This window comes from Alligator mississippiensis, chromosome 2 (genome assembly GCF_030867095.1).
Source record: "Alligator mississippiensis isolate rAllMis1 chromosome 2, rAllMis1, whole genome shotgun sequence".
In the NCBI taxonomy this organism is placed as follows: domain Eukaryota; kingdom Metazoa; phylum Chordata; order Crocodylia; family Alligatoridae; genus Alligator; species Alligator mississippiensis.
Window position 1 is genome coordinate 56600230 of NC_081825.1, and position 102239 is coordinate 56702468.

Genomic DNA, 102239 nt, shown 5'->3' on the forward strand with positions numbered 1-102239 from the left:
TTTTGTTTTATTTTAATAATATTTTCTCATCCTCCAAGTGCTTCCTTTGGAAAGATAGAAGGAAAGGCACTGTGGGTAAACAATGATGACTTTTGGCACCTTTACTGTAAAACAAGCAGAAACTGAAACATACTGCATTTCATTTTGTGCCAACACTTAGTAACAAGTAACAGAGTAGAAACTGCTCTTACAATATGAAATGTGAATGCATCACTGGGTCTATATGACCTCAGTAATACAGGGAATTCTTTTGAAATATTTATCATATGTCAACAGATGGACACAGCCTTCAAACTGAAGGGGCATGCCATAACATGAGATCACAGCCTTCAAGGCAGACAGGTGGTCTAACACAATAAGGACACATAGTTTAGAAAACAGTGTGGGAATTGGGAGAATACACCATACTGTCCCATAGTATGATAAAAAGCGACACCAGCAACAAGACCCCAGGGCAGGGGACTTGAGTCCCAGTTTTGGGGGAACAGACCAAACTAGGAGAAAGCCCGGAAAGACCAAATCAGTATGTGTGCATGTGACAAGCTATGTGGACGTGTGACCACAGAGAGATAACCAACCAGCGGTAGCCACGGATGAAGGGTCATCAGAAGTCATCAGGGGGGAAGGAAAATATAAAAGCAGAGACTTGAGGATACCAATCTCAAGTCCCACCCCAGGTTCATCCCTCCCTTTGTCCTGTCCCATGCAGGTCCCTCCTCCTCCCTGAGAGAGATCCCCATTCCCGTTCTCCAGGAAGTGTCCCTGAGGCCACCAAGGAGAAAGGCTACATGACCAGGCCATCTCATCCACACCGATCCCACCAACCCCCATGTCTAATTTGAACTTTTTGTGACCCTGCGGCCTTTTACTGGAGTGCCAAGTCAAAAAGTAGTGGGCTACGTGGAGGAAAAATAGAGAGCTGTGCACAAAACAGAGTGCCATGCACAGAAAGACCATTACTGCATGTATGCCATGTACAGCTGGGATAGAAAAGGATTTTTGCCTCAGTTTGGGGGGGGGGGGGGGGGGGGGGGGGGGGCTAGAGGTAGAGAGAAAGGAAGCTTGAGAGAGAAAGCTTGCATGTGGCTATTGGGTGCCTGAGAGATAGTTACAGCGCGTAGAAGTATGTGAGGTTGCTGTGGTGTCTGAGGTCGACAAAGCATGCCTGGGAGATAGAAAGAGAGAAAGAGCAAGTAACCTTCAAATTCGTGGCCAATTCCAGTCTACCGACGCTGTGGGGAGCTCAGTTCTCACTTTACACCATATTAGGAGACTGCTCGAACTGGTCCCGGACCTGTTTTGTCCCTCCCCAGTAACACCACTTTGCAGTTCCTAAGGTGAATATCACTCCTTCTTTCCTATATTGCTGCATGTAAGTATGTCTTGTCTGTATCCCTAAAATATTAGTGTATATAGTGGGAATTAAGATATTGTTTAGGAGTCAGATAGTTTAGTAGTTCCACACAGTTTGCCAGTTGGTATTGTTGTTTAGCTTAGCTTTATTTATAATACACTGTTATTATTTGTTTCATTTAAAATTTGATCTTGAGGAGATTTTATTGACTGATTAGATTGGGTTTCCTCACATTTTATTGACTGATTAGATTGCGTTTCCTCACCAAGTAATCCAGACATCTACATGATAGATGCCAGAAGCCTGGGTTACACTCATTAGTCCCTGCTCACCAAATCACTTAAGTGGCTGGCAGGGCAGAATTTGCATAAACTTCCTTTTTCCAGCTCAACACCCCCAAGGATCCGCTAAACCCCAATCCCACCAATCTTGCTCCACAGACCTGCTAGCCCTCTTGATCCTGCCAACCCCCTCCCCGCCAGACTCCACCAATCACCTGATCCTTCCAGCCCTATCCCCATGGACCTATTAGCCTCTCCAATCCCATCAAACCCTGCCCCAACCCCAGAGCTCCCCAACCATCCCCCAATCCCACCAACTCCCCCCATACCCCCGCATTTGATGCCTAAATCCATTTACACGCCCAGGACATGGAATATCATCTGGCCTTTGTGCCAATCTCTCCTACCAGTACAGCACGCCCAACAAAAGATATTACCAAAGCTTGTTCAGCATACTCCCTCAACTATCATGGCTACAAAAACACTACAACCTTACTTTCTCCAAGTAGTTAGAGATTCTCTGATGGACTTTTGGGAGGACAAGTGGAATTTTCCTGGATGATCTAAAAATCCAGGAAAATAAGCAAAGCCTATTCTTCATTCCTAAAGTCCAAAAGGGCACCAACCTACTGTGGCATAAGTAAGGGATGTCCATCTTCACTCTCCAGAAAATGTTTCAAAAAAGTCCTATGCAGCTCAGAAGAGATGGGTTTAAAATCTTCTAATATCTCCTAACTAGGGCTGCGTGAAATTTCACTGGCAGTTTCATTTCAACACTGTTTTGACTTGTTTCAAGGTTGAAACAGCGAAATTGAAACAAAACAGAAAGCTTCGAAACAGCCTCGAAATGAGGCAAGTTGAAACGTTTCGAAAGTTTCGAAACATTTTGAGTTTTGGAGCTCAAGCTGGGCTTGCCTGTAGGGAAACAGAAACTAAAGTAAGGAGAGGGAGGGGGAAGTAGGGGGCGGGGGGGGGGGGGAGAAGTCTCTCATTATTGACTGTGTAGCTGGCTAGTGACAATAGAGGCCCGTCTCTATTGTGGGCGCTCCATGTAGCGTGCCCGCAGCTTCTGCACTTGCACCTCACTGGGGGAAGCCCTGTGTGCTGGAGCCAGCTGCCTTCCCTGCCCCCTGCTGTGCAGGTCCTGGGACTCCATGGGGAAGCAAGGAGCAGGGCCCTCCTCCACTCCTGGAGGAGTCCCAAGACCTGCACAGTAGGGAGCAGGAAAGCCAGCTGGCTCCAGCACGGGGCTTTCCCTGGTGGCAACTGAGTGTAGGAGTTCTAGGAGCCCTGCAATAGAGTTAGGCCGGCCGGGCTGTGTTTCTTGTCTCCATGTGCAGCGCTGGCCAGAGCTGCATGCTGCTGGGTACCAGTGCCTGTGCTGGGCATAAACATCTCCACTAGCTGTTGTTCCCTGCAGTGGGGGCTGCATGCCATGTGAGGAAGTGTGGGGGGGGTCCCCACACTCCCCACCTTCCCTCACACCCACACCCTGCCCACTCAAACTCCATATTTCCACCACTCCCCTGGGCGCGGGCTTCATGCTGCTGCCAGCCCCAGCCCCACACTCCCTGTCCCCACCCAGTGGCAGCTTTCCCACACCCCACCTCCACCCCTGCCCCTGCCTGTTACATCCCTATGACGCTAGAATTGGTCTTATACCAGGCAAAGAGGCTAAGACACAGTTGTCCTAAACTAAAAGCATGTTTTCTGAACCCTAACAGATACAATTCTAATTAAAACTGGAATAGCAGTAGCAGTTAAAAATTTTAGATTTGTAGCTAGTCAAAGCAGAAGCTTACCACCCCAAAATGTTGCGAATGCACTTCACTAGTTGATCAGGCTGTGAAGTCTTGTCCAGGGCTCCTGGCTCCCACGTCTGATGTTGAGACAGGATCTTGGATTGGTGACCAGATCTCTTCAGGCTTCCTACCGGAGCGTCTCAAAGGGTACACTCTCTCACCTCTCTTTATATACCATATAGCTTGCATTTCTTAATACATAAAATTAACTTAAGCATTCCTCCTAATGCATATGAATAATCTTTCTTCTGTTTTCCAAATATGGTTACCTTTAACTGGAATTTTCTATTCTGAGGTAATCTTTTCATTGTTAGGTGGGAGAAGGTTTTGCTCTAACTGTTCCTCTTGTGCCCAGATTACTTCTATTCAATTTAGTTAGCCAATTTCCTAATTCATTTTAAATCAGGGACACAATTCAAGCTAAGCATGCAACTTGAGCTGAGCACAGAGGTCAAACCCAGGCCTGAAGGCCTCTGGATCCCAACATGCTGCTTCCCTACCTGCTGCCCAGAGTGAGCGGGATTCCAGGGAAGCCAAGCTGGTCCCTGGGTGACTGCAGCAATGTCAGCAGTAGCCCCACCTGGAAGCTGTGTGCTGGCTGGGCTGGGTCCTTCCACCCACAAGGGTGGGAGTGAGGTGAAATAGAGTATGTTGGGTGGGAGTGTGTATATGTGGGCATCTCACTCCCACGCTCATGGATGGAAGATCTGGGCAAAGTACAGTTCATTGGAGAGTGCCCACAGGCCAAATGAAAGTGCCTGGTGGGCTGGATGCAGCCTGCGGGCCATATTTAGCCCACGCCTGGGTTAAATCCTATTTTCCTTTATACACCTTCATGGCACACATGCCATTGTGCAGTTATACAACTAACTCGCAGTTATATTGTTGAATAAGTGCCATTTAGGCATATAGGAAAATAGGATTTGGCCCTCTTTCTATAATGCCCTTGCGCCCTGAGCCCTGCTGCAGCTGCCCCAGGAGTGGTGCGATGCCACATGTATCCCACTGCCAGGCGGGGAAGGGGGTGTGGCTCAGCCTAGCGGCAGGAGGCATGTGGTGTTGCACTGCTCCCAGAGCAGCTGCAGCTGGGCTCAGGGCACAAAACCCAGCTCACAGTGGCAAATGCCTCCGCTCCACACACAGATCGCGGGTAGCATGTGCCCCCTGGGCCTTTGCTGGGGTGCCTGCAGCAGTGGGAGCCCTCCCACACACCTGAACAAGCTGCCCGGTCTCCAATCCTCCCACTGCCCAGCTGGGGCCCCATTCACCCGGCAGCAAGAGGCACAGCAGTGCGCGGAGGGGGATTGTCCCACTCTCACAACCTGGCTCCAGTGGCAGGGGGCATGGCTCAGCCCAGTGGCAGGACGCATGTGGCATCACACCATTCCTGAAGCAGCTGCAGCTCTGTATCTCAGTCTTGGGGGGGCTGAGTGTGTGCACACATGTGCACGTACTTAGCTCCCGCCAGACTGAGATGGACTGTCAGAGGCTTCCCAATGAACCAGTAAATCACAATCAACTGGTTGGTGATTACTGGTCTATATGGTTGCAAACCAGTTCAACCTAGGCAGGTTAGACTAACCTGCAAAGACTGAATCAATTCAGGCTCAAGCTTTTTGAATATTTGTCCCTAGCCATATTCAAATCACATGTAGACATATATATTTATATATATATATTTACACACACACACATACAGAGCCACCACCATGCAGAGGCCTAAGGGATGTGAATGACTATGTGGATGACAGGATGGCACTGATACAGACTTTTTGTTATGAATCAAATAGTGATATCTGAGTAATGCCTAAAAGGCCCCCTTTAAGATGAGGACCCCATTTCACTACATGTACAGGTTCTGTACATATGTCCTAAACAAGCTTTTCACTTGTTTTTCCATCCATAGAAGAGTGAGAGCAAGAATCTTTTCTCATTCTATAAGAAATGCCCTAATTCGAGCTGTTATTTGCCTAAAGGTAATTGTATTTTGGAGGGAGTGGCTGAAGAGCACTTGCATAAGGGATAAGATAAGGATTGTGTTTGGGTCCCCACACAGGTTTTGAACCTGTTTGAACTAATAAACCTTGTTTTACCTATATTCCTCATGTCAACTCTGAACAAATAGTTTGTTTAAGATAAATAGTGTTTCTCCATAGCCAGAAGTTTCTCCATAGCCAGAAGCATACCCAAGGGAAATAAAAGGGACATTGACTGTGTTGATTAGTTTAGTGACTGGGAAGATTTGTTGGTGATAAGTCTAATAGATTGTAAGGCTCAAGCTGCCTTAAGTGTCAGACTGTCTTGGCAAATGATCAAGCTTCTCTCTGATTAAAACCTAAGAAATATTAACTTTTATCAAAGCAAAAATTACTGTCATTGTTTCCCCTGCTCAGAAAAAAAACTGTTAAAAGGCACTGTGTGTGTGTGTGCACGCACGTGCAAGAGAAAGATTTCTGTTGCAAATATGGTGGGAAAGGGCAGTTCTGACTTTTTCATATTAGAAATTCAGCTTTTGAGAATGCTAGAAGACTTTAATGATGAGGCTAGCACCAGTTAAATTAGATCTAAAGCTTGAGCAACTGAAGTGAGGAGACAGAATTGTAATTTGATTGTTTTAAAGTCTTTGTCTATGATTTTTAACACTTATGCTGAGTGATCAGTTGGAAGGAAGAATGCATTGTTAAGGATTTATCTTCCCTCCTTCCTTTTAAATGAGAAGTGAGAGATCATGAGGGGTTAACCTGAGGCCTTGTCTATAAAAAGACTTGAGAAACTTTCTTACCATCACTGTAGACATTTTAGCTCTAACAACAGCAAGGACATTAGGCATGATATAGTGCACATGAGCTGTAGGCTAGGACCAGCATCTTATAAACACTGTGTCCATTAGCTCTGCCCTGGCTTAAATGGCAAGATGGTTTAAATGGCTAGCTAGAAATTATATTCACATTGACTATATATATATATCACTAGGGGACATCACGACTACTATAAGAGTTTGGTACCCTGGCAAATATATGTGAACAGCTTGTAGCTGGATCAAACATGATGTGCCTGGGTTTAAGATGTTTGACCCATACCACAGTACTCAGAAGATAGTTTCACCCATACCACAATACCCAGTCAGAGTAATTTTTTCACTCATTGCACTTCAGTTTGCATAAACCAAAAAAAAAAAAAGGGACCCAGCTTTGATTTGTCCCACCCTACGAACAACTCAGGAACTACTACTACCACCATTACTATTGTTATTATTGTTGTTGCAATGACTATTGTTATAATTATTATTATATTATACTAATTAGTATTACTATTACTATGGTTATTGTTGTTATTATTCCTATTGATGTTATTACTGCTAGCCATTAATAGTATCACTAATATCACTATTATTTATGCTATTTGCTATTGTTATTATTGTCGTTACTATTGTTACTATTATTATTGCTGCTATTATTATTACTATTGCCGTTATTATTATTGCTATTGTTATTGCTGCTGCTATTTTCATTACTATTGTTACTATTATTATGATTGCTGTCATTGTTGTTGCTGGTATTTATGCTATTATTACTCCTATTACTGCTGTTGTGGTTGTTATTGTCAGCCTCATCACCGTTGTCACTACCCACATGCTTTCCCTGTGGCATCCATCCATTCAGTGGCAGGGGCTGCTGCTTGTGACCCAGCTCCTCAAGCCGCAGGCGAGACGAGACGAGGCGACGCGAGGCGAGGCAGGTTAGATCTCGCCCCGTCGCGGGCCGGGCCGGGCCGGGCCTCTCGGTGGCTCCTGGCAGGAGGCCCCGCACGCCGGTGGGTGATCGTCCCCGCCGCCCCTCCAGCTGCGCCGGGGATCAGGTATGCACGCACCGGCAGTGGGCCGGCAGCCACAGAGCTCTTGGCTCTTCGTTTTTTTTTTCTTTCAAAGACTACGCGAGGCTAAAGTTTAACCAGCGGAGCTCTCAGCCATGGCTGTGAATCGCGGCAGTTTGCAACCCCGTCCAAACAGCACCTCGCCCCAAGGTGGGTCACCTCCCGCAGGCAAAGCCTGGCGCACCGTCCAGGCCGTGGCTGGGCGAGGGGCCCGCGGCTGCCGGCGGGGCACGAGCGCGCACGGCCCGGGGTCGCCAGCAAACTTTGTGGCCCCCGCGACCCGGGGCCGCAGCCGGCGCGAGGGCGGTGAAGGCCGGGGATGCCCTTGGGGGGCGGTGCCGGCGAGGCGGAGCCGTGCGGGGGGCGGGGGTAGGGCCCGGCCTGCGGGAGCATCGCTGCGGGAGCGGCCGCGGCCGCGCTGAGGTAAGAGACCCCCGGCTGTGGGCGCTGTGCGGGCGGCTGCGGCCCGGGGCGGGGGACACAAAGTTTCCTCGCGACCCCGGCTGCCCCAGGCCAGTGCCCGCAGCCCCGGCCCCTCGCCCGCGGCTCGACTCGGGGAGCGCCCTCCACATGGCCCTCGGGGGGAAGGAGAGCCTGAGCCCACCCCCAGCGCGGTGACGCCCGGAGGGGCGGCAAGGTATGGAGGAGCCTCCTGGGAGGAGAGACTGAGAGGCCAGGCCCGAGCTTGGACTCAAGACCGCGGTTGGCGAGGGAAAAGCTGTACTAAAGGGCGAAGGTTTCCTCTCTCAGGATAGCAGAGCTGGGAGCTAGGCGAGCAACGAAGGAGGGAGCCCCTTTCAAACGAACCCAAAGCAAGGTCTCTCTCACGCTGCGTCTTGTTGGCGTGTGGGGCTCCTTGCCTCCGGCTGGGTTAGCTAGATTTAAAAAAAAAAAAAAAGGCTCAGATATAGCCTGGGGAAAGGGGCATCTCTGTTGCTGAGCATGGGAGTCAGGGCCTCTGAATCAGAACATCCCCTAGACCTTACATGGTGGAGGCTGCAAGTGAGAGAGGAGCAGTAGAAAAGAAAAACCTTTTCAGGCCTGTTCACTCTCACTTTCAGCATCTGCTCCCTGCCACTGCATGGCACAGGAGACTGGGCAAGAGGGGCTTATGCTCTGATCCAGTAAGTGGCCGTTCTTATTCTGCTTCCTGAGGGTATTTCATAATTACAACTGCACATGAAAATTGGAGTCTCTGTTGTTATGGCATAATCATAAAGGAACCTGTTAGCTCTGCTGACCACCTTGCTCAGTACAAGCCTGTCAATGTGAGAAGGCAACAGCAAAATGGGTAGAACAGGATCGGCCTTTCTGGTGATTTTTTAGTGGGTATAAAATTAATCTTCCACAAGATCATGAAACCTTGTAGTCTCATTTGGTATGTCCTACATCACAGTGTCCAGTCTGGCTAGAAGGCCTTTCAAGAACCACTTTAGCTGCTTTTAAGAATTCGGGGGGGTGAAAATCAGAAAAACTGTTTTCCTTGTCAAAAAGTAAAAAATGGATTATGACCAAATGACAACATCTTTCACTAGAAAGGGACATAATCCTGGTGTCCTTCACTGAACAGGAGTACTGCACATGCAATTGTTGTAATTAAATCTGCACTTTTCTAGGTAGAATTTTAACTGAGGGTAGGAGATATGGCCTGAGAATGGAATGGAATGGAAACTGATCTAAAATCCCCACTAAAATCAACACGGAACTTCTCTTATGCTAATCAGTACTGTTTTACTAATCCAGTTGTTCATTTACTGTGAAAACATAAGCTAGTTGGTCTGAGTGCTAATACTGTATTACAGAAGTGAGGGCGAGCAGAGCCCTTGTTGGTACTGCTGCTGAACTCTCATTAATGTTGCCCTTTTTGCTGTTTTGTGCTGCCAGCTGTTTTGTGACCCTGGAGAAATTGTGGTGAAACCTACACTTCTATTTTTAAATGATCACTCTTCATTGACCTTCCTTTTGTTTCTTTGTAAATGTACACTGATGAGCTTTACAGGAAGCAAGCTAGAGGGAGCGTTCATTCTTTAACTCTTATTTAGAATACAGACATGAAGGGAAGAGGTTGAGCTTTTTACACATTTTACAGTAATTACAGATTTAGTCTCAGATCCTGTAACATAGGTAACCTGTAGCCTGCAAGGGGCACTGCTGAAACCCATGAAGCCTCAAGTGAGTGAATGCATATAATACATCTCAGGATGGGGGCCCTCGTCAAAAAATCAAACAAAATGACCTGAAAACAAAACTGAAGTTCCTGAAGGGGAATTGTTGTGGTTCTGCACCTGTAACTGCTGGACAAGAAGGATTTATTGGAATTCTAATACTACTAAGGTACTTGCTGCTCATTATCATTTTTAATGCATTTATCTTCACAATATACTTGTGAGGAAAGAACATGCTGTTATCGCCATTTTTGCAGAAGAGGAACTGAGGCAGAGAGCGATCATATGGCTTCTCATAAAGTAAGTGTGTGACTAAGCAGGGACTTCTAGGCTAGGACTCTAAACATTGAGCTCCCCTTTAAACTACTTTGCCTGTATTGTTTGCCATATCTCCAGTTTCAAAAAAGAGGACATGGTGGGCTGTAATTTGATTGTGGGGGGAGCAGTGACATACCCGTGCCCTGCCACTGCCCCTCACTCCCAAGTCACAGCCCCTCCAGCTCTGCTGCCCCTCACTCCTGACCCACAGTACCCTGGCCCCCAGACCATGTGGTGCCCCTCACCCCAAACTCACAGCCCCTCCCCTTGCTGACACCCCTCACTCCTGACCCACAGCCCCCTGGCCCTGCCTATGCCCCACATTCCCAACCCACAGTCCCCCACATCCTCAGTGTCCCTCACTCGCCAGCCATAGCCCCCCAACCCTGCTGGTGCCCCTTACTCCTGACTCACAGCCCCCTCCCCCCCCAGCCCTTTAGCATCTCCTGGCTGCCCTGCCCCTGCGAACACAGGCACTGGCCCCAGTGCCATTAGCCCCGCCCAGCCCCGCAGATCCCTGCTGCCCCCTTCCTCCACTGGAGGGGCAGGCACCTTCCCCGCCCTGCTGCAGCCTCAGTGCCCAGACAGCTTCCCCTAGACAGTCCCCAAGCCCTGGTCCTCCAACCCCTGCCCTCCATACACTTATCTGCATGGAACTGCTGGGGCTGCTCCCAGCCCCTTGCCTGGCTGTATGCTGGCCACATGCATATGATGCCCCCTCCCTCCAATTGCCTTCTCCCCAGCCCCAAGCAACTCCTTGCTAGTGCAAGCCAGGAAGTGCTGGGAAAAACTTTGATGCTGAACAGAGCAAAATCCTGGACATTTGCTGAAATTAAAAAAAAAAACTGCCTGGACAGAAATGAGAGGACCCAAAAAGAGGACATGTCTGGGAATACCCAGATGTATGGTAACCCTATTATCTGCCAACCTTTTGCCACTGTGCATGGAGCTTACGACTTATCTCCTTGCTGCAGGCTGCAGACATCTAGCTCCTGGAGCACCCAAACAGCCTACACTTACCCTTGTCACTGTTCCCAGTGTCCTCTACAGTGAGGATGAATATAGGCATGAGAGAGCAGGTGGGAAGGCTGTGCAGTGGGATGTAGCAGAGGGGAGGGGTGGCAGAGGACAGGTGCATACTGCTCAGTCCCCCACGCTCGAAAATCAGAGACACAAAGACGGAGGACAAAATATTTAAAAAATAGTTGCTGATCGTGGATGTTATAGTTGTGAGCTGTAGGCACTTAGCAACTATGGAAAGGTTCATATACACTTGGACCATTTTGTCTAGTGGAGACAAGGCCAAAAACAGATCCTACATCTCTAAATAGACACCCAAATCCGTGGTTTTACATTATAACTTAATAAGGTCATGTCATTAAACAATTAAGCATAAGTGGGGGTTCAGACTGTGAATCCTACATTAGTAGAAACCTATAGAAAGTAGTAGCTACCTTAAGGAATAGCATAGATAGGAATGGCCACCTAACTCCAAGAGGGGTGAAATTCCAGACCTACACCCCTCTTTCATATTTCCTATTGAATGGCCTAACCAGGGGGGTGAGGGCATATATCTTGACTGAAGGGTGCATGAGGGTCTTTTTTCTACCTCTAGGTGTACAATGCTGTCACGCAGTAGGTAAGTGGAGAAGCCAGATCTTGAGAAAGTTGTGTTGAAGCCACTGCATCCAGCCTCAATTTTTAGGAACAAAAAATTAAAAAAAAAAACAAAAAACCCCACAAAAAAAACATTTGTTGCTGAGCTGTGAGTTGTTCTAGGTTTTGCACTTGGTGAACTTGTTTGAGAGCTTTGCAGTTGTCCTCTCTCAGGCATGTTTTATAGGGTTGCAGCCTCTTTGTAGTGGTTAAAGTGGATTCACAGGTTATTCCTGTCAAGAATATCCTGAAATGGTGGGAAAGTGCATATTATTCCAGATAAGTACAGTGTTTTGTTCCCCATTTGATAAAAAAAATTCAGCCTCGACACCAATTCCTTGCAATATTCAAAAAATGAAATTGTTTTCTTTTATCTCATTGTATGCTATGTTGCCTGGGGACCATAACCATAATTGATCAGGAGAAGGTGGCATTAGAACAACACAATTTATTGTTCTTTAGATGTTGATACGTTGTTTAAGAAAAAAATCTGCATATTAGCCCTATTTCTGCTCTCACAATACTATCTAATAGAATTCAGAACTGTACTAGACACATCACTGAACCATAAACAGGGATGGTTCCTGCCTTGAAAGAGCTTACAGTCTAAAGAGCTGATCCTGTACATGCTTACCTCTACTTGCTGTGAATACTCTCATTGAAGTCAATGAGTTATGATGCATAAAATTAAGCACGCATGCGAGTCTTTGCAGTCACTATTACACAAATGCAACAAAGAGTGTGTGTCCATGCAGAGGATTCAAGACGACAGTCAAGGGAACAGGGGAGACAAGCCAGTGTAGTAGCAATATTGTTAAAAAAAATAGAATTAGCCAGCATTTTCTAATTTTTAGTGAACATTTTCAACAAAACTTTGCTCAGCTCTTCTTTCAAAGGGTGCATGCACTGCTTGAAGGAACAGATGTCTGGTCGATTGTTTTCTTATTTTGTTTTCAGTATTAAAATAGATAAATATTACAGGCATATTTTTTAAGCATGAGGAAGAACTGGCTTTAGTGTAAGCAAATCAAACTTAAACCACTTTTCACATAATCATTGACTTATGCCCTAAGAAAAATCTCTCTCCTTCACAAGGAAGGTTATTTGGGTGGTGGCTTGCTTCTTTTCCCACTTCGAAGGACAATTACAGGCAGGGCAGGATGGCCCTTGACAGTTGCTTTTTTCCACTGTTTTTGTCCTGTGTAAGTACTAGGATTTGTATGGCGGCGTTTCTTGGAGTTCCTGGTATAAGGATATGCAGTGGAAGGGCAGGCCCAGACATTAGTGCCTGATTTTTGAAGTGTTTAATACTCCTCTTGAAGTCAATAAAAGTGCTTAGCATCTCAGAAAAAAAAAATCAGGCCCTGAGAATCTGAGGGCATTTGTAGACGTGCTCCAGGTGGGGGGCGGGGGTGGGGAAGCTGTGTCAATTTAAAATTAACTAAAAACGCTTGGAGCGTCAAGTATATTAGCATTCCCAAGCTCAAAAATGGTGGCAGGGCACTTTGAACTAAACTCATTCTATGAGCTTTATTTCAAAGCGCCCCGCCGTAATTTTTCAGCTTGGGGATGCTGATACACATGAGACTGGAATCTGCTGGAGCGTGGTACTTTCCCTGGTCCAGCAGACTCAATTAATTGAGCCTGCTCCGATGCACTGCAATTAAAGCATATCAGAGCAGCCTCCTTGGTTGTGCGCAAGTGCCCCGAGAGGTCTCTACTCCAAGACTATATGGCACAAGCACATTTAAAAATGCCAGATAGGAAGTGTATCCTATTTGCAGATACTCCCAACAACAGTGACGAGCCACTTAGGGCTTGTTCAAACTTAGCTTCTGTAACCAATTAATTTGAATTTTGTGTTAAAGTGCTGTACATCCTCACCCAGGATTGCGGTGAAACATCTCTCTTATTAACATATACGAGGGGTCAGCAACCCCCCAGCACATGTACCAAGCATGGCATGCAAGGCCATTTTGCTCAGTGCACAACCACCAGCCCGGGCTCTAAGAAGCTGCTGCCAGCCACAGAGCCCAGGCTGCTCCCAGCAGGCAGCTGGGAGTCTGCAAGCCCTGCTGCAAGCAGACCGGGCTCTGTGAGCCATCTGCAGCTGCGAGGCTGCAAACAGCTGCTCCAGCATGTTGGCACTTTGGCACTTTCCAAGATGGATATTGTGGTTTTTTCAGCACTCTGGCCAAAAAATGTTGTCTACCTCTGACATATACTGTTACACCCATCTTAGAATCAGGTTTATTTAACCATGGGACGAGTTTACTCACAGGAAAGTAAATTCAGATGCATGTCCAACCTGAAGTAATCATAGGGCATCTACCAGATCCTCCCACTGATCTGCCACCCTTGCTGACTTCTAAGTAATCTCTGTACTCCAGTGTCCATCCTTCACAGATATTTAAAAGTTGACATGCAACCAGGTGCTGTCTTGCTGTTCCAGCTTGTAGGATCATTATTAGAGTCTGGCCTTATATTTCACCATGCCCCGTGGACTGCCTCTTGGTGGCCAAACTGAACACCATAGTCCCCTGGCATAAATCTACAAACAAATATCACAGAAGCTGCAGCATAGAGGGCACAGACAGGCCACTGTTCAACAGTACAATAAGGCAAAGACACTTAATCTGGCCTTTAGAAATACTAGCTGCAATAGGAACACTGCAGCTAGCATGGTATGTGTGACAAAGTGGGTTTCACTCAGGCTAGCCATCACTGGCCTCCCACCTGCCTCTGGGGATGCTGCCCGCCTGTCTCACCCACTACGCCTTGTTGGAAAGTTAATGAGTTGTTAAATAAGGCGGGAGGCTGTCTGTTTTTCTTTGCACCCCGATATTGGGGGGGGGTGTCCACAGCTCCGTACCACCCCTTCACCGCGGCCCAAGCCTCACAGATGGCATCCAGATGTTATCAGTCACACCACCTCCCCCCTCGGCTCCAGACTTCTCCTGGCAGGACCCTCCTTTGATCCCTCCGCTCAAGCGGTTTACGCCGCCTTCATTTGGACTGCCGAGCTCCTTGTAGCTGGCTCCCCCTCAGGCGTTGTCCCCACTCAGGACCTTCGGCCGTACACAGGCTCTGGCCTCACCTCCAAGGCCAGGCAGAGTCCCAGGCCCACAACTCTGGGTGCCCCTCATGCTGGACACCTGGCCCTTTTGACCTTCTTGGTCCTGGCCCCAGCATGGACCAGGCGAGGGGACACTCTACCCTCAGCCTCACTAGCCCTACACTCTCTCCGGGTCCCCCTGGATGTGAGGAGATGGGGTGACTCGCACCACGACTGGTGCTCCAGGGTCTAACAGGGGACTCTCACTCCCCCCCCGGAGCAGTCGGTCATGGTACTACTCCGACATCCTCCTCGGGTGGGCTCAGGTGGCCATAGCCATGCCTGGCCTCCTCTACCTCCAATGTCCTAACCCACCTGAAGGTGGGAGCTGGGGTTAAGACACCCTGACCCACCTTTCACCAGGGTGGTAACTGGCCTGGCATTTCCTGGGGGCTCCTGTGCCACTGAGAGCCCCATCAGGCCACCCACTCCTGGCAGGGTGCAGTTTTAGGTCATGCCCAGGACCAGGAGCCTCCTGACCATCCCCTACAGCTCCTGCCCTTACCGCCAGGGTGTTACTAGCAGCCCTGCAGCCAGGCAATGCTGTTGTCTGGCCTTCCAGCAGCAAAATGCCCTGTTTATATGGGCAGCCCTGGATCCAAAATGGCTGCCCTCATCAGGCACCTGATGGCTGCTAGCTTCAGGTCCTTAAAGTGGCAGGCACCTGCAGTGCCCTGCCACAGTGAGCTAATGAAGAGCTGGAATTTGCTTGAAATACCACCACTCACCAACTGCATGCTGTGTGGACTCCTTGACTAATCATCAAGGCCAGCCTCTCCTTAACCTGGTGAACTTCCAAAGCACACATAATCACAGAGAACCAAGAGCACTCTGAACCACAGCCAGACAATCTGCCTGAACTACAGCTGAAGAACTAAAGTTGTAGAGGGAACCAAGTCCAGTAAGTACAGAATGATACATTACAGTGCAACTTTCTCAGAGGTGTTTGTGTACTGTAGAAACACAGCCATATTGATCCACCTACTCTCTGCCTCCACCTATAACAACCTCCCTGCTCAAAACAACAGCTGTATTATGGAGACTTTATAAAATCTCTGTGCTTTGCTTCTACAACTATGCAAGTATGCAAACTGTGAACAGGCTCATGGTGTGCCACCCATACCATCTACCATAATGCTTATAGGTCTTTCTTATCTGCACAGTGACTTCCTTGTCTAGCCCTCAGCACAATAAAAGGTGGTAGCACCCACATTAAACAAGAAGCTCTTTGAAGAAAAACATTTCTATTCTTTTAGTACGTATAGAAAAAGAAAAGACAGAAAGTCAAGTTTCCAGATCCTTCAGAGGATGTGAACAGCCTGCAGTTATACATAAACTATTACTAGCTTGCTTCTGCTTTACTGTCTAGCTAGCCACCAGGCCTTAGAACTTCCCTCTCTAGCCATTCCCTCACTTCACAGGTCCAAATATAAGGAATGTGGCTGAGTCACAAGGATAGAAGGGTGTTTATGCAACTCCTGGGCAAATGCCCTGGGTATGGAATTTCAAAATCAGGAGGAGAGAGAGGAAGTAATATTTAATCACTGTTGCATGGAGACTACAACTTTTATCAGTAACATCTTTTTACTTTCTTTATAGCACCTGCATGAAGAAGAGAATGAAAGGAAGATGGTTAGAACATCACTGATGCAGCTGCTGAAGATGGTAGAGAGGCCTTCATTAAGTACATGGGCTCATAAGTCTGCTGTCAGTAAAAATTATGATTAAATACTTACAGTTTTCAGCATGGTATATTCATAGGTATTGTTTTGAAAAATACTGATCATATCTTCACGTTTGTGATTTTAAGTCTCAGTACACGCAACATCACTGTTATAAAATTCACATGACAGTTGCATGAAAACAAATACTTTGTTACGAAGAACACATAAGAGCAGGAATCAAATCTGATATCAGCTATGACTAAATCTTTCCATCAGTACACATGCAAAACAACAGACACTGCAATCTTGATAAATGCCTTATGCAGAAACATATGCATAGTCCCCAAGTTGTCCTTAAACTAAGTATGAGAAGAATGCATTGCTCACACTGCATACAAGTAAGTATGTTATTATTAAAGGACAAGAATCATCTCCAAAAGTGCCCACTTCCATGCAGAAAGTTCTTTACTTTGCTCTCAGGAAGGTTGTGCAAACCATAGTAAGCTGATGCCATAACAAGAGATGACTCTCAGCCCTCAGCTTCAACATTAGGATTGTCCAGTCTTAGAACCAGTCTTAGAAATACCACTGGGAAGGAAATCTACAATGCACAAGGTTTGCTCTGCACCGTAACAGAGCAAGCACCATTGGATGTCTGACCAGTTCAAACATTGTGTTGTGCAGCTGGGTAACAATGTTGTACGCAGTCCTGGCCTATGCAACACTTTTTGTGGATCACTTAACACAGAAAACCTGCAAATTTCAAGCGCAGGTATAAGCTTAAACTGAACCCTCACTGAAATAATTAGCATCGACAAATTGCCATTACTGTAGAGTTCAGGTTCCTTTGAAATGAATGGGCATATTATTTCTTAGCTATTGGAGAAGCTAAGACAATATTGCATTGATTCATATTTGGGGTATGTCTATTCCCGGAATTGCAATTGCAGCACATGTAGGCAAAAGTGATCTATCTAGCTCAGGTACCAACTGCAGCAAAGCTTCAGTGGTATGAGCAGTGCAAGCCTGCCAAAAGCTTTGGGTGATACGTGGGCACCAAACCTGCACCAGAGCCCTTACCATGGCTATGCTACTAGTGTGCAAGCTTGCTAGATGTGCCTGTAGCAATCACACCTCTAGATTGTGGTGCAGATATAGTCTGAGAAGCGTATTCAGAACCAGAAGGCATATACAATTGGGGTTTTCTCTGAACGTGACTTTCAAAGGCTTTTTCAAGCTAGGGGGCATGACCCTTTACATCGTACATAAAGCCTGAAATGTTTTCTTCATTGTATGCTTTTCTTTATATTAGAATTGCAAATCTTGTCTAATAATAGGCATCTGTATGTCTCATGAGACAATAGTTTTGTGCCGAGTGAGGCATCAGCTCGCTAAGCATCTGCAAGCATGGCTGCAGAGCCTGGTTTTTGAATGACGGTTCTTTTCATACTTGTGAAGTTCATATCTAACAGTCCTGAATGTAGTTCGGGGTTGTTCCTAAGGTTTCGTCTTCTCTGTGTATTCTCTGTTCTCTTCTTTCCTTAAAAGCCTTCATTCCATGCTTAATAGACTGTTTCCAGGTACACTGATCCTCTTCAGTCTTCTCGCAGTCACTTGGCTCAGTGTTCATTGCCTTCATGTATCTTTTGTAAACATCTTTGAAGCAGAGACAAGGACTCCTACATGATATTCTTCCTGTAAAGAGTTATCCATGCAAATGATCCTTGGGTACATGGCATTGTCCATTCTCCACATATGATCAGCCATTGAAGTTGACATAGACTGAGAAGAGAATGGATGCTTGGAATGGTAGCACATTCCAAGATCTGGCCTGTGCAACTTTGTCCTGCCAAGAAATTCCTAGCATGTGGTGACAGCAACCTAAGTGGAAGCTGTTGAGGTGCATTTCTTGAGTGGAGTTGTAGTCAAGGATGCACTGCTGTACAAAAGGATGTTGATGATGCAAGCATGATATACTTTGACTTTTGTTGTAACAGTTTGTTGTTGTTCCACACTTGCTTGCTCAGCATGCTTATGGGGTGCAGACAGAAGTGCAGCTCCTAGCTGTAACTCAGAAGGATATTTGCAAAGCATTTTGAGTTACAGTTACCCCAGACCAAATAGAAGTTCACTGTTGGTTCCAGGGGGAAGCCTGCAGCTAGGTTCCCATAGCAATGGCCAGGGCTCTCTGTGCTGTTTTCAGAATAGGAAGGGGGAATGGCAGCGGAGGGACCTTGTTCTTGGGGCTCCCCATATGGTGCTGGAGCATGGGGTGGGTGAATTGGAGGCCCCCTCCCCACCTGGGAGGGCTCCAATACACCTGCCACACATGGGGGGGGGGGGTTGCTGAAAACCCCCCAGACTGAACCTCTCTTCCCCTTTCCTCCTCCCATTCTGAAAACAGCAACAGTCTGGTAGCTCTGCAGACACAAGTTACAAAAGATGCTACATTTTGAAATGTCTTTATCTGATACCTCACGCAATGAGGGGTCAAATTTTCACCTGATCGGACATTTTTAAAGCTGTTTGCAGCTAGGCACTTACATTTGGTCACAGCTATACACTGCTTTCTGTGGCCAGATCAGGTGAAAATTGTCACTTCCATCTATACCTGTGATGCCTGCTGCTTTGCTAATATGGGTATTCACTTTAGCCTCAAGTGACAGGGAGCCAAGGTACATAAATTTACTTACAATATCCAATACATTTTCACTTACTACTGTCTACTCTACACCTATTGGAAGTCTCCCTCTATAGCTTGAGAACTGGTAGGATTGCTTTCAGAGGGACCCTGTAAAAGAAACCTGATTAACTGGTTTATTCAGAACTCTCTAAATTTTGTGTATGGTAATACTAAAGGTTGAAAAAGCCTGGAGGAAAAGACAAACCAGTGGTTAGGGCAAAACTTTGAAGCTGGGAACCCAGGTTCAGTTACTTGCTGACAGAGACTTACTATGTAAACTTGGGCAGCAGTGGAGGACTTGGCTATGATAATAGATTTTTCTACTTTAACCATACCAATAAGCCTCTCATCAGTGCAAATGCAATTATTCCTATTCTTATTCCTGTACTGTACTAGCGAAGCCTTTTCTGGTATAGGAAACAAAATAAGCTAAAGCAGTGCAAGGCATCCTTATCCTGGTGTAACTGCACTTACTCTAGGGCTTATAACAATATTGATAAAAAGAGATCAGATCCCCCAAGAAAAAAAAAAGAGTTACACCAGTATAACTTTTCTAAAGGAGACTAGGCTTTTGTTTTCCTGTGCCCTGGTTCCTTATCTGGAAAATGGAAACAGCAACCACTTACCTGCTCTACTGAGGTATAGTGAAGGGGTCAGATGGTATTGTAATGTTGCCCATAGAAGTACCTATGATATTTAGGTAGTTACATTTGTGAAAAAATGTAATAGAGGATATTCCGGTTTTCTGCTACTCTGTCCTCTGTTGATACAAAACCCAATGCCTTTATGTCCTCTGTTTTTCTCTTCAAGATACAAATTGTAATATAAAAGCCTAAGTCTGTCTGTCTGTAAGGCTTTATTTGCACTCTGATTGGCTGATGGAAACAGCCAATCAGAGTGCTCCAAGCGTGGGACCACTGCTGTGATTGCGAAGCCATGCCGAGGACCAGACAGTGTGGGGGAGCTGAGGCCAGCAGTGCCGGTTCCTTCAAGAGGCAGAACAGGGGCAGCATAGGGCATTAGGTGGTGGCACTCCATTCCTCTCCCTTCCTGCCGCTGTCATTCTTGAAGGGCAGTTGGCTAGTAGAGGACATAAAGGCGTTGGGTTTCATATAGATAGAGGACAGAGGACAACTGGACTGTCCTCTCTGATGGCCACCCTAATTATAATACAAGCCAGGAGGCCTATTCTTAATTTCTAGTTCCAGTTACCTTGCAATTTAGCTTGTATCACATCCCCATCATTTCCTGGACAGAACAAGAGAGTATGACCTTTCATTACACGCTTTTGTTATGACTCTGACTGACTGATCGTAAGCTATAATAGCACTGCTGATCTTATTGTAATATGACTTTCAGTTTTCATTTTTTCCATGCTAAACCAGTCTTGGAGCCTGTAGGTTGTATTGTAGGGTTGGATACAGGCTCAGCACTTCCCACAGTCATTTTCACCTTTGTGCAGCTCTTAGTTAACACTATTTTACACTGGGTAAAAGACTGCAGGATATTTGAAGACCATGGAGAATCAGGCTCTGAAATTTTCAAACAGCCAAACATTTCTCTTCAAGTCAGTAGAGCCTATGTCAAACAGTTGTTTACTGTGTTAAGTGGGTGTTGCTACATAGAACATTTATTCCTCTTAAAATGGAGTCTGTTTAATATTAAGAATTTTAAATCTGTTTTATTAAGATGCCATTCAAAGCAACTCCATTCAGGATTATACAGGTTTACAAGGACTTGTTATTGCCTTTTACAATTTCATATTGTAGAGAAAATAGCAAACCCCAAGAAGGGATTCTTATGTCTTCTCTGTAACATTAAGTGATCTTTAGACTTACAAATAATCATTTGTTTCCATACTTCTAGATGTCTGATCAATCTTGAATTATCAAGTAAATTAGGAAATTAAAATATGAAGTTGTCAATGTTTGACATAGCAACATAAAAGTTTTTAAATAGTGTTGTAGGTGCTGGTGGGAAAGAAACTCATACAGAAGAGTTTAAAGCTGCTGAGTAAGTCAATTAGAATTCAGAAGTGTCTGGTTCCCAGTCCTAGGCTTAATATGCAAGATTATGTTGTCTGCTGAATTGAGGGAAGAGTGGGCGTCATGCAAGCGAGAATAAAAAGTCTAAATGCGATGCAGTCCTGCGGGCGTCAAAAGCATTTGTAAAATAAAGGAGAATACAGGTGATCATTGAAGAGAAGCAACATGTTGACACTAGTAGTACAAGAGCTGTGTCTAAGTACACTTATACTATATAATACAGAGCCAGATTATATCCTCAGGCTATGTAGTCATTTGAAAAAAATACTTTCTTTAAAAAACACTAAGATGAGCATTAGGTGTCCTGCAGTAAAACCTCTTAGGGGGTCAAGGTTTCCTTACTGGGCATGTCTACACGAGACACAGTACACTATTCTACTGCATGTTAAGGCAAAAACCATCCTAATGCAAGGTAGAATTAGTCTACTGTACATTAGCATCACTAAAACACCGTGCGCCAGCACTACTGTGCAGTAGTGCTGGTTACTGCACATTGAGTTTAGTACCTGTTATTATGGATGCTAAACTTAATGCTTAGTAACTACGGTGCATTAGTGCATGTGTAGACATGCCCACTGCTAGGTAAACTAGACAAGGTTAGCTTCAATAGAGTAAAAGTGTGAACTACCTCATGGTTCAGTGTTTTGTCTTTGGGAGGATTTTACAGCAGCATAGCTATCATGTTAACAATACCTAGTTCTTATATAGTGCTTTCTAAAGGATCTAAATAGCCTTATCGTTGTAGAATCATAGAAATTAAGGGCTGGAAGGGACGTCAAAAGATCCATTGAGTCCAACCCCCCCCTGCTCTGGGCAGTAATACTGCTGAGATCAAATGATCCCAGCAAGGTGTTTGTCCAGTGTCCTCAAGGAAGACTTCCAAGGTTGGGGACTGTACCACTTCCTTGGGAAGTCTATTCCAGATTTTGGTCACCCTTGCTGTAAAGAAGTTATTCCTTGCATCCAACCTGAAGCTATCCTCTAACAGTTTATGGCCATTGCTCTTTGTCCTCCCCTGGGGTGCCGTAGTGAACAGTTCTTCTCCCAGCTCCCAATATTCACCCTTTGCATACTTACAGATGGCCACCAACTACCGGCTCTTGAAATTTCTCTTCACCAGGCTGAATAGTCCCAGATCCCTTAGTCTATCCTCATAAGGTTTGTCTTCCAGGCCCTTAATCATTCTTGTTGCCCTTCTCTGGACCTTTCAGGATTCTCCACATCTTTTTTGAAAGATGGACACAGTACTTCAGCTGGATTCTCACCAGTACTGAGTAGAGAGGAAGTATCACTTCCTTAGCCATTGGCTAATGCATCCTAGTATGCTATTGGCTCTTGACTATAGTGTTGCGCTGGCAGCTCATATTCATCCTGTGATCAACCATAACCCTGAGGTCCCTTTCAACCATTGTGCTGGCCAGGACATCTCCTCCTAACCTACATGCATGTGGCTGGTTACTTTTCCCCAGATGAAGCACTCTACATTTATCTGTATTGAACTCTATCCAGTTCCTCTCCGCCCACCTTTCCAGCTTGTCCAGGTCTGCTTGGATCCACATCCTATCCCCTACCATAACCTTTTTCCCCCATAACTTAGTATCATCCACAAACTTGGCCAATGTGCTTTCCACATTCTCATCTAAATTGTTGATAAAGATGTTGAACAGCACGGGCCCAAGAACCAAACCCTGTGGGACACCACTGGTCACCTCCCGCCAAGACAATACAGACCCATCCACTAACACTCTCTGGGTTCACCTCTTAGCCTCTTAGTTCAACTGAGATGGACTCTGCCAGCCCTCAATCCCCAAATTTTTTTTTTAGAGCATCATGGGAGACCATATCAAAGGCCTTTTTAAAATCCAAATATATAACATCAATCACGTCTCCCACATCTAAGTGGTTCAATACTTGATCAGGTTAATGATTTCATTTTATAGATGACAAATCAAGGTGTAGGGAGGTCAAGTAACTTACCCAAAGCCACTTAGCAGCAGAGCCAGAAATAAAAACTAAGTCCAGAGTAGTAGTTCAGTGCTGTATCGATTTGGTCACGCTACATCATTGAAGACACATCTCTTTTACACTGAGGAGAACATGGCCTCACTGATGCAGTTAATCCAGTTATTTATTGACTTCATTGGAGTTATTCCAGGTGTATCACTGTGTAACTGAGAACAGAATCTGTCCCACGGGACATTCCTTCTGTTGACCAACCCCTAGATCCTTTAGATTCTTTTCTTTTTACATAAAATTATTAGAAGACATTTAGAAAATTAGTGTAAACCACTGTGTCTGAGTTAGATTCCAACTCTTCCCTACTTATTTAAAAGTAACTTGCAAAAGGGCAGGGGAGGTACTTCTTGCATTAAGTTTGTCTTTATCAATGTACAACATGGCGTGAAAGGTAGCTTTCAAAGTCACTTGTTTTTATGTTATGTTTTCAAGTTCAGTGTAGGCTGCAACACTTCTGTCTTGTGATATCATTTGCACACATGAGATTCAAATAGAACTATTTCAAAAGAGGGATTTTAACTAAAATTCCTTTAAAACTTTGGTAATGTTGAAGTTATTGTATAGCCATGATGGTCCAGGAAATATGTAAGAAGCAAGGATTTTTGTGGGTGATATCTTTTATTGGGCCAACTGTATGGTTGGGATAGAACTGAGGACTGTGTTACTCAATAGCTTGTCATGCAGTTTGTCTAATAAAAGATACTACCTCCCTAAATTCTTTCCTGATTTTTCTAAGTTTAAAACCGAGCAGCTTTGTTTTAATGGAAAAACAAAAATCCTTTGTCCCTTTTTAAAAAGAGGAATAAAGCTACCAGAGAAGGTAGCTTACCTACATGGTTCTTCTCTTTTTGCTAGACAAGGTTAATGACTCTTGGTTAAATACGCTAGTTATTCTCATGCTGGCCTTAGGTTATTTTGTGTGTTAATCCTCAGGATTTGTCTTTTTTAAATTATATATTTTTTTGTCTTATAACTTTTCCTAAGAGACGCTACAACAACAGTTCAACACTTCACTGTCCTAGTAGAGAATAAGCTGTGGCATAACAGGAATGCATTTACTGTAATGTAGAATTGTTTGATACATGTGCTTTTAGCAAAGAATGATTGTATATTTGAACTATTATGGACAGAGTAAGCAAGAGAGCATTCTTAAGATTTTAGACATAGCTGAACTGAGGCATGTATGCCTATGTAATGTGTATGTTGAGTATTCATTTTGTGAATGCAGTATGATATAAAAGACCTTGCTCTGCTTTATGAGAATATTATAGAAGCAAAGCAGATTTTGATTATATTTCAGAAAAATATTCCTGTCAGAACAGGAGGATGGTGGAACAAGCTTCTAGGGAATCCCCTTCACTGGAAATTCTGAAGAAGAGTCTGGATAGGTATTTGCTGAGAAGACTATAAGAATAGTGCATCCTGCATTCATACAGGAGGGTGGGACTTGGTGGCCCTCAGTTTCCCTTTTAGTCTTATGCATCTATGATTCAAAAGTCATATTTTGTCTTTGAAAAAACTTGTAAATATTTCTTCCCCTTTGCATCTCTTCCCATTTAAAAACATCCCCATCAGCTGTATTTTATATTTGCGTGAAATAAACTCTGCTGCCCACAACAGTTTCGAAGTTCCCATAATTTTTAAATTAAAAGTTTAAGCAAATATCAGAAGACCATTATTACACCGAGAGGTGGAGAGCATATCAAAGTTATTCTTTTAGCTCTATGCAAAAATCATATATTGCAACAACAGCTCAGTGACATAGATCTGTCAAATTCTGCTGGTGGGAAATGACTCATTAACTGACGCAAAAGTGCAGCAGCAGTCATATCCTGTGTAACTCATGCTGAAGATGGTTGCATGCTGGGTACAGAAGCTACAGTGATAGGTTAATTGCTGAATTACTTGCTATATGTACAGTATGTACACTTTAAGAAAAGATGCATGTATTCATTTCTGAACATTAAGGCAATTATTTTTTTGGAAATGCTGCTTATGTATCGCAGAGATGGTTAAAAGAGCTGTGCCATTTCCTAAGATGTGTAAAACCCTAAGTATTTCAGCTCAGATTCTCAGAGGTCGGAAGGGTCCTCAGGGGTCCATCTTGACCAGCCCTCTGCTTAAGGCAGGATCATCCCTGTCTAAACTATTCTAGTCAAGTGTGACCTCCTCTTAATAATTTCCAAGAATGGAGACTGTCACAGGGTGGGGTCCTTAGAGAGAGTTGCGATGTCTTTAGGGCCCTGTAACCATGCCAGCTTCACTCTGCAGGCGCCTTCTAGTCTTGTCTGCCATGTCTTGTTCAATAATTGGTGTCTTAATTAGGCAGGAGGCTGTCCATTTCCTGCCCCGATGCCAGAGGGCATTATCTGTGGCTCCAAAACCTCCCCTAAACCACAACCCATGCCTTGCAGATGGCATCCACATGATGATCATAACCCACACCACAACTGGTGCTCCAGGGTCTCACAGGGACTCTCCCTCCCTCCCTGGAGCAGCGAGTCATTGTGCTCCCTTGCTGTAATTTTTGACTCACAGTCAGCCTCCTTGCGGTGGAGGACTTACCAGGGTCAGGACTCACCCCTAACTTCCTGACTGAGCCCCACTATGTGGCCTCAGGCTCAACTGTGGCCTCATGAATCCGAAAACATACCTTGGCTTACTCCCCACACATGGGGTTCCTACTATGCCCACGCTAGGGCTTTTACACCATGCCCAGCCCTGGGGTCTTCTCACACTCAGCTACTCACAGGGCTGGCCCTTGTGCTGCCCTTCAGGCTTACTCCCAGTTTGGCCTTACTCAGCCCCCCTCACACACAGACCTTCAAGCCTACTCCCTTTCAACCCTACTCTGTGTGGGGCCACCACAGCCCACCTTTCACTGGGGTGGTAACTGGCCTAGCATTTCCTGGGGTCTCCCGTGCCACCAGGAGCCCCACCAGGCCACCCATCCCCAGCAGGGTGCAGTTTTAGGTCATGCCCAGGACCAAGAGCCTCCTAGCCATCCCCATAAGCTCTTGCCCTTACTTCTATGTCAGGGGCGGGCAGTTATTTTCGGCAGAGGGCCGCTTACCCAGTTTTGGCAGGCTGTCAAAGGCTGCATGGGTAGCCCCACCCCTTAACAGGTGCCCTGCCCCTTGACAGGTGCCCCGCCCCCTGGTCACCATCTTAGAACCAGTGTCCCAATGTCTTGGGATCAATGCCCCAGGGCTGGCACTGGTGGGGCCCAAAGCGGGGCACAGGCTGGCAGGGGTCTGTGGAATTGGGCTGGGCTGCACCAGCAGGGATGGGGGGAGTTGGCCCGGCTCCATAGAGCCCCTACCGGCTGGGACCCTGCACTCCTGCCACCCTGCTCTGGGTCCCACCTCACTGGCCCCAGGACATTGGTGCAGGCCCAGTGCTCCCGCTGGCTCCTGCACCTACTCACTCCCAGTGCCTCCCAGCCCCACAGTACAGGCAGGGGGCAGCACACAGCCCTGACCCTCTGGTCACCAAAAGGGAAGAAGCTGGTGCTGAGCATGGGGAAAAGCGGCCCCCTGCCTGCCTCATGGCTGGCACTCCCTGCTGCAGGCACTCGCAGTCCCTGTGGGGCTGTCTGGAGCAGGCACAGGCAGCCCCACGCAGGCTGCAAGTAGCTACAGTGTGGGGCACGCCATAGGGTGAGTGAGGGACCATTTTTCCCTGCTGCTCAGCACCAGCTTGTAACCTGGCCCTGCTGCCAGCCTGGGATCCAAGCTAGCTCCAGGCTCACCCATCGGCAGCAACAGCTGCAGGCTCCCCCCCCTCCACCACTTGCCGCGCTGGGCAGTATTGGCTGCTGCTGGCTGTATGGAGCTCACGCGCTGGGCAGCGCAGAGGCAGCGGTGGCAAACACTGCCCAGTGTGGCAGGCAGTGGGGCTGCAACTGCTGTCGCCATGCGCAGCCCCAACAGGTGAGCCCGGAGCCGGCGCGGGGCCCAGGTTGGCAGTGGGACCAGGTTACTAGGTGGTCCTGAGCACAGGGAGGGGGGAAGCGGCCCCTCTCCCGCCCTGTGGCTGGCACCCCACGCTGCAGCCGCTCGCAGCCCATGTGGGGCTGTCTGGAGCAGGCACAAGCAGCCCACGTGGGCTGTGAGCGCCTGCAGTGCAGGGTGCCAGCCATGGGGTGGGAGAGAGGCTGCTTCCCCCCCCACCCCATGCTCAGCTTTTCCCTGGACCACTTTTCCCCAGGGCCCTCCCCTGCCCTTCCCCCCCTTCCCCCTTACCTGAGGTTCGGGCCACGGCAGCCATGTGGTCCCAGGCAGGGGCTTCCAGTTGGGGGTCGGGGCTGGGCGGGCCCTGCTGTTGTGGGAGCCTGCCAGGCTTCCCCTGGGTCCTACTGCCCTTAGCTCCTGTCATTTTTGACAGGAACCAAGGGCAGATAAATATTAATTTTCTAAATTTTTTAGGGGCTCTACGAGCCAGATAGAATGGCCTCACAGGCCGGATCCAGCCCACAGGCCATATTTTGCCCACCCCTGCTCTACATGCTCCTGGGATATAGGAAACTGTCTAATGACCTTTGAGGATCTGGGTCATCATCCAGTTACACTGACTTTCTTCTTAAGCTATGCACTAGAGATAATATTAATTTATCTAACATTAATAAATACAGGCAGTCCTCGGACTTATGACCGAATTGGTTCCTGAAAACAGCATCTTAAGTTGAAACATTGTAACTCAGAACCAATTTTCTCATAAGAAACAATGGTATAAATGGATTGGCTCATGAACCAAGGCTCAATACCCTGTTTTCACCAAAAATACCCCAGTATTTTGTACTCAATCAATTATCGATGAGTAACATAGCTACATTAATGTATTTCTATTGTAAATAGCAATCATATTGATTTGGACGGACTTCTTTGAGGTGACTTTGCTGTACTTTTAAAAGGGCTTTTGGTTGAGCTTTGTGAACGGTTCTTGGCTGCAGTCTTCTCTGGAGTCTTGGCTGCAGGTTTTTCTGGAGTCTTGTCCGCTTTCTTAAAGTGTCCAAGGAAGTTTGGACAGATATTATCCAGGGAGATGGGAGACGTAACAGACTTGTTCGCTGGCATGGCATTGCATCAGATCAAGCATTGGTACATCGAAACTGACACCATAAATTTGAAACAGGGTGTCAATTTATAAACGTTGTAAATGCGAAACGTTGTAACTCAAAACATTGTAAGTCGAAGACTGCCCATACCATGTAAAAACAGCCATAGTAACTATAACTTGAAACATTTCAGTAAGGTTGGGGAGTTTATTTCTGTGCAAAGATTGATCCCAAATGAGACCAGGGAGCAACTAGTGAGCCTCACCCCGATTCTTTGGGATAGGGGCTCCAAACAGCATTAAGCTGCAGTGACAAGAAGTAAAGGGAGTAGGGGCTTCAGGGGATGCCCTGTTCTATGAGACCCTCCCATCTGCCAGCCTTCCTTTAGCTGGTGGGGCTCTGATAAAACTGCCCGTTATCCCCATTTCCTTCCTCCCCCCCCACCCACTTCCTCCACCCCATTCTCTCATCCCAGTTTACTCCTTTCTGGCTGGGGACCAATAGGAGCAATATTAAGAGCAGACAATTGGAAAGAGAGAGAGAGGGCATCCTTGTCCTCTCCCAGAGCAGCCCCTGGTGTTGCCTGAGGGAAGCATCCCCTGCTGGACATGACACTAGAACAAGCATGGCAGGATTGTAAGAGGAACTACCACCACTGCAGGGATGTTTGTCTCTCACCCCCTGCGGGGGTGTGGGGTGGCAAGTGGCCAGAGCACGGGGGGAGAGGGGAGTGGCAAGCAGCCCGAGCGTAGAGCTGGCTGTGCACAGCAGCTGTGCTGAGTGGTTGTGCCCTCGGCATGTGCCAAGGGTGCTGTCCGCAGGGCCTGTATGGCACTGTCCGAGGGGCCCCCCAAAGTACGAGGCCCAGGGCAGCCACCCCGATTTGCACCCCCAAAGGATGGCTCTGAGCATATGCATCAAGTTTTCTTAAAGTACTAGATCTGGAATGGCCACAAAAAGCAGAGCAGCAGATCAGGCAGAAGGTGGGGAGCAGAGAGCAGACTGGTGGATCTGGCTGGGGAAAGGGATTGGAGTCGCTCTCAGAGAGTGTCAAAAGACCAGCCCCTACTGCCAGTTCAGTGCTCTGCTGTAGTTCCCTTAAGGAACTAGTCAAAGCACTGTCTTAAACATTAACAATTATTTTCAAGAAGTCACAAGACAGGAGAAATCACAGAGGACTAGAGAGAAGAACAAAGTACTTATGCCAGTTCGTAAACAATTAGAGGATGAGATGACAACAACACAAAGAAAAAACAGCCAACAGATTTTTCAAAGATAAATCATATCAAGCCAGTCTAATTTATTTCTTTGGTAGAAATTAGGCTTAGTGGATAAGACAGAAGGCTAGGTACAATATGCCTTGACGATGCCATAACTGTCTCTTGGAGAAATGAAGAAAAACACAAATGTTTGAAAAACGCACTCAAGAAGTAGTTACCAAGGTTTTCAACTGCATTAAGGCGGCATTTCAGTTTACGCAGGTGTTTGTACTGGACCCTGTCTGCATTCAGTATTTTTATTAAAGACTCGAACATTGGAACACAGAGCACACATTAAATGTGCAGATAACACCAGAGGAGATGAAGGGATTGCAAGCTCTCTGGAGGGCAGAGTCCAAATTTAAAGTAACCTTGATTAACTGGAGACATAGTTTTCCCCAACATGCTTAAATTCATAAAAGTTGCAAGGAGCTACATTTGGGAAGGAGAAATCAAATGCACAAATATAAAGAAAATCAGGAATAACTGCATAGGCAGCTATATAGCAGAAAAGGATGTGGGGTTCATAGTGAATTACAGACTAAATAAGAATCAACAGCATGATGCAGTTATAAAAAAAAGGCAAATCTCATTCTAGGATGTATTAAAAGAATGTTACATGTGCCACACAAATGGTAATTATTCGAATCTGTTCAGCTGTAGTCAGGTCTCAGCCAGAACAGAGTTCTAGCTGTAGAGACAGATAGAAAGGCCATGCCTTAGAGCAGTAGTTCTCAACTTTTTAGACTTGAGGCACGCCTTGTTTGATTTAAAGCACCCCTCCATAACTTTTGTAAATTGAGTATCACCCCATTTCAGAAACTAATTTATTTATTGCCATGCTTACCTTCATACACAGAGCACCTAGGGGGGGAGGGGAGCTCCGGCAGATGAGCATGAGTCATGTTTATCTCCTCATCTTCTGGCATCGTTTAAAAGATCTGGCAGCACCTTACCCTCACCCTGGTTCAGAAACACTGCTTTAAAAATCATAGGCGGCAAGGAAATTAGCAACTTTAGATATATTCTGGGTATGAGCACTTAGGGAGAGGTTTGAGTCAAAATGACACTCAGGTTCAGGTGACAGGCCTTAGTAACAGGCATATAGGGATTGAGAAAGGAGGTGGTAGGAAAGCAGGTAGTGTAGTAGAAGGCACATATTAAGCCAGTGAAACATCAGTAAGGACTTAACTACACTAGTATATTTTACTGCTTTGAGAATACTCATATTAAAAAAAAAGAAACATTAACATGAAGGTGTGACATTAACATGAAGGTGTGAGGGAGCTCCAAGGATTAAGTGGCATTTTCACAAATGTTAAAGAAAAGGTAGTATCTTTTCATGTAGAAGATAAGAGGCTAGTTATCATCATTTTTTACTTGCAAGCCTTTTTGTCAGCACTTTTTTTTTACCTTTAGCAGTAGTTTGGATCTATGCCTAGAATGAAATGAGAGCCCTGGATTCTTGCTGGCGTCATTGAATGTTAAGGGTGTTCACCATCCTGTAAGAGGTGCTTGATACAATGCCTGGCACACTGCCCCCAGATTTTTGTGCTTCCTGGAATATAAGCAGAGGAATGTTAAGTGCTTCTTTACTTCTTCACGCATCAAAAAAGGGTTTTGCTTTGTGTTTGCTTGTTTAGCATTATCTGTATAATGAGTTGGCCATTAGATTACGGAAAAGGAGAGTTTTTCTCTTTATGAATATTTTGAATAGCTTGCCATTCACAGAATGCCTGCCCTGGGCTTCAGATAAGGAATCTGGGTTGATTTCCCACACTCTTTCTGTCTCTGACTTTTTCATCACGAGTTCAAGTATTGTCAGTGCATGTGCTAAGACACAAATACTTCACAGCATGATACAGTTAAGGCTAGATAGTTTTATGCACAAATATCTGCCTGTCATGCCTGGAAATTGGTATATCCAGACTGCCGCCACGTTGTTCTTCATCTGTATTTTGTCTTTGACTTTCCCAGCGTATCTTCAGTTTATCTAGCCAACCACTGAGTTCAGAAAACTTCCCTTCCATCACTTCCATTTTTTGCCTCAGCCATGAGAAGATACTGCCTTTGATGTTTTCTTCTAAAGTTGTTTTAATTTCAGAGTTCTTGTTCTAGAGAGAAGAAGAGGTTAGTGTGGAAAGATTACAAGATAGCACAACCATAAAACAGGCTTCTTCTGTATTTTTGCTCATCTTTGGCTAATAATATTTTTGAGCTGCAATTAAAGTTTTGAGGTAACTGTCCTGTCCACTTCAATTTTTTCTACCATTATTTTTCTCAATGAATCTAAGAGCTGATATTTAACCATTTAAGACAGAAGACATCTCTGCTCTGGCTCATGGTAAACCTTGACCCCTTTGAGGATTTTTTTTTCATACAGATTTTCATGTCTTCCTCTCCACCCTCTTTCCTTAATATAATGTACATTTTGGACCTATCTTACTGAACTTCTTCACATCTAGCTAAAAACTAATTATGTTTACAAACATATATAGAAGTATTTCTGTAGGTGAAGTGTGTAGCCCATTTCTTACTCTCTTGAAGGTTCAGGTAGAATTTGTTCTTTGTTAAAATTCCATATTGAACCATTTTCAAGTGTGAACAAGGTGGAAATGTTACCTGCCAACGAAACATTTCTACTATTTTTCTTAACCATTTGTTCAGCTTGCATTTACAAGAAATAGATATTTGTGAGGGACATATTTTTTAGATAGGCCTTTGGATTTGTCTCGTCTAGGAGCTCCGTTTAATTGGACCTCTGTGGAAAAACTCCACTGGCTTCAGTTATGGCAACATACAAGTATATTGGTTTGTCTTTTGTCAAGCAGAAAGTTTGTGCATTAGTCCCCAGTAAAAATTAATGATAGGACATATATGTAAAGACGTGGTTTAGAAGCAAGATTTATTTTTAGTTTTAGCAATTTGACATGAGTTAGGTAATGCTTCGAGACACTGCAATCTGTACTTGAATGTCTATATTAAATATCTTAAAATATGTATGTCCATGCATGTTTGTATGCCCTTACAGATACAGTTGCAGTAAGGTTTGAATCCTGCAATCACTGCCAGTCAAGAATAATCAGCATAAGTAAACTACACTGCTTAAGTGTTAGCCAACTTGGGATCTAAGACAGTCCCAAGGTGACTGGCAACTAGAACTACAGAAAACATGTATTTAAACTTACATTATTCCTTTGTCATCTGCACAGTAGAAGAACCTAATTGAATACACAAAATAAGTAACTAAAATGTTGGCATTTATAAAAAACCAAAATCCTTCTGAAAAATGACATTAAATATGTTACAGCAATAACACATATGGAAAGGTGCTAAAAACAGGAGTTCTAAACATTTGCTATAAAACTGCAGCCATGTTTGAATTAACTACATTTCCAGAAGAAATTCACACGTAATAAGTTAGACATTAATATAAGTAAGTTACACAAGATGAGGTAAGATATAATAATGAAGAAGATTGAAAGGTAATGTCAGTCTAAAAGCCAAACGTAAAATACTGCTTTACTAATTTATAAACTGCAATTGTAAGTATTTCCCAATAGTAGTTTGAAGTTGTTCCAAATTCTCTTTATATGTGGGAAGAGGAAAATATTTCAATTTATGTATCATTGTTTGACTCAGGTAAAAAAATCCACAAGACTGGCAGTAAAGCCGTTCTAAAAACAGAATGCACGTAGTATGCAGCAGGCAACAACAAACTAGCCCTTAGCTGTCATTTATAGTTTATTAAAATTGTGAAATGCAAGTATGTTGCAATGATTAATGATCACTGCTGCCTACCCTATGAAATTTCACTGCTTATCTGATCCAAAACCCAGTCAGCTTTGGATCAGGTTTCATGTCAGTTATTTGCTTCTACAAAGGCTCGTCCCATCAGTAGGAGAATAATATGAATATCCTCATACCTTCAGCCCCATGATTATTTTTTGATCCACAGGCCAGACTCTCAGGTGTGGCTGCATTACACTTGGGAAGGAGGAAAGAATGGTGGCCTAAAGCCATCTTTGCATCAGCTCTGGCAACAAGTGAGCAGTTGAGCCGGCTACACTAGCCTTAGGCAGGTTGAGGGTTCTTCTGGCTGATAAATCTTTATTATTCCTGTTACACCAGCTTTCTGGTGTCCTTTTTGTTACTAGAAAGGACATAAACTGGCCAGAATGGGAGGCAATAATCTTACTGGTAGGAGGGGTGGGAGACATAGGTGAAGAGGCAAGTGACACACAGGAGCTTCAGGGGATTGAGGAGACAGCAGGAGCTGAGAAGGAGAAAACCAAAGGATTTACATTAATGGCAGCAGGTCACCAACTTGACTTCTTCCACTTTTGTGCCTATGCTTCAGAAGAAGAAGGTTTGGACTTTGCAGTCTCAGCACAACTGTTGGCCTGAAATCTAAATTACTGCAGTAATCTAGCAGTCGTTTCATTGAAGGTTAAATTGTTTTGGCTTAGTTTCCACTTAGAGTGGATAGAGTGGACAGGCAGGGTAACAAGAGTGGATCTGCTGATACACAGTGGCTGTGTCTACACAAGACGCTGACTGCGAAGTAGCATCGCATGGCAGAAACTCTGACACAATGCTACTGCACAGTAGTCTCAAGCTACTGCTCAATCAGTGTCACAAAAAAGCCACTCATTGGCACTACTGCACAGTAACTCCAGTTACTGCACATTTAGTATTTGTACAGGCTGTGCGGGCCGGGAGCAATCCGAGGCCCTTTTTTCGCGCGGCAGGCTGTGGCCAGCAGCCCGGACAAGCCGGGTCGGGGAAGGCAGGCGGCACGCTAGAATTAGGCACGGATGCTTAATGGTTGTTCAAGATTGTTTACTTACACCGTAGATGGTCGCGGTGCAGGCTGGAAAACTTCCAGGAATACTTCGCTTAAGTCCCAGTTTAAGGACTCGGACAGAGCTCTGGATTCACTCACAATTCACTCACATGAAGTTTGCTAGGCTCCGTGGAACTTTTGCGCGCAGGGAAGGGTACGTCGAGGGATCGTTCAGCGACGAGGAGAGGCGAGAGGCTGATCAGACCCCTGTTGCCTTCTTGATATTCACGCTGGGTCCAATAGGCTCCGCAGCGCTTAGAGATCTTCACAAGACGTGAAGTCTCCTCCTCCTGATGTTCATGGAGTCCTCCAACTTGGGCGGAAACCACTCAAGCCTCTTATACGGCTAGCAAGCCAATCGCTAGCCACCACGTAGGAATAATTTAGAACTGGCCAATAGTGGGGCACGAATTTAAATACAAATGGCGGGAACTCCTTGCAACGTGCATTTCCTTTCTGCAGCTCAGAAATGCACCCTGCAAAGAAAGCTACAAATGGCGGGAAAATAATTTAGCAGTGCCGAAGCACACACAAACAAAAATCACACCCTTGGGTTGTGACACAGGCCAACAGCTATATAAACAAGTACTAAATGACTGTGTAGTCAGTGGTTTGTGTAGATGCAGCCAGTTAATATCCCTTCACCACCCCCCTTCTAAACCAATGTGATTGTTTCATTTGTCCATGCCTTAAGACTCAGCTAGGGAAAACATACATGAAACCTGCAAAAGAAGTAACTGTACTATTGATCAAAGCTTTGGGCTGTGGCTTGTGTTTTAAAGAAACACAACACTGGATGGGCAGCCTTATAGAATAGAAGCTTTTAGACTCAGAAGAGCAGCAACTCTGCATGGTAGGAGAGCTGGGGCTGGTGGTGGCATGCCGAGCCAAATGGCCTCGTGTGCCATGCTCGGCATGCATGCCGGGGGTTGCCGACACCTGCTTTAGACTCATCTGAGTATATGCCTTAACTATTATAGTTTTTCACTTTCAGTTTTTTGTTTGTATTTTTAAGGCCTCTCCAGAATTACCACTTAATTTTATGTTAATATTTTGTTAGAGTGAAGACACCACGTGGACCTCAAAACATTTCACATACTATGGCTGACCCTATCCGATGGGCCAGATATCACTGGCAGCATCTGGTATCTGCAGAAGGCCGGGATGGGAGCAACAGCAGCAGCAACTCAAGTGACAAGTGCTATCAGTCAACCAAAATCACTGGCAAACATAGGATAGTTATTCCCTGTTTGGGACACTTTAAAGAAGAGTATGAAAAGGTATCAAAATTGTACATGAACAACAGAATACGGACTACAAAGTACACTTTATTAAACTTCATACCACGGAACTTGTTTGAACAGTTTCACAGGTAAAGGACTCTTATGAAAATTACCTTGAGCTTAGGTTTTTGTTTGTTTGACATTCATTTATCAATATGTGCAAGTAGGATTTCTGAACTAACCACCTTTCCTAATTGCTTTTCTGTCAAGTTTGATAACAGCTTTGTAATATGATACAAATCTTTTGAATATCAGTTTGGGGATAACACGTTTCTCCAGATTTGGTGTCTCACCCTTCCTTTCACTATTTTGGACTGATGAGATCCAATGAGATCTTTTCAGAGGACTGAAACAGAGCAGTCTGCTGTACCATTTCAGGCACATTTCTTCCTAACCTATTTGGTAGCTGTAGAATACAGAAGTGGGGAAGTTGCTTCTCTCTTTCTTGAACTACCCTTTGATCTTGATGGTAAGCAAGAGGCTTGGTGGTTTGAAGAGCCATGCAAAGGGGAGGTGGAAAAACTCACTAGAAAAGGCTTATGGAGACCCAGAAGCAGTTATTTCAGAATGTTTTAATCTGTGAAAAAGTGTGCCTTAAATTATCTTTATATGACTCTACAAAATGTACAGGAAAGGTACTGTTGTAATAATTAAAAACTGAAAGTTCTGAAATGATGATTTATATAAACTGATTCTTCTCCTCTTCTGCATCCTTTGTTATGGCAGTTGCTTGTCTTATCCTTTTCCTGTCAGCTAAGACCAAAAGGCATAAATCTTGAGTTGTTTTCCTTCCCTGATTAAACACAATATAAATGATTTACTTTATCAACTGGTTTCAAGGAAGGCTGTGAATGAAAAGTGTGTTATGGTATTGATTATACTTCTGTTCACAGTTGAAGCACTATGAATTTTTCAATTGATGCAGAAATATTTCTCTTAAAATAATATTTTGATTGTGGAGCATGTGGACAGAGAGCAGAATGCATGATCATAATGCTCCTTTGTTTTCCTTCAACACTGAGCACAATCTATAACTGGTAGCGGGCATATCTTGGGGTGTGAATGCTGTTGTCAATATGGTTGAAACTTCCAGGGAAGTAACTAAGCAAATATGTATTCATGCTTCTGTATGAGGTCATGGATCTTTTTTCAGGAAATTTAATTAAATACTATTGGTGTAACCATGCCACTTTCAGTGTAGAAGTAAAAGCTGTCCAGTGTCTGAGGGTCTCTTGGGTCTGCCTCCTTAGGTGAGGGGCAGGAAGTGGAAAGAAGAAGTGGGAACCCAGAGATCCAGGCCACAGCAAGGGTCATGGGGAGAGTGCCCAGGCAGGAGCCCACATGCTGTGAGTTAATTGTTTGCAGCCTGCCAACTCGATGGCCCTGCTAAACCAATACTGAGACAAGTGGATTTAGCTAAATGTTTACATAATCTGGAACGTAAGAGAGCAATGTCATCTAATAACACAGACAGGTAGTTAGCTGAGTTAGTCTGAAATCAGGTAGAAGGTAGTGTAAGGTGGCACCTTAGGCCACATCCACACAAGTAAAGACGTGCGTTTGCTGCAGCACAAATAGTAGTGACACAAATTTGTGCAGCTACTTTGTGCTGCAGTGCATATCCCTGCTCAAGTGATTTGTGTCCCACTACTCCATGAGACACAGGGTGCCTCAATGTGGGGCTAGCTGGGAGGCAGCCCCTAAGCTGAGGCACCCTGTGCCCCAGCCAGCTGGAGAGCGGCACCCTGCTCTGGGGAGAAGTCCTGGCAGCAAATTTTGCCCCTGTGCACAGTTTAATGTGCAACATGTGGTGCACAGTTTAATGCGGACAAGTGCAGGGTACTGCATCTAGGGAAAAGGAATCAGCAGCATACCTACAGGCTGGGGAACACCCTTCTCGTCAGCACAGAGGCGGAAAGGGATCTTGGAGTCATTGTTGACTCCAAGATGAACATGAGCCGCCAATGCGAGGAAGCTGTCAGTAAGGCTAACCACACCTTGTCATGCATCCACAGATGCATCACAAGCAGGTCCAGGGAGGTGATCCTCCCCCTATATGCAGCATTGGTCAGGCCGCAGTTGGAGTACTGCGTCCAATTTTGGGCGCCGCACTTCAAGAGAGATGTGGCTAGCATTGAGAGGGTCCAGAGAAGGGCCACTTGCATGATCAGAGGGCAGCAGAACAGATCATATGAGGAGAGACTAGAGGGCCTGAATGTATTCAGCCTCCACAAGAGAAGGCTGAGGGGGGATCTGGTGGCCATCTACGAATTCACCAGGGGGGATCAGCAGGGAATAGGAGATGCCCTGTTCCCCTGGACACCACATGGGGTAACTAGGAATAACAGCCACAAGTTGCTAGAGAGCAGGTTCAGGCTAGACATCATGAGCTTTACTTTACAGTTAGGGAGGCTAGGACCTGGAACCAACTTCCAAGGGAAGTGGTGCTCGCTCCTACCTTGGGGAACTTTAAGAGGAGGCTGGATAGACACCTGATTGGGGCCATATGACCCCAGCATCCATTCCTGCCCTAGGCAGGGGGTTGGACTTGATGTTCTGTTTAGGTCCCTTCTAACCCTAGCTACTATGATACTGTGATACATGTGGTACATGGTTTAATGTGCAACATATGTGGTTTGTGGTGCCATAAAGCAGTTTGCAGTACCAGAAACCACATGTGCCTGCATGTCTGGATCTGTCCATAGAGACTAACTTGTTCAGAAAAGAATAAGACATGACAAAGCATCTGACAAAGTAGGCTGTCCCCTGCAAAAAAGTATGACTGCCTGATCAAGTTAGTCTTTAAGATGCCATCCTCTCTTGCCTTCTAATAGCATGTTGACCTTTGCTGATCATAGGCTACTTACCTATAAAAAAACCAGGCTGTGAGTTTTAAGAATTGTATGGTCTGTAAGGGGGGTGTTGTTTTGAGATTCTGGGTGCACAGTAAAATCTCAGTTCAGTTTCTGTCTCCTGAAGCTACATAAATGCCATGTCTCCTTCTAACAAACAGTATAAAACATGTTCTTGTTTTGAAGGTACATAGCAAACTGCTTTAACATCAACTAACACTCACTACCTGAGTTTAATCTTCTTTTTACTTACCTCCTTAACTTCATTCCCCTGCTAATTCTTACATCTCTTCTTTGTTCCAGAGCTGCCAATTTGTATTTCCTATTTTTAGTTGTTCTAAACTGGGTCCCACTGGTGGAAGCCTTCCAGAAAGAAATTACAATGCTACCTCTAGTTGTGGTTCTCACAATTATTGCTGTAAAGGATGGCCTTGAGGATTACTCAAAATACAAGCTAGATAAACAGATAAACAATTTATTAACAAAAGTATACAGCAGGTAAGTAACAAGATTCTGTTCCTATTATATTGTTATTGATCAATAATTAAATATATTGATGCATATAAAAATCTGTAAGATTAAGCAACCTTTAAAATGGCTTTCTGGATTGACCATGTGGACACATTCTGATTTTAGATTCAGGACAACTTATTTCAGTTTAGCCTACACTGAGTTGAAGTCAAATTAAGCTCAGTAGAAATAAGTCACTCTTAAACCAAGATAGCAGAAGAATTCATAGTTACAACACATTTCTAAGAGTAAAATTATTCAACTTGTAATAACTTGAGACTGGAACAAGAATACATTCAACAATTAGAGAGCTGAAAGCAATTTCTGTCCTTTTAATACTTGCATATATTGAGGTGGTACCCTCCACAGTGCTACATATACCCTCTACCCCACTTATGGGATAAAAGTTACCAAAAACTGGTGCCAAGTTAAGAGTGGTTTTGAAAGGATTAATACTGGACTGTACCCTCTCCTGCTCTCTGGAAGAGACAGAGAAACTGGAAGCGTTTTTCCAGCCTAGTTTCTTTGTGAAAAATCCAGCTGTAGGCCACAGCTCTGTAAAACTTTTTTCCTACATAATGTCTTCCAAAACCAAGGTGCATATGTTATGTGGGAGGCATGTGGTATCCAAGAAAATACAATAATCCTTTTTTCTCGTTCTTCTCTGTATGTAGTTGAATAAATGATATCACATATCATGACAAAACAGTTTGCTTCCATGTACTTTAGTTCAGCTTGGAACTTGTTATAATTTTGAGTACATAGTATTGAAAAAAATGTAAACACTTAAACAGGTTTACCTCTTGCTTGAATCAATTTAGCATGCATCAGTTAAGGTGCTAAATTAAATGACATTGATTTAAAATCAATTTAATCAAGCCAGCGTAAGATACCATTAATGTAGATGGACTAGCGTAGAGTTGCTTAAATCAGTCTCAGCCACTACAGTGAGCATGTATACATGTGCGCTTTAATGTGCATTAGCCTATCTTAATGCGCATTGAAGCATCACAAAAACCCCCGTTTTCTTTAGTTAATGCGCCTTTTTCCAGTACCTCACAATGGAGGTACTAAATTTAACGCACATTACCCAAAGCACATTAATGAATGTGTAGATATGTCCAGTGTTCAGTAGATTGGTATTTTTAGGATCATGTTACAACTGGCAGAAACTTTAGCAGTGGCTTTCTGCTAGCTTTCAGGAGAGGACTTTTTGTCATTTGTTCTTAGGCCCTTCAAATTTCGTCTTCCTCAAACTATGGAAAGGGGAGATGCTGTCTGGTTACTGTTCTTATTATATCTCATAAGGATGAAAACCCACAGTGTAGGATTTTAAAGAAAAGGGAATTTTATTCTTTCAAGATAATTTAAATAAAAACTGGGAATGTATTTGTTAAATTTGAAGTCCTCACTTTCAGATGCAATTTTCTCTTCCAGTAGATTCCTCCTAACCTTCTAGCACAGGTGTGGCCAACCTGTGGTACATGTGCCACAAGTGGCACAAGCAAGCTCTCTGTGTGGTACATAGCAGATAGGAGAGGGGCAGGCAGCACAGCAGTGGATTGGGCAGGAAGCACAGGGTAGGGAGCAGAAAGAGCAGCAGGTGAGGCAGAGAAAGGGGATCAAAGGAGGTACTCAAGGAGGTTATGGGGTTAATTTGTGGCATGTCTACCATAAACCCTGGCTTGCTCACTGCTTCAGCCAGTAATTATTACTGCATCACCAAAAAAAAAAAGGAATTATGTTTTCAGCCTGAATTCACTAAATAAGCAATGGCTACACTTTTTCTTCTTTTTTTTTTTTAAACTGTCCATATTCTTACCATCTACTAAGCACAGATATTCAATGCGGTCAGCATAGTCAAGTTGGTTTTGATAATTTTATGATAGGGAACAGTGTAAGCAAAAACCTCAGGGGAGACAATAATGCTTATGCTTTATTCTACCTCTAGTTATTATTTTGTTACCCTTTTATCAGGGAAAAATGCAAAGGTTGTTTCCCTAAAGAGTTCCCATTGAATCCCCTGACCTAAGTTGCTTTCACATCAGATTTGATCATGGGTTCCCTTTTGCTCACTGTGTCAGAGCTAGCTCCTTGTCCTCATTTCCCTAAAGTCACCCCAGACTACATCATTCATTTCATTACCTTTCCTTTCATCTCTCTTTTGTGCTCTGCAGACCGTCTTTCATCCTGGCTTAAGAATTTAGAATAATCGCTAACTTCTTCCTTCACCTGATTCTGCACTGTCTTTTGCACCTTGCAAAGTGGGCATAAATTTTAAATCAGTCAACATTGCTGCAGTGTTTAACAGATTGGAATGATTAGGACCATGTTACAGTTGGCAGAAGCCTTGGCAATCCCTGTCGCCAATCAAGCAGATTAGCGCCAATCCCTGTCGCCAATCAAGCCCTGTCGCTGAGCAAGCAAAGAATTCAGATTTGGTGAATATTATATCTACTTTGCACTCACAGCCCCCAGTAAATGGCTGGGAATCAGACTCGTTATCTGTAAAGTCCCCTTTTATCTTTCTGTATCCATGTCATTCAGATATCTTTCCCAACTAATTTTTTTCAGGAATTGATCCTTCCAACAACCCCTCTATGGCCACATTTAGATGTTTGTGCCCTCTTTATCTTATAGATTCTTAATTTACAGGGTAATTGCGTAAAATGTATGGTGCATTAATATATCAACAATACCAAAAATGTATTAATATTTCTGTTATACAGTTTGATAAAAAATGTATTAATTTTGGACATAAATGCATCTCTGTTCCTGTGAGAAGTAAAGATTTTTTGTTATGATATCACTTATTGCAACCAACATTTGGGAGAGACGTTTGACAAGTTTTCAGGCACAAAATGCCCTTCCTCATGTGACACAGACACATATTAAAGCATATCTATCATTAGTGCTATGAGATGCATGCTTTTAATATATCTTAATATAGTATTTGCTAGCAGAGCAACATAACACATTTTCAAATACATGGGATGTTGTGACTCGTCAGAGAACGTAAACATTATCAGAGCTATTAATATTAATGAGTTCTGTAGGGTACGACTTGAGAATTCTAGGCAGGAGCATGACAGAAAAATAGCTAAACGACTTTAAATGTTGGCTGGCAAGTCAATCTAGATTTGCTAGGTTTCATTTCAAAAATAGCACTGTAAAGAGTCTTGTTGAGAAGATTCAGTGCATCAAGATGTATAGTTACATTTTGACGCTTTTTTTCTTAGGATGCATTATTCCTCCAACAGAAATTAGTGTGGTTTTCACTATGTTCTGCAGCCCTTCTATATTACTGATTTCAGTGGTCAGTAAAATATTTAATTTCATGCTATTTGTGCCCTCTTGCTTCAGGCCTGCATTTTTAAAGAGATACTAGCACCAATTTTTATGTATAAATTCTAATATATGAAACTTTCTTCTTATTGGGATGAGAGTTTTTTATTATTGTTATTAAATTTGTACCTGATACTAACACATAGATTTGACAAGCCAGACAAAACAAGCACATCAGCCGATCTCTTAGGGTTGACCTATCTTCGGCAAAATGTTTTTGCCATTACTAATGGTAATGTAACTTATCACCAAAAATGCCTTCTGGCTATACAGAGAGATATGCCCACAAACATTCATTCAGGGTGCATATACACATTGCCCTATGGTGATGTAGTGATGCGCGACATTGCTGTGCACCACACTATGATGATGTAGTGATCATGTGTGTCTGCATGCGATCGCCAACTACGTCACCGTAGTGGTGTGCTCTCTGGGTATAGCATGCCGCTATGGCAGTGAAGCAGTGAAATTTAACCATGCACTGTGTGCATGGCACAGAAGCCACATGTACTGCGCCATGGCAATGTTTCCATACGGCGACATGTAGATGCTCCCTCAGACAGCAAAATTTGATCCCATCAGACAACAGCAGTACTGCCTCCACCTGTACTGATGCACTTTACATTTGTTCCTGCAGGTCATCCAATGTTGTTTACTCCTCACTTGAAATCCCAGTCTGGTTCATAATCCTAATGATGTTCCCAGTAATCAGCTCTGACCACATACAAGGATAGTGGCTTCACGTGAAAACTAAACAGCAGGCAGAGATGGAAAGTTAATTATTGTTATGGCATGAAAAACAATCATAAGCAATGTCCAATTCTGAAAAGTGCTCAGAGCCATGAACTTTTATAGACTTCACTCCGGGAATTGTAATAGCCTGATCCTGCTTAACGCAGAGGTCAAAGAGATAAAGCCGCAGTGTTTGTGTGTGTGTGCGCGCATGCATGTGCATGTGTGCACATGTCTTTTTCTGACACAATCATAAATTATTTTTCACTCAAGCAACACAAAACAGGGCATTCTTAAACCAAAATACATGACTACACACAGATTTGCACCAAAGTAGTGAATGGTAGTATACTATATTATATTTACATACAGTATGGATGTTTCCAAGTGGAATTTTAATTTTGAACTTCAGTGAATTGGCAGGTGACTGTTTTAACATATTGATAGGTGCCCATCCAACTAAGAAACAAGAACAGCTGTTCTGAAAGGGTAATTAGGAAAGGAGATAAAGATCTGCTACTTCATTTACATAACTTGAAAGTCACATAATAGGTGAATATTACTTTCTCCTAGGAAATAAAAAACAGAGCTAAATTCTTCACTGACTTGCATCCTAGGCAATTAATACAATGGTTTAAATTCTCATACAGAATACATTTACCCTAAGTTAATAATGTCTCATGAGCATTGATGGCTTAGAGGCACTTTTGTATATATGGGTTTGGACTAAGTATTTTTTTTAACTGTATGTACATGTTGTACTATAATCATCTTCTACTAACAGTAAGTTCTTCCAGGCGGTAGAATTTTTTATTTTACTTGTTATGTATGTTTCAGGAAAGAAAAGAAATACATAGATCAGTGCTGGAAAGATGTTAATGTTGGGGACTTCATTCGACTTTCATGTAATGAAATAATCCCTGCTGATATGGTGCTGTTATATTCTACTGATCCAGACGGGATTTGTCACATCGAAACAGCAGGACTTGACGGAGAGACCAATCTAAAGCAGAGGCAGGTGGTGAGAGGATTTGCAGAGCAGGTAACAGTTGTGCATTTTAAATAATTTAAGATACTGTAAGAGTGATGTTGCAGCTGCAATGGTCTAGAAATTGAGACACAAGGATTCCTTAGGGTGATACTGTTTATTGGACCAACTATGTAGTTGGGATAAAGTTGGATAAGCTATTGAATGCAAGATGTCTTGACATTTGAAATCTTGTCTAACTTGTATCTCAACTACATAGTAAAAGATATCACCCTAAGGAATCCTTGCCTCTTGCATAATAATTTAAGAAAACTGATGTTCCATGCCCATGGATTCAGTTGAAAAGCCTTCTCATTTATTTCATTAGTTGCTGAAGTGGAGCTTGTCTAGACCGAGTTCGCATACAAAATAACTTAGTTTTACTTCTTAGTTACTGTGGGGCAACTTTGTGTGTGGACACACATTTCAGATTAAGAATGTCCTGTTTTGAGTTACTTTAAGTGAGTAAAAAATAAATTTTTGATTATGTTTTACTGTGAATCCCACTGTGGGTACACACATGCCTGAGACATGTGAAATCAAAGTCTTTTTAAAGAGCAGTGTGCTCAGTGCCTCCTTATACACTCATATAAGAGCATGGAGGGAAGGTTAGTCATAACCCTCCCTTAGTTCCCTCTAAGTGCCTGTGGCAGTATGATAGAACCTGGACAGTGCTTAACTCACTAAGTTCTTAGCTCTGGCTAAGTTCTTTCATATGTCAGAAACCCAGAAAGGTTAGGAAGTTATGACGCATATGATTGTCGTGAATATTAACCAGTCTGCATGGAATACTGATGTCCCCCCTGTGTACAGCTCCATACATGCACCCTGTACAGAAATTCTGAAACTTTAGGTGTCTAGCCCTGCCTGCTTGTTCTCCAATGACTTCTTGACACTGAAAGATGGATACTTTAAGTGGAAGAGGCATCGCTGTATCTGCCTGATATACAGGTATCTCCTAAGTGCCTTTAGTTTTTGGCAAGAACAAGGCACAAATCACACAGTTGACATTTGCTCTTCTATAGTAATGGCTAAAGAGATATTCTGATCCTAAAGACATAAGCTGTAGAGTATGGGTGTTGAACAAGTCAGTTTTATCTAGTGCCCCATCTAGTAGAAGAATAATAGTAAGGACCAGTGCAGAGAAGACCATGCCAAGAAAATTCCTGGCATTACCCTGGCAACAGAAGTCCCTGGTGATGAAGTCCAACACTGAGAAGGATTGATCTGAAAAGAAACTTAAAATGGGAAGCCAGGACTTCCCAGAAAGACTGACTACCTAAAGACTTAGAATAAAACCAGCTAAACCTGAACTTCTGGTGAAGAGGATCCATTTTCAATATAGAAATGAAGACTAACTCTGATCCCAGCTCCAGGGATCAGCTTAGTACTAATACCACTGAAAGAATCAGAAGCATAATTGTACCAAGACACTTACTGGTATCAGTACAGACACTGGCACCAAGAATGCTGTATACTCCCACTACAGCATGGTAATTTTGCCCCACTGAGCTTACTGGTAGCCACCATCTCATGCAAGTAAGCCTTGCATTTGAGGAAAAGACCACTTTCTCCATCAGCTTCCCTGATTTATGACAGTCTACCAGGAACAGCCTGACTACAGGAACAACAGCATCCTGCTTCACTACAAGTGGACTTTTCATCTTTGTCTGCCAACGAAGTCCCTAACACCAGTACTGATACTTCACTCCTTTGAACGTTGCAGATATTCTAGAGATGGAGGCATCTGTCACACTAGAGAAACCTCAATGACTGAACATTCTGATTACTCCATTGCAGCCAGTCTCTGCATTCTATAAACAAGGGATTGCTCAACCAAGCTAAGGTCCCATGGTGGACAGTGATCATGATAGCATCAATTGGAAAACATCTCAAGAAGTAATAATTGGTCCCCAAGTTAGAGTATGAGTATTGATACATGTACTGCAATGCAGGCATCTTAGCTGTTTCAGTGGTAGAAGACAATTCCAATTCAAAACTAAAGTTATACCAGTGACCAGGACCCAAAAGGTCTCCCTTTTCTGGAATGGACATTTTCTCTTTATAATACTAAGTGGCAAATTACCTGGCCCAAATGACCAAACATGACTCCTTGTCCTTTCTTTTGAAACTCACATATAATAGCAGCAAGGAACTCAAGGAAGTATCAGGGAATGCCAGTTAGCACCATGCTGTTATATTAGGGTAGCAGTGAGCACCTCTGACACCGTGGCCAGGTCTACAGCCATAGCAGTGACAATGTATGGAGCATTGCCAATTATTAACTATCCCTAGGTTGGTTTGGCTGTGTGCAGAATTTATTTGTTAAGGTTAGTGAATTATTTAATGAAAGAATCAACAGCACATTGCTGCCTCTAAAGGAACAGAAGATCACCCTTCACACCCGGTAGGGAGTTAAACCCCAGTCCTATATGGCAACCTGTGCCATCCTCAGCCCCAGCTGAGACCAACAGGCAATGTCTTATCACTCCAGGAAGCCTGAGTAGTACAGCACAAAGAAGCTAAGATAGAAAAGAAAGCCTTCTGTAAGCCAGTTTCTAAAAGCAAACCTGTAAATACCATTTTCTAGCCATCAGTGCAATTTAACATTTTAGCATCTACTCACCTGTTCTCCATGTACCTTTTCAGAGATTCTCTCTCATGATAGGATTTTGGGAGAAGTTGCTTCACTGCTTCTACTCAAAGTTGGAGAGGAGGTGCCAGCAGAATTTAAAAGGAAAGGTCCACATATTCCTTTCTGTGGAAGAAGAAAGGCAGTCTGCAAACTACTAACCTGTTTCAGAAGCCCATTTTCAAATCTGTTAAGACACGGTTTTATTCATTCACATAAAACATAGGCAAAGTGTACAAACAAAGCTGTTCCTATGCCCACTGTGGGTCAGCACTCATTATTTGTTCTTTCTTCCTCTTTTTTTTTCTAGTACCCTTGCTGTGGGACATAATGGAAGAACCTACAGTTTCTTTGTAACTTCTGTATTGCAGCTAAACTCCAAGCCCTTCTTAGGTTCAACTGACCTATTCACAACTAGGTCTGATGATGGAATAGGGCTGGCAGCCTGAGGCTCTTAAAGAGGCAGAACTTCCTGTTTCATGTTTTCTCTTAGGTGAAGGATTAGAATAATTTCCTCCATTATTCTCGTTAAGCATTGGTTCATGGTTCTTGACAGGCAGAATGTATACTTCGAAATTGCTTACTATCCAGTCCCATTGAAAACACATGGGAGTCACAGTAGAATATCAATTCACATTCTTTAGACTCTTCAGAGGACAAAGTATGCTTATAAAACAACTGGAAATGAGGACAGCACACTTAAGGGGAAACATAATAGGCATTCATTCACACCCAGTTGAGAAACTTATCAGGGCATGTCTCAGCTTTCTGCAGCCCAGAAGTATCCTTTTCCCTGTTCTCCCAACCAGGACAAGAGAGACCCATGAAACCCAACTTTTAGGTTCACCTCCCCCAAAAGAGATTTGAATCCTGACCTTCCACTTTGTATAAGAGCAACCTAACCACTTTGTATAAGACCTTCCACTTTGTATAAAGCAACAGAACACACCAGATAGAAGCACGAGTGCCTTCCTGTTGAGACTAGAGCCTAGGAAACCGAGAAAGAAAGCATAATGAAGACAGGATGAAAATGAGCGAGAGGAAGCCTTACTGTTGTTCAGGGAGGATAATGCTGCCCAATCAGGGTAGAAGTCCTTCCTTGTAATGTTGTTCATGCATATTGCATTACAGTCATTGGGAACACTCCATAAACAGTACTGAGAGCAGACACCAGTCTTCTTTACATGGGGCTTCCCCTGCTTTCAGGTCCTTCTCCAAGAGGCTGGAACAGATACCCAATTTGCACTGTTTGGAAACCCTTCAAATCCTTGCCAGCAGCTATACATTAGATAGCTAGTGGGTGAGCTCAGATTTAGCCCCAAGTGCCCAAACTTCTGCTTCAGAAAGGTACTTGGAGCACTAGGCTTCTCATTAGATGCCTTCCTGTCTTCTTCAGGCCTTTTGTTGCTTTTTACCGTATTCCCTTGGTAATATCCAAGGTTAGATGAGATGAGCTTACATAGATCTTGATGGCTTCCTATTGGTTAAGACATTTCCAGGTGTCTGACCACTTGCACATGTCCTTTTGGCTTCCTTTCTGTCTTGTTTTGTTCAGCTGTGATAACTCAGAACCACAGTCAACCAGCCGTCCCAATCTCATGATGACTCATAATGTTGGCTGAGCTTTACTGATAGAAACTATTCTCAACAGATTCATAAAATCTTCTTACAGAGCGGGAAGGACATTGTCTATGAAAACTTGCTCCTCCAAATAGAAACAGTTCTTCATATAGGCAGTTCAACACAATTTGGACCCAGCTGAGGCTCTTGTACCAGAAGTCCTTAACTACAGGCCACTGGAATAGGCTAGATTGCCATATAGTTTTTTCAAAGTTCATCTTGCAGCAATATCAGTAGGCCATGTTCCTATTCAGTTGCATTCAGTATTTGCACATCCTATAGTATCAAGGCTTTTCAAGGGCTTCCTTCATATTACACACGTGCTAGAAATCCAAATCCTGTGTGGAGTCTTACAATATTATCCTCCTGAGTGGATCAAGCCTTACTTGAACTGATTGATACATCACCTTCCCCTTATGATGGTCTTTCTGGTCTGCCATCACCACTGTGCAGGAGGTCAGCTGTTACCTAGATTACAGGTAGATTTGCAGGTTGGCTACTGGTCAAAGAGGCAAGAAGCAGGTCTACAGCCTGACCTTTTATTGCTTGTGCCTCAAAACACAAACACTTATCCCCATCCAGATACCAACCTGTGACAGCACAACATAATTTCTTACCTATACCAGCTGGGGAGACTCAGGCAGGGGAGGAGGGTGATAGGCAGACTGGCAACAGGTCTTGAATTTACTGAGTTCAAATTTCCCTCCAGCCTATACCTTAAATTTATAGAGGTTCATCTTAATATTCTAATAATGTTCTCTGATAGGTTTTATTTAAAATTCTTTGTTTCACTGAAACCTTTGGAATGGGACTGAGACAGTTTTCTTGTGGACATGAAAGATGTCAATTAGTTGCGATTCAGTTGGGATGTGCCTGTGAAGATTACACTTCTGGAAGGAAGAATTCCTTATCTCCTTCCTTCACTATTATGGAATATTACTTGCCATCATCTTTAATGCACGGTCTTCCTTTGTAATGTTCCTTTAAGGCCTTGTGCTCTGTTTCATCACTTGTTTTATCTGGATATGTTGATTGCTTTCTTTACTTTGCTGATCAAGCTGGTTGTCACGTCTACAAATGTTCACTCCAGTGTCACTCAGAAACAGGTTTTGGAGCCTTCTGCCTACCCACACTTCTGCAGTTTGGCCTCAGCTCCTTCAACTTGGCAACAGAACCGTGTGTCTGGTCCTTCCTACACATAATTACATGGAAAAGGAGGTCTGAGACCACATCCTAAATTTATCTATAAGGTGGTCTCAGAATTCAACCAAAGCCACACTCAATACAATAAAAGAGAGACTATATACCAGCAGTTCTTACAACAGTGCCACACAGTGTTAGCATTGTTAGGTTTTCAAGCATGATTCAAGATAAACCCACAGGTTTTAAATAGAAATCTGTAGTTGTGGCCTTTTTAAGTTATTTGCAGTAGAAAAACTGCTCTATTATTTTTATGTTGGCAAAAAAAGAATGAAAACTAAGAGCTGGCATTTTCCAAGGAGTGCCTTGAGTTTATCCAAATGTGCCTCCAGACTAAAAAGGTTGAGAATGACTGCTATATAATGTGGACATTCTCAGAGTTTTCCTCTATTATGTAGGGAAGACCAAATGCTTTAGCCTGTGTCATGTCCTTTTTCAGTTTGGCCCCTGATCACTTCTTAGCCATATCTTGCAGAGAAGACAAGCCAAGTCATCATAGAAACTCTTAAGGGGATAAAGTGATGTATCTCCTCCTGTTATTAACAAACTTTTCCCTCAAAATATGAAGGTACACTAAATTGGTTGCATGCAATGTCTTTCGCCTGCTTCAGAAATGTGTCCATATTTGATACTAGTAAAGCAACTACATGGCATACTGACTTTGTTTACGTTACTCCTTGACGTGGTCACCCAATGTGATGTCAAGCTGAGAACAGCACGTCAGGCTCAGTCTGATTAATGGATCTGACATCTCATACCCACTCAGAGGGGACATAGTGGGATCTACACTGATACCAACTCAAGTAGAAAGAGGAATTAGTTGCCCTACAATAAATATGGTTTTTCTAGGTGCTGCACTCCATGTGCATCCCATGACCCCTGATTTTTGGAGTTCTCAGCCACATGGATTTCAAATTAAAAGGAAACCAAGAGAGATTTTTGGCTTCCCTGACCTTTAGGCCTTATGCTTATGGAGTCACAAGGGGAATGCATAGCTCTGATGGACACTGCCATTCAGAAGACTCTAATCTCACATGAATAATCTCACATGAATGATTCACATGTACACCTACACTGAGATCCTCAGTCTGCTGCATGTCCTCCAACATCGACAGTTGCTATAGAGTAAGTAACTGTTTGTTTTTGTAGTTAAATCAAACTAAGGCAATCTTAAACAGTGTTCAGACTTTCACCAAAATAACCAGAAGTTTGATAATAACTACAGGTTTGAACCAAAATTGATATAGTTATTTTATTTCCAGTTTGTAGATATGCTGCCCAGTTCATTATGTAATCTCTTATACTTGTACAAAGTATGGATAAAACACTTCAGGATCAGCATAATAGCATTTTACAGCAGGGGTGTCAAAACCATCTGGTCTTGTGGGCCAGACGAATGGCATGGGGCTGGTCCATGGGCTGGATTAGGCTCATGGAACCCCATCCAGATGCCTGATCCAGCACATGTGGAACCCACTTGGGCCAGTCCTAGATGCCAGCTCAACCATGTTCCGTGGGCAGTACAGCATGGGACCAAGATGCTATACCCAGTGAGTGTCATGGGTTATGCAGCCCAGAACTGGGACTGGCCCCATCACCATGGGCAGTGCAGCCTGGGGCCCAGTTCCAGCAAGCACCACAGGTGGCTAGGGCCAGTCCGGCACAGGTAGTGGGTCAACAGGGTAGCACTGGGGGCTTTGTGGGCTAGCTACTGGTCATGGACCATATAGTTGATACCTCTGTTTTACAGGATACTTTGTGCTAATTTTGCATAAGGGAGCAAGGGGGAGGGCCATGGAGAAGCAGGCCCTATGCATGTAATTATTTCAGTTTGTAATGTGACAAGAGGCATGTATTAATGAACATGAGCCTGCAATGTGATGCTGCGGCTAGTAAAGCGACCAAAACGCTGGCTTGCATCCATAGATGCTTCTCAAGCAAATCCCGGGACGTCATTCTCCCCTTGTACTCGGCCTTGGTGAGGCCGCAGCTGGAGTTACTGCGTCCAGTTTTGGGCTCCACAATTCAAAAAGGATGTGGAGAAGCTTGAGAGAGTCCAGAGAAGAGCCACGCGCATGATCAGAGGTCAGGGAAGCAGACCCTACGATGACAGGCTGAGAGCCCTGGGGCTCTTTAGCCTGGAAAAGCGCAGGCTCAGGGGTGATCTGATGGCCACCTACAAGTTTATCAGGGGTGACCACCAGTATCTGGGGGAACGTTTGTTCACCAGAGTGCCCCAAGGGATGACGAGGTCAAACGGTCATAAACTACTACAAGACCATTTCAGGCTGGACATAAGGAAGAATTTCTTTACTGTCCGAGCCCCCAAGGTCTGGAACAGCCTGCCACCGGAGGTGGTTCAAGTGCCTACATTGAACACCTTCAAGAGCAAACTGGATGCTTATCTTGCTGGGATCCGATGACCCCAGCTGACTTCCTGCCCTTTGGGCAGGGGGCTGGACTCGATGATCTTCCGAGGTCCCTTCCAGCCCTAATGTCTATGAAATCTATGAAATCTGTCTGAAGGCACCTCTTACAGTAATACAGTGCACTCAGTATGTCAAAAAATCCCCAGCAGGCTGCCAAGGTTTGTGCAAACACAAAAATGCTAAGATTTCTGACTTTGACACGTTATGGATTTATATATTAACTTCAAGCTTGGCATCCTTCTGATGTGGTAAAAAATAATTGTGAGAATTCAGACATGTTTGAAAGCTTTCATTATGAAAGAGGCATTTTTAATGAACACTTTGAGTTGTAAACTTGTACTTCAAGTATAGATATTCGAATCTTTCTTTCAAGGCAGAAGGCAGTTCAGACTAACAAGGCTAATTGCATCTTTCTTTGAAAAGGCTAATTACCTCTCTTTTTTTTAAGAGCAGTGGACTTTTCAGAGAACTCATGGGAAAGGCAATCTGTATAGAAATTGTTCTGTTAGTGGGCCAGATTTTCAGGAGTGCTGAGGGTTCACATATCCATTAATTTCAAGTGGAATTATGGGTGTGTGGTACTTCTGAAAATCAGTTCCAATATGTTTTTCCTTAGTATTTGCCAGCTTTTATTCCTTAGCATTTAGGGTATTTGTTGAACACATCCTTTTATTTTTTTTTTATCCTTAAAAGTTCTACTTTTAATTCATTACTTGTACTTCTGTTTTTCATAATGATCATTACTCTGGCACTAATTAAACCTAATCATAACTAGAAATTTTATCATTAAACTTTCCTTCTGTCAGTTCAGCCTGCATCCTAGGTATAATATCAGAAAGCATTTAGTTTAAAAACAATTCTATTTATATAGCATTTTCCATTTCACTTTCATCCATCGCTAAAGAAATGCATATGAAAATAAGACCTTTGCTTTTTAAGAGTTCACTTATTCCCTCACTGCTTATTCCTCTTCTAATATCCTTCCTTCCCTCCCTCCCTCCCTTCTGAAAGATGTCCATGAAGAATCAGCAATATAACTGAAACTTTCCAAGGCTTTATTTTGTATGGACAGTCTTTTCCTTCACTTTGCATTCTAATTCAGAAAAATGCCTGCTTTTATTCCAGGTTGCAGTGTTTGCTAGTGTGGACAACTGAAAGGTTTGAAGCTAGATTGTGAAACACCAATACCTGGATCTATGAATTCATTGCTTTTAAGTTGCTATACTCCTGACCTGAGTTTTATGTTCTTTTCTGTGATTTCAGGTCTCTGAAATTGACCCAGAAAAGTTTTCAAGTAGAATAGAGTGCGAAAGTCCCAACAATGACCTCAGTAGATTCCGAGGCTACGTGTAAGTAGGGGTGGGTGCTGTTTAAGCTGGACCATTCATTGTGGCAAATCATCATTGTTCATTTTTTGAAGGCTTTTTATGTTTATCTTAAAGATCACTTGTACTTACATCCCTTTGCCCAAATACATTTGCATCATAGCTTTTCTAGAGGTGGCCAAGCAGACATGGAACACTAGGAATGCTTCCTGCACAAACAGCTTCTGAATGGGGAAGCTCCTTGGCTAGTGTTTATTATAATAAGGTTTTCAAGAACTTCATTCATGCCATAATTCATTCTGGCACCTTACGTCTTCAAAATGGTTTTTATCTCTCTTTTTAATGATCTGTGATAGCTGTGCAATAGCTCTTTCCCTAATATTTGTTCAGAATCATTATCTGATTGGGGAAGCTTCATTGTGTAATGCTGAAAAGTCCAGAACTGAGAACGAAGAAATCTGATTTGTTCCTGATTCTGCCACAGGCCTTCTGTGTGACCCTGGGAAAGTTAATCACTTTTGTAAAGGGCACAGGGATCTTTTTGTAAAAAGCACCATATAAGATACAAAAAAAGAATGCAGCCTATTTGCATTTTAATATTAGAACACTGCATTCCTACAGTGGCCCTCCTTATCAGCCTTTTTCACAGCATGGACAGTTAAATTTATAAATAGAAGAAAAGAAGTTCTAAAAGATCAATCTAAAAATGCACATAGATTGCCTCTAGGCCTGTCTCTGTTATAATTAAACTGTCAGAGGAGCATGCTTATGACACACTTAAGATTTTACTATCTAGTATTGACAAGTCTTAATGGTGCATTAGTCATATCCTTTTTGTGTATGCCAGCCTTGGAAAGAGTGGGGCTGTAGAATGTTTTGGGGACATAGATAACGTATTGTTCAGTAATATCTACATACAAGGTGAAATCATGTTTTAAGAGCCTCATAAGGTGACATGATATAAGCAGGTTGCCTAGCCTGTTGACTTCTGCAGGTGGGTTTTGCTCCCAGAGGAGCTCCTCAACCAGTCCTCTCAAATAAAACACAGTCTTTAAAGTACCAAACAAGCAACAAATAAATAAAACAGAACCCTTCTTCCCTGTCCCAGACACTAGGAGAGGAACCCTTTGGCTATGGCCCTAGTACAACAGCCTGGCCCCTGTATGCAACAAGCTGTTCAGCCTGCTTCCTTTCTTCTTGTGGATTGTTCCCTCACAGTTTGCCTCCTCTCAGCTCTCTCCTCTGGGCTTTTAAGCTCTCAGTGGGATTCTCATCATCAGAAGGTCCCACAGCTGAAAGCCCTTACCAGGGTTGGCTGTCCCTTCTTATATACAGTTATAGAGTCTCAGAGCAGTTTTTATTATGGCATAGATTGACCTGAATTCCTTCATTGGTGAGATAAAATGAGCCAGGTTGAAGTATCTGATGTCATTTTGAACATTTACCCTATTTGGTTTCAATATTTCAGTAATATTAAATATATTCTTGAAATAATATATTTCAACATGAAATTTCATCATTTGTGAAGAATGCCTAAAAGTGCAGCTTTCCAGAAGTGATCAGCATGTCAAGTGCTAAGTTGTTCTGAACATTTGGTCAGAATGGGTGCCTGCAGACATGCCCAGAGGCTGCTCCGACGTACTGTAATTACAGCATGCCAGAGCAGACTCGATTAATTGTGCTGCTGCAGTGTGCTAATTAGCACACTCTAGCCATCCTCTGAATTTCGTGTATCAGCGTCCCTGTGCTTCAAAATGGTGGTGTGGGCGCTTTAACAAAAACTCATTGAATAAGCTTTAGCTAAATCACTCCCACCACCATTTTGAAGCATGGGAACACTGATACAGGAGATGCTCTTGGAGCCACTCTAATTAAAGCGTCATTCCCCCACCCTCCAGAACGTGTAAAAACACCCAATCAGATCTGCTGGTTCTGAATACTTTGGAAGATCTGGCCCAGAAATCTTTTAATGTGCTTTGGGGGAGTCCAAGATATATGTGAAGTAAAACTAAATAATTCACTTCTTTTGCAGTGAACATTCAAACAAGGAGAGAATGGGCCTCAGTAAAGAAAACTTGCTAATGCGAGGATGCACAATCAGAAACACAGAAGCTGTTGTGGGCATTGTGGTGTATGCAGGTTAGTGAACCTGGTGGGTTACACAGATTTTCATGGAAACATAATTTCTTCAAGATGTCCTCTTATAGTGTTGCTTACCTACCATAAGAAGTAGTATGGTAACTTAGCAGATAAGTAAAAGACTTGCCTTCAACTGTTAACCAGTCTTGGAATGAACCCCTATGCAGAAGTCACTGCAGATCACATAGAAAACCCCATCTGGCCAGGCTAATTGAAAAAGAAGAGTGGGAAATTGACTCTTAAATGTTTCAATTGTTATTTTGAACCAGTACAAGTCAGTTTTAGCTAGAAGAACTTCTAATGGGTGGCTGTTCAGCAGGTTATCTGAAATAAGAGTTTTTTCTCTCATAGTTTACACCTGCTGTGCCATCTCAGCTGGGAGTGGTAGTCAGTCCAGATGCATATGGAGAGTTCTCCCATGTCTCTTATCTCCTCCACATAGCAGTTAGCATGAACTGTTGGTAGACTCAGAAGAAAGCCTAAGGAGTGGAATGGGCCTGGAGACTGATTGCTCTTAGAAAAGGTCTTCCAAGGTCTTCACTGTTGCTGCCTTTTCTGTGTCTATTCTGTGACAAAGGACAAACATATCCAGAGCTCCCAATCTGGTACCTTTACCGTATACTAATGTTTATGTAGAGAAAAATAATTCAGCTCCAGAGTGCAACTTTCAAGAGCTAGGAGGGAAATTATTGATTTAAGACACACATGGCCACACAAAGACTTATATTTTTGTTTTGTTTTGAGAGCAGAATTAATAAAATGCATTGTACTAGCAGTTAATTACCTTGGCCAAGAATGCAATCTGTGTTCAAATGCTAATTAATTGATAAATACTAAACATTCACCTTTCTCTTTCTTCAAAATATTTGAATTTTGGTTTATCTATCTGCCTGCATATTACAGGTCATGAAACCAAAGCAATGCTAAACAACAGTGGCCCTCGTTACAAACGCAGTAAATTGGAAAGGAGGCTGAATACTGATATCCTTTGGTGTGTTCTTCTTTTAATTTTGATGTGTTTAATTGGTGCTTTGGGTAAGTAAAGTATACTTTACAAACTAGTACTTCTTTTTCCTGCCAGTTTACAGGGCTTTATACTTAATGTTGTCAGTCTGCTGGGGTATTGGTATAAGTTATACCCTCAGTAATCTAGGAAGCCAATTCTTTACCAACCAATAATTGGTTTAAGAATGGATGTAAGACATAGGACAGGAAAGAACTTCATATGTCATCTAGTTCAGTCCACTTCTATTGTAGACATTTATATCATATATCTGGCTTCATAAATTTATCCAGCTCCATTTTAAAACTAATTTTTCTTTCACTCATCCTATCAGAAGGCTGTTCCAAAGAAGTGACCTGGAAAACATTAAGTGAATTACTTTCAATAACAGTAAACCCATGCCCTGAAAGTTGAAGACTGAGGCTTATCTACACTATAAAATCTGTATTCCAAAAAAGCATTTTCAACTTTAAAACTGCTGTACTGACTATAGGGCTGAGACACTGTTATTCAGATAAATTCTGCAGGCAGGAAAAGTAGTGTTCTTACCAGATACCTCAGAAACTGCCTTCTCTCCCTTATAACATCAAACCAGTTGAGACATATACTGTATTTAAGTTCATAATCTCTAGTTTAATAGGGAGAGGAGAGGAGGGGTACTATTCTCTGTGAAAAGCCTTCAAATCTGGAACATGCTTCTCCAGTCAGTCTTCTTTTGATCTAACTGGTAGTGTTCCAGAGCTCATATATTCTTAGCTTTTTCAGGGAAAATGAAATGACAAAGAAGGAAAAACCCCATGTATATGGTTGTGGAGGGTTTCACATTTGTGTGTTGGTTAAAATCTGAGCTTGCACCCTGAGTCTGAACAGGACGTTTGTTATAATAAATCAAAATAAGTAGGTTAGTTAAAATGGCACCTGAAAACTTCAGATTAGATTGAACAGACCTGAGTCTTTTATATCAATAGCCCACTTGGATTAGCTGTAACCATTTTTAAGGTTGGATTTTTAAACATTTCCTGATATAGCCAATTTTATAATTTAGATACAAACTGCTTTGTATGCACACTATGTTTTACAAGCTGTTAAGTAGACTTGGTGGCCTGTCAACCCACTGTTTCCTAAACTAAGGGAATCATCCAAGCAAGCTACCCCAGGGTTGAGCCTTACTTGTTGTACCCAATATTGTACATCAGATTGTGGAATGGTATGTTGTTGATGGATGAATTAAATAGAATTTTGATTGTTGATGGGTTAATTAAGTTTTCAAAGTGTTACGTGTGTGCTGTTGATACAGCCCAAGAAAGACTGATTCATAGTTTAGAAGAAGACAACTTGGAGAAAAAGTTTTTTTCTTGGGAAAATATAAAAAGATAACATCTGGTAGCTTTAAAGGCCAGTACGTAGTGATACCTGTTCTTCTTTCAAGCAGTTTCTGTGATACTCAACTATGGTCCAGCGGACATACAGCTCACTCATTTTCAATTTGTTACCATTTTTAAGGTCATGGACTTTGGTTAAGTAGCTATTCAGAGATGCCTTTTTTTAACATTCCTGAGCCAGATGGAAAATCAACTCCACCAGCACTGGCAGGATTCTATATGTTTTGGACAATGATCATCTTATTACAGGTAACTTAAGCCTACCTTAAAGAACCTGGGACAAATTATCTTCTCATTTATACCAGTGGAATAACTCCTTCGACTTAATTGGAGTTACTCCAGATAAGCACTGGTGATTTGCACTAGTAATTTGACTTTAAATTATTAGCTGATTAACTAGTTGAAATTAATCCTCTCATTTTATTTTGACAGGTTTTGATCCCTATTTCTCTATATGTTTCCATTGAAATTGTCAAACTGGGGCAAATCTATTTAATTCAGAATGATATTGATTTTTACCATGAGAAAATGGATTCCACTATTCAGTGTCGAGCACTGAATATTGCCGAAGACCTTGGGCAAATCCAGTACATCTTCTCTGACAAGACTGGAACCCTCACTGAAAACAAAATGGTTTTCCGAAGATGCAGCATTGCAGGACATGAATACTGCCATGAGGAAAACAGTAAGGACTAAAACAGTGTATCAGGAGCTAATTATTGCTATATCCTTGCAGAAAACAAAAGTTTAAACTGGGTGGGGTATATTTTTGTCCACTAGGCAGCACACATGTACAGTAGTTTGAGTTGAAGGGCATGTCGCCCAGCCCTATCAGCAGCTATACCTTTGCCTTGTATTTACATCCTTATACATAGATATATTATCTCTGATGAGTCTTGTGATCTGTTTACAGGATTCATTATGCTGATAGTCACGTACAGTGCAAAAATATTTAGTGTGCAGTATAACAGTGTTTTTCTCTCTGACCAAATGAAACCGCATTAGTGCATTCTAGGAAGGTAAGGGGGCAAAAAAGCCTCCTTGGCTGAACAGGGAACTCCAGGAAAGTCTGCGGGCAAGAGGTATAGGCAATGGAAGCAGGGAGCAGCCACCAAGGAGGAATATATCTCCCTGGCACGCTACTGCAGGGAATCAGTTAAACAGACCAAGGCGGGGCTTGAGCTCAGGCTGGCTTCAACAATCAAGGACAACAAAAAGTCCTTCTTCAGGTATATAGCGGGCAAAAGGAAAGCTCAGAGCAACATAGGGCCCCTGCAGGACAAATCAGGACAGTTGGTGGTTGACACAGGGAAAAAAGCAGAGCTCTTCAATGAGTTCTTCGCTTCAGTATTTCTGTGTACCGACCAAGCCAATTCCCCCACCTCGATCATTGATGGATGTCTACATGGCACCAGTCCGCCTACAGTTAGTTCTGAAATAGTTAAGAAGCTCCTGGAAGAGCTAGATGGGTACAAGTCAGCAGGGCCAAATGACCTCCATCCACAGCTGCTGAAAGAATTGGCCAGTGTCATAGCTGAGCCACTGGCACAGCTGTTCGAGCACTCATGGTGCTCTGGCCAGGTGCCTGAGGACTGGAGAAGGGCCAGTGTGGTGCCCATTTTCAAGAAAGGGAGAAGGGATGAGTCGGGTAACTAGACCAGTCAGTCTTACCTCTATTCCTGGGAAAATGCTAGAGAAAATAATCAAAAAACACATTTGTGCAGGCCCAGCAGGGGAAACGATGCTGAGGGGAAACCAGCACAGATTTGTCACAGGTAGATCCTATCTGACAAACCTTGTAGCCTTCTATGACCAGGTCACACACTGCCTGGACACAGGAGCTGAGGCTGATGTCATCTTCCTGGACTTTAGGAAGGTCTTCGACACAGTTTCTCACCCTATCCTCATTGGGAAGCTAGCAGATTGTGGAGTGGACGTCTACACGGTGGGTGGCCAACTGGCTTAGGGACCGCACCGACAGTGGTGGTGGATGGTTCCTTCTCGGCCTGGAGGGAGGTGGGCAGTGGGGTCCCACAGGGTTCGGTCCTCAGACTGATATTGTTCAATATCTTCGTCAGCGATTTGGACGAGGGCGTGGAGAGCACCCTCTCCAAGTTCGCTGATGAAACCAAGTTATGGGGCAAAGTTAGTACACCAGAGGGCAGGGAGCAGATTCAGGCTGACCTGGTCAGGTTGGATCAATGGGCAGAGAGAAATAGGATGCAATTTAATAAAGATAAATGTAAGGTACTCCACCTGGGAAGGAGGAACCCCCAGCACACCTATAGGTTGGGGAGTGTTCTTCTCAGCAGCTCGGAGGCAGAGAGGGATCATAATTGACTCCAAGACGAACATGAGCTGGCAGTGTAACGAGGCCATCAGCAAGGCCAATCGCACCTTGTTGTGCATTAGCAGGTGCATGACTAACAGAACAAAGGAGGTGATGCTCCCCGTCTATGCAGCACTGGTCAGGCCGCAGTTGGAGTACTGTGTCCAGTTTTGGGCGCCACACTTCCAAGAGGGACGCAGGGAATCTCGAGAGGGTCCAGAGGAGGGCCACTCGCATGATTAGTGGCCTTCATGATAGACCCTATGGGGGAAGGTTGAGAGAGCTGAATCTCTTCAGCCTTCACAAGAGACGGCTGAGGGGAGATCTTGTGGCCGCCTATAAATTTATTAGGGGAGGTCAGCAGGGAATAGGGGAAGCGCTGTTTACTAAGGCACCCCAGGGAGTTCTAGGAATAACAGGTGTAAACTAGTAAGAGTGGATTTAGGTTAGATATTAGGAAGAAATTTTTACAGTAAGGATGGCCAGGATCTGGAATAGGCTTCCAAGAGAGGTGGTGCTATCACCTAGCTTAGAGGTCTTCAAGAGGATGCTAGATAGTCACCTGGCTGGGGTCATCTGACCTTGGTCCTCTTTCCTGCCGGGGCAGGGGGTCAGACACAATGATCCATTGTGGTCCCTTCCGACTCTACAATCTGTGAATCTATGAATTCTGCTTTTCGCCATGTAGTTTTGAAAACTATGTAATTAAGAAAGCGTGCAAATAACCTTCAGGGGTGTAGGTTGTAGCCGTGTTGGTCTAAGGACATAAGCAGACAAGGTTCCTTGGGTGAATTTGATATCTTTTATTAAACCAACCCAAATAGTTGGAGAATAGTTGCAAATAACCTGTGCACTTTCCTATGTGACCAGACTCCACATAGCATTTTAGGGTACAAATCCTCAATTCACCAGCATAGCATGGATTTGAAATAATCTTTCTTAATTTTCTGGAGCATTGTTTAGACTTCAGTTCAGCATATACACATCTTTAAGCGTGAGAGTTGTCCCACTGAAATTACTTCATTAAGTACTTTGCTGAATCAAGGCCTTCATAACTTCTCTAGTTTTAATTCACAAGCAATTTCAGTGGAAAGCCTACCAGATGTGTATATTAATTTGATGAATTTTTATTAGGTTTCAAAGACCTGCTGTTCCATTGTAGCTCATTTTGTTTAACATGTTTGTTAACTGCTGTATGAAAATAGGTGAAAACACTGTTAACTGATATTGCAGTAGCCTGTGTACTGAATTTTGAATGCTGTGTGTCCAATATATTAATGAGATGCTGTATATATCCTAAAGTTACTTACTGATTCCAGGGGTGCCTATAAAAACAAAACAAGATTCAATTCTAGGCAGAGCAGGAAATTACATATACTGTAGGCTTACGGACTCTTTTATTTAATTTGTTCAGTGATATATCATAATATCTAGTTAGATCAGAACAAAAAATACAGGAATGCAGTGAATTTCAATTACCTGGTGCTTGTACTATTAAGTAATACTGAATGCTATAGAAATATACTATTTAAGCCATAGGCAAGGCTAATATTCTGCAGAAGATCGAGAACTGATGCAAGCTAGATAACAGCAATTAATGATTTGTAATGCAGTATCAAGATATTTCTTAGTATTGCCAATCTAGATTTAACAGTTCATTATGAAAGTGATATACTGTCTAGTGGTCTCACTGACAAACCTTCCTTCAGAGTCACAGGGACACACTCAATTTGAAGTCCTAAAATAATTTCTGCATCTTGTGAGAATCTACTCTACTGTATAGAGCAGTTATAGTGTTGCAGGTGCTTCCTTTACATTATACATAAAGAAGACATTAAGGAAGATCAGCAATAGGAGATGTAAAAAAAAAACCAACTTACAGAATTTTAAACTCCTAAGATAAAATAATATATTTGTGTTTTCAAAAAAAATAGATAGTTGACTGCTTAGTATCTGTGCCCTGCTGTTTATTTCATTAGTACCTAAAGGTTGCTACTCAAAGATTGAGACCCATTGCACCCAGCACTATGCATCTGTTTGTTTTCAGTGTACATTCTGGTTTATTAGTGTTAGCGTCATAAAATGCCATATGTTAACTTTGCTTATGATTAGTTCATACTGTGTTCCCATTATTACAAAACAAGTACCTGGAAACATTTATACCTTGAATTGCTAAAGACTTTGTTTACTTTAATTTTTAACACAAAGATGGGAAGAACCCATAGTTCAGTTCAGTTTTAGAGGGATCTTTATGGAATGCTGCACAGGGTTTTTATTCACATATTTCAGATGGATAGAGTAACACTGCAACAAAGCTCCAGAGCATTCCTTTGAATATTTGCCATTTTATCCAGACATATACTCTTTGTACATAATCATGTACATGTTCCTTCATTGCTAAATGTAGAAGATGAAAGAGGTGCATAGTAGCAGTGACTATGTTGTTTATATGATAGTCACATGGCAATATTTTAAGTCGTGTTTCAGGACAACAAGTCCTGAGGACAAAGAAGAAGTAGGTGTCATATATCTTGACACTAATAAAGCTTATGAAGCAATGTAAAGAAACCTGGTCTAGATTAAATGACTGTAAAGTGAGTATATAACTGGTTGGAACCACTGTACCCAAAGAGTAATTATTAATGGCTCATTGCAGAATTGAGATTTGTATTTGGTGAGGGGTCTCTCTGGTATCCTATATTATTCAATGTTTCCTTTAATAACTTGAATGATGGAAAGAGAGTACATTTGTTATATATGTAGGTGATACCAACGTAGGAGGGATTTCAATCACTTTGGAGAGCAGAATTAGAATGAATAATGATCTCAGAAATTTTGGAAATGCTCTGAAATCAATAGGATTCAAGTCAATAAAGACAGGTGCAAAGTACTACATTTAGATAGGGATAAACAGCTGCACAGAAGTTCCCTGCCCCAATCAGGGAGCCAGAGCTGGGAGCTCCCTACTGCTGGGACAGGGGGACATTGTCCCTGCCCCAGCAGCAGGCAGCACCCTGGAGGCAGGGTGCGTCTCCTGGTCCACTGGTCCCTGCCAGCCCCTGAGCTAGCACCCAGGAAGGAACCTAGAGCTGCCCCTGGTAGCGGCTGGGGCCCATTGCAGGGCCGCAGGAAGTGGGAGCAGCTTGCTGCTAGAAGCACCTGCCTGAGAGCATTTACTCGTGCGTAGTTTACTCACAAGTAAACTGATCCCAGATCAAATGCATGCGTAGATGCACCCTCTGGGTGCGTCTGCATGAGATGCTTAATGCGCAGCAGCCTAATAACAGTGTGCAGTAGCGTGCTGGGGAGAAACTGTGCTAACACACTACTGCGCAGTACTATTAGGTTACTGCATAGTAAGCTTCCCTAAAAAACCATATGCTGGCACTACTGCGCAGTAACTACTAGGGTTGTGTGAGATTTTGCCTCCAGTTTTCTTTCAACGCTGTTTTGACTTGTTTCGAGGTCGAAACAGTAAAATAAAAAAAAAGCCAGATATCGTCGAAACAGTCTCAAAACAAAAACAAATCAAGTCGAAACATTTCAAACACTGTTTCATTTCGCCCATAGGCTATAATGGGGAAGAATGAAACAGCCTATAACTTTGTCATTTCTGGCCTGATTTGGATTAACCGTGCAGGAATGGTAGCCCCTTCTAAGGTCATGAAGTCTACCAAGTTTCAAGGAGATAGGTGCAGCGGGGTTGGGGAAACTGTACCCCAAAGTCTTGAAAGCAAAACTCATCTCACATGTATGTGTTAAGCCACAGCGAGGTCAAAACTGCAGGCATGCTAGCCCCTGCTGAGGCCACAAAGCCTGCCAACTGTCAAGGAGATAGGTGCAGGGGCTTCTGGGTTCTGGGGCCCTGCACCTCTAGCTGCTGACAGGCAAAACTCGTGTGATGGGTGCTTGTACAACTGTCTGTCTTTGGGCAGAGGGAGGTGAAAACAGCAGGTCTGCTAGGCCCTGCTGCAGCCACAATTTTGGCTACAAAGGAGCAACTCACAGGATCATCATAAAATTCTAGTTTATTAGACGGATGCAAAAGTCAGATCATAAACCTTGGGGCTGATCCCCTCAAACACACACACACATTTCTGCACACACACACACACTTGCAGTAGCTAGCTATGAATACTAAGCACCAGTGTCAAGCTATTACCTATCCCCAAGTGCTGGAGTCCACTGTCAATGGCCAGTCGAGGCTTCTTTCATTGTGATGTTGCTTCAGAAGGGGGTCGCCAGCTGGTCCTTCTGGCTGGACAGGCAGGGTGCTGGTCAGGTAAAAGAGGGCGCCATTGGGTGTCATTCTTCGCTGCCTTTTATCCCTCTCTGGCAGACTTTGGTGACTCCCCAATTCTTGGGCTTACCCAATCCAGGGGTCATTGACCTCGTAGGACGTCCCCCTTGGTGGCTGCTGCATGGCAGCTGTCAGCCCCAGGGGTCATGTCCATGAGTATGTGCAGTCTCGGGAGTCCGTAGATAAATTTTGATTAATACACTGCTGTGATGAATAGGGTTCTGGGAGCGGTTGACTGGGGGGGTATTCAGTCCCAAGAGTCGGTCTCCAGCGTTCATTAGTTCAAATCAGGGCTTCTGTACCTTTACCAGTGAAGTTTCAAGGAGTTCCTGGCTCTGTATTGATTCTTTCCTCTCCTTTGTCTGTGGTTTCCTGGTGTTAATCCTTGCTCATTAACTTGGTATGGTAGCAAGCTACTGTGTTATGCAGTCAATCATGATTCACTCAGGGACCAGGTCAGTACAGGGAGGCGGCGATTCAATTCCCGCCCTTGCTAACATTGTTATATGGTACAACGTATAACATGCCTGTAGCTTTCACCCTGCTGCACCTTAACACAGTGTCACCCATATCACAAGTTTCGCTTGTCTGCAGCTTGAAGTACAGTTTCTCCCAAACCTCTGCACCTATCTCCTTGAAACTTGGCAGGCTTTGTGGCCTCAGTAGGGGCTACCATGCCTGCAGTTCTGACCCCGTTGTGACTTAACTCACGTCACATGTGTGTTTTGCTTTCAAGACTATGGGGTGCAATTTCTCTAAACCCCCTGCACCTATCTCCTTGAAACTTGGCAGGCTTCATGCCCTCAGAAGGCGCTACCATTCCTGCAAGTTTCATCCAAATCAAGCCAAAAATGACAAAGTTACAGGCTGTTTTGACCTTCCCCATTATCAGTGAAACATCGAAACAGGTTTGAAACAGCGAAACTGTTTTGAGGGAACAGAACAGCTGTTTCGAATCGAAATAAAATTCAAAACGCTGGTTGAAATGGAACACTACTGTTTTGCATAGCCCTAGTAACTACTACGCATTAATGAACGTGTAGATGTGCCCACTCAAATGTATAAAAGAGGAGTGTCCTGTGTAAACCACACAAAGTAATTCTTCCACTCTGCTCAAGACTGCTAAGGCCTCAGCTGGAGCTCTGTGTCCAGCTTTGTGCTTCACGCTTCAAGAAAGACATGGACTAACTGGAAAGAATTCAGAAAAGAAAACTGAAAGTAATCAGAGGGCTCTAAAATGGAAGAATGGAAGAATTGGGTTTGTTTAAAGAAGAGAAGACTGTGAGGATACATTATAAATGTATAAAAAGCTGCTACAAAGAGCAAAAAAGCTGTTTACAAGTAGTAATGGGTTTAAATGGGTATTAGATATCAGGATTTTAAACTTTAGGACAGTAACTTTAATTATAAGAATGGTTAAGAACTAGAACGGATTACCTAGGGAGGCTATGGAGTCTCATAGAATGGGAGGTTGTTATGAACAAGTTAGGCAGGCATATCAGGAATGGTTTAATTCTATTTGATCTTGCCTTGAGACAGAGAGATGGACTAACTTACTGCTGAAGATTCCTTCCAGTCCTATTTACTATGCTTTTTCCTGCAATAATTATAGATTTTAAAGCTAGTAGGATCCACTCTGGTCATCTGCTATACCCTTCTGCATAACATAGGCACTATGCCCAGTGTTCCATCTGAGTTCCATTTATTTGATGTTTTTAAATATAATGTAGCTCATACAGTTTTGTGTGGCAAAATATCTGTAAGTACCCAGCAGAAGTTGTTGGAGAAGCTGGTGATGGTAACAGTTGGAGAGAGGTTTTGGTGAAAGCTAGGCAAAAAAAATTTTGATGAGTCATTTATTCACCAAAAATGCACTTTTGGGGCATCCAAACACATTCTCAAATAGTTTTGGCACGAAAGTAACACAATCAACCAGTTTCCCTGTGCACATTTAATTGTCTGGAGGAGGTGAATCCGCTTCAGTGGGAGAGCCTAAGAGAAACTCATCCCATGTAAAACTAGAGCCTGATGATTAAGGCAGTAACCAAAACAAAAGATGGGAAGCCCAAGTTCAAGCCCTACCTTCAATAATATTTTGGGGGCTATGGAATAGCCTTTAAACCCACGTTACATCTAAACCACAGTTCCAGGTCTCCTGCCCTTTATTTATAGTGATTTAAAAAAAAAAAATCAAAACAAAATGTTTTGTACAACCAAAAACTTCTTTTTAATTCACCAAAACCCCAGACATACTCATTCTGGGTTGGGACAAACATTTTTTCCTCAGTTTGGCCACTTCCTGCAAAAAACAGCTATTCACACAGCTGTGCTTATGGTAATTTTTTTGGCAGCAGCTGCTTCAGATTGCAGTTTCAGATGTTAGTTTAGGTTCTTCTCCTACCTAAACATCAGGGAAGTTTCTTATGGTATTTTCATTCTTTTTTCATTGTTTGAATAGTAGCAAACTCCCCACCCTGTCTTTCAAGTTTAACCCTAATAAAACGTGCGACCTGATAATATTCAGTCTGAGAGAATGTGTATGCTGTAGTACAACATTTTCCCTTTAGTTTTCAGCATAGCTTCCCTCTTGTGATAGATATGATCAAGGTTTTACTTGCCACAAAAGAAGGTTTCTGTGTTTCAGTTGTAGAAATTGATCTATCATTTTTCCCCTTTAAACATTTACGCTTTGGGCAAAATTCACAGAGACCCTTAGAGTCATATTCACAGTAGCTTTTGTACTTGTGTTCTCAACCTGGTATCATAAACAGGGTAAATATCAGGTATGTACAAACTGATGCTCTGCTGCCGTAGGCACCACAACGTTACAGTCCCCTCCATACATTTACCACACTCCACCTTACAAAGGTTTTTGCCCCCATTACATTAATTGGAAGGCTGATCCAGAAACTCCCTGTTCTGAACCTTCTTATTTCCAGCCTAAGTTCATTCATGGAAGTCTGTACCCATTAGTAATTGTAATAACATCGTCCTTTAGTTTAATAGCTTCTCCTTTCCTGATGCATTTATAGACTTCAGTCATATCCCTCTCAGCCTTTGTTTTTTTTAAGCTACATAAGCCAACCTCTTCTAGTCTCCTTTCATATGATAGGTTCTCTGTTCCCCTGATTATCCTGGTAGCCCTTGTCTCTACCTGTCCCAGTTTTAATTCACCTTTTTGGACATGTACAAACTATTTCTGATGAGGCCTCACCACTATGTTGTACCCTGTCTCTTCAGATACATCTTAAGATTGCATTTGTCCTTTTGCAGGTGCATCACATTTATGGCTCATACTCATTGGGTGGTAGTTTTCTTTTGCTTTTAATAAAATGCATCATCCCTTTTAAATATACATGCTCAATTCCTTGTTAAGTTTGACTTTGGTTTTCCAAGCCTCCAGAGTGTCTGATTTATGGTATTGGACAAAAGAGGGATTCTTTTTAATCACTGAACCATGATTTTTTTGTAATTATCTTTAGCCAAGAGGCTGGAATCCTATCAAGAGGCTGATTTAGAAGGTGAGGATTTAGCAGATGCTCTGTGTAGCTCCTTGAGCCTCATGCCAAAACAGAAGGAGCACAGCTGCAGGACAGCGAATGAGCCTTTGAACAGCAAGTCTTCGAATCAGGCAGCTGCTGGCTGTTCTGCCTCAGAAGGGGAAGATGGAGCCAGTGACATTCCATGCTCAAGACATGTAGCTTTCAGCAGCCCTATTGTAAGTAGAGATTGATGTCGTTTGATATTAAATATCCAAAATTCCTCATGAAGAAGGAATTGGGGGAGGCTATGTTCCCCCAGGCATCACCTAGGGTTACTAGGAATAATGGCCACAAATTGTTAGAGAGAAGGTTCAGGCTGGATATCAGGAGACATTACTTTAGAGTTAGGGCTGCCAGGCTCTGGAATGGACTCCCAAGGGAGGTGGTGCTCTCTTCTACCTTGGGGGTCTTCAAGAGGAGGCTGGACAGATATTTGGCTGGGGTGATGTGACCGCGGCCCCCGTTCCTGCCCAGGGCAGGGGGTCGGACCTGATGTTCTGTTTACATCCCTTCCGACCCTGGATACTGTGATACTGCGTGCTCTTGTGGGGGTTGGCCCATGTGTTGTCCTTCAGGCCTACTCCAGTTCACCCCTACTCAACACACCCCCTGGGGCTGCTCTTCAAACCATCCCACAGCCCTCCTCAACCCCAAGTTATGCCCAGTCCTTCAGGCAGTAAAGATGTACCCTACTCTGGGCAGGCCTCACTGCTGCCCCCTCTCTGGGGCCTCCAGGGTCTCATTCCCCTGTGGGGGCTCAGTTAGCTGCAGCCATGCCTGGCCCCTCACCACTGCTGGGGTCTTACACCCCCTAGGGCTCAAGTGGCCATAGCCGTACCTGACCCTTGTACCCACGGTATTGTGGGGGCTAGGAGTTATTAAAGCGCCCCAACCTGCCTTTCACCAGGCAGGTGAACGGTCCTGGTATTTGAGAGGGGCTGCCTCACCACTGGCAGTCCCGCCAGGCCACCCTTCCCCAGCAGGGTGCAGTTTTAGGTCATGCCTAGGAGCAATGAGGCCTCCTCTGTCCCCATACCTCCAAGATATTCCAGGAGCAACTCAGCCCAATGTTACCTCCTTGTCTGCTCAACTCAGACTGCTGCCTCTCTGGCCTCTGTTTGAAAATGGCCACTGCAATCAGCCACCTGGTGGCTGCCTGCTCCAGCCCTTAAAGTGGCAAACACCAAAGCTGTGCTGCCACTATCAGAACATGGACCAGGGGCTTGAAGTTCCAGCAAAGCAGGTTTAGATTGGGTATTAGGAAAACCTTCTTTGCCGTTAGAGCAATGAGGCAATGGAAAAGAGTGCCTAGGGAAATTGTGGAATCTCTAGCATTGAAGTTATTCTAGAAGAGGTTGGATAAGCTTTTGTCCAGGGATGATGGATGCATAGCGATGCCTATATTCCACTATGGGTATTTCCCATGCTTCTGGGCTTTTCTGGTTGCCATATGAGGCCAGGAAGGAGTTTTCCCCTGCCTTCTGCTCCATGTGTCAGGGGCTTATTTTTCACTTTCCTCAGAAATATTAGGTGTTGGCTGCAATCAAGGCTGGGGATTTTGACTGGGGTGTGCCGAGAGGTTCCTAGCTAGGTCTTGGTCCTCCACTCACAGTCAAACCAACTGTCATATTTGGGGTCAGGAAGAAATTGTGACTCATGGTCAGATTGGTACAAACTGGGAGTTTTTGCCTACCTCTGTAGCAGGAAGTATAGCCCTCTTTTTTGGATCTCTTGCACATATTTTAACAACCTGTGCAGCAACGTGACATTGGCCACTACGGTCCCTCCTGCTTTACCTGTGGCAGTTTAGGACTGGGTCACAACTGACTCTGTAGTGTTGCTAATAGGTTAGACAAAGGATTTGTATAGGATGGTTTGGATAAGGTGATCCTGCCTTATGCAGAGGGCTGGACTAGATGAATGCTGGAGATCCCTTCTAGCCCTACTTTTCTATGCTTCTATGACACTGCATTTTTTCTCATCCATTTAGCTGTGAATTTCTCCCTTGGGCAGAGGGTTAGTATTTGGCTCTGCCATACTTCAATCCTGTTTTAAGACCTGACTAACAGTCACAAAATGCTGAGGATGCCAGGATGCTGTTCCTTTTCTGAAGTGCTCAGCATCTATATAAAGTTATTTACACTCGTTTAATCCCTCAAATTATAATCTGTAATTGAGGTCACTGAGATTTATTTGGCGAGTTTTATTCCCTGTTGCCTACACAACGTGCCAGTAGTAGTGAGGGCAGCAATCATTCTATCTTGATGCATACCTTGTAATAGCATTCATCAGTGCTGTAAAACCTTGCAATACTGAAAATGTTCCAGGAGCAATATATTAGGCCCCTGGGACCATATGCTAATGAGACACTTTTTAAATCTGATAAACAGGAGACTGATGTGGTACCGGACACACAGCTCTTGGAGAAATTCAATCAAATTTCCTTTCATTCCTTTGAACAATCAGAAGAAACTGATAGAGAGCAGTCTTTGGAGACAATGTACATCACCGACTTCTTTCTGGCTCTGGCAATCTGTAATACCGTGGTAGTTTCATCCCCTAACCAACCACGTCAAAAGGTAAGAAAAAATTCTGTTACTTAGTGGCCAAATTTGGGGTGTTGAGGCATATTTATAGTTTTTATTGTGCTTCCTTATAGTACTTTTTGCATGGCGAGAAGAAAAAGAACTGCCATTTAAAAATGATCATTTTCTCCTTCATTGGTTTGCTGCTTTTGCCAGAAGGAAAAGAACACCTGTATTGTTAAAACTGCACAGCCCAGCAAGCTAATGCATAATGTAAACCTAGCAAAGGTTTCCAGTGAAGTGAAGCTTGTCTTGAATACATTTGACTTTCACATATAAATAGTCCGTCACTTTTACAAGACAGATGCTCTGAGACTAAATTGAATTTTCAGTTTTTATTATGTTCTAGTGACTATTAAAATGCTCAATTTTAATACCTCATCCAGAATGAAAAATCTTCATCATAGCAAACTGTAGCTATATCCTAGCATCATAACAAAGTTAGGGAGTGCCTGCTTTTCAATTTTTTTACAGTAATAATAATAATAATAATAAAACAGATTTTACACCTAGGATTTGTAGCTGCTCAGCAGCTGTTTTATGGGTAGTACTATCCTCCCTGTAGTAATGATCACTTTATACATCTGATTAGAATTGATCCTTAAAAAAAAAAGAAGTTAAAATGAGGACAACCTCTGAGTGACCACATTTGAACTTCCTATAAACTCATTTGAACCATGATTGAACCTAGTGATTACTCTAAATAAATGTTACTTTATAAGAACCTTATTTCTCCTGCTAAATTGTGATGTTTCAGTGATTACTCCCATTGTTTATACAGCTTGGATTTTAGTGTTAAAAATGCCCAGCTAAATACATAGCTTGCTCTTTATAAATTTCATAGATTTCATAGACACTAGGGGTGGAAGGGACCTCAGAAGATCATCGAGTCCAGCCCACTGCCCCAGAGGCAGGAAGTCAGCAGGGATCATAGGATCCCAGCAAGATAAGCATCCAAGTGTGTCTTGAAGGTGTTCAAAGTGGGTGCTTAAACCGCCTCTGGTGGCAGTCTATTCCAAACCTTGGGGGCTCGGACAGTAAAGAAGTTCTTCCTTATGTCCAGCCTGAATCTGTCACGGTGGAGTTTGTGACCGTTCAATCTTGTCATCCATTGGGGTGCTCTGGTGAACAGATGTTCGCCAGATCCTGATGAGCACCCCGATAAACTTGTAGGTGGCCACCAGATCACCCCTGAGCCTGTGCTTTTCCAGGCTGAAGAGTCCCATGGCTCTTAGCCTCTCATCATAAGGTCTGTTTTCCTAACCTCTGATCATGCGCGTGGCTCTCCTCTGCACTCTCTTAAGCTTCTCCACATCCTTTTTGAATTATGGAGCCCAAAACTGGACGCAGTACTCCAGCTGTGGCCTCACCAAAGCCAAGTACAATGAGAGAATGACATCCCGGGATTTGCTTGACAAGCATCTATGGATGCAAGCCAGCATTTTGCTTGCTTTACTAGCCGCAGCATCACACTGAAGGCTCATGTTCATCTTGTGGTCAATCATGACCCCCAAGTCCCTTTCATCTGTAGTGCTAGCCAGTGTAGTACTGCCGAGCCTATAAGCATGCTGCAGGTTTTTCCTCCCAAGGTGGAGCCTTGCATTTTTCGGTGTTAAACACCATCAGGTTCTCATCCGTCCATTTCCGGAGCCTGTCAAGGTCTGCCTGGATCACCCTTCTGTCCTCAGGTGTGGAAGCTTTACCCCAGAGTTTGGTGTTGTTGGCAAACTTGGCCAGTCCGCTTCTGACACCAATGTCCACATCATTAATGAAGATGTTAAATAGTATAGGCCCTAGGACAGCCTTGAGGGACCCCACTGGTCACAGCGCACCACAACAATTGACTTCCATCAACCACCACCCTCTGGGTCCTACCACAAGGCTGACTGAAGGCTTTTTTAAAGTCAAGATATATGACATCAATCTCTTCCCCCTTGTCCAAGTGATAGGTCACCTGGTCATAAAAGGAAATAAGATAGGTCAAGCAAGACCTACCCACAACAAACCCATGCTGGCTATCTCTCGGGATATTGCCATCGGCCAGTTTGTTAAGAATGGCCCCTTTGATACTCTTTTCTAAGACCTTCCCCAGGATAGAGGTCAGGCTGATGGGCCTGTAGTTTGTCGGATCTACTTTCCTCCCTTTCTTGAAGATAGGCACCACACTGGCCTTCTTCCAACCTTTGGGCGCTTCACCTGAGCGCCAGGAGTTCTCAAAGATCTGTGCCAGGGCTGAGCTATGATACTAGCCAACTCCTTGAGTACCCTGGTGTGTAAACTGTCAGGGCTGGCTGACTTGAAGCTATCCAGCCTCTGAAGGTGTTCCTTCACAAGGTCAGCATTGATGGAGGGTAAGGAATCTCCCTCACCTGCACCTCCCTGTCCCATAATGGGCAGGGGCGTTCCATGGGACTGGTGAAAAACCAACGCAAAGTACCCATTTAGCAAATTGGCTTTTGCCCGGGCATTGGTTGTCAGTTGTCCCAACCAGTTTAGCAGGGGTCCAATGTTGCCCTTGCTTTTCCTCTGGTTCTCCACATATCTAAAAAAGGACTTTTTATTGTCCTTGATACTTGTAGCTAGTTGGAGTTCCATCGCAGCCTTGGCTTTCCTGATTTGCTCCCTGCAGGTCCGGACCAGAACAGAGTATTCCTCCTTGGAGGTGGATAGTGTCCTCCATCCTTTGTTGATCTTCCTTTTTAGATGCAGGAGGTCTGCTAGTTCCATGGAGAGCCAAGAGGGCTGCTTTGCCCTTTTGCTGCCTTTCCTCCTAGATGGAATAGACTTTGCTTGTGCATCCAGGATTGCTCCTTTGAGGAGTAACCACTTGTCCTGAACTCCCCCCCAGTTTGGGTTGTGGCCCTTTAGGGCCTCCCTGACAAGCCTCCTGAGCTTGTCAAAGTTAGCTTTCCTGAAGTCAAGGACTTCTGTATTGCTGACTGACTTGCCAGCTTTACGGTGGATGGTGAAGGTGATCAGTTCGTGGTCACTGTCACCCAGCTTCCCTTTGATCATTAGGTCGCTAATTAGGTCATCCCCTGTTGCCGGTACCAGGTCAAGCAGCGCTTTACCTCTCATCGGCCCATAGACTTCTTGCCTCAGATATAGCTCATCCATGCAAAAGAGAAAGCTTTGCAACCGCTCAGATTTGGCCAAGTGCTCTTCCCATGAGATATCTGGGTAGTTGAAGTCTTCCTTGACAACCATGCACTGGGAGTGTGCAGCCTTAGCCAATTCCCTGGCGAACTCCTGGTCAAGCTCTTGATCCTGGTTTGCAGGTCTGTAGTAGACTCCCACCAATGTGTCCCTTGTGCCGTGTTCCCCATGGATTTTAACACAGAGGGTCTCCAGTCGTCCACCCTGGGTGTCAATGTCGGCATGCAAGGACGTGTAACTTTCCTTGACATAGAGAGCTACACCCTCGCCCCTTTTGCCCACTCGATCTCTCCTGTACAGAGTATAGCCATCTATACCTGTGGCCCAGTCTTGGATGGAGTCCCACCAGGTCTCTGTTATCCCTATGACATTGTAATTATTTGTGTTAAGCAAGAGGACAAGTTCCTCCTGTTTATTCCCCAAGCTCCTGGCATTTGTGTACAGGCACGCAAGTGTCCCTTTGGGGGCCCTTGCCTTGCCCACAGATTGTACCAGGGCTGGGGCAGGGGTGGGCTCCCTTAAGTGCCTTGGCCTGCTGGCTTTGCAAGGGTTGCTCAGTGGGCCAGCAGTGGCGGTAGTCCCCTCATCCCCCAGCAGGCTTAGTTTAATTTATGTTCACAAATGCTCAGTTTGCCTGGACAAATAGATCATTGTAGGCTGATAATGGTCAGCATTGATGAAACCTTTTGCCCCATTCTCTGATCCTCCTACTAGAGCTCTAGCAACAGCATGGGAGACAGTGCGATCAGGCAAAAATGCAACAGAGAAATGTATTAAGAGAATAAAATATTTCCTTCTTCTCTACACATCTGATAAACAGAAAGAGGGACATAAACCTCCTTTCTCTGGAGGATGCAGTGATAAACTGTATTGAGTTAATGATTTAGGGATTGCCTGCAATTTTACTGAGATCAGTATTGGATACTGAGATCTGTATTTCTGCTGTGCAAGATACATTGACATGAAGGAATTCCTTGAATATTAGTGCTTATCAGAGACTCATTAGGTTTCTTTTTCTTACCCTGCATTGCACTGACCCTGCAAAGGGACTCCATACTGAGCCCTGTTTTAACTACCTATGCAGTCCAATGGATGATTCTGAGTTGGATGCAAGTGAGGACAGAAATTAAGCTAGTTTTGCACTCCCCCTGCCACCTCCCTTCACAGCAACAAAGGAGAATGAGCTTTCTAGAAACTCATTTCTTTGACTAGTTACACTGACAAGTCTTTATTCTAAACTGCTTGCTAGTACCTAGAAATTATTAACAGCATACCTAGATAAGCATGCATAGGCTATTTACGTTTCTAATCAATGTCTAGTAAACCAAGATAATAGCTCAAGCACCACGTGGTATCTGTTTTTTTGTGGGGGAGGGTGGAGAGGAAGAAGTAAGAAGGGAAGTGTGCCAAGTATATAAGTCTATGTATCCTTAAGTCATTTTTAGCTGCTTGTCACTTTTTGTGGAACAGGTTAGCCCTCAAAGGCATCCTTGAAACTAGCAGAAAAGCACAGAAGTCTATTTGCTGTGACTTTAAAAAAAATACAAAATATATTTTCCTCATTGTTTTGTTATTAATCCTAACTACTATTAGTACATCACAACTATATATTAAAATTGGAAAGCATGTAATTTTACATGCTACGTAATTTTATAGTTGATGTTCTTTAAATATAAGTAGCTCTGGGCTGACCAAACTTAGACTTATGCAGTAATAAGTTATACTAAATGTTGCTAAATACTACTGAATACAATTGAGTAAATATTACTAAACAATTTAAATGCAAAAATACCCCCAGCATTAAAGTTTAAATAGGCTATTTCTTCAGGAAAGAACTTAACTACTCCTTATTGACATAAAATATCTGTTGCTTTATGAAATAGATTTAGCCCATCTCTGCTTTCACTGATTTTTTTTTTTTTAATTTTCTTCTATTGCAGATGAGACTTGCTCCCTTAGGTAGAATTCCTATTAAATCCCTTGAGGAAATAAAACAGATGTTCCAGAGGTTATCGGTCCGAAGACTAAGCTCATCACCACTTCCAAGTGCAAAAGAATCCTCCTTCTCCGAGAGCTCTAATACTTTTGTGGGCAAACTTTCTATTTTCAGAGTGAAGCTGGCTTCACCTGCTGCTGAGGGGTTTACCCAGATGGCTAACATACCCCAGACTGCTGATAGGCAGCAAAGCCCCAAAGTACCTCCTCCTGGAGAACAAGATGCAGTAGATGTAGCTGCAGGCAGCAAAACCTGTGATCCTGGACCATATCTTGAACAATGTCCTATAACTACGCTCCACTACGAGGCTGAAAGCCCAGATGAAGCTGCACTGGTTTATGCTGCCAGAGCTTACAAATGCACTTTACAGACTAGGACTCCTGATCAAGTTACTGTGGACCTGGGTACTTTAGGCTCTTTGACATTTCAACTTTTGCACATTCTGCCTTTTGATTCAGTGCGAAAAAGAATGTCAGTAGTTGTTAGACATCCTCTCTCCAACAAAGTGGTGATATACACAAAAGGAGCAGACTCAGTCATTATGGACTTGTGCAGCGTGCCAACAGGTATCTGCAGAACTTCGGTAGTTCTTGTTAGTCTGGTCTTTATTAGCCTTTGTTTTTTCTTTCATATTTCAATAATGTAATTGGATAAAAAGTTCTGAGTGATTTATAAAGGAAGTTAATAAACAGAGCTGCCTTAATTAAGAGTTCCCCTCTTCCTGTGTAGTGGACAGCTGACACAGCTGAGAAATATAGAGAAGTCAGGGATCAAGTCCTCCATGCAGTAAAATATGCAAGAGGTACCTAACTTTAAGAACCTGTATAGATACATTGGAACCAGTGGAAGTGTCTACACATGGCCCCCACGGCACAGTTGTTTCTGCACCATCATTTAGTACTTGCTTTAGGAAGTACTAAATGAAGGCCTAGTAACAGCTATTACTGCGCTGTCCCAGCTGCACATGGTTATTTTTAGCTTCTATGTCGCCATAGCTCATCGTTACAATAATGTAGCATTGGCATCACAGTTTGTGCCTGCTGACACTATGTCACTGTAGCTATGAGCTACATTGCCATAGCGTGTTGCTACGGGGACAAAGCATCACATGTAGATGCCCCCAATAGGATTTTGCACATGCATAATGTTAAGCACCTGCTTAAATGCTTTGCTGAATTTGGACCCATTAGTATGATACTAACACACTTTATTTTTGGTTATTTAAATCTATTTAGAGTTAGATACTCCCTGGTCTTTATCCGTATGAATCAATCTTATTTCACATAGAGAAGCTGTAATATTGAATGCTATCATATGTTGCAGGGCTGTCTAACTTCTAAGCAGCTGGGGCCCTTGGGCTGCACACTATGTGGGTGCCCCCACAACCCTGCATCACACATCCCACCACTGCTGCCCTGTATGCCCACTCAGCCCTGAGCTTACCCTCAGCTCCCCGTGCCATGCCCTGCTGCATCACACCACCCTGCCCCCTAAAAAGTGCTTAGAAAGCAAAAGCCTGAGGATGGAAGAGGAGCCCAAAGACTCAAGATGCTGTTGCAGCCAGGACAACAGGAGGAAGTGGTGGCTGGGTAGGAGCCTGGAGGCTGTAACTTAACCCCTTGTGGACTATCAGTTGGACAGCCCTGACTTTTCACATCAACTCTGTGTAAAAACAGATCTCGTCCTCCCCTCTGGTACTAAGCACATCTGTATTCCGGCTGCACAGTTCTGCAGCATTTTTTTGTGCCAACAGGAAACATTGGCTTGTGTAGCACAGTGGCATAATAGTTACCACTGTAACGGTTAATCTATGCAGTATGGAAAACACCATCTTTATTGAGAGTCAGTAAGAGTAAGACAACACAACATCATTCTGTCTGTATACATGAACAGTACATATCTCATTTGGATTTAAATCAAGGAAAGTTTTCTGTCATATCTAGTTTGGAAAACTAAGTTGTTTTTTTAAAAAGTGTTCAGTATAACTTAACTCCTCTCCCATTGAAATAAAGGGAGTTTGCCATTCATTTCAGTGGCAGATGAGTTAATACAATACTGAGTTCCTATGAAAATCCTTCTCTTACATTTTTTGCCAACTGTGATGCTAGAGTATCCCCTCTTCGCTAACCTCTGACAGACTTGCACATTCTGACATTCCCTAAACATTCAACCTGAATAATCCTGTGCAAATATTTGTTAACATTAAAGTAAAATTTATTCATTTTTTTTAACTTCTCTTTAGCTCTGCTGCTGTGAAATAATACTAATAAGTGTATGTCAACAAAGTGTGTTTTACTTACTTTGTTTTGTTTTGGATGTTTTTAGATGTTCATAGTTCTAAAATGAAACAAAAGAAAATTAAGGCGAGAACTCAGAAACATTTAGATGATTATGCCAGAAGAGGACTGCGCACTTTGTGTATAGCTAAGAGGGTAACCTTTTTGAATAGATTTATTGTTCATGAAATGATGTAATTATCTGGATTAGGAGTGTTAGCTAGGAGATTGGCACCATTACTTCTAAACAACTATATGCACATCAGAACTAGAATTTTAGTTTAATGTAGGTTGATTTCAGGAGATATCAGTAAGTTAACCTGTATTGCTGCATAACCACCAGTGGGTGTCATTGACAAAGGACAATTAAGCAGGGCTCAGAAATTGTAATGAAAAAATAATTAGCTTGGGTTTCTGTGTAAGGCATGTGGGGACTTAGTAGAGTTGGAAAAATGTTCACAAACATATATTTTATTAGACCAACTGTACAATTCATCTAATAAAAAATATCACAAAAAATTCTTGCCTCTCATATATTTCCTGGATCACCATAGCAAAGCAGCAACACTCCAGCTGTACCCCAAAACATACATCATTTTTCCTGGTTTAGGATTTTAGTCAAACTTAGAATTCAAACAATCTTGGGCCAGTTTTGTGGCTTTGCATATGTAGTTCAGTGATGTGTGGTTTGGATGAGACTTTGGATAAGATTTTAAGGTGGGTTTTTCTTTGTGTTCAGTACTGCCCAAACAGTCTAGCTATTACATGACAGTGAAACGGAAAGAAAATCTCTGGACTTTGTGACATTCTAGAATTAGAGCCAAGATGTTGATCACTATGTGTTTTGTTTCTCTGCATAGGTGATGAGTGATGAAGAGTATGCAGAATGGTTAAATAGTCATTTTTTAGCAGAAACCAGTATTGACAACAGGGAAGAGCTTCTACTTGAATCTGCCACAAGGTTGGAGACCAAATTAACACTCCTTGGTAGGTAGAAAATACCTACCCCACTTACGCTTTGCAAGACCTATGCTAAACTGAATTTGCTTTTAAAGTGCATGTACTAGGGGTCTTTCTATTTATAGAAGATTTATTGCTTACTGTTGAATTTCTCTAAATCTCTTTGGTAACTATAGGGCTTACTACAAATTCCCTTGAGAACAAGTCAAGCCTTTCTGATACTTGTACCGGGCTTGAGATGAAGCCTATATGACATCTTTCTACCTTGGAATAGACCAGAGCACCTGGGTATTGGCAAAATTATGCACATACTAGAAGGTTGCAATGCATCATGAATTTGCATGCAAAAACACTTGCTGTGTTGCACAGACGTCCTCTCTGCCTTAGCACTCAATCACTGTTGCAGTGCTGGTATAGCAGCCACAGAGGCACAGTTTGTATCTGTAGACAGTTTGGTGATACATGGCAGCCACAGTTCTATGCTAGCATGCTAGTTCAGCTATGGAATAACTGGGAAAAACCTCCAGGATAGATGCATTCAAAGGGGAAGGGAGAAAAATGTCCAAAGGGTTGTAGAAAGCTTGTGCATTCAGGTCTATTAGGAAGCAGACTAGGAGTGGCCTCCTCCTCCTTCCCATAAATAAGATAGTTTTGTCCAACTTTTAAACTTCTTGTTTTTGTATTTCCAGAACTTGTAGTTGCTTAGCTTTCTGTAGAGTTAAAGGCAATATGGTGCAGGGGCAATGATGGTGTTGGAAACCTTACCTAGACCAACCCCATCCAGAGCCACTGCATAGGTGAGGCACAACAGCAGTTTCTGATATGAGAAGGAACACAGGGATTTTTGCCTCCTACCTTCTCCAAGGACAGGTATGGAGGAGGCACAGTTCTTTCTGTTGCTCAGATACTGCTTTAGCCAGCATCCATATGTTAAAATCCAAATCTTTCCTCTTGAAATCCTGCCATATTCCATTAAAATGCTACCAGATAGTTCAGTATTTCCCATCATCACCCTTCCCAAGCTTATCAACTAATTCCTTGTTCCAGGTTAATTTGCTTCTATCTTTCTAATCATTTGGCTTGACCAACCTGCTTTGCATCATAGGTGCCACAGGTATTGAAGATCGCCTGCAGGAGGGTGTTCCTGACACTATAGAGGCATTACGAAAAGCAGGAATAAAAATCTGGATGCTGACAGGGGATAAGAAAGAGACAGCTGTCAATATAGCATACACTTGCAGATTATTGGAACCAGATGACAAAGTCTTCACCCTCAAATCACAAAATAAAGTGAGTGGAAAATGAGATTTTTTTTTTGCCGGAAGCGAGAGGCTACCCTGTTAACACATATGCACACACTCACACCCCAGCATTTTCTAAGACATGAAAACTGAAAAACTGACTCTCAACCATGCAGGAAACATTTTACATAGGTTTTCCAGAAATCTAGGTCTTAATACTATCCCTAAAGAATTACTGATTATTTCAATTGATTGCATTGTCTTGTTTCTCTTAGCATTAGGGTAAAAAGTTGACATACTTTACACGTTTATAAAAGTTTGGCGAAAGCTAGAAGTTAAAGCATATTAATATTATAAACACCAGACTAAAATTATTGTCATGGAAATTGTACTGAATGTAATTTCCCCCTGCTTTGTGTCATATCTTCCCTCAGCCCCACTTGATTAGCATTAATGTGCAAGGAATAATCTCATTAAGGAGTATTGCACACAGTTTTTTCAGAGAATTAATCCACTTACAATTTTAATGGAGAAAAAATCTCCTCCCTCCCCCCTTTAAAAGATATTTCAGTGGTTTGGTAAATAAAACTATTAAAAAATGCAGCTGCAGTAGGAATCAGGGTTAATCTTGCTTGATAATTGTGCCCTCTGGTGGATGTATATAGCTATCTGGGTTTTGAGTCTGTTAGCTATTAAAAAAAGGGATTTTTAAAAAATAAATGCCAACTGTGGTAGGTAAAGGTGACCTGCAAAGCATCTGTGGGCAGGGGCTGGGAAGGAATTTTATGCAGAAAGATTTTTAATAAAGTTAGGAAAGATTGTTTTTTAAATCTTCCTTTTTGTCCTACTTGTATTTTACAGCAGAAAATCAGGTTGTATCTACCCTGGAAGTCTCTCTGCAGTAAATAGATAGTTACTGTAACAACCAATTTATGGTGGAAGGGGGTTTTGGTCAGATTTTGTGGAACATGTTTGATATTTATTTTTAGCACTTTTCTGCTTTCTGTGGTTAAATAACAGTGTGGCTAATGGGTAGAAAGGAATCACCTTTCTCCCTTGGTTAAAGTGTTAGCCCTCACAAGAAACTGGCTCTGAAGTCTTCTAGCAAGGCAAGGGCAGACAGGACCTGACAATATCTCATTTGCAGGCAGAACTCCCTTTCTGACAGAAAGACTGCTTTCTTTAATAACATGTAAAGTAGCACAAAAATGGCAAAAGGCCAATTCTTTTGGAACCCGTCACTGTGACCAGTATCCTGGATCTGAAATATATCCATGAGCTTCTCCCTTTCCAGATTAAACACACTGCAAAAACAAACAAGTCATAATCAAGCCTTATTTATATTACCTAATCCTTACCATCATTCTCATGTTTTCATTCACTCGTTCCAGTGTACTTCATTGCTTTTCCTCTTCACAGAACAGAATCTATGTTGAGCCATGCTTTTACAAGGTTAAGTAACAGACCCTTACCATAAGCAGCACACCATATCCAACGTGTTTTAAAAAAATAGGAGAAGATGAATTCAGGTCACCTCCACACACATAAAGTCCAGTCATAGTAAAAGAAATTACTAATATGTGCAGTTTGTGGCCTTTTGCAAGTGTAATTTATAAACTGGAAGTAGACCTGGTTTCTAGTTATATTAGCCAGACTGCCTTTCTCTGTGCCTTTGCCTAGGATGCCTGCTCATTGTTGATGAACAGTATTTTAGAAGCTATTCAAAAAAGCATTGATGCCAAAAACAGTCACTGTCCCAAACTTGCAAGTGCATCTCCAGGAACCTCCACTCCATCTACAGAGTTCAGTGCTGGCCTAGTAATTGATGGAAAGACTTTGGAATACGTGCTGCATGAGAGTCTGCAGAATATTTTCCTGGAGCTCACAGAAAAGTGTCGAGCTGTTGTCTGCTGTCGAGCGACACCCCTACAAAAAAGTGAAGTGGTCAGACTCGTGCGAAATAATCTGAAAGTGATGACATTAGCTGTAGGTGAGTATCATCTTCCTTCACACAAAGTTCTCTCTGCTCCACTGAACAAATAATCCAGTTTGTTCACCTTCAACGTTCTGTTGTGTACTTTTGTTGCTCTGGCTTATACTCATGTGAGACCAGATTCTCTCTTTGCATAAGCTGATATAAGTCCATTTAGTTAATGGCATTGCACTCATTCTTTCTGCCAAAGGTTTGGCCCTTGATTTAGTTACTGGCAAACTCTTCTTCCTCAAGAACAGAGAGAGAGTGATGTTTAGCCTTGCACCTTGTTGGTTTATTTTTTTGTTAGGGGCATGTAATGGGAGTTTTTATGCCATTCTCCAGTACAAATCCCATATTGTTCTGTAGGAGAAGTGGGAAGAGATCCAAACTTTTATATCTGGCTAGCGTTAAAAAAAACCTCACTGTTTTTCTGTTCAGTGTATCAGTTAGTTTCTGAAAAATGTTACAACCATTATCCAGTTGGACAGTGCTTTCATAGGCTACAATATTGATGATAATGATACTGCTCTATATTCTGTACAATTTTCTGGCATATTTAAAAAAAAAATATGCCAGAAAATTGTACAGAAATGGTATAACACCATTTCACTACTTCCATATACAAGGCAATAGCCAACACAGTTGTTTCAATACTGCATTGCAAATAAGACAGTCTTCCTCTTGAATTTTTCCCTTGGAAGGTGATGGTGCCAATGATGTCAGTATGATCCAAACGGCTGATACTGGAGTAGGAGTCTCCGGCCAAGAAGGCATGCAGGTAACATAAACAAAAAACAGCTGCAAATGACTTCAGACTCAATTTTGAATACATTCACAGTTCACCCTGAGGCTTGCACAATACATCAGTACATAGGGGGACTAGTTTGAGCTCATTCCCAGGCATGAATGCTCCTCCAGAAGCAGTCAGAGACTAAATGCTGTAGGGGCTCAAAACACTGAGCAAGAAAGTCTGTTACTCACTTTCTGGAGGACACAACACTCTAAATTTAAATGGTTCAGTGGAATTATGTGAGCTTAAGTAAAGGCAAAGTGTAGGCTCTTGCACGTAAGATGTTTGAGTAGCACAAAGACACTCATATACAGAGAATTGGGTAAGGGATTGCAGTACTGTAGCATAAAATGCCCCACTGCCCCTCACTTGCCTGCGTTTGATGCTCTTTGTATCTGATGTGCCACACATTCGGGAGCTCCTTCTTTTCTGTGTGTGTTTTGCAGGCTGTAATGGCAAGCGATTTTGCAATTTCCCAATTCAAGCACCTTAGGAAGCTGTTGCTTGTCCATGGTCACTGGTGCTACACCAGGCTGGCCAACATGATCCTTTACTTTTTCTACAAGAATGTGGTAAGTGGCTTGGGTATATAAGGGAAAAGATACGTTGAGTATGAAAGGATACAATATGACTAGTCTTGCTTGGTTTTAATTGTTGATGCCATATTTACTCGATTAAAAGACAAGGTGCCCCCTCCCCCCCACTTAACATAGGGGAAAAAGCCCCTCGTCTTAGAAACAAGTATGAGGTGGCATGGGGCAGGCAGCTGCTCCAGCTCCGGCTCCAACACTGGGTCAGCCCCAACCTCACTACTCCTCCCCCACAGCCTCAGGCCCCACTACCCCATCTCCCACCTACACTGCTTCTCCCATCCTCCCACTCTTCCCCCCCACCCATCACATTGGTTCTGGCACTGACAGAATCCATCCCCACTGTAGCCTGGGGCTTGAGCATGGCCCCAGCCTGGTCCTGTAGCAGTAGTGAGACTTCAGGGGAGAGGAGACAAGGGATTGGGGACCCAAGGCTGTGGGGGACAGAAGCGGCATGGAGAGGGAAAGAAGGAGGGGGCGAGGGCCTGAGGCTGTGGAGTACAAGTGGCAGGGGGAAAGCTCAATGCCTCCCCCCCTACTTGCCCCACAGCCTCCACACTGTGTGCCCCTACCATTTGTCCGCTTACTGCCTGTTCCCCACTGCTTCCTCCACCCTTACTTCCCCCTTACTGCCTTCCCAAGCCCCCCCACCACTGCCTGCCTCATTACTGCCCCACCAGCACCTGCCCTACTGTGTGCCCCTCCACTGCCTCCCTCATTGTCTGTCCCCCAACTGCCCACAGTAGTGGGTGGATAAATTTAAGCTAGTTTCTATACACAGAAAATTATAATAACGATATAGATTTTCCATGTATAGAATCTAATTATTGGGTGGGGGGGGTTAGCTTAAATTCAGGGTCATCTTAGATATGAGTAAATACAGTACATTCAGAGCGCTTGAAAAAAGTTGTGGACATCAAGTGATCCGGTTTTCAAGTTTCATCAAGAGAGCCTGCGCATCTGCTGTGAGTTGAGTTCAGGGCTCCAATTAGACTTAAAATCAATTAAACATTGTATGTGTTACCTTGCAGTCATTACTGGCAGGTGGTAATGAAGTGAATATTTTAGTGAGTTATGCATGTGGATGACAGGTTTTGAAACATTCAGACATTTACAAATGAGGTTATTTTGACAGAACAGTGCTAACATGCATTTGAAGAGCAACTATGTTTAATTCTAAAACAGTCCATGGATGAGATTTGTCAGTTTTGCCCAACAAAATCCTTGGCTGTGGGTTTTATCTTATGTATTTATTTATTTGATGTCTTTGAACTTTCAGGCCTATGTGAATCTACTGTTCTGGTACCAATTCTTCTGTGGGTTTTCCGGAACATCAATGACCGACTATTGGATTTTAATTTTCTTCAACCTCCTCTTCACTTCTGTGCCACCCATCATTTATGGCATTCTGGATAAAGATGTCTCTGCAGAGGTCCTCATGCAGCTGCCACAGCTTTATGTGACTGGTCAAAACTCTATGGTATGTTAATACTTCGCCCGAAGAAGGTTGAAACCCACAGAATATGAGCATTTTCCATTTTTTCTATTGCTTCATGTTTTTGTTAAGTCAAAACAAACAAGTTCAGAACCATCTTCCATATCTGGAACCATCTGGGCCTGACATGCAAAGCTAAGTTGTTTTTCAGACCTCCTACACTATACTGTGCTAGTCCTGTAGCATGAAGAGATGATAAATTCTGGATAAAACAGTGTGCTGAATGAATAATCTGTTACAGATGTGTTCTGCCTTATTCATATTTATTGAGACAGCTATCAATAAGCTCCCTGGAAACTAAGGCTCAGATGCTTAAAGGGAGTTTTGCCTACAGGGCTTAAGGTTCTAATAATTTGGGTAACTCTGGTAATAAGCATGGTATGAGAACGTGATTAGAATTTACTGTGCCTTACACAGAATATCCAGATAAATCCTGGGCTCCCTTTTCTCTTTCACCTGTTTCATTTGCTCCTTCACAGGTCCCTCTGTATACACTGTTCTTTATGTTTTCCTATGATGAAAATGAGAAAAATTACATTTATCTGAAAAAATACTATTTTTAATTCAAAATTGAGAAAATTGTTCCGCCTCTCCCTGATCTTGGCTTTGCTTAGCATGGTTTCTTAGATTTCATAGACATTAGGGCTGGAAGGGACATTGGGAGATCATCTAGTCCAGCCCCCTAGGGCTAGGGTCAAAGGATCCCAGCAAGATAAGCGTCCAAATACTTCTTAAAGGAGTCCACAATAGGTGCTTGCACCACCTCTGGAGACAGTCTATTTCAGGCTTTGGGGACTTGGACAGTAAAGAAGTTTTTCCTTATGTCCAGCCTAAAATGGCCTTGGAGGAGTTTGTAACCGCTGGACCTTGTCATCCCTTGGGGCGCTCTGATGAACAGGCATTCCCCCAAATCCTGATGCACACCCCTGATGTACTTACAGGCTGCCACCTGGTCACCCCTGAGTCTGCGCTTCTCCAGGCTGAAGAGTCCCATAGCTCACAGCCTGTCTTCATAAGGCCTAATCTCCAGCCCTCTGATCACGCATGTGGCTCTCCTCTGGACTCTCTCAAGCTTCTCCACATCCTTCTTGAATTGTGGAGCCCAGAATTGGATGCAGTACTCCAGCTGTGGTCTTACCAAGGCCAAGTACAGCGGGAGGATGACATCCTGAGATTTACTTGAGAAGCATCTATGGATGCAAGCCAGAGTTTGGTTTGCTTTACCAGCGGCGACATCACATTGGTGGTTCATGTTCATTTTGTGGTCAATCACGACTCCCAAGTCTCTTTTGGCCATGGTGCTAGTGAGCGTAGCACTGCTGAGTCTATAAGCGTGCTGCAGGGTTTTTTTCCCAAGGTGGAGTACATTACATTTGTCAATATTGAATGTCATCAGGTTTATATATGCTCACTTTTTGAGCCTATCCAAATCAGCCTGGATCACCAGCCTATCCTCAGGTGTGGACACTCTACCCCAAAGTTTGGTGTTATTGGCAAACTTGGCCAGTCCACTTCTGACATCAGTATCCACATCATTGATAAAGACGTTAAAAAGAACAAGTCCAAGGCGGAGCCTTGGGGGACACCACTGGTCACTGAGCGCCATGATGATTCACTTCTGTCAACCAGGAGCACTCAGCATACTATTAGCTCACCAGTTTTCCCACATACGAGGGCTGCAAACATCTTCAGACTGATGGTTCCTGATTCAGATGATGCTCCAGCAGCCTTGTGTCATTGAGCCTTACAGTGGCTTTATTATGGGACAATATAGCGAGATATTTTATGTCAATGGAGGGTGGACCAACAAAGGTGCAACACAGATTAGCCCTGCAGCCTCCATGACTGCTGCTCCAATCTCCTTCCACTGCCTGGTCTGATGCTCTGCTTTCTGCTTCCTGCCCTGTCAGCTACTACTGCCTGTCTCCTCCCCACTCTGCCATGTGCCACACACAGAGGCTGACTGTGTTACTTGTGGCTTATGTGCTACGGATTGGCCACCCTTGTTTTAAAGTAGTTCCTCCCCAGATATTTCAGTGTTTTACTTATAATATTTTGTATCATTTGGTTAATCTAGAAATACATTTTGCAAAACCATATAGTCTCTCAAAAGAAGGGGTTATCACTGAAATCATTATTAAGTGGTATCCCACTTCATCTCTTGCTGTGCATTGGAGGTTGGCATTTCTGAATGAAAAGCACAACATACCATATATCCTCGCATATCGCTTCCCCCCACCCCCCCCCCAAAAAAGACGTGCACCTTGTTTTTTGGAAGGTAGAATGTAGATTTTTTTTTCCAGGGTCATGGCTTAGAGGTGGCTTTTGTTGGGAGACAGTGTACTGCAAAATGGCTGCTTACTTCTCTCTCAGCTGGCAAACAGGAGACAGAATCCACCATTAACCGTTTCACATCCCCCCTCAAGTTTGCAGCAACTTTTGGCTGAGCAGATAGTCAGAAATGAATTCTAGCTATGGTTAATGGGATTAGTTCTTGAACCCCAACTTTTTTCCTTGTTTTCTTTGCAGGCCTACTCACCTTTAACTTTCTGGATCACCTTGCTGGATGCCTTTTACCAGAGTATGGTTTGCTTTTTCGTGCCTTATTTTGTAAGTAATGATTTTCAACTATATTTATGCATTTTGATAATTTAACTATTTTTTTTAATAAGAAGCAATTTGGTTGCCCTGTTTCAGACACATTTTAAAATGAGTATAATTATTGGAACTGCTTTGAATGTTATGTATATAAAACTAACCAATGTTGCAGCTGTTAGTGCCCTGGTACAATGCAGTATATGATATATTAGGGATATATGCATAGAATATATCAAACTTCATACATCTCTTATTTTACAGGCTTACTGTGGTTCAGACATAGATACCTTTTCTTTTGGAAACCCTCTAAATATAGCAGCCCTCTTCATAATATTGCTTCACCTCCTAATTGAAAGTAAGACTTTGGTGAGTATTTCTTTCATGCTTTATAAAGGGTATAATTTTACCAGAAGGTGTTTGTTCAGTACTTATTACAACTAAAGAAAGGGAAGAAATGTATATATGATATAGAAAAAATCTATTAAGCAATAAATACTGATCATTCTTTCCGTGTGAGTAGCAAGTACTCCTGTCACTGGACTCATGGGAATACCATATTTTCTTGTGTGCAGCACAATCCCAAATAACACATGTATCTTGTTTTTGGAAAGCAGAACACAGAAAAAAAGAGTTTTCCAGAGTCATGGCTGACTGTGTGACATAAATTAAGTCCTCTGGGGAACATAGAGTGTCCAAGAAGTGTGGCATCAGAAACTTCTTAGTGTGGCAGACAGTCTCCTGCAGTGCCACACTCCCTGGACACAAAACATGTTTATAGATGTGCTCTGGGAGTAGGGGGGAAGTGTGAGCGTCATACGAGCTTTAGTTAAAGCTGCTGCCATTTTTCAGCTTGGGGACACTGATACACATGACATTGGAGTCTGCTGGAGTGCAGTAATTACTATGCTCCACCAGACTCAATTGAGTCTGCTCCAACACACTGTAATTACAGTGCTTCAGAGTAGCCTTGCTGCACATGTATAGGCACCCTTTATGTTTCTTGGAGGACTTAGTCTATTTAACACAAGATTAGGCCCTAGACCCTTGCAAGGAAGACTGTTAGTTCTTTACTGTAAGCAGTTCTTTATATAAATTACTGCAAATAAAGCGTTGATTCCACATAGCAAGCTTCATCAAGATGCTAACAACATTTCACTTGCTGCTTCAGGCATAAGTTATAGTGCTAAGCCAATAGTTATGGCTGTGAGAGAGTAAACACAAAACTCTGCCCCTTCAGCTTGCTGAGCAGATACAAGTGGCAGCTGTCTTAGCAGCTGTATGACATGCACAGTGTCCCCAGGAGTGCTTCTTTTTCAGCAAAGAAAACTGTTTCCTCCCTTAAAACATGCAGCATGGTTTGGTAGGGAGGAGGGGCAAGAGCAGGGGAAGAGCTACTTTTGTGGGAAGAGGCGCATGTTGTATACAAGAATGTACAGTATCCACACAGCAGAAGTTAGCAAGGTCTTGCTCAAAGCCTGTACATAAACATGGAAGAACCAAGCATTATAACTTCTTTTGCCTTGGTGCTCTCAGCTTAAGTTTTCCAAAAGGAAATCACAAACCATTGATATACTCTGCCTTTACAAATTCTAGTGCCTTGCTTCCCATAGACAACAAATGTAGAGTGTTCATTTTAAGTGCAGGGAACTGATAGCCTATTGTGTAGCCAAGATGAACAATTCAAAGGTATCTTTCCCTGCTAGAATAAGAAAACCATTATGCCAGAAAACTGTCGTTGTAGTTTTTAATTAAATCAGCATTTGCTACAGGATAGTATGTGGGTTAAACCAGATCAGTTTTACATCTTTACATGGCATATATTTCTTAAAATAAACAATGGTGGCCTTATTAACACTTACATTTGCCTGTTTGGCCTAACTGGAGAAAACAGCAATCTGTTCAAACAGGAAGTTGCAGTGTGGTGGTTGTTTATTATTTTTCTATGCATTTACTACAGACCGTTTCTGAAATTGTTTCATAACAGATGAAATGTCAAGTTGATTCGAAAGCTTTTGATCTGAAGATTTGTGCATGTTACTAAGCCTTTTTTTCCTCCATAGAGAGGGGCATGATAGGCCTCACAAAATAGCCTTTATTTAGCAAAGCCTGGGATGGCATGAATGGCTCCATGCTCTGAATAGCAAAACATTACATAAATAGCCTTTTTTGGCATGTATGGATGTCTGCAAGCTGTCAAACCAGTGACAACATGGTTTCCATAGTAACTAATGTATTCAATTAAAAAAATTGAAACAACCCCCCCTCATACACAAAAGCCTAACAATGATAGACAATTGTTCTGTGTTTAACGCAAAACATGCAGTGGTAGTATCATGTGAAAGTTTGATTTCCACTTGTTTGAGAAGGGCATCTCTGATGCCTATGAGTAATGTTGTCATCTGAAGTACATGGCATTAAAGAGTCTTCTACCATGGAATCATGAGTTTCCATGATTCCAAGAAAAATCTTTGCTTAAAAATGGATTAAATTACATGGCTACTTGTAAACTATAGAGGGAATGACCTGTTATCGCTAGGAATACTTGAGTGAAAAATCAAGCTTGTCATCTTCTCGAACCAATTTATGATCTCTAACTGAAGACCTGGTGGGGGGTGGTGTGTGTGTGTGTGTGTGTGTGTGTGTGTGATGTGTATGCCTATTGACACTTCTCTATCTGTAAGCACTTAGACCTGATTTTTCTTTCTTCCTGTTTCTTTTCTAAATTACAGACTTGGATACATGTGACTGTTGTAGTTGGTAGCATCTTATTTTACTTTGTCTTTGCACTGACTTTTGGAGCAGCCTGCAAAACCTGCAATCCACCATCAAATCCCTATTGGATCATGCAGAAACACATGACAGACCCAGTGTTTTTTCTTGTCTGCCTCCTTGCTACTTGTATTGCTCTGATGCCCAGGTACTTTGTTATTTTACAGTTACAAGTTACTGGTATCAGTTAACTTAAATTTTGTTGAGGCTTTGGTCTTATAAATAGGACCTACTGAAATCGTGATTTCACAGATTTTGCAAAAACCAGCATTGCCTGCAAAAGCAGGCAGTGCCTGTGAAATTCCCAAATCCATGGGGGAAGATAAAAGAAAACTTACTGAAAAGCAAACGACAGCTCCCCAGAAGGAGCCAGCTATCCTTGGGGTGCTATGGCAGCTTGCTGGGGGGCGGGGGGAGAAGAGGGAGCTGCCTGCTTGAAGGGTTGCCAGCAAGATGCCTGCTGCCTTTGCCCCTGGCCAATGGTTGGTTGTGAAAGGGTTGCCTGCCATGTGGCCCTGTTTCCTCCACCAGTTGGTGGCAAGGGACAGGGTTGCATGATGAACAGCCCTTACAACCAATCAGTGGCAAGGGTTGGGGCCACCAGGGCACCTCAGCCAATCGGGGGGGAGGGGGGGGGGCTGCTGCACTCCACCCACAAAATGGCTGCTGGGCCCTATATTCAGCCTGTGAAATCAGCAGACAGCCACCTCAAATTTAATATGTTTCTACCTATAAATCAATCTGGCTTTGTGGAAGAGCTTATAAAAGAACTAAAAGTATAAAGAAAATTGTACAGCTTATTTATGAAAAAATAGGAGTCACTGTACTAGGGGCCCCTCTAGATGTTACACTTGGGCCATGATTAATCATGTTAATCATGGTATAAATGGCAAGGCATACATTAAAATGTACACCCAATTTAAGGGTCCATAAGAATGCAAACCAGCCAAATAGATGTTTCACATACAATGTAGAACATTTTTTATGGCTGGTTCATATGGCACCTTAGATGAAATGTGTGGCACTTTAAGAACTGCCCCAGGGCTGGAGCCAACAATCAGTACCTGGTTTGTTGGCCACATTGGGTTGTGGACATTCAATCTTCAATTTGCTAGTGCAGGGGGAACACAAGATCATGATCCCAGGATTCCCCTGCACTGGCACCTAGAAAGGGCTATATTGGTATCTGATCTGTGATCCCAAAATCACATCTCTTCCCATGTAGGCAGGAGACACAATTGTTGGGATTGGGAACCAGATCCCATGGTGGCTTTAAGTGAAGATGTGCCAGGGATCTAGGTAGATGTATGCAAATACAAGATTTCCATAACAGGCTACAGTCTAAATCCTGCCCTTCAAGTTTAAACCAGAAGCTATTTTACACTTTTCAGAGCTCCGAATTAGTCTCCTCTGGCACTTTACTGATAGAAATGAGCACCTGGGAAATTAGGGTGCTTTGAGAATTAGGTTGGAGTTTTGAAGATCTAAATTTTAGACTTAGTCACACATAATCTAGATTTTAAATGGCAATTGAGCACCAAAGTCCCCCTTGAGAGTCTCACTCATTGAATCTCAGAACACAACCTTATCAGCCTGATTTTTTTATATGCATAATAGCCCATGGCTGCCAACTTTGACTCAGGTTTTGCAGCTAAATTGGCAGAGAGAGATATAGGCCTGAAACTGAGATGTGTAAGAAGTTTCCATACCCCTGTGCTGTGCTTGCTTCTGAGTGATTCTGTTTCAGTCCTCAGTTTTTGGGGGTTTTTTAATTTAAAAAAAGACTCTTTATGTAATTGCAAGAGCCTGGGAAGAAGAATGCTTTCAACTCACTGACTATTTCAAACACATACATATTCCACTTTTAGGAGTGTATTTTTCACAGTAAATTAAATGCAAAGCGTTTAGATGTATAAATGAGGTTCTTTGAGTGTGTTTCAGTCTCCCAGTGCCAACACCCCACAAGAGTTACATCAACTCTGCCTAATACAGACCCTTTTGTTTGCTTAGTTAAGTGATTAAGTAGAATTATGTCTGTTTACATCATGGGATAACTGTTACATATACTTTTTTCTTGCTTATTCTTATCAAATCCTACAAGGGGCCTGAAATCCATCACTCTCTGTGACTTTAAACCATGTTCATCATTTTGAAGAATTGGGTAGACAATAAGATTCTCAAAAGGGTTGCAGGTAGTTGAGTACCCATCTTCTACAGAACATCACTAGCAGTCCAGTGTCCAGTTCCATTAGAGCCCTTTGAAAATCTTTACCACAATCCCTGATTGAAAACATTACCCAGGCTAAACCTTCAACAAGGCCAATTTAAAAAATATATTAATGCCAAGTTCTGTTCCAGAGTAATGCTTTGGCTTTGGAGTGTGCCTCTAAACCTCTGAATTGCTTAACCTTCAATACCACACTTATTTACTCTTCTAAGGACCATGACACATGCAACAAAGAGAATTTAAAAGATATTTTGACTACTCTTGCTGGTGTCCCAAATACCTTTCTAGTTATTGTGCAGCTTCATCATGAGTGTTTTCCATTGAAGAACAGAGTGTTTGTACATATTAGGTCTGATTTTCCACAATAGAATAATAGAAAATTAGGGTTGGATCTCAGGAGGTCATCTAGTCCAACCCCCTGCTCAAAGCAGGACCATCCCCAACTAGATCATTTCAGCCAAGGCTTTGTGTAGCCGGGTCTTAAAAACCTCCAAGGATGGAGACTCCACAACCTCCCCAGGAGATTCCATGACCTCTATGTCAAGCTCCAGCCACTTTGGAAACTGTTACCCTAACTTGTTCTGATGCAAAATTGCAGTCATCATTATTTGTATGCAAAAGTATTCCATCAGAGATAGACTTCCTTGTTTTCTGAGCTACTGCAGCCTTGACATTGCAGGAATATTGCATACTCAGTACAAAGCAGAATGCCCCCTCTCCTGTCTCCAAATGCTGCTGTTCAAACCTTTTAAGTAGTGCTGAAAACAATTTAAATCTGCTTCTGAAGGATTTATGTGAAACACTGGTTATATTCTAGGTATTTGTTCAGAGTTCTCCAAGGGACATTGTTTCCTTCTCCGGTACTGAGAGCCAAGCACCTTGACAGACTGACCCCTGAGGAGCAGAGGGAAGCAATTAAACAATGGAAAGATGTCTGCGTTGTGGCTCATAGAGTTGATTTCCAGGGGACTTCATTGTGTTCCAGCTCTGTGGAAGATGCTGCATCAGAGAAAAAGCAACACCAACATATCAGACATGTTGCCAGTGCCTAAGCCACCTTTTTCAGACCAGTCCAAGAGACAGTTTACAAAGGCAGCTTGTTTCCTATCAGGTATTCAAGTATTCAGGATAAGCCTGGGGACAGCTTGAATTGCAAGAAAGCTGCACTTTTGAACTCCTAAAAGGAAACCTATTCAGAAGCATTTGGAGCTAATAATGCCTGTGCCAGAGCTCTGGAGTTTCGTTTGGAAAATGGCAACATTGAAATTCCTCTAACCAAAGCAGGTGTGACTTCTGCTTTGTGTGAACAGGATGTTGGAACAGATCCTGCAAAGCCAGAATGTTAACAATTTAAGAATCCAAGAATAATAACATTTGTGTTTTGCACTACTTAGGAGTCTGTGTTTTTGCTTTGTTTCCCTCCCATTAACCCAGGTGAGGCACAGATTGCTTCAGAAGATTTTTTTTTAAGTATGATAAGTAATTTGTTGAACAAAGATATAAATGGGTGGAAGCATTATACCAAAATCAGCTCTTAAAAAGCTCGCACCATCTCTGGTACATGACAGTGCTTGACACAAGTCCCCTTGTGCCCATGGGTGTCAGTTCAGTCCCCCTTTGGTTTCCAGTTAGATCTTTGCCATGACATAAAGTGGAAATAATTAAAATAAGATCTTCCCATTCTACTGAGTCTCCTGCCTGGCCTCAGTCATGCCTTTGTGGTGCGCAGCTCCTTCTCACTAATGACTGTGGCCATGAGAGTGTTGCCAACTACCTGCAAATATCCCAGGATCTGGGAATACCTAAACCTCTCCCTCACCCCTTCATCACTAACCCCTGCAAGGCCATTTTCACCTGTGCCCACAGAAGCATCTTTCTCTTTTTCATGTCCTTTCTTCCCTGCTCTCATCCTCCCATAACATTACCTGAGCCCCCTTTTCACCTGGATCAAGGTTAATAGCCAGATATCTGTTAGTTGGCTGACAGACATGTTTATTGTTACGATTTCTCCCTTAGAGAAATTAGTTCTAGCATCATGCCCTTGATTCCTGCAGATACCAACTGGATGACCCCTGGCTTCTGAACCTGATACTGGCCACGATGCTGAGGCACAGGCCACACAGCAACCATTGTAAGCCCTTTAATGTCTATTTAAAATGGCACATCCCTGTGATCTGAGACATAAGCCTGGAAGCGCTCAGAAATCAATGCCTTCACTTCCACACAAGCACTTACAACCAGCAACCTCTTGGGAGGTATAGGGGAAAGGGTGTGGGTTTCTGCAACTATTATTTCAAGATCTTACATGGAGGTTATGTGCTTTTCTGGGTGGAACAGAATCACAAGCAGAGCTTAAGTGGCTGAAGCAGATCCCTTCTCAGCATACACAAAAGGGCACAAAGGATAGTAGGATCTAAAATCTGCATACGTGTCCCCAGATGCCACTTACATGGCTAACTTTAGCTTCATAAGCACTAGTTACCTGTCTAAAGTGTGGGTGGATTTCTGCTGTTTTGGGATTTATTAATTTGCTAGCAGGATATTTCTAAGCCTGGTGCTGTTCTACAAAAACTGACTGAAGGAGGTTTCTGAAAAGTTGTTGCGGGGGGGGGGGCGGGGTGGGTCAGGAAATATATCAGTAATTCTGATTTCCTGTGGCTGGTTGGAGCTTGGATTGTGTTTGCAGTTTGGTTGGATTATGAACATAAATAAATCCTACTCTTCCTGATCTATTAAAAATCCAGCTAGACCAGACTTTATCTCCCTAGCATTGTCTGGGAAAGCTTTCCCCATCGTATTGTCACTGATGAAGGCAATGGTGACAGATTTCCTGGAAAATATTAATGGAGCTACATTAAAGGACTCTGCCCCTGCCCCTTCACAGCACCATCATATTGCTAAGAAGGTCCATCTCCTGTTGCAACTTCAGGAGCCTCTGGGATTGGCAAATTAGGAGGACAGTTATTCTAGAGCATGGGTGTCAAACTCATCCAGCCTACTGAATTGGAGAAGGGGGGCAGTGCCAGTCTGAGATGTGTTGCACGTGGTGCCTATACTGGAGCAGCCCTATGTGCTGGATCTGGTACAGACAGCCCATGTTTGAGGCCAGATCCACAGTGCAGAGCCAATCCAGCACAGGCACCCCAAACCATCCCCATGCCATGTGCAACCTATGCTAGACAGACTCTGCGTGCTGCATGTACTGGTTCCAGCATATGCTGCACTGCAGGAGACAGCACCATAGGCCAGACTGGATCCAGCCCACAAGCCATACTTTCGACACCCCTAGTCCAGAGAAGCTTTCCACTAGCTCCAGCAAACCAATGTCTTCTTTAAAAAAAAAAAATGGGAGCAATTGTACCTAAAAGCAAACATGCTCTTAGCTTTATCTGATAGACCTTGGTTTTATGCTTGTTTTCTACCTATGGCTGAAGACTTTTTTTAATAATAACATGCTTACCATTGGAATATGTTCTCATTCAGGAACATACATAAGCATGTGCACAAGTCAATCTTTAGTCAAGAGATCTGAAGTTAAGCACTCATTTAAGAGCTCTCCTGTGTAATAACGTTTTCCTGAATCATGGTCTATCATAAGAACATTGTTCTACCATAACAGCGCCCATTAATTTGTATTCTATTGCCTGATTTCTCCTTTCCTCCTACACTGACTTGACATCCTGCACTGTACTGGTCAAAGCCACATTTCCTTCTCCTTTAGCTAGTTCCCTATAGCTAGCGATTTGCTTACCCAGTCTCACTGGCAGCCATCTAATCCCTGAAGCCATCCATTCTGTTTTCTGCTCTTCTAAAATAGCAGCTTCTAGTAGACAGCTAGACAGGCTTCTCCTTGATTCCAGCTGCCTTTACTGTCTCTTGTTTGCAAGAGACAGCCTAGACATCTATTGAGGGTGCTGGAAAAGAGGAATAAATCCAGCAGCATGGAGTAGATTTGGGAATTAGGTTCCTAAATATCTTTTGGGTCCTAGCAATGGGGCCTGTGGGTAGAAAACCGTGGGCATATGTTTCAGCCCAGGCTGACTAAAATACTGGGTTTTTTTTAAGGTACACCAACTCAAATACCTTCTTAGTTGTTGTTGTGCAGCTTCATTATGAGCCAACTCATGGAGCAATACAAGGAATTATGACAGTCCACTAGCACCTGTTGAAATAATTCAATTCATTAACTGTAGCTACTAATAAATTGTTAGCACTGAGCCCATTTTCTGTTCTGTTGCCATCTGAAGGGTTACATTTGCAAACTGCCAAGCATGTGTGTTTATTTTGTGGGTGTGAGTCTTTTGGGATGGGGAGGGGGAAGAGCTCTGTCTCTTAACTGAAGTATGAGTTTTCCACTTCAGTGATCAACATTACTTTATTCCACATCTTTTAAGGCCTCCAGAAAAATTTAAACAAACACTGTGAGGTCTGAGCTAGCTGCTGCTTATCTGGCATTTAAGGGTATTTGTCGCAGGGCACCTCGGTGCCCCTGCTCCTATAGAGGAGAAACTGCCAGGGAGCGTGCCCTGGCCTGACATGACGAGCCCAGCTGAGGCTGGCTCAGGTAACGAGCGCAGCTGCGGGTTGCTGGAGCAACCAAGCGGAGCCAGCTGCCTGTAGGAGGCAGGGCCTGGCCCTTATAAAGCTCAGGGCTGAGGCCAGGCTGGCAGTTCTCTGCCAGCAGCTGGAGAGGCAGGAGCTCCCTCGGCTGAGATATGGGAAGGAGCCTAAGTCGCAAGTACCGCTCATGATAGCCCTGGAGGCTTGAGCTATGATAATGAGTTATGGCCATGTGGCTTGTGGTTATGTTACAGCCTAGGGGCTTGTGGTTTTGCTTTGTGTTTGTATTATTACACCCGGAGGCTTGGGCGAGGCGGTAGGGGTTGGAGGAGGCCTCAATTACTCGCACACCAGTGCGTGAGCAACTGGCGGCGAGGAGCGCGGCCAGTAGGTCGCGGGCACAACCCGTAGGTTGCAGACGGGGACCTAGACCCCGGATTGCGTGTGGGGGAACATAGCCCCCTGTATAGCGCCAGGGAAGGCGCAGCTTGCACGCCACTGCACGGGCAGCTGGCGGCGAGGAACGCGGCCAGTGGGTCACGGGCGCAACCTGTAAGGTGCGGACGGGGACTGAGACCCCGGATTGCATGTGGGGGAACATAGCCCCCTGTATAGCGCCAGGGAAAGCGCAGCTTGCACGCCACTGCATCGGCAGCTGGCAGTGAGGAGCGCGGCCAGTGGGTCGCAGGCGCAACCCGTAGGTTGCGGACGGGGACCGAGACCCCGGATTGCGTGTGGGGGAACATAGCCCCCCGGCCCCAGGAAAGGGGTGGTATTATTGAGTAGCCCAGTGTGGGCGTGGCGAGCCCCAGAGAGGGGGAACGCCATTGTGTATTATTGAGCAGCCCAGTGCGGGCTCAGCGAGCCCCAGAGAGGGGGAATGCCATTGTGCTTTGTTGAGTAGCCCAGTGCGGGCGCACGGGCATAGCGAGCCCGGCCGCAGGCTAGTGTGGCAATCCCCCTCAGACCAAGGCAGGGCGCTGCGGTTGCCCCTGAGAAGACAGGGAGTAGCAGCACGGGGAGCCAGAGTCAGGGAGGGTATCCGTGCGGTTGGCCCATAGGACCGGAGGCCCGCTAGAGAGTCCCGGAGTGGAACCACACCGGCAGGGGAGGCCCAGAGTGGGCCAGACAAGAGTCCCAGCAAGAGGCTGGGCATAAGAGAGGGAGCCCAGGGTGGGCCACAGTAGAGACAGACCGGACAACGTCCATTACATCTGCAAGGCTTGGGGTGTGGTATTAGGGGCTGGTAGGAGCCACGCATAGCCCATAAGGCTAGGGCGCTTGGGTAGCGCCCATTGTACGGGGAGACCCACAGGGGGGGTCCAGGAGCTGACAGGCCCGAGGAAACACAAGGCAGCCTCCCTATTACATATTCGATCAAGACGTGGCGGGCGAGAATGGAGGGTGCCCTCGCGCCGGAGTAGCGCAGTGAGAGGGCCTCAAGGAGATCACGGCCCTCCGCGAGGACCCCGCCGTGACAGTATTCTAAGTTCATACAAATTCAGGTCACCACATGTTAGTAGTAACATTTTTTTTAACTGCCTTCTCAGAAGGTAGACAGCAATTAAGAGCAGACCTTTTGAGAAATGAATGGGAAAGTGGTGTCATGGTTAATTCTGTAGCAAGAAAACAGCAACAAATCAAATAATTAAGCCAAGCAATGCCTTGATCCCTTTAAAAATCTGACCTGCCATACAGGACACACAAAAATTAGAACAGAAATCTTTTCCATCAGATAAGGTTGTTTTTAGCCCAAGACATTTAGTTCTGTGATCAGCATTTATTGTGACAAAGGCAAAGATACAGCAACACACATGTTATAAGGAGGCAAATATTGGCCTAGAACAACACTTTTGAGACTGCTGAATGGTGTGATGGGTGGTATAGATAATGCAAGCTGACAGAAATGCTACTGAGACCAAAGCAGGCTTGAGTTTCTTGCAAAATGTAGTCAGTTCATCCAGCCTTAGAAAGTACAGATGTGTTTCAATGTAGTAACAACAATTTCATTTGTAGAAAACAGGGGCTACACATGCGCTGCCACTGATACAACAGAAGCAGAATCAGACCCCTGGCATAAGTTAAAATTAATCATGTCTTAATGTTGTTACCCAGCCCCATGTTAATGCAATGAATAGCTTGATAAAACAAGAAATAAGCCACAAAGTTATTACACAAAAAAATATTCTAATAACTTTGTGACTAGTTCCTATTACAGCATTAATTGAACGTGTGTTTAGGCTGGGGCTCCTAGCCCTGGGTGCTTCCCCGTGGCTGCGAGTCCCATCAGCTGATCTGGGCTCCCAGCTACCACCAAGGCTAGACACTGTCAGCTGATGGGGATCCCAGCTGCAGGGTTGTGAGGTGCGCCTTCGCAGTTGGGACACCAGATCAGCTGATGGGGCTTCTGGCATGGGCTTCCAGCCATAGGAGCTTGCTACTTGTCAGTGCAGGGGAAGCTCAGAATCATGATCCTGGGCTCCCCTTGTACTGGCAATAAGGCATGTTGGGACTGTATACTCAATCCCAGTCGCACCTCCTGCCATGCACATGTGGTCTGGCAGGAGATGCCATTGTGGAGATTGCACATCAGATCCCATGGTGCCTTTAATTCATATCTGCCAGGGGCCCAAGTCTGAAACTTCTCTTCATTCCAGGAGCATACAGTAAAGATAAGAGCAGGCAGTTGGTCTAACCTCAGATGGGGAAGTTTAGAACTCAGCATGGCAAACCAAGCCCCTGTATGTTTATAGCCACATAAAATCATAGAAGTAGGGTCGGAAGGGACCTTGATCTTCAAGGCTGACCCCCTGCCTGGGCAGGAGGAAAACTGGGCTCAAATGATCCCAGCCAGGTAGGCATCAAGCCTCTTCTTAAAGACCCCCAGGGTAGGAGCCAGCACCACTTCCCTTGGAAGTCGGTTCCAGATCCTAAGCCCCCTAACTGTGAAGTAGTTCTTACGGATGTCTAATCTAAACCTACTCTCCAACAACTTGCCGCTGTTATTCCTTGTTATCCCGGGGGGGTGCTAGGGGAAACAAGGTCTCCCCCAAACCATTCTGGTCCCCCCTAGTGAGTTTATAGATGGTCACCAGGTCCCCCCTCAGCCTTCTCTTGTGAAGGCTAAACAGGTTCAGGTCCCGTAGCTTCTCATTGTAGGGTCTGCCCTGCTGTGCCCGGATCATGCGGGTGGCCCTCCTCTGGACCCTCTCAATGTTGTCCACATCCCTCTTGAAGTGGGGTGCCCAGAACTGGACACAGTACTCCAGCTGCGGCCTGACCAGTGTTGCGTAGACGGGGAGGATCACCTCCTTGGCCCTAACTTGAGATGCACCTGTGGATACGCGATAGGGTCCGGCTAGCCCTGCCAACCATGACCTCGCATTGTCGGCCCATGCTCATCTTGGAGTCAATGATGACTCCAAGATCCCTTTCTGCCTCTGTGCTTTCAAGACGGGAGTTTCCCATCTTATAAAAGTGCGCTGCTGGTTACTACTGCCCAAGTGCAGCACCCTGCACTTGTCCGTATTGAAACGCATCCTGTTTTTGTTAGCCCACCCCTGCAACCTATCCAGGTCTTGCTGCAGTCTTTCCCTCCCTGCCAACGTGCCCACCTCACCCCAAATTTTGGTATCATCAGCAAATTTAAACGGGTTGCTTTTCACCCCGTTGTCCAAATCACTGATAAAGAAATTGAACAGCATGGGTCCAAGGACAGAGCCCTGGTGGACTCCAGTGCCCACTTCCTCCCAGGTTGAATATGACCCGTCCACCACCACCCTCTGAGTACAACCCTTCAGCCAATTTGCAATCCATCTGACTGTGTAGGCATCAATGCCACAGTCGCCTAGTTTTTTAATGATGGGGTGGTCGACAGTGTCAAAGGCCTTGCTGAAGTCCAGAAAGACTACATCCACGGCGACACCTGCATCCAATGCTTTTGTGACCTGATTGTAAAAGGCAATCAGGTTGGTCTGACATGACCTGCCCCTAATGAAACTGTGCTGGTTGCCCTTGAGCATCATCCCTGATGCCAGCCCATCACAGATGTGCTCCTTGATGATCTTCTCAAAGAGTTTCCCCAGGATTGAGGTAAGACTGACGGACCTATAGTTGCCCGGGTCCTCCCTCCTCCCTTTTTTAAAGATGGTGACCACATTGGCTATCTTCCAATCATCTGGAACCTGGCCCGAGCACCAGAAGCGCTCATAAAGCCATGCCAAGGGCCCTGCAATAACCCCTGCTAGCTCCCTCAACACCCTGGGGTGGAGAGCATCTGGACCTGCTGATTTGAACACGTCAGCCCCTCCAGAAGCACTCTAACCCAGTCCTCCTCAACCTTAGGTCTGGAGGCGTTCCCCTTGAGTCCGTCTTGAATCACGGTGGGGGAGTCCCGGTCCCTGCACAAGAAAACGGAGGTGAAGAATTTGTTAAAGAGGTCTGCTTTCTTCTCTGGCACAACCACCAGATTGCTCAGCATATCTTGGAGGGGCCCCACGTTTCCCGGTGCCTTCTTCATCCTCCCTATATGTTTGAAAGAGGACTGTTTATTATCTTTGATGCTAGTCCTAGCTCTATGTCCGCCTTAGCTTAGTTAAACATAGTTAAATTGGTACAAGTTTCTACTGTAGACACCTGAAGACTAGGGACAGAAGTTATACATAAATTGGTTTAAGTCATCAGAAACTGATTTAAACCTGCAACAGAACAGAAGTTCAGTGCACATAAACTAATTTCAACTGGTTTAAGCTAAACCTGGTTGAATGTAGTATGATACCTAACTGATTTGGGTCAAACCGGTTTATGAAACTTATGTCCCAGACCCCTTCCTGGTTCAAGTTAAGTCAGAGTTCTCCAGCATATCCTTGTACACTTTCCATCCCTGGGCTGGGCTGTGCTGTCTTCTCCAGCAAGAGAAGGGTTGAGGAGGGCAGGCACAGACTACATTCCCCCCTCCCCCTGCCCCGAGCAAACCATGACTGGGGTCTGGGGCCAGGGAGGGGAGTTAAACTTCCCTTTCCCCAAGTACAGAGCTGCCCTGCCCTACTAAAAACTTACTGTTGACTGCAACTGTGGAATACAAATCCCAGAAAAACCTGGAAGCAGGAAGAGGAACTGATGAGTTCTGCAGAGTCCTGCTGCTCTGATTCTGGACTGCAAATCCCAGAGACCTCAGGGGCAACAGGAAAAGGAAGTGAACACACAGGCCATGCTAGCTACATACCAGAGTGTCATGGT

At 43.6% G+C, this 102239-nt stretch overlaps 1 protein-coding gene across 8 annotated transcripts; it reads left to right on the forward strand.

Moving 5' to 3' along the window:
• Window positions 1-7058: 7058 nt before the first annotated feature.
• Window positions 7059-93830, forward strand: ATP10D (ATPase phospholipid transporting 10D (putative)). Of its 8 annotated transcripts, none has more exons than XM_019481192.2 (24): window positions 7324-7460; window positions 16164-16271; window positions 35194-35505; window positions 38572-38766; window positions 43693-43897; window positions 53027-53112; window positions 55121-55227; window positions 56131-56262; window positions 57734-57861; window positions 58045-58297; window positions 67724-67959; window positions 70174-70362; window positions 75465-76086; window positions 77846-77952; window positions 78657-78783; window positions 79862-80046; window positions 81678-81987; window positions 82674-82750; window positions 83209-83334; window positions 84632-84832; window positions 87377-87457; window positions 87707-87811; window positions 90175-90362; window positions 93259-93830. In XM_019481192.2, the coding sequence occupies exons 3-24, from the start codon at window positions 35234-35236 to the stop codon at window positions 93491-93493; spliced, it is 4167 nt and encodes a 1388-aa protein (XP_019336737.1). In that variant the 5' UTR covers window positions 7324-7460; window positions 16164-16271; window positions 35194-35233; the 3' UTR covers window positions 93494-93830. The 8 variants fall into 8 exon arrangements, with proteins under 8 accessions (XP_019336740.1, XP_019336737.1, XP_019336739.1 ...); XM_019481193.2 differs by lacking the exon at window positions 7324-7460 and adding an exon at window positions 7763-7947; XM_019481195.2 differs by lacking the exons at window positions 7324-7460; window positions 16164-16271 and adding an exon at window positions 7059-7295.
• Window positions 93831-102239: the final 8409 nt, after the last annotated feature.

Excerpts from the sequence above, each read along its gene's own strand:
- ATP10D (XM_019481195.2), top strand. The coding sequence starts at position 35,234 with ATGGCTGACCCTATCCGATGGGCCAGATATCACTGGCAGCATCTGGTA. Across the intron at positions 82,751-83,208 it reads CCGGCCAAGAAGGCATGCAG|GCTGTAATGGCAAGCGATTT; the intron begins GTAACATAAACA and ends TGTGTTTTGCAG. Across the intron at positions 87,458-87,706 it reads GCTTTTTCGTGCCTTATTTT|GCTTACTGTGGTTCAGACAT; the intron begins GTAAGTAATGAT and ends CTTATTTTACAG.